Here is a 113,238-nt window from a genome sequence, read left to right on the forward strand (position 1 = left end):
GGGATGATGCAGATGGACTTGACCTATGGGTCCGCTTGCGTCCTGACCTAGACGTGGAAGTGCCAGGGTCGTCCTGTTCCTGAGTCAAGCTCTCCATTTGCTGGGTAACGGTCATAGCAGAGGCATGACCCTGCAGAGCCTGAAGCAATGTTAGGTTATCTATAGACCGCATCATAGATTGCGACATATGAGTGACCCATTCCAGCGTGGCATTAGACACCGAGGCATTGGCAGGGGCTTCTTGGGGCTCTGACACAGTAGTCTGGATGCAGTCCTGGCAGTGCGGGTACGTGCTGCCACTGGGGAGAGCGGTCCTGCAGGCTGTGCAGAATGCATAATAGCATTCCTGCCTGGTTCTCTTGGACCTTGAGCCCAGCATAGTGCACAGAGTGCAGAAGGGCTGGCTATGCAGAGGACCCTACAGGGGTGGCTATGCAGAGGAACCTATAGGGGTGCCTTATAGGGAATATGGATTCATAGCCGAGTAAAAAACCCAGCTATGATCTTACCCCACCAGTTTGCCCCCTAGGTCCAGCGCCGAAGATCCACAGTCCTGTGCCCCCCAGAGACTGGCTGACCTGGTCCTGCTGACCGGGAGATGCAGGGTTAATCCTTGTCCTGCAGCAAAAATGGCCGCCGAGGTGGAGAAGGGGGCGGAGAGCTGAAAAAGGGCGGCAGAGCTGTGTAAAAAACACGCCCTGTCTCGATCCGCCCCCTCTGACACTGTAGTGTCATATTTGTCATCCGAGGGGCGGGCCATGGGGCGGAGAGGAGGTGGCGGCTTCAGCTAGGCCGAAGCCGCTGCCTAAATTAGATGCCTGATGCCCAGAAAAGCTCCAGGCCGGCACGAAAGCCTGGGGTGGGGCGAATCTGAACCGGACCCCCCCGGATATAAAGGCAGGATAGCGGTGGGGCTATAATCGGAAGGGGGGCCCGGCGAGGGATCCCCCTGAGGCACTATAGAGCTGGTGATGTAGCAGAGAAAGGGGCGCAGGGAGCCCTCTCTCTATTGTATCAAAAAACTTGGCACTCAACAATGCTTGTAGAAAATAAAGTCATTTATTTTGCATCAGGACAAACAGATCAGCTGTAGCTCGTATCTTGCTCAACGTTTTCGGTCCTTTGTGGACCTTCCTCAGAGCAAGTTTATCTGGAGCGTAGGATCTGGACATATAACCAGATGCGTGAGTATGCTGACACTATATGTAGAGGCAAATTTCAGAGGCACTAATGGAGACCGTGACTGAGCAGATTAAGCTGCTTGGACATACGATGTGCCCACACTGTGCACGTTCTGTTGCCTGGAGCGCTGGTGGCTTGCTGAGACGCTGAGTCACGTGACTCCCTCAGCGTCTCAGCACGCCACCAGCGCTCCAGGCAACTTAATACAGTTGATTTAAGGGGCTGGAAACCCTACTTGAGCACCTCTACTCACAAATCTATAGAGTGCCGTGTATCTTGTTCTTGTTACGTCTTCCTCTCTCTATCGTGCCATGCTTGCCTGCACTCCCCCCAGCCCCGACAGGAGCCCGCAGCTAGGCTGGGGTCCCTGGATGCAGCCGCATTATGCTGGCCTATACTGCTGGAAGCTGCAGAATGCTGCCTGTACAGGCCCTACCTGAGGCGTCTCAACCTAATGCCCCCAGATTGGGATTAGGGAGGGTGCTGCTGTCACCATCAGGGGGCTTTATCCTCGCCCTCAACCCAGAAACCAAAAGGAATTGGGGAAGGAGGGAGGTCTCAACTTCAAACCAGCACCCGAGGGACTGGGGAAGGAGCGACATGGGGAATAGCCATCTCGACTTCAACCGGGCACCCCGTAATAGGGGGCCGAAGAAGGAGCCATGCCGGGAGTCTCACAGGAGACCCACTTTTCTTGATCTGTAATCCCGTCGGAAAAAACGGAGTTAAAAAAAATTTCAGGTGTGCCTCCTATGCAACACTAAGCAAAAACTGGAGAAGGCTGATGCCGTCCAGCGGTGTATACTGCAGAGGAGCCACGGTTAATCTTTTTCAGATTATGCATAGTGTCGCCTCCTGGTGGACAGCAGCATAACACCCATTGTCCTGTGTCCTCCAATGAGGCGACAGAGTAAAATAATAAAATTAAAAAAATGTATTTATTTCCATTTTCCCATTAGGGTTAGGGTTGGGGCTACAGTTAGGGTTTGGGTTGGGGCTAAAGTTAGGGTTTGTATTATATATACGATTGGGATAAGGGTTAGGCGTGTGTCAGGGTTAGGGGTGTGGTTAGGGTTGGGATTAGGGTTAGGGGTGTGTTGTAGTTAGGCATATGGTTGGGAATAGGGTTAGGGGCATGTTCAGGTTAGTGGTGTGGTTAGGGTTGGGATTAGGGGTGTGTTTGGTTTATGGTTTCAGTTAGAACTGGGGGGTTTCCACTGTTTAGGCACATCAGGGGCTCTCCAAACGCGACATGGCGTCCGATCTCAATTCAAGTCAATTCTGCGTTGAAAAAGTAAAACAGTGCTCCTTCTCTTCCGAGCTCTCCTGTGTGTCAAAATAGGGGTTTACCCCATCATATGGGGTATCAGTGTACTTCAGAGAAATTGGACCCCAAAAGTTGTTGACCAATTTGTCCTGTCACCCTTGGGAAAATAAAAATTTTTGGGGCTAAAAAATCATTTTTGCGGGAAAAAATGATTTTTTTATTTTCACGGCTCTGCGTTATAAACTGTAGTGAAATACTTGGGGGTTCAAAGTTCTCACAACACATCTAGATACGTTCCTTGGGGGGGTCTAGTTTCCAATATGGGGTCACTTGGGGTTTCTACTGTTTAGGTACATCAGGGGCTCTCCAAACGCAATGTGACGCCTGCAGACCATTCCATCTAAGTCTGCATTCCAAACGGCGCTCCTTCCCTTCCAAGCTCTGCCATGCGCCCAAACAGTAGTTTTCTCCCACATATGGGGTATCACCGTACTCAGTACAAACCGGACAACAACTTTTGGGGTCCAATTTCTCCTGTTACCCTTGGGAAAATACAAAACCGGGGGCTTTTATTTTCACAGCTCTGCGTTATAAACTGTAGTGAAACACTTGGGGGTTTAAAGTGCTCACCACACATCTAGATAAGTTCCTTAGGGGGGTCTACTTTCCAAAATGGTGTCACTTGTGGGGGGTTTCAATGTTTAGGCACATCAGGGGCTCTCCAAATGCGACATGGCGTCCTATCTCAATTACAGTCTATTTTGCATTGAATAGTCAAATGGAGCTCCTTCCCTTCTGAGCTCTGCCATGCGCTCAAACAGTGGTTTACCCCCACATATGGGGTATCAGCATACTCAGAACAAATTGTACAACAACTTTTGGGGTCCAATTTCTCCTGTGGTAAAATAAAATAAATTGGAGCTAAAGTAAATTTTTGTGAAAAAAACTTGTTATTTTTTTTTTTTTTAAACATTCCAAAAATTCCTGTGAAACACCTGAAGGGTTAATAAAATTCTTAAATGTGGTTTTGAGCACCTTGAGGGGTGCAGTTTTTTAGAATGGTATCACACTTGGGTATTTTCTATCATATAGACCCCTCAAAGTGACTTCAAATGTGATGTAGTCCCTAAAAAAATGGTGGTGTAAAAATTAGAAATTGCTGGTCAACTTTTAATCCTTATAACTCCCTAACAAAAAAAATTTGGGCTCCAAAATTGTGCTCATGTAAAGTTGACATGTGGGAAATGTTACTTATTAAGTATTTTGTGTGACATAACTCTGTGATTTAAGGGCATAAAAATTCAAAGTTGGAAAATCGCAAAATTTTCAAAACTTTAACCATATTTCCATTTTTTTCACAAATAAACGCAGGTAATATCAAATAAATTTTACCACCAACATTAAGTATAATATGTCACGAGAAAACAATGTCAGAATCATCACGATCCGTTGAAGTGTTCCAGAGTTATAACCTCATAAAGGGACAGTGGTCAGAATTGTAAAAATTGGCCCGGTCATTAACGGGCAAACCACCCTTGGGGGTAAAGGGGTTAACTACTGTATAATAAAAAGTTGAGAAATGTTCTAATTGTTTTAATGTTTCTTTCCTTGCTTGCTGCCAGTGAATGAGAACATTCTTGTCCTATTTACTTTATCTCTTATCACCTGTACATACCTGGCCCTGCTGAGCAGGGGTACTCAATTGTGGATCTATAACGAAGGGAATCTGTCCCACGCTTTTGCTATGTAATCTGATGTAGGGACAGAGACCCTGATTCCAGCAATGTGTCACATACTGCTGTTATTTTGATGCAATCACAATTTTATCTTGTGCAGATCTACCAGTTCTCTGCCTGCTGACCTCACACCACCTATTGCCAGCTTTCTGTGTATACTATGCATTGATAGAAAGTTGATGGTGGCGGGTTACACAGAGCAGTTGACTAGGAAGTACGACACTTTTAGACTTCTTTCACACTTCCGTCGGTCATCCTGTGTCAGAGTGCAGTGAACTGACGTAACGACGGACGTTGCAAAATTAGAGGAAAACGTGTGCAACGCATCCAGTGTTATGACGGATGCGTCGCATGAGTCCCGGGCTGAGGAGAGGGGGAGAGAAAGGGGGAGGGATGGGAGAGAGAAAGAGAGAGATTGGAAAATGCTTCCAGGCATGCTCAGATGTAAAAACTGCATCCGTCACTGGATTCCTGAGTTTCACAGTGTGCGCAGGATCCAGTGTCTATAGGCTCCCATTCTGTGCAACGATGTATGCCGCAGGAGGCGTCGGGGAACGTTTTCCTACTGCAGACAAAAAACGTTCCAAATGACGGTCCGTCAAATTCCCCAGGATCCAGTGCACGACGGACAAACGTGTGGGCATCCGTCGCTAATACAAGTCTATGAGAAAATGCAGGATCCTGTTTTCTCAAAAAACAACGTATCTCGACGGGGCTACAAAGAAGGAAGTGTGAAAGCGGCCTTAGTCCTGCAGTGATAGCATCCAGCTGATAGCCTGATTCCAGCAATGTGTCACTTATTGGGCTGCAGGTGTTAATAAAATCAGTTTATCTGCCCCTACATCATGCTGCTTTCAGATTACACAGACCAGCTGACAGATTATCTATAAAAGGGTTGGGCAGCATCTTTCATATCTGCATTGGGCCTTGACAAACAATGCTGCACGCTGGACTGGAAAGTCACCAAGGCACCCGTCAGGTATTAAGCATGAGACCTATTCTGCCTAAGGAGGGAATGTGAGGGGGGGGGGGCACAGTGCTATTAGTAATTAGAGAAATAAATACAATTTATTCACCTTCGGGACTATTCTCTGGTGGAAAGTAAGTAACTCCAAGCAACAAAAGTTAGATAAGACACAAGAAATAGGATTCTGCTCTTTATTTACATCCGGTTAGTCTCCATTTCTTGGCACCACTAATAACTTAACAGGAAGCAAGAGATGGTGGTCTACATTGAGCAACATGCTGACTGCACACTACTATGGAGCAAGAGCTGGTCATCAACTGTGTCATGACCTCCGGGATAAAACAGGGCTACTGCAGACAGGGAGAATAAAAACTTGTCGAAAGGACTCGGGGAGGAGACCATTCTGCCAATACAGAGGACAAGCAGTATCGGTACATAACTGACTCACAGGAACATAATCCTTGGCTGCTGTCTTAAGAGGAGTATATTGTGAGATGAAGACGTTCCCACAACTTAACAAGCACAAGAGTCTTACACATCATATACTCCCACCATTATATTACACCATATATCAATCCATGACTAATGAGGGATGACCGCATACTGCAGGAACAAGACGTTATGACGTTAAAATACAAACATTTTCTGCAATAAAAATCATTGTCCGTCTGCAGTGTTACATGATGAGAATCAGACCTTTGATATACACTTGAAATAAATAATGGCAGAGAATCGTATGCGAGCTCGGACCTGCTGTAAGACAAGGGGACAGTAGAAAAGTGGGTTAGGCACAGGAATTACATGACAATGTGCAGCAGAGCATGCAACAACATAAACTGCCATCTCTGCCCAGTCTTTACTGGTGGAGTAATAAATATCTTCCCACGGCTAGAACAGTCTCATTGGCTGTAGTGTCCTAGGGCCCATCTTTGTAGAACATCTGCTTTGCTCCAAGGTTAGACTATCCGTATGTACAGGACACCAAGAGCGTCGGCAAACTCCGGTAGAGTTCACTATAGGAAGCCCTCCTTGCGGAACTGCTCGTGCAAGATGTCCCGGTATTCATCAAAACCTCCCTCGATTCGAGTCACGCCGCCATTCTCACAGACCCATAGCTCGTGACAAACAAGGCGGATGAATCGCTCATCGTGGGAAACCAGGATTACTCCTCCCTAGAGAAAGGATATAACAAATGGAACTTGAATACTAGGCTAAACACGCAAAGCAAAGAATCAGAAAGGAAAATGTACTTCTAAGGCCTGGGCTACACTGCGACCTTCTGCAGCACTACTGATAGATTTTAGCTACTTTGCTAGAGCTGCAGTCCAAAGCAATACATTAAGTTGTATGCAATCGGATTGACTGTAGCTGCCACTTAATAGTTAAAATCAATCAGTAATGCTAGAAAAAGTCACAGTGTAGCCCAGGCCTAGGGGAAAGCTTTATACTTCCTTATTTTAATGGCATCCTAGTTTTGGCAACTGCATGGTAAGGCTCAACAGATCTCTTCAGGCAGAACAGAACTAGGATTAGGAACAACATTAAATAAATAAATTTATATATAATTATATACACATAATTGTCTGGTATTTGCTGTGGCATATGAATGTACACCAGTGGCACCAGGAATACCCCTCTGCAGCAAATGTTCTACTTTCTGAAACACCAGAACATATGGACTGTCAGAATGAACATTAATGTAGAGCCCCATCATCCAGGTGTCTAGTATCACCAATACGGTGTGTCATACTTGTGTCTATGACAAAAGATCATATTTTAAACACATGTATAAGTAAGTCTTATCATATGCAGAAAGTAGGAGGAAAGGGTAAAAGAACCAACCCGGAATTTATTCAGTGCTCTTCCCAAAGCTTCAATCGTCTCCATATCAAGGTGATTGGTCGGCTCATCCAGAATGTAAAAGTTTGGACTGACGAAAAAAAAAAAGGAAGGAAATGTAATAACCATTTTCCCCTCTATAGAAATATAGAATGTCCACTATAAAAAGAAGCAGAAGTCACGGTAACTTACTAAAGCATTGTCATTTGTGCAAACGCCACACGACTCTTTTGGCCTCCGGACAAACTAGCTACAGGCCGTACTGCAAGTTCACCAGATATCCCGTAACTGCCAAGCTGATGGCGATATTCCTCCTCTACTTTACCTGGAAAAGATGGAAACAATGCAGCAGAATAAGGAACAGAATCTGTTCATATACTGACTCTAGGACATCAGGGTGGTACCTGCAATTCAGAATTGGGTGCCACATAAATGCTAATACGCAAATTGCCTCTTCAGAGATGTTGCTACAAATTCTTTGCTATAGAACTTGCAAGTGCTGCGCGGATCACTGGAGCGTTTTAATCCGCCAGCTTCGCTTTCCCTGTGTGCGCCCCCGATGGGTCAGAGGCACAGTGGTCTCTGCTTGCAGCATGGGAAGTGCACAGTTCAGTTAAGAGGCGCAACCATGCCACTGGACCGGACGAAGAGGCAAATTAGTTTTTTTTTCTCTTTTTCCAGGCTAATGTTCTTGGATTTTCAGCAGCAAAAACGCAGCAAATAATGATACCTGCGTTTTTGCTGCGTTTTTTTCAACACCCATTCAAGTCAATGGGTGAAAAAACGCAGCAAAAACGCTGAAAGAAGTGACATGCTCTATGTCAAAAAAACGCAGCAAAGCACAAAATACTGATCAAACAAAAAACCAATGTGTGTGCATGAGATTTCTGAAATCTCATAGGCTTTGCTGGTACTGTAAAAAGCAGCTGAAAATTAGCATAAAAAAACGCAGCAAAAAAGTCCTGTGTGAACATACCCTAATAGTATGAAGTGCCAATTAAATTATTTGTCCCTTCCCATTACATTTATTTTTCTATATGGGATAAATAGTTATAATTGGGGTGAGGCTACAAACTACAGATAGCTTTATTTCTTCATTTTACATATTGTGGCACCCATACCATAAATGTATTTTATTGCAGATTTTTCCTGTTACATGAACTGTATGCACAGATCAAGAAGGCAGAGACCATAATAAACCTTCTCTGCCTTCTCCTCCTGGCTCTGTGAAGACATTCTAAAACGTCCTTGCAGAGTCATATGCAGACTGCCATGACATTTTATTTAGAAACTGTAAAGGGAACCTGTCACATTGTACATGCAGTCTAATCTGTGGACAGCATAGTATACAGAATAAGAAGCTGAACAGAATGAAATATAAGATTGTTGGAAAAGATTCCCTAGTGTTTGTATGCATTCTAGTCCAGTGGGTGGTCCTATTCAATGACTGCCTTTCAAGTATGACTGAGAATGCAAAAATAGTTGGCATTCACATAAGGACCACCCACTGGACTCATTCATACAAACACTAGGGATTTTAATGAATACAATCCAATTTCTGCTGTTGAGCACATAAACTGATAAGCTCCTCCTGTTCCATAGCATTCTTCCTTTTAAAATGCTATGAGAATTTTAGGTATGTGCTAACATTTTTCCTATTTACTGGAGAAGGACATATACGGATCAGTTGAATTTTGAAGCATCTTAGAAGTGAATGTCCGGTTTACCTGGGAACCGTTTTGCAAGTAGCTCCACTGAGTTGACGTTCAGATCCAGCTGATCCACATGATGCTGACTGAAGTAACCGATCTTAAGATTCCTGGTGGTTTGGAAAAATGAAAAGACATTTACTGTAGTATAGCAGCATGTTTAGAGTCCAGATTGTATGAAAGACAAATCTTTATGAACATTGGACTGACAATATCAAAATGGTGATGAAGAGAAGCGATCAAGAGAGCCTTTATTTCCTAACAAAATTAAAAAGAAACATGATACTGACTGTCTAGCCACAACTAATAACCTTCCAATGCTCCTTACTACACAGTTTTTTGCAATCTCATACAAAACAACGATCATACTCCACTACAGCTTGGCCGATTGCCACTAACCTGTGTGCGTGTCGAATCCCCTGCACCGGAGACAATTCTCCCAGTAACAACTTCAACATTGTGGATTTTCCTGCTCCATTCTCTCCTACCTATAAAATGAAGCATGTTGCGACTGAAAATCAGCACTACTTAGCAGACCTGTAAATTCAACGCATGTTGTTCTTGTCCTCCCTGGTCAGCAGCTGCCCTCCTTACTGGCTCCTACACCTATAGCTGGGTCCACATGCCAGTTAGGTTACAGCAGTCATTAAAGGGAACCTGTCAGCAGATTTTGCCGCTATTAGATAGGGCCACCACCTTTTTGGGCTTATATACAGCATTCTATAATACGCAGATAAGCCTCTGGTCTGAACTGCAAGTTTTATTATATTCACCCGGGGTGGGGAGTGCGTTCCGGTCCGATGGGTGTTGCAGGTCCGTGTCCGGCGCCTCCCATCTACTTGCAACGCTGCCCTCCTACTTCTTCATCGCTCCCCAGCATCGCGCTCCTGCGAAGGCGTACTTCTCTGCCCTGTTGAGGGCAGAGTAAAGTACTGCAGTGCGCAGGCGCCGGGCCTCTCTGACCTTTCCCTTACAGAATGCTATACATAAGCCCCAAAAGGCGGTGGCCGCATCTTATAGCGGCAAAATCTGCTGACAGGTTCTCTTTAAGCAACAGTTTTATCAGCGACCACTGTTCTCTCATTTCTCTTTTGTTCCACCAGTTGTACAGGTTTACAGTTTTCCTTAATAGGCATCCCCACACAATGTTTTATATTAATTAATATTGAAATAATTACTATACAATTTACATATTTAATTTCCCAGATGAAAATTGCATGGCTTATACGCCCCCTTACTCAGGCATGTCATTCTCCACAAGCAGAAATATGTTACCCCTTACGCCCCAGCCAGAGGTCTCTCATACAGCCACATAAGGTCTCATGCTTTGCACTGATGAGGGGGAAACAGTGTCTGCAAATTGAGATTCTGATTTGGCTCGTATCCTAAGTCATATAGCAAGGGTTCATATTGACTTTTAGGATTCCTACTTCCAATAGTTGGCGCTAGCGTTCAAGACCTCTTCTTCTTTTAAGAGGCAATTTGCATATGAATTACTATACATCTTTAGGAAAATGCAATCAGTCTTACTCCTGACATTCTTAGATAACAGAAATGTGGATTTTTAGAATGAATAAGATATTTCTTTAAAATCATTTTAACAGAACCATCTCCTTTTATATATATGAAGATAAATAGGATGGCAATGGAATAGATTCACACATCATGGTGAACAAAATTTCAGGAAACAGATTTATTTTCGTCTAATAAGATAATACAGTGATATAGATATAGATATATATATATATATACACACATACACACACAATTTTATATACATGGTAGATCGGCTCTTACCACGCAGATTCGAGAGTCCAGATCTGCAGAGACAGACAGATTCTTGAAGACTGGCTGACTTGAAGAATACCAAAAATCAACCTCATCCAACTGCAAAATTGGCGGAGAAAACTTTTCAAAGCCATCAGGAAACCTGTCAGAAAAGAGTAATTATTTTATTCATCAGCCCCCAAAACCTGGCTGACTAATTTGAGAAGAAAGTAATTTGACAGATGCCCACCTTAATATCACTTCAGAATCCTTGTCTACTGGCTTCAGTTCTGGCCTACAAGAAGTAACAAAGCACTCAAATTGGTAACTGTGGCTTCCCATCGGATCACCACCCACCCTCCACAAGGGGAAAACTTACAGTTTTTCCAGAAGTTTAATCTTACTCTGCACTTGAGAAGCCCGGTTGGCATTATATCGAAATCGATCAATAAACACCTAGGAAAGTAAAATGTGCAAATGTACAAATGCACACTAAACGCATGGAACGATTACACACATCCTATAAATTTCTACTCATTGATTTCCCCAGAAAGGATTCATATGATCACCTGTATATGTTCCCGATACTGCTGCTGTGCTTCATACTCTCTCTGTTGATTCTTTAGCCGCTCTTCCTTCGTCTTCAAAAAGCTCTCAAAGTTGCCACGGTAAGCCTCCAAGCGTTGACTATGCAGGTGCAAAATATCAGTCGCAACTGTATTCAGAAAATTACGGTCATGGGAGACAACTAGAATTGTGGAAGGCCAGGTCTGCAAGAAAAACGTCATATTACGGTACATCCATTCTGTTCTCCACATCTAAAAACGAACGGAAAGCACATGATTATTATTAACCTGCAAATAGTTTTCCAGCCACAGGATGGCTCGCACATCTAACATGTTGGTAGGTTCTGGAGAAAAGTAACACAAAAAAGTTAAAAGATTATAAAATAAATACATAAAATTAAACAATTAAAATGAAATGAAATTAGCAGAATATTTACCATCAAGCAGAAGCAGGTCAGGCCTAGATACAGAGAAAAAGATCATTTACACAAAGGCATTGCTAATAACTGTTCCATTTAAATTTTCATTTCACACATAATAGGGATTTAATGGCTGATGATCACTAGATCCTTATAAGCAGTGACCTGTATACAAATCTCATGGCATCCCCTTTCTCACCAACTAGCCACTGCAATGTCATAGTTTTCTCTACAATGGTCTAAGTACAAGAAAGAAACTGGAATTTGCAATTGGATCCCGATAATAAAACATGGTGAGTGTTTGTAGTGACCGAGAAGATCAGAAATGTGAAAGGGTTAATTTATAACACAAGTACAGAAAAGGGACTAACCCTTTTGTAATCGCTTCATAATAAATATGTAATACCGCACCTGGCAAACAGAGCCCGGGCCAATGCCAATCTCATACGCCATCCACCAGAAAACTCTCTGACAGAGAAAAACATGGGTACAAGTTTCAATGAGGACTATAAAATCACTTAAAAAGAAATATGACATTCAATTATCACTATGAGATATACAATGAATAAAAGCAAAGATTATATATATCTATATATATCTATATATATATATCTATATATATATATATATATATAGATATATATATATATATTCTGTTTTATATATGTATAAAATGAGCTACTGTATGCTAGATGAGCCCATTAACTCTGCTTTCCCCCTCACACAACCCCCCAAAAAAAAAAAAAAAAAAAAAAAAAAATGACCACCGGGGAAGAATGAAAAAAAAAAAAAAAAAACTTTCTTGCTAATGAAAACAAATTATTCCAGAACAAATATTAGGCATTAGAGGGTTAGTGCCACTCACTTGGTCATCTGCTGTTGCATATTGTGCTTAAATCCCAATCCAGCAAGGATCACAGAAGCTCTGATGAAGGGAAAAAATATTAAATATCAAGAAAAAAAAAATTTGAGGGGAAAATAAGATGTAGCAACTAGGACGATGTACTTAGCAGGTGCTTTGTCTGCCTCTATTTCTTCCAGTTTTCCGTAGATCTCGGATAGGCGAACGCTCTCTGAACCGTCTCCTCTGTGGACAACAAGAAACAAATAATAATATACAGGCATTAAATTTACATTATACATATCTACACATTTCACTACAGATGGCCTTGATTATTGCCTTCTTCCCAAAGTCATACATTGGTTTAATCTTTGTGTATCCAAACTGTTGTAGGAAATGAATTTGCAACTTACAGCAAAATTTTGACACATAGGAAGCAAGAAAAAAATTTTTTTTTTGACAAATTTAAAAAATAATGATAAATAGGCTGGTGTGGCTTCAGAAAAAAAAGAATAGGATAGAGAAATGTTAAGGGGATTTCTAATGTGGTCCCTGTAGTTCTTCCAACTGCTCACTAAGGAAACAAGAAACCTCATTGTATACAGTATATACTCGAGTATAAGCCGAGGCATCTAATTTTGTCACGAAAAACTGAGTAAGCTTATTGACTCGAGTATAAGCCGGGTATGCATTGTCCCCTCATCCCTTGTCCTGGTATGCGTGGCTCCGCCGTCCCTGTCATTGTATGCATGGCTCCCCATCCCTGTCATTGTATGTATGGTTCCCCTATCACTGCCTGTCTTGTATGCATGGCTCCCCCATTCCCTTCATTGTATGCATGGCTCCCCCGTCCCCTTTATTGTATGCATGGCTCCCCCGTCCCTGTCATTATATGCATGGCTCCCCATCCCTGTCATTGTATGCATGGCTCCCCCATCGCTGTCATTGTATGCATGGCTCCCCCGTCCCCTTCATTGTATGCATGGCTCCCCCGTCCCCTTCATTGTATGCATGGCTCCCCCGTCCCTGTCATATACATGGCTCCCCATCCCTGTCCTTGTATGCATGGCTCCCCCATCGCTGTCATTGTATGCATGGCTCCCCCATCCCCTTCATTGTATGCATGGCTCCCCCGTCCCTGTCATTATATGCATGGCTCCCCATCCCTGTCCTTGTATGCATGGCTCCCCCATCGCTGTCATTGTATGCATGGCTCCCCCGTCCCCGTCATTGTATGCATGGCTCCCCCGTCCCCGTCATTGTATGCATGGCTCCCCCGTCCCCATCATTGTATGCATGGCTCCCCCGTCCCCGTCATTGTATGCATGGCTCCCCCGTCCCCGTCATTGTATGCATGGCTCCCCCATCCCGTCACTGTATGCATGGCTCCCCCGTTCCTGTCCTTGTATGCATGGCTCCCCCGTCCCTTTCATTGTATGCATGGCTCCCCCGACCCCGTCACTGTATGCATGGCTCCCCCGTTCCTGTCCTTGTATGCATGGCTCCCCCGTCCCCTTCATTGTATGCATGGCTCCTCCGTCCCAGTCATTGTATGCATGGCTCCCCTATCCCTGCTTGTCATTGTATGCATGGCTTCCCCCGTCCTGTCCTCGTATGCATGGCTCCCCCGTCCCCTTCCTTATATGCATGGCGTCCCCATCATTGTATGCATGGATCCCCATCCCTGTCCTTGTAATCATGGCTCCCCCATCGCTGTCATTGTATGCATGGCTCCCCCGTCCCCGTCATTGTATGCATGGCTCCCTCGTCCACATCATTGTATGCATGGCTCCCCCGTCATTGTATGCATGGCTCCCCCGTCCCTGTCATTGTATGCATGGCTCCACCGTCCCTGTCATTGTATGCATGGCTCCCCATCCCTGTCATTGTATGCATGGCTCCCCTATCCCTGCCTGTCCTTGTACGTATAGCTCCCCCATCCTTATATGCATGGCTCCCCCGTCCCTGTCCTTGTATGCATGGCTCCCCCGTTCCTATCCTTGTATGCACGGCTCCCCCGTCCTTGTATGCATGGCTCCCCTGTCCATGTCATTGTATGAGTGGCTCCCCATCCGTGTCAATGTATGCATGGCTCCCCGGTCACTGTCCTTGTATGCATGGCTCCCCGGTCCCTGTCACTGTATGCATGGCTCCCCCGTCCCTGTCATTGTAAGCATGGCTCCCCTATCCCTGCCTGTCCTTGTACGTATAGCTCCCCCATCCTTATATGCATGGCTCCCCCGTCCCTGTCCTTGTATGCATGGCTCCCCCGTTCCTATCCTTGTATGCACGGCTCCCCCGTCCTTGTATGCATGGCTCCCCTGTCCATGTCATTGTATGAGTGGCTCCCCATCCGTGTCAATGTATGCATGGCTCCCCGGTCACTGTCCTTGTATGCATGGCTCCCCGGTCCCTGTCACTGTATGCATGGCTCCCCCGTCCCTGTCATTGTAAGCATGGCTCCCCCGTCCCTGTCATTGTAAGCATGGCTCCCCCGTCCCTGTCATTGTATGCATGGCTCCCCCGTTGCATGCTTCCTATTACAAAAAACAAAAACAAAACACATCCTACTCACCCTCCAGCGCGCCCTCGCAGCATCTCATTCTGGCTTCCAGCAGCTTTTCCTGTGCCGAGTGATCACATGGTACCGCTCATTAAGGTAATGAATATTCACCCACACCTATGGGAGTGGAGATGCGTGCATATTCATTACCTTAATGAGTAGTACCACGTCATGGCTCGACATAGGAAGAGCTGGTGGCAATGGAACCATCGAGATGCAGGGAGCGCAGGAGGGCGAGTAGGATGCCTTCTGGAAGCCGGCAGGTGCAGCTGTCTATGTGCACGCTATAAGAGAAATGAATATTCAATTCTCTTTAGCAGAGGCACAGGCTTTAGCCACAGACAACGGCTCCTGCCTCTGTCACCCGCTGCTTCACTGCTCCCCCTCTCCCGCTGGCTTTCTGGGACAATTGACTTGTGTATAAGCCGATGGGGGACATTTTTAGCACAAAAAAAATGTGATGAAAAACTCGGCTTATACACAAGTATATGTACTTTGTTTTCTTTCCACGTGGGAAATTATTTATATAATGGCAAGACAAGGGGCAGACATTTATAAAGACAAAAACACCAAAATCTTTTGGAATGACCCGAGCGCTTTTCTCTGATCTGTTATTAGTGTTCTTCATGTCTAGCTATATTGCTGTGATGCATGTTACAATGTATTAGAATTGGCTCTAGCCCTATTCCTATAGATCCACGGCACTATTAGCACGTGACTAGTATGTCTCTGTTGTATGATTTTTGCATCAGACGATGAACGTGTATAAAAAGAAGGGACAATGTCCAAAAGGGAATAAATAGTGTGTAAAAAGGCCGTCACTTTACTATACTTCATGCCAGACTACTACTCATTAGAATTGTCCAGTATTTTAAAAAGCCGCTGTTCGGGTGAGCGCCACTTTAGTCCTGTTCTTTGACAATATACTGGTCAGTATACGTAGCAGAAGTTTTAGGAATCAAAGTTATAACGATCCTTTAAAACTGCCCTCGTTAACGTTGATGTTCACTTACTTTCCAGCACTGATTCGGGCATTCAGTTCTTTCTCCTCTTTCAGAAGATTCTCCCGTAATGTGTCACACTCTAGGACGCTTTGTAAGGCCTGGGTATCATCACCTGCCACCTCTTGCTCCACATGTAGGATGCTGATGTGTGAGGGAACTCGAAGACTGCGACTTGCAAGCATCTTCAGCAACGTTGTCTTACCCAAACCATTTCTGCCTACTAAACCAAAGCGCCGACCTGCTGCCAAATGCAACTCAGCGCCTGTTAGTAAGACCCTGAGATAAGGAAAGGAGAGAATGAATGAGCATACAATATACAAGCTTATAGGATCCAATCAATGTCCAATGTACTACGCATTATAGGAGCAGAATACAAATAAAGTGAACTATGAATCCATTTGCAATTCTTTAATGCTCATATGCAGTCATTTAACACTTTCACCGCCAGGAGGTTTCTCCCCATTTTGCTGCTGTGATATTCAGGGCAATTTTTGCACTTTTGATATATACAAATAAAGTCGAAATTAGTAAATATAGGGATTTTTGTGTACTCACCGTAAAATCCTTTTCTCCAAGCCACACATTGGCGGACGCAGGACCATGGGTGTTATTCTGCTGTCACTAGGAGGCTGACACTAAGTTGAGACAAAAAGAGTTAGCTCCTCCCCTGCAGTATACACCCTCATGTTGGCTTCCAGAGACCCAGTTCAGTGCAAAAGCAGTAGGAGATTAATAACAATATATTACATAACATTAAAGTATAACATGTCAGAGAAAGTCAAGGACCAAAAAGGTAACGAGCCATAAGGCTAACAGGGTGGGTGCTGTGTCCCCCAATGAGTGGCTCGGAGAAAAGGATTTTACGGTGAGTACACAAAAATCCCTATTTCTCCTTCGCTACATTGGGGGACACAGGACCATGGGACGTCCCAAAGCAGTCCCTGGGAGGGGAACAATTCAACCAAATAACTGTGTACCATCTGACTATAAATGTACAACGGCCGCCTGCAGAATACGTCTGCCAAGGGCTGCATCCGCGGAAGACTGAGTGTGGACATTGTAGTGCTTTGTGAAAGTATGCAGGCTAGACCATGTTGCGGCCTTGCAAACTTGCTCCGCCGTTGCCTGGTGCCGAATGGCCCAGGAAGCACCCATCGACCAAGTAGAGTGTGCCCTAATCCCCGCCAGGATAGATCTGCCCCTGACCCGATAAGATTCTTGGATAGCTGATCGATCCATCTGGCTATCGTGGCTTTAGAAGCGGCGGAACCCTTTCTGTGACCCTCCGGGAGCACATAGAGGTAGTCCGATTTGCGGAAGGGAGCAGTCCTAGAAATGCACCTCCTGAGGGCCCGTACCACGTCCAAGGTGTTAAGGGCCTTTTCGACCCTATAACTCGGCTGTGGGCAGAAGGAGGGAAGAATGATATATTCATTAAGGTGGAAGGATGAAACCACCTTAGGGAGGAAAAGCCGGAGATGGGCGTAGGACTTCTTTGTCCTGATGGAAGGAAAGGAAAGGTGCCCGGCAGGATAGTGCGGCCAACTCTGAGACGCGCCTGATAGATGTTACTGCCACAAGGAAGGCAACCTTCCAGGAGAGGATGGTCAGCGAGACATCCTGCAGAGGTTCAAACGGAGATTCCTAAAGGACACTCAGGACCAAATTGAGATCCCAGGTCTCTAACGGCATTCTGTAGGGGGGTACGTCGTGGGAGACCTCTTGAATAAAGGTCCTGACTTGCAAGTTAGCAGCAATCTTGCGCTGAAACAACACCAATAACGCTGAGATCTGACCCTTGAGGAAACTGAGCGCCAGGCCAGAATCCAAGCCGGACTGGAAAAATTCCAGAATGGAGAAAACAAGAGGAGGGCGACCGCGGAGCTTGCACCATGAGAAGAAAACTTTCCAGGTGCGGTGATAGATGCGAGCGGAAGACGTCTTGCGAGCGCGGATCATGGTGGCGATGACCTGCTGGGGCTGGGAAACCTGCTTGAGTTAGGATCCAGGTTTCAACAGCCACGCCGTTAAACGTAGGGCCCCTGAGCTCTGGTGGAAGGTCGGTCCTTGGCGAAGCAGATCTGGGCGGTCTGGTAACAACCAGGGGACGTCGGATACGAGATAAACGAGCTCCGCATACCATGCGCGACGTGGCCAATCCGGGGCGATAAGAATCACCATAACCCCCTCCATCTTGATTTTTCGGATCACTTTCGGCAACAAAAGGAAGTGGAGGGAATACGTACGGGAATTGAAACCGGGGCCATGGGGATATCAGTGCATCCACCCCGACAGCCGATCCCGAGAACGTGCTATGAAGTTGGGGACCTTGGCGTTCAGTCTGGACGCCATCAGGTCCACGTCCGGAGTTCCCCAGCGAAGGCAGATTTGTTGAAAAACCTCTGGATGGAGTTCCCACTCCCCTGAGGCGAGACCCTGACGGCTGAGAAAGTCCGCCGCCCAGTTCTCGACGCCTGGAATGTGCACTGCAGAAATGGTGGAGTGGTTGGTCTCGGCCCTACCAAGAATTTGGGAGACTTCCTGCATCGCCGCTCTGCTGAGGGTATCCCCTTGATGGTTTATGTACGCCACCGCTGTGACGTTGTCCGATTGAATTCGGATTGGGTGACCCGCGAGCAGGAAATGAAAACGTCTGAGGGCAAATTTGATAGCTCGGATCTCCAAGATGTTTATGGGAAGTTTCGACTCCCAAATCGTCCAACGCCCCTGGGCAGTGTGGTGGTGAAACACCGCTCCCCAACCGAGGAGACTGGCGTCGGTAGTCACCACCAGCCAATGGATCGGGAGAAAAGATCTCCCCTGGTTGAGATGATTCCAAAGTCCACCATTTGAGCACTTGTCTGATCTGTGGGGGCAGAGGACATGGCCGGTCGAGAGTTAAGGGCCTGTTGGAGGGGACATAGATGCAGTTGAGCAGAGGGGTACCGTTTTCATTGCGGCCACCATCTTCCCCAGGATCTTCATGGCAAACCGAATGGACTGCAGACAGGGGCGAGAGCGTCCGGGCTCCCTGCTAAAGCGCTTGGGCCTTGGACCGAGGAAGTAAAACCAGCCCCTTGGACGAGTCCAGGATCATGCCTAGGAAAGAGATCCGTCGAGCTGGAACAGGGGAGGACTTGTCCAAGCTGATTACCCAGCCCAGGCGCGAAAGGGAATCCAACGTAATGCAGACGCTTGCTTCGCAGGCATGATAAGACGGACCTTTGATTAGGAGGTCGTCTAAGTATGGCAACACGACCACTCCCCGGGAGTGTAGAATGGCTATGACAAACGCCATGACCTTTGGGAATACCCTGGGCGCAGTGGCAAGACCGAAGAGAAAGGCCGTGAATTGAAAATGGTCCTCTAGGATGGTGAAATGGAGGAACCTTTGATGTGACGGAAAGATTGGGATATGAAGAGAAGCATCTTTGATGTCTATTGATGCTAGGAACTCGCCTCTCTCCATCGAGGAGATGACCGACCGGAGGGATTCCATCCTGAAGTGCCGTACTTTTACGTACTTGTTTAGGAGCTTCAGGTCCAAAATGGGGCGCACCGTCACATCCTTTTTTGGCACGACGAAGAGGTTTGAGTAAAAACCTCTGAATCTCTCGTGTTCCGGAACCGGAACGATGACCCCGTTTTGGCGGAGGGATTCGATGGCGCAGTGAAGAGCGCGAGACTGAGCTCCTGAACCTGGGAGACGAGAGGGAAAAAAAACGTGCTGGAGGTGAGGCGGAGAATTCTATTTTGTAACCAGGAGACACCAGGTCTCTGACCCATTCGTCGTGGATGACGGAAAGCCAGACGTGTCGAAAAAGAAGCAGGCGTCCGCCTACCTCTCTGGTGTCAACTGGGATGCCCCCCAAGTCACTGTGAAGGAAATCTGGAAGGCCTGGAACCTCTGGTTCTGGGTTGTCTAAGTTTCCTTCGCCAGGACTGCTTCGGTCTATAAGAAGGCAGAGAGTCTCTGTCTGTGCGTGTAGATCGATCAGATCTGGACGATGCTGTGGAGTTGGACCAGAAAGGGCTACTGCGAAAGGGGCGAACACGAAAATGTTGTTGGCGCTGAAATGCAGCTTTAGGCCTGTGTTGAGGAAGGAACTTGCTTTTCCCTCCTGTAGCATCGGAAATAAGCTGGTCCAATTTTTCTCCAAAAAGACGTCCGCTCTGAAAGGGAAGGGAAATCAGAGACTTTTTTTGAGGAGGAATCCGCACGCTACTCTCTAAGCCAAATAGCTCTCCTGATGGTGATGGCGTTTGAAGCTGCGGTTGCCGCACAGTCCGCTGGGTCTAATGACGTGTACATCACATAATCTGCAGCCATAGCAATTTGTTTGGCGAGGTCCGCCGCCTCAGATGGAAGAGCCTGGCCCTGAATGGATTTTGCAAGGGCATCTGCCCAGAAAACCATTGCTTTGGCGACCCATGCCGCAGCGAAGGAGGGAGATAGGGAGGAACCTGAGGCTTCATACACTGAGCGCGCCAGAGAATCTAACTGGCGTTCTGTGGGATTTTTGATTGAAGCCCCGTCAGGTACTGATAAAAGTATTTTGGTAGCCAAATGCGATACCGGAGGATCTACCAGCGGTGGTTCCGTCCAATCTTTGACCAGATCTGCGGAAAAGGGATACTTTGATTCCAGGGCCTTTTTACCCGTAAAGCGTTTATCCGGTCGCTCCCTGTGCCGCCGAACTATCTCTAGGAAGTCTGGTTGGGAGGCGAACACCTTATGGGATCGCTTGGTTCTCGTAAAGGAAACTGCATGATCTGGAGCTGAATTAGGGTCATCATTAACCTTTAGCGCATGATTGACAGCCTCAATGAGGGAGTCAACAGTTGATCGGAACTCCGGAGAATCCGGGTCCAGGGACGCCTCAGACTCATACTCAGAGTCGTGATCGCTTCGAGCCCCTGGAGAGGGTGAGCGAGAAGTGGAGCTACCAGAGGCTGAATGGTGTGGTGAATGCTCAGGAGAGGTAGTGCGGATCCGCTTTTTGGATGGTCGTACCTCTTTCGGGTGAGAATGGCCCCTGCTGGCCGATGATTCTCCTGTTATAGAGGGGTCTCAACCCAGGAAAACGAACGCCCCGCTCCCCAGAGGGATCATGAAGGGATTCAATCGCTTTGGCTAGCAAAGCCATGGATTGTGACAGTGACGCGGCCCACTCAGGGGGGCTAGATACACTGGGGTCGGTAGCGGCGGAGGGCTCCTGGGCACATTGGGCATCACAGGCAGGGCAGAGTGGGGAGCTTTGAGGCCGAGGGAGAGGAGCCTGGCAAGTGGTACACGCAGTAAAAAAGGTGGTATGTACCTTAGTGGTCTTTTTCACCCTTGACTGCGACATGTTTTACCCCAATATGAGAAAAAAAGAGGCTGCTAGTGGAAGCTGAGGGGTAATGCTGCAGGGGAGCACTTAGTGCCGTCTCCTTACCCAGGTCCTGTGCCCCGCAAGTCGGATAAGTGGCGTGTAAAAGAACCTCCAGAGCTGCTGGCGTGTGGAAGAAGCTGGCCGGCGCTGCTGTGCAGAGGGAAGATGGCTGCCGAGAGTTTGTGGGGTAGTCTCGCAGGGAGCGAGAAGCGCCAGGATCGGAGGCGGAGCCGCAAAAATGACGCGAGCGTGGGCGGGGCTTACCGGGATGCGGCCTGTACTAGGCCGAAGCCGGGGACTAAATTTTTGGCTTCAGCCGGCGTGCACCAGCGGACCACTGGAAAGGCGCCGCGGAGCCCTTACCGCCATGGAGCCCTCCCAAAACGCCGGAAAACACGACCCCTTATCTGCACTTACTCCTATGGAGGGGGGAAGGCCTGAAAATCTCGGATCTCCTGTACCAGCCTGATGTAGGATTCAAGGTAGATAGGACGGTGCAGGGTTAGGGGAGCCTCCATCCACCGTCCCCTTAAAAGGGGGGTGGAGAGGAATCGTCCGCCTCCTTCCATCATCCGCTTTTTCAGTGGTGATGCAGTGGGAGGCTGCACGGACGCCACGGTGGGATAGTGCCTCTGAACAGCCGAGGGTGAGACCTGGTGGGCAGGGCAGATGTCCGGCAATAAGGCCTGGCTGCAGAAGAGGATACTGGAGGTGACACTCCAGTGCTTGTCTGTAAAACAGGGGGGAGATCGGTGCCCTTGAAGGGGCCCGTCGCCCCAAAAGTCAGCTCAGGCAGTGGCATCCCACGTCGCAGGAGAGGATACGGAGAGGTAAAACTCCCGTGCTCGCCTGTTGTTGGTTCGGGGAGATCAGAACATGAAAGAATCCGTCGCTCCTTCGTCCAGAAATATCGTAGTTACTTACCGATAACGGTATTTCTCTGATCCCATGACGGCACTAACGAGAGAGGGATCCGCCCTCAGGGACAGGAAACCCACAGGTTAAAAAGGCGGGACCTCTCCTCCACCTCAGTTGGTTTACAGAGCCTTGCAGGGATTTTCTGCTGTAACTTAATTGGTTATTTTTACACAACAAAATATAACTGTATAACTTATATAAGCTCCTATATATATATATATATATATATATATATATATATATATATATATATATATATATATACACACATACATATATATATATATATATATATATATATATATATATATACACACACACATTTTTTTTATTTTTTTTTTTTTTATGCACACCTCGTGACTTAATTTATAAGTAGTGTGGACACCCATACGTGAAGGGAGGGAATATACAGGTGCCGTCATGGGATCAGAGAAATACCGTTATCGGTAAGTAACTACGATATTCTCTTACCCCATGACGGCACTAACAAGAGAATTTCAAAGAATGAAAATTTTAGGGTGGGACCACTGCCTCAAGAACTCTCCTACCAAAAGTTAAGTCTGAGGGAGAAGATAGATTAAGCTGATAGTGCTTGAAGAATGTAGAGGGGGAAGACCAAGTGGCTGCTCTACATATTTGATCTATTGATGCTCCACCACGTTCAGCCCAAGAGGTTGCCACCGACCTGGTTGAATGAGCCTTAATTGTGTCCGGAGCTTGTTCTCCGGAAGAGGTATATGACATCTTGATGGCATCTCTTACCCACCTCGCCAACGTGGCTTTCGATGCCTTGTGACCCTTATTTGGTCCCTGAAAGCAGACAAACAGAGCCCTCCCTTTTCTACACTCCCTTGTGGCTGATAGATAGTGTGTTAGACATCTCTTTACATCTAGTGTGTGTAGAGCCTCCTCTTTTTTGTTTTTTGGATTGGGGCAAAAAGATGGTAACGCTATCTCTTGAGATCTGTGGAATTTTGACGCCACTTTGGGAAGGTAAGAAGGGTCAGTTTTGAGGATTACTCTGTCATCTAATATTTGTGTTAGAGGTGGGTAGGCTGATAAGGCCTGCAGATCACTAATCCTGCGAGCTGAGGTTAGGGCCACCAATAAACAGGTTTTCCAAGATATTATTTTTAGTGAAGCCTGAGATAAAGGTTCGAACAGCGCCTTAGTTAGTGCTGAAAGGACTAAGTTCAGGTCCCAGGGAGGAGCGGTGAGATGTATAACTGGTCTGGACCTAGTAGATGCTCTAATAAATCTTTTTACCCAGTGATTCCCCGCCAAATCCTGATTATAAAGGGCACCCAATGCTGCAATCTGAACTTTCAGGGTGTTTGTTGCCAGGCCTTTCTCTAATCCTTTTTGTAGAAATTCTAGAATTTCCTGGATTGGCATCTGATCTGATAGAGTAACTGCTGATGTGGATAGGAACTTTTTCCAGACCTTGCCGTATGCTTTGGTAGTTACAGGTTTTCTACTAGCCAGCAGGGTAGAAATTAGATTTGAAGAAAACCCCCTTTTTGTTAACAGTTCCCTTTCAAAAGCCAGGCCGTCATATGTAAACTTTTTATTTGTGGGTGATTCACTGGCCCTTGATGCAGAAGGTCTGGGATATCTGGGAGTACCCATGGATCCGCTATGGACATTAGGCGTAGCCATGGGAACCATACTCTTTTCGGCCAGAACGGGGCTATCAATATCACTTTGGCTCTGTCCTCCCTGATTTTCTTCAAGACTAAGGGAATTAGAGCTATCGGAGGAAACACATAAGCTAGATGGAATTTCCATGGAATTAACAACGCGTCTATAGCCACTGGACTCCCCCGAGGATCTATCGAGCAGAAGGCCTCCGTTTTCCGATTTTGATTGTTTGCAAATAGATCTATATCCGGGGCCCCACAAAGATCCACTATGCGTTTGAATATTCTTGTATTTAACTCCCATTCCCCCTGTTTTAATTGGGTTCTGCTTAGAAAATCTGCAGTTTGATTTTCTGACCCTTTTATGTGAAGGGCTGTCAGGGAGGACAAGTTGGCTTCTGCTTGTGACATGATGAAATTTGTCACTTTCATTAGGGATTGAGACCTCGTCCCTCCCTGATGGTTTAAATATGCTACTACCACCCTGTTGTCCGTCAGTACTCTCACGTGGTGGGAACGGAGGGATGTTAAAAAATGATTGATGGCGTACTGAACTGCTAAAAGCTCCTTCATGTTTGAAGTAAGGTCTTTTTCTTCTACTGACCAAGGTGGGCCCCCCACCCCCAAGGACTTGCGTCTGTGGTCAGGATTATCGAGACCGGCCATACCCATGGAACCCCCCTCCTGAGATTGGACGGGTCTGTCCACCAAGCTAAGGAAGTTTTTGTCCGAGAGGATATTTTTAATTGCTTTTCTAAATTTCCTCCTGCGTGGGATACCGCCTCTAGTATTTCCCACTGGAGATCTCTCGAGTGGCTCTGAGCCCACTGTACCGCTGGGATACAGGATGTCATTGACCCCAGTATGGACATGGCTCTCCTTAGAGAGATCAGAGGAGAGATACTCAACTGATTCACTAGATGTATCATGTTGGATACTTTTTCTTCCGGCAGACGACACTCTTGCTTTGTTGAGTCTATTACTATCCCCAAGTACAACTGTACTTGAGATGGGATAAGCCTGGATTTTTCCAGGTTCAAAAACCATCCTAGATTCGATAGGGCTACCATCACTCTGTTTAGCTGCTGGCTGCAATGTAGAGAGGAACTGCCCATCACTAGGAGGTCGTCCAGATAAGGCACAATCAATATGTTTTGTTCCCTTATATGGGCCATTACTTCCGCCATTAATTTTGTGAATACTCTCGGGGCAATGGCTAGACCAAACGGAAGAGCCCTGTATTGGTAATGTTTCAGTTCCCCTTGTATCATTACTGCAACCCTGAGATATTTCCGGAAATCCGGATGGATTGGCACATGATAGTATGCGTCCTTTAAGTCTATAACAGTCATGAAACAAGACGGGATAAGGGATCTGACACATGATTTTATTGTCTCCATTTTGAATTTTTCTATCACCAGGTATCTGTTTAGTTGTTTCAAATTTATAATTACTCTGAAAGTTCCGTCCGGCTTTGTTCGAAGAAAGAGCGGAGAATAAAAACCCCTCGTCTCTTCCTGTTGCGGAACTTCCTGTAAGACTTTCTTCTCCAGAAGACTGAGAACTTCTCTCTGGATACTCAGCTGCTCGATCTCTGACTTTCTTCGTGGTGTGACCACAAACTGATTGTGTGGCATTGTGTGAAAGATTAGTCTTAGGCCCGTCTTTATGATGTTTAGAGTCCAGGCACTTCCAGAAATTTTTTCCCAGGTTGGAAGAAAGTGGGTCAGTCTCCCTCCTACCTGGGGCACACCCTCATTGTGGCTGTTTTTTATTATCCGGCTTGTTGAACATGAAACCTCCTCTTTTGAATTTTCTGTCTTCCCACCCCTCCTTTTGGTTTTTTGGGGGGCGTCTTTGTGTGAACCTCCTTCCTCGAAAGGGCCGCCTATAAGATTGATTTAGGAATCCCGGAAAGGCTTTCTTTTTATCAACCGCTTTTTCGAGGACATCGTCTAGGGTGGGACCGAACAAATATTCACCTTCACACGGAATGGAACACAACTTCGCTTTAGTTTGCAGGTCCCCCGGCCAGCACTTTAGCCATAGTGCTCTCCTAGCCGCATTTGAGAAGGAAGCCGATCTTGCCGTCAGTCTAACTAAGTCTATTGAGGCATCTGCTAAATACGCAGCGGCACCTCTCATCGCTGACACCGAGTCCAGTATAGACTCTCTCGGGGTTTTATTTTTTAATTGAGTCTCTAAATGATCCAGCCAGACCATTAGTGCTCTAGCTGTACACGTAGCAGCTATACCGGGTTTTAGCCCCCCGCTGGCGGCCTCCCAGGACCCTTTTAGGAAGACATCGGCCTTTTTATCCATAGGATCCTTGAGGGTCCCCATATCTTCAAAAGGCAGAGCGAACTTTTTAGAGGCTTTCGCGATGGCGACGTCTAATTTTGGCGCTTTTCCCCATGAGGCGCAGGCTGGGTCATCAAATGGGTATTTCCTTTTGGGTGTTAACAGTACTTTTTTGTCTGGTCTTTTCCACTCCTTTTTTATAAGGGCTTGAATTTTTTCATTTAATGGGAACACTCTGTACTTCTTTTGTTCCAGGCCACTAAACATAAGATCTTGTACAGATTTTTTGGAACGAGTGTCTGCCAGACCCATTGTCGCCCTAACCATTTTTACCAACGCATCCGTTTCATCTATTGGGAAACAGTTGCGACCGCTTTCTGAAGATGCGGAGGAGGATGATGAAGCTGTAGAGCTATCAGAATCCTCACTCGAGCTATCTCCCTCGCTGGAGCTGTAATCTGGAGATTTTTCTTTATGTTTTCTTTTACGGTTTTTTACGCTTTTTAATGCGTCCGCTACTTGGGTTTTAATTAAATCTTTTAATTCAGATGTGAAACTTGGTGTCTCCTCATCAGTGGTGTTCTTAATACATGGCGCACAGAGTTTTTTAACCCATGATTCCGGCAAATCTGCTGAACAAAGCAGGCATACTCTATGTTTACTTTTCCCCTGGCATTTCTTTCCCTAGGAAACAATAAACCCCTATTAGAATTTCCACTTTCACGGAGGTCACTTACCCTCCTAATGTGAGGAAGATACCGGTTGTGGCTTTGAGGATGCCTCCTCCAGTTGAACCACCGTCTCCCTCCTGGATCCACCAGAGCCTCTGCTACGCTGGGATCCTGAGCTGCTGCGCTGCGTGGGTTTTCTTGAAGAATGGCGCTCCTTCGGGTTCTTTGTCACAGGGGCCTGTGAAATTTCTTCCACCGACTGCTCTATTCCACTCATGGTGGTAATCTCTGAGCAGCGGTATGCCCCTTTCCTTCCGGATATATACCGATGGAGCGGCGCCAGGCAACTTCCGGTTTACCCAGAGGTGCCCTGCGCCGCCCCAGAAGTGACCCCCGCGCCTGCGCAGTAAGTCGCCGGACCTCACGCGCGCGCTCACTACTTGCCGGCTCACAGGAGGGACGGAGCTTCTGCAGCCGCTGCTGCACCCTGCGTCCTGCCGCTTGTCGGTGACCGGCGTCACCACCCCCTGTGCGCCTCATGGACCGGCGGAGGAAACCTCCAGGTAGCCGCCGCTACCTATTACCGACCACCTCCATTGAAAAGAGAAGAGGCAGACTCGGTCCTCTTCACTGCCTCCCCTCCGCGCATATCCACGAGGCCCGCCGACCCCGGAATGCGCCTTCAGGGAGGAATCCACCCGTGACCGTGGCAGGGCCCCCCGCTGCCTGAACTCGGCCCGATGGTCCCTGGACTCCTGGATGGTAAGCTGTGGGTCCCCGTCAGGGACAGGAAACCGAACTGAGGTGGAGGAGAGGTCCCGCCTTTTTAACCTGTGGGTTTCCTGTCCCTGAGGGCGGATCCCTCTCTCGTTAGTGCCGTCATGGGGTAAGAGAAAGAAGGTTTAAATCCAGTGTGCCTCCTACGGACACTAAGCTTGAACTGGGTCTCTGGAAGCCAGCATGAGGGTGTATACTGCAGAGGAGGAGCTAACTCTTTTTGTCTCAACTTAGTGTCAGTGACAGCAGCATAACACCCATGGTCCTGTGTCCCCCAATGTGGCGAAGGAGAAAATATATATATGTGTGTGTGTGTGTGTGTGTGTGTGTGTGTGTGTGTGTGTGTGTGTGTGTGTATATATATATACATACATACATACATACACATATATTATATATATATATATATATATATATATATATATATATATATATATATATATATATATCCAGAATCCGTTCCTTCCTCAGCCCACAATCTATCAAAACTCTTGTGCATGCCCTCATCATCTCCCGCCTCGACTACTGCAACACCCTCCTCTGTGGCCTCCCCGCTAACTCTCTTGCACCACTCCAGTCTGTCCTCAACTCTGCTGCCCGGCTAATCCACCTCTCCCTTCGCTACTCCCCTGCTTCTCCCCTCTGCAAATCCCTCCACTGGCTCCCAATTCCCCAACGAATCCAGTTCAAACTACTAACACTGATCTACAAAGCCATCCACAACCTGTCCCCTCCCTATATCTCTGAACTAATCTCCCAATATCTTCCCTCACGTAATCTCCGATCCTCCCAAGACCTCCTACTCTCCTCCACACTTATTCGTTCCTCACACAACCGCCTCCAAGATTTCTCCCGGATGTCCCCCATCCTCTGGAATTCCATGCCTCAACACGTCCGACTTTCCAACACCCTCGGCTCCTTCAGACGGTACCTGAAAACCCATCTCTTCAAGAAAGCCTACAGCCTGCAATAACCATCCTCCCACCTCGCCATCGCCAGAGCAGCCGCCTCACCATCGCCAGAGCCTCGCCCCTACCTTCTGTCTCTTCCCCACTATCCCATAGAATGTAAGTCCGCAAGGACAGGGTCCTCTCCCCTCTGTACAAGTCTGTCACTGTAAATTTGTTTACTGTAAATGATATCCATAACTCTATATGTAACCCATTTCTCATGTACAGCACCATGGAATTAATGGCGCTATATAAATAAATAAAATAATATTATATATATATTATTATGTGTGTATTTCTGAAAGTAGATACCTGGCATATTGGCAAAATGCCCCTCGGCACTTCATACACACAGGCACCTTCAAGAAAGTTTGCATAAAACATTTTTTCAAAATAAGTGCAAAAAAATTTATCTTTGAGGATAAAAGGTGTGACCCAAAATGAAGGTTGGATACACCACACTTCCTTCAAATAGACATTTATCATGTGCAGAATCCATGCATACCAGTTAGGCCTCTGTCTACGTTTTATAGACCGTATATCTTTCTAAAATCATCAGAAATGGAGAGACCAAAAATCCAGTTTTATGCTAGAAGATGGTGGGAGATGGAAGAGCACAGGCAGAACAGCAACTCACTAGCTCATGATTACAGAAGACCGTTGGACAGATGCTGCGCAGGTGATCGGCACAAAGAGCTGCCTGCAGATCATGGTAATAGAAGTCTTCCCAGCAGATGCAGAGCAGGAACGCTGTGTTATTGCTGACTCCTAGCACAAACAGTTACCATTGTATTACAGCAGCCCAGAGATTCTGCTCTGCATCTATATCTTACTTTACCTTGATGCAATGCAACATCTATAATATAACGCTGGGAGCGTCACTCTGTCCAAAGCCTTTATAGACTGCGCAAGCGCCGGCGCAGTCTGGGCCTCACAGAGTGACGCTCCCAGGAGATCGCGGTATGCGTTAACACTGAACGCACACCGCGATCTCCAACAGAGAAGCAGGGACCGCCAGGAGGGTAAGTATGAGCTACATTCACCTGCCCCCGTTCCACCACTGCGCGCCGCCATCTTCCCGGTCCTCGGCCTGTGACCTTCAGTTCAGAGGGCGCGATGACGCGCTTAATGCGCGCCGGCGCCGCCCTATGACTGACCAGTCACAGCCAGAGGACCGGGAAGATGGCGGCGCGCAGCGGTGGAACGGGGCCAGGTGAATATAGTAAGTGCTGGGGGGCCTGAGCTGGCGGCGATACCGGCACCTGACCCCCACAGCGCGCAGGTGTCCCCGCCTGCTCAGGCCCCCCAGCACTCGGCGCCCAGCGACCATAGGTGAGTATGTTTTTTTTTTATATACAGTGGGGCAAAAAAGTATTTAGTCAGTCAGCAATAGTGCAAGTTCCACCACTTAAAAAGATGAGAGGCGTCTGTAATTTACATCATAGGTAGACCTCAACTATGGGAGACAAACTGAGAAAAAAAAATCCAGAAAATCACATTGTCTGTTTTTTTATTTGCATATTATGGTGGAAAATAAGTATTTGGTCAGAAACAAAATTTCATCTCAATACTTTGTAATATATCCTTTGTTGGCAATGACAGAGGTCAAATGTTTTCTGTAAGTCTTCACAAGGTTGCCACACACTGTTGTTGGTATGTTGGCCCATTCCTCCATGCAGATCTCCTCTAGAGCAGTGATGTTTTTGGCTTTTCGCTTGGCAACACGGACTTTCAACTCCCTCCAAAGGTTTTCTATAGGGTTGAGATCTGGAGACTGGCTAGGCCACTCCAGGACCTTGAAATGCTTCTTACGAAGCCACTCCTTCGTTGCCCTGGCGGTGTGCTTTGGATCATTGTCATGTTGAAAGACCCAGCCACGTTTCATCTTCAATGCCCTTGCTGATGGAAGGAGGTTTGCACTCAAAATCTCACGATACATGGCCCCATTCATTCTTTCATGTACCCGGATCAGTCGTCCTGGCCCCTTTGCAGAGAAACAGCCCCAAAGCATGATGTTTCCACCACCATGCTTTACAGTAGGTATGGTGTTTGATGGATGCAACTCAGTATTCTTTTTCCTCCAAACACGACAAGTTGTGTTTCTACCAAACAGTTCCAGTTTGGTTTCATCAGACCATAGGACATTCTCCCAAAACTCCTCTGGATCATCCAAATGCTCTCTAGCAAACTTCAGACGGGCCCAGACATGTACTGGCTTAAGCAGTGGGAAACGTCTGGTACTGCAGGATCTGAGTCCATGGTGGCGTAGTGTGTTACTTATGGTAGGCCTTGTTACATTGGTCCCAGCTCTCTGCAGTTCATTCACTAGGTCGCCCCGCGTGGTTCTGGGATTTTTGCTCACCGTTCTTGTGATCATTCTGACCCCAAGTGGTGTAATTTTGCGTGGAGCCCCAGATCGAGGGAGATTATCAGTGGTCTTGTATGTCTTCCATTTTCTAATTATTGCTCCCACTGTTGATTTCTTCACTCCAAGCTGGTTGGCTATTGCAGATTCAGTCTTCCCAGCCTGGTGCAGGGCTACAATTTTGTTTCTAGTGTCCTTTGACAGCTCTTTGGTCTTCACCATAGTGGAGTTTGGAGTCAGACTGTTTGAGGGTGTGCACAGGTGTCTTTTTATACTGATAACAAGTTTAAACAGGTGCCATTACTACAGGTAATGAGTGGAGGAAAGAGGAGACTCTTAAAGAAGAAGTTACAGGTCTGTGAGAGCCAGAAATCTTGATTGTTTGTTTCTGACCAAATACTTATTTTCCACCATAATATGCAAATAAAATGATAAAAAAAACAGACAATGTGATTTTCTGGATTTTTTTTTCTCAGTTTGTCTCCCATAGTTGAAGTCTACCTATGATGTAAATTACAGACGCCTCTCATCTTTTTAAGTGGTGGAACTTGCACTATTGCTGACTGACTAAATACTTTTTTGCCCCACTGTATATATATATTGCAGCAGCATACGGGGCATATACAATGGAGCATCTTATGGGGCCATAAACCATAATGGAGCAGTGTACGGGGGCATATGCCATGGAGCATCTTATGGGGGCCATAAACCTTTATGGAACAGCGTACGGGGCATACACTATGGAGCATCTTATGGGGGCCATAAACCTTTATAGAGCAGTGTACGGGGGCATATACTATGGAGCATCTTATGGGGGCCATCAACCTTTATGGAGCAGTGTACGGGGCATATACTATGGAGCATCTTATGGGGGCCATAAACCTTTATGGAGCAGCGTATGGGGCATATGGATGGGAGCAGCAAATTAAAGAACGGTGGCGCAGGATGGAAGCAGCACATGACAGAACGGGGGTGCAGGATGGGAGCAGCACATGACAGAACGGGGGCGCAGGATGGGAGCAGCACATGACAGAATAGGGCAGCACATGACAGAACGGGGGCGCAGGATGGGAGCAGCACATGTCAGAATGGGGGCGCAGGATGGGAGCAGCACATGACAGGATGGGGACTCTGGATGGGAGCAGCACATGACAAGATGGGGGCGCAGGATGGAGCAGCACATACCAGGATGGAGACCATATACCAATATAAATGCTCGCCACCCGGGCGTAGAACGGGTTCAATAGCTAGTGAGAAAATGATATCAGCAGAGCAGGGGAGCTTGGGAATTTCCCTGGGGGAGATTTCTGCTGAAGTTGGCTCATTTGAGGGATACCCTCCAGCCATCAGAAGTTTTTCTCCATTTTGTTACAAAAGTTTTTTTTACGTCAAATCATTAATGTTGTTACACCTACTTTTAAAGGGAAACTGTCACATCGTTTTGCCGCTATAAGATGCGGCCACTGCCTTTCGGGACTTATCTACAGCATTCTATAATGCATTAGATAAGCCACCGGTCCGACCTGCAAGAGAAGAAAAACAAGTTTTATTATACTCACCCCGGGGGGGGCGGTCCGATCCAATGGGTATCGCAGGTCCGAGTTCGGCGCCTCCCATCTTCATGCGATGTCGTCATCCTGCTTGCTTCGTGCTGCACTCCTGCGCAGGCATACTGATTTGCCCTGCTGAGGGCAGAGGAAAGTACCGCAGTGCACAGGCGCTGGGCCTCTCTGACCTTTCCCGGCGCCTGCGCACTGCAGTACACCTGTGCAGGAGCGCAGCACGAAGCAAGCAGGTTGACGACATCGCATGAAGATGGGAGGCGCCGACCTGAGACAACCATCGGACTGGACAGCCCCCCGGGTGAGTATAACAAAACTTGTTTTTCTTCTCTTTCAGGTTGGACCAGGGGATTATCTACAGCATTACAGAATGCTGTAGATAAGCCCCGAAAAGCACTGGCCGCATCTTATAGCAGCAAAACATTTCTAGTGAAAGATTTTCTATGAGCAAATCCAAACTCAAAAGTAAGTGCTGGGCCTCTTTAACCTTTCCCAACGCCTGCGCGCTGCAGTACTTTGCTCTGCCCTCAACAGGGCAGATAAAGTACGCCTGCGCAGGAGCCGCGACAGGAAGCAAAGAAGAGGACGTCATCGTATGAAGATGGGAGGCGCCGTACCCGGACCGCGACGCCCATTGGACCGGGAAGCACCAGGACCGCCCCTTGGCGAGTATAATATAACCTGTTTTTCTTATCTTTCAGGCTACATCGGGGGCTTATCTACAGCATTACAGAATTCTGTAGATAAGCCCCTGATGGCGGAGGCCTTAGCTTATAGGCGAAAAATGGAGTGACAGATTCCCTTTAAAAAATAAATCAGAGACCAATCCATGAAACTCAGAACAAGTCTTATTCACATCATTTTTGATTATCAGATTCTGCCAATAAAGTCTATGGGAATCTGTTAAAAACAGAGGAAACATTGAAGACATCTATTTTAATCTTTTTACTATTCTTTCGCTGGTCTATAGTTAAACTGTAACAGTTGTTTTAATTTGTATTTCATAAACCAATAGTCCTCATGAAATAAAGTAACATTGTAAATATATCTTCAATATTTTATCTTAACAATCATTTTCAAAAGTCTAACTTCACAGGTAAAATCTTTATTAAATGAAGACAGATTACCATACTACTGAGATAGGTGGTGACAGTCGGTGCTGATAAGATTCTATGTAGAGAGGAGAGATCGGGAGGAGCTGAAGGAAGAGCTCCTCCCTTTTACATGCAATCTTATAAAAGTCAACAGCCATCTCCTATTTCAATAATGTAACAATCTGTCTCCAAGAATGGAGAATTTTGAGAATAAATTATCAGTCCTGTTGGGAGAAAGAAGCATATTTATCTGAGAAGATAAATTGTAAAGTTTCTTAATTTCACGTGTACTATTAATTTCAGAAATAAAAATTAAAAGTTGAAAAAAGGGAAGAAATACTGATGACAAGAGAAAAAAATGGTACAATTTACCTAGATATATATGACCCCTGATATAAACGATTCATGTTTCACTAATGTAGCTGCGATTCAGGCGGAGATAAGGCGATTAGGAGCAAAGATGTATCTCATGCAATCTCAGCTACTGAGTGGCCATTCCCTAAGGAAGTTTGAGATATGTCCTTTTATTTAAAGGGTTAAAGGCTATCTTGTTAAGCAGATTGAGCCGAGATCGCTGTTCGGATGCCGCATGCTGCCCAGACTGGCAGTTGTCAGGTTCAAGACTGAAAGGAATCAAGCAGCTTGCAGTGTATTGTAAAACAAACAAGTGATAGGAAAAAAAAGTCAGAAGTAAACCAACTGCAGAAATATTTTATATTGCATAAATATAATGCAAAAAAAATGACACGAATAGATATGCTTAGAATTAAGAATTCAACTTTCTCGAGCTTCTTTTCACATTTTGAGAAGTTTGGTACCCAGTCCCTAACTCTGTGTAAAGGTGATTATCTCCAATAAGTAGGATGAGAGCTATGGAAACCTTGGAGTTGCATACTATCCCAAGGCAATCAGAAACACGAGAATTTTTGCAGACTTGCCTCTCTCCAAATGACACGTCAAAGTTGTCAATCCTGATGTCATAGGACTTGTTCTTGCCACTGGATTCTATTCTATTCTCCTTCTTGCTGGCAGCTTGACTAGCGGAAGCTTCTTCCATTACACTGCATGTATTAAGATAAAAAAAACAACACGTATCGCTTGTATCAAGGATGCAATCCCACTTCAGAAAACTGGTTATAGCCACAGCAATGGAAAAAAACACACACAAAAAAAAAAAAACACAAAAACAGTATCACTTTAGCTTTGTCTGGTCCAGCACTTCCTCTACGTTCCTGCCCCGATCTCTGACTGCAACACTGACTTCTGACAAAGTCGATTACAGAGCTCAGCTACTCTGCCAGTGTAAATGTCATGAGCTATTGAGCTCAATCATTGGCCTGCAGCAGCATTGAAAACAAACTACAAAGACCGATGCAGCAGCGGAGAGCTGGTGCTGGATCTGGGAAGATAAGAAATAATTTGTATTTTTTGTTTTTTTTCATACTACCGAAACTTATAGCAGAAAGTTTTCTTTAAGAAGATAAACCCTTTAAGTTGCATTTATAAATTCAGCTTTTTAATAGTTACAAAAATCCTGCTGTACACGGATATAACACTCACAGGAGCCAATCACATCTTTACACTTACACATTGCCACCGGTTTTCTGCGTCTCCCGCTCGGACCGCTTCTCCTGTTTTGCTTTTAACTTGGCTTCTGCTTTTTCCAACTTCCTTACATCAACAGTCTGGGGACAAAATAACTTGTTAGGAAAAAAAGGACACACTCATGTATTTATAAATCATACGCAGGCTCTAAAGCAAAATTCCAACTTTCCAACAATGATTTACTGTGCTCCAATGGCAAATCACTACTGGGAAAGCTGGAGACCCCATCAGGAGTAACAGGAGTGCATCTGATGCGAAACCGAGTTCAAAGCGAAAACCTTCACATGTGGCTCTAAAAGACGCTTTCATATGGGACACAGATGATACACATTGCTGCCAATGTGAAGTCTGGCGTAGAACGCCTACAAATACAGAGGACTCCATTTTTTTTTTTAAGCACCAAAGTTTTTACTGGTTTTAGAAATGAACATAAAGATGTGCATCTAACTGCAAACCTCAATAAATGGTAAAGTACAAAAAACATAACATGGAATTTCTTAATACTAATTTATTCCTTAGGGACTTGTTTCAATTGCATGTCTTATGTAGACAACCCCTTCTCTAAAGACAACCATATGGGTATAAGTCTTAGTTTCTCAAGGGGACGTTATGCTAGGTCATACTTTTTTCTTGCAATGTAATATATGGATGGGTAAAAATTTTGTCGGAATGGGAGCTATTCTTACTTATATATGGACGGGGGCTTTCTTCATTCACTTCCGCATTAGGACAGGCGTATGATACCTACTGGTCGCGCAAGTAAGGCGACAGATAGACTTAGAAAAATAAATAAATCAAGATAGCTGTGTAACAACTTAAAATAGACCGCCTAGACTAGAAAAAGGAATCAAAAGATGTGGCTTACAGAGGACTTTATCAATCATGGGCTTTGGTCATTAGTGATTGATTGATGCGGATATGATCACTAGAACTCCTGCCAATTAGCACAATGACTGAGCCGCAGAGCTGCTAGGAGGGTTATTGCCATCCACAATAACTATGGTATGTGCACAACAGATATACCGTAAATGGCCAACAGTTGCAGACCTCACAGTGCTGTCACAGGAGTTGGCTGCACATGCACAAAAGCTGCACAGGAAGTGCACAATTTTCAGATAAAGAAAGCCAATTCCTTAAGCATCAGAGTTTTCAATGTAGATGTTGGTCCAAGTGGGTAGGAACTGCATCTACCACACAATTATGCAATCATGTCTTAGATGGTCCTGGAGAGCCTCTGTGACATAGATAACATGATGCTGATTCGGTCTTATAACTACACACTACGCACCCTTAACAGACATTTTGAGAGACAAAAAAATATATATCTTACTGAAGATTGGTCCTTTTTCATTAACAAGACACTCAAGACCTGAGGGTCAACTTCTGAAAGGAAGGGAGAAAAAAAAAGAAGTGTTAATGTGAATCCATATGTGATAATACAGGTGTTTCTCACAAAATTAGAATATCATCAAAAAGTTATTTTATTTCAGTTCTTCAATATAAAAAGTGAAACTCATTATACGGAGTCATTACAGAGTGATGTATTTCAAGTGTTTATTTCTGTTAATGCTGATGATTATGGCTTACAGCCAGTTGAAAACCCAAAAGTCATTATCTCAGTAAATTAGAATGCTTTATAATACCAGTTTGAAAAATGATTTTAAAATCTGAAATGTTGGCCTACTGAAATGTATGTTCAGTAAATGCACTCAATACTTGATGCAAAAGGATCCCCGACCAATTACTGAATCAATTCGGCGTGGCAAGGAGGCAATTAGCCTGTGGCACTGCTGAGGTGTTATGGAAGCCCAAGTTGCTTTGATAGAAGCCTCCAGCTTGTCTGCATTGTTGGATCTGGTGTCTCCTCTTGACAATACCCAATAGATTCTCTATGGGGTAAAGGTCAGGCTAATCAAGCACAGTGATACTGTTGTTTGTAAACCAGATATTGGTACTTTTGGCAGTGTGGACAGGTGCCAAGTGTTGCTAGAGAATGAAGTTTCCATCTCCAAAAAGCTTATCGGCAGAGGAATGCATGAAGTGCTCGAAAATTTCCTGGTAGACGGTTGCGCTGACTTTGGTCTTGATAAAACACAGTGGACCTACACCATCAGATGACATGGCTCCCCAAACCATCACCGACTGTAGAAACTTCACAATAGACCTCAAGCAGCTTGGATTGTGTACCTCTACTCTCTTCCTCCAGACTCTGGGACCTTGATTTCCAAATGAAACGAAAATTTACTTTCATCTGAAAACAGCACCTTGGACGACTGAGCAACAGTACATTTCTTTTTCTCCTTGGCCCAGGTAAGACGTTTCTGACATTGTCTATTGGTCATGAGTGGCTTGACACAAGGAATGTGACACTTGTAGCCCATGTCCTGGATACGTCTGTGTGTTGGCTCATGAAGCAATAACTCCAGCAGCAGTCCACTCCTAGTAAATCTTCCCCAAAATTTTGAATGGCCTTTTCATAATCCTTTCAAGACTGCGGTTATCCTGGTTGCTTGAGCACCTTTTTCTACCACACCTTATCCTTCCACTCAACTTTCCATTAATATGCTTGGATACAGCACTCTGAACAGCCAGAAATGACCTTTTGTGAGTTACCCTCCTTGTGGAGTGTGTCAATGACTGCCTTCTGGACAGCTGTCAAGTCAGCAGTCTTCCCCATGATTGTGGAGCCTACTGAAACAGACTAAGGGACCTTTTAAAACGCTTAGAAAGCCTTTGCAGGTGGTTTTTGTTAATCATTCTAATTTACTGAGATAACCACTTTTAGGTTTTAATTGGAAGCCATAATCATCAACATTAGCAGAAATAAACACTTGAAACAGATCACTCTGTTTGTAATGACTCTACACCGTGTTCCAAATTATTATCCAAATGATATTTTTCTTGGATTTTTCTAAATGGTCGGTGCAAATGACAGTCAGTCTAATAAAAGTCATCACCCGTTAGAGTATGCATCGAATTTTATTGAAGAAACCTCCCAATGATAACAGTATAATCTCCATAATGAATAGAAACTCAAAATGCACTGTTCCAAATTATTAGGCACAGTAGAATTTCTAAACATTTTATATGTTTTAAAGAACTGAAAATGTTCATTTGTGGAATTTACAGCATTAGGAGGTCACATTCACTGAACAAAAATAGGGATTTTTGTGTACTCACCGTAAAATCCTTTTCTCCGAGCCATTCATTGGGGGACACAGACCATGGGTGTATGCTGCTGCCACCAGGAGGCTGACACTAAGTAATACAAAGAAAGTTAGCTCCTCCCCTGCAGTATACACCCTCCTGCTGGCCCCCAGCTAACCAGTTCGGTGCAAAAGCAGTAGGAGATCAATAACGAACATATAAGCATATAGCATGTCACCTTATATATGAGAGTATAAAAAAATATCAAAAGATAAAAACAAAGCATAAGCTAATTACAGGGTGGGAGCTGCATCCCCCAATGAATGGCTCGGAGAAAAGGATTTTACGGTGAGTACACAAAAATCCCTATTTCTCCTTCGCCTCATTGGGGGACACAGACCATGGGACGTCCCAAAGCAGTCCCTGGGTGGGGACAACATCAGATCAGGCCGAGTAACCGCTACTTACAAGTGCGCCACCGCGGCCTGCAAAGTCTGTCTGCCCAGACTCACATCTGTGGAAGTATGTGAATGAAAGTGCTTCAAGAATGTATGCGGACTGGAGGAGTTCGCAAGCTTGCGGTCGTGCTTGCCGACGTCTGGAGCCTAGAGACCTCAGGCCGGGAAATAGGCTGACATCTGGTTCGGAAGGACTCCTGGATGGAGAAAATAATCCACCAGGCTAACCTGGCCGAAGAAACGGCTAGACCCTTCCTGCGACCGTCAGGAAGCCTACTTACCATCGAGAAAGCCAAGTAAAGCGTCCAACCCCTGGAAGGACGCCATTCTCGATACGTACCCACTCGAAGCACTCACTTCTTCCAGATTATGGAGGATCCCTTCCGTTTTGTGGACTGGAGCCGAAAGAGATGAGAGAACGATGCCCCTGCAACAGTGGGAATACAAAACCACCTTGGCAACGAGGGAAGGGGATGTCCTGAGGGCAACCCTGCCTTGATGGTAATAAGGAAAAAAGACAAAGAGCAGAACGTCGAGTTCTGAAGACTCATCCGGAGGACAAGAACGCAGAGGAAGAAGGGAAGAAACCTTCCCTGATAGTAAAGTCTGTCCGGATCAAAAAAGGAGTCCACTGTAAGATGCCCAGGATCATTAGGGTCCCACGGATCTAACGGTACGTGGTAGGGAAGAACTACAGGTTAAGGCTCCCTGCGAGAAAGTCCATATTTCCAGTTTTGTCGCAATAAGACGGAAAACTAGAAGAACAGCAAGCGAGAAAAAGCCTGACATGGTCAGTGCGGTTCTCCCCTGGAGCCCTTCCTGCTTCCGAAAAGATCTCAGACGTAGAAGAAGAGGAGTCATAGAAATTGGTACCATGGGAGAACAGAGCATGCACTGCGATGGTCTTGGATGTCAAGGCCAAACCATGAACCGGAGAACATTGGCGTTCAGCTTGGACGCCATCTGACCTACATCTGGAGTAGTCCAGTGAAGGCAGATCCGATGGAAGACTTCCGAGTGAAGTTCCCACTCACTTGAGGAGAAATCCTGACGGCTGAAAATGTCTGCCGCCCAGTGCTCTACTCCAGGGATATGTACTGTTGAGATCACCGAAAGAAAGATCTCAGCTCATCAGAGAGAGAGAGGTACCTTGGCCATGGCGCTTGACTGTGGGTACTTGCTAGATGGTTAACGAGTGGCACAGCCGTGGCGTTATCCAACTGAAGACCCGCCTAAAGGCAGTGGGCCTGCTGTAGGATTAGACGTACCGTTCAGAACTCCAGAGAAATGATCGGGAGAAGAAGACTGGCCTTGGTATTCCCTAATAACCATTGGACCAGGAGAAGGCTCTGGGAGAGGAAGGAGCTCAGAGACTACTCTTTGAAAGCCTGATAGGTTTGCAGAAAACGAGCGCAGCGAAGGAAACTGCTTCCATTGTCATCCTTTTCCTCAGAACCCTCCTAGCGAATTGAATGAACCGAGGGAATGAGTGATCAAGTGCACAAGCACTCTGTTGAAGAGCCACGACCTTGACTCGAGAGAGAATAACCATCCTGCTTGGGCAGAATCATCCTCAAAGAGGATCTGCTGGACTGGGAATAAGGAAAAAAACTTGTCTAAGTTTAGCTGCTAGCCCAAGTGAGAGGGTATAGCAAGAGACAGACGACTCAGCGTAGTCCTAGAAGAGCGGCTATAAAGTCGACCCAATAGGACAGGACGACCAATCTTCTAGGGTGCAAGAAGCACATGACAACCGTCATGACCCTTGTGACCACTCTGGTGTGGTAGCCAGGCCAGAGGGCAAGGTCGTGACTTGAAAATGCTGTTCGCAAATAGAAAGGTGAAGAGATTATTGTAGAGAGGGGAAATAGGTATGTGAGGGTAAGAATCCCGAATGACGACGGGTGCTAGGAAGGTCCACCTCTTTCTGTTGAAGTAATGGCTGAGCGGAGGAACTCCATCCGAAAAAGGGAGGACCTTGGCAAAGGTTGTTAGAAGTTTGAGGACCAGGAATGGCGACACCTTTCATTCCCTCCTTTTTGGAACCAAGATCCCTTAGATCTAGACTGTCCTGGACAATGTTTCCACTGCTGGTTGGGTCTGTAGAGGAGCTACGATCCCATGCTGGACTCCCGCTCAGAAGATTTGATTGTCCAGCTATACTGTTGAAAACAAAGTAGTTAAGGTCTCTGACCAGGAGACTATTGGTCAAGCAACCCATGTGGCGGCTAAGGAAGGGTAGAGCGCTGAACCCGAAGCCGAACGACGGAACGAACTGATTTGCTATCCGCCCGTCTGTGGTATCTTAATTGATGATACCTCGGAAAGGAATACTGGTAGGTATACCATAAGAAATTCTACCCGGATAGTCTGCCAAGTGGCAGAATGCGGGACTGTAACCAGCCGGTCTCTTGCCATCGTCGTGCAGAGTAGAAAATTAGGAACCCTCAATCCGCCATCCTCTTGACAGGGACCTGAAGAGGAATCGTCCGCTTTCTTACATCATCCGCTAAATAGTGGGGGAGGGGGGGGGGTTGCTTGGACGCCAAAAAAGAGAGCCTCCGTACATCCTCAGAGTTGAGGTCCTTGAGTGGACAGGACAGGTTGCCTGGCGTTAGGCCTGGATGCAGAAGAGGATACATGGAGGAGGCACTCCGTGCTCGTCTGTCGAAGGTGTGAAAGAAATCGGTGCACTTTAAAGGACCCGTCGCCCATAAAAATCCGACCAGGTATGGCATCCTACTTAGAGGCTACTGTCCAGTGCGTAGCTCGTCGACTTGTTGATGGTATAAATAGAGAGTCCCTCTTCCTCAGAAGCTCTGGCAATCCAAGGCAATATCCAATCCATAATTAGCATCGTCCTCAACAAATCCTGGGGGAGAGTCAGGAAAAGAAAAACTTCCATTTTCTAGAACCTGTGCGATTTTCTAGAATACTTGCGGCCCCTGCTAGCCGATGGCTCCCCTTGTAGTTCCGGAGATCAGTTAGAGTGACCGCCTTAGGATTGATGATGTGCCCTTAAGACCAGACAATACTGGTCATGCACCTTTGAGACAAGGTGTGCCTCTAAGACCAGGAAATACTGGTCTTGTGCCTTTAAGAAGAGGACATACTGTTCATGTGCCTTTACGAGCAGGGCATGCTGGTCAAGTGCCTTTAAGAACCAAGGGCTACCGGTTCTGTGCCTTTAAGAAACAGGACATACTTGTCATGTACCCTTAAGTCCAGGGCGTACTGGTCATGAGCCCTTAAAAACCAGGGCCTACTGGTCATTTGCGTTAAGACCAGGGCATGCTGGTCATGTGCCCTTAAGACCAGGGGGTACTGGTCAAGTGCCTTTAAGTCCGGAGCATAATGGTCACGTGCCTTTAAGTCCAGGGCATACTGGTCACGTGCCTCTAAGACCAGAGCATGCTGGTCGTGTTCCTTTAAGACCAGGGCATACTGGTGATGTGCCTTTAAAAACCAGGGCATACTGGTAATGTGCCTTTAAAAAACCAGGGCCTACAGGACATGTGCGTTTAAGACCAGGGCATACTGGTCATGGGCCCTTAAAACCCAGGGCGTACTGGTCAAGTGCCATAAGACCAGGGAATACTGGTCACGTGCCTTTTAAGACCAGGGTATACAGGTCACGTGCCTTTAAGACCGGGGCATACTGGTCACGTGCCTTTAAGACCAGGGCACTTAACTTAACTTTCCTTGCTGGGGTTCAAACTCCCGTGGTCTCTGTTTGCAAGCCTGCACATCTTACCACTGTACTATACACTCTGTTGTAGACCAGGGCACACTTGTCATGCGCCTTTAAGACCAGGAATGCTGGTCATGCGCCTTTAAGACCAGGAATGCTGGTCAATACCGGGGCATTTTTAAAAAGATTATGCCAGAGGTGGAGCCCCTTGAGGGGAACTACGTACTCTGGGAAGTGCCGGGATCGGCGGCCGCGTAGGCACCTGAGCTCATCTGATTAAGTACTAGGGAAAGGTGATAATGCGCCCCTTAGGAACCCTTAAGACCAGGGAAGTGAGATTATCAAAAAACCATGGAAAGCTGGGGATGTACCTATAAGCCCAGCAACTACTGGGCATGAGTCCATAAGACCAGGGAATGAGGTCATGAACCCTAAAGACTCGTGCCCTTAAGACAGGAGCCTGCAGGGCAACCAGAGATTGCAGGTCCTAAGTTTCATTCCCTCCTATTTAAACCAGGGAACGCTAGTCCCTATATGCTGCCGGGGTGCGAGCGGGGGAGAGGTTGATTCTGAGTCCCCCGTCTGAATAGCGCTGACTTCGGCGCTGAAAACCGCCGGCAGCAGCCCCTTCCAGATGCACTAGGGGCCGGAAATGGCAGGGAGGAAGAAGATGGCCGCCGAGATCTCGTCTAGAACGAGAAGCGCCAGAAAAGGGGGGGCGGAGCCGCTACAATGATGCAAGCGGTGGGCGGGGTTTCCCGGGATGCGGCCTAAAACAGGGCCGAAGCCGGGGGCTAAATTTATGGGTTCGGCCGGCGCGCACCCGTGGACAGAGAGAAATGTGCCGCAAAGCTCTGAGGGATGGATTCAGCCGGCGCGCCCCCGTGAACAGAAGAGAAAAGTGCCGCAAAGCTCTGAGGGGGCCCTGTCGCTGTGGGGCCCTCCTACTTTCATTCCCTCTGACCGCCGGAAAAAACAACCCCTCACGGAGCACTTACCCCGATATGAAGGATGGTGCAGGTAAATCTGTGCCCGTGGGTAGATAAGACGGTGCAGGGTAGGGGAGCCTCCATCCACCATCCCTGCAGAAGGGGGGTGGAGAGGAACCGTCTGCCTCCTTCCATCATCCGCTTTTTCAGTGGTGATGCAGTGGGGGCTGCTCGGACGCCACACTGGAAGGTGCCTCTGTACAGCCGAGGGTAAAACCTGGTGGACAGGGCTGCATGTCCGGCAATAGGCCTGGCTGCAGAAGAGGATACTGAAGGTGAAACTCCAGTGCTCGTCTGATAAGGGAAGGGGGAGATCGGTGCCCAAGAAGGGGCCCGTCGCCCCTAAAATCAGCTCAGGCAGTGGCTTCCCACGTCGCAGGAGAGGATACGGAGAGGTAAAACTCCCGTGCTCGCCTGTTGTTGGTTCGAGGAGATCGGAACATGAAAGAATCCGTCGCCCCATTCGACCGTAGTAAAAAGTAAAAAACTAAAAAAAAGAGTTCTTTGGGTCTGAATAGCAGACCCGTCCGTGTGCCTCCTACGGACACTAAGCAAGAACTGGTTAGCTGGGGGCCAGCAGGAGGGTGTATACTGCAGGGGAGGAGCTAACTTTCTTTGTATTACTTAGTGTCAGCCTCCTGGTGGCAGCAGCATACACCCATGGTCTGTGTCCCCCAATGAGGCGAAGGAGAAAAAGCTATTTAACTCCAAAACATCCTAACAGGCCAAATTACATGTTAATATAGGAACCTTTTTTGATATCACCTTCACAATTCTTGCATCCATTGAACTTGTGAGTTTTTGGAGAGTTTCTGCTTGTATTTCTTTGCATGAAGTCAGAGTAGCCTTCCAGAGCTGCTGTTTTGATGTGAACTGCCTCCACCCTCATAGATCTTTTGCTTGATGATACTCCAAAGGTTCTCCATAGGGTTGAGGTCAGGGGAAGATGGTGGCCACACCATGAGTTTATCTCCTTTTATGCCCATAGTAGCCAATGACTCAGAGGTATTCTTTGCAGCATGAGATGGTGCATTGTCATGGATGAAGATGATTTTGCTCCTGAAGGCACGTTTCTGCTTTTTAGACCATGGAAGAAAGTTGTCAGTCAGAAACGGTATGTACTTTGCAGAGGTCATTTTCACGCCTTCAGGAGCCTTAAAGGGCCCTAAAAGCTGTTTCCCCATGATTCTGGCCCAAAACATGACTCCTCCACCTCCTTACTGACGTCGCAGCCTTGTAGCGACATGGTGGTCATCCACCAACCATCCACTACTTCATCCATCTGGACCATCAAGGGTTGCTCGACACTTATCAGTAAACAAGACTGTTTGAAAATTAGTCTTCATGTATGTCTGGGCCCACTGCTACCGTTTCTGCTTGTGAACACTGTTTAGGGGTGGCCGAATAGTAGGTTTATGCACCACAGCAAGCCTTTGAATGATCCTACACCTTGAGGTTCGAGTTACTCCAGAGGCACCAGCAGCTTTAAATAACTGTTTGCTGCTTTGCAATGGTATTTTGGCAGCTCCTCTCTTAATCCAATGAATTTGTCTGGCAGAAACCTTCCTCATTATGCCTTTATCTGCATGAACTCTGTCTGTGCTCTGTTTTAGTCACAAATCTCTTCACAGTATGATGATCACTCAAGTTTTTGTGAAATATCTAATGTTTTCATACCTTGTCCAAGGCATTGCACTATTTAACGCTTTTCAGCAGCAGAGAGATCCTTTTCATTTCCCATATTGCTTGAAACCTGTGGCCTGCTTAATAATATGGAACACCATTTTAAGTACCGTAGTTTTCCTTTAATTAGAATCACCTGGAAAACTAATTATCACGTGTTTAAGATTGATTTCAGTGATCCATTGAGCCCTGAGACACAATACCATCCATGAGATTATTTGAAAAACAAAAATCTTTATGACACTCATATCCAATTTTCATAATAATTTGGAACACGGTGTATATAATATGAGTTTCACTTTATGTATTGAAAAACGGAAATAAATTCACTTTTTGATGATATTCCAGTTTTGTGAGAAACACCTGTAAAATATGTAGAGACTTACCAGTGAAAGCTATTTCTTTATTGGAGTTTACCATCAATCCAAGGAAGAGACATTACATTGCCATATGACAGTCTTGTAAATACAAATATTTAATTAGCTAATTAAAAATCAATTTTAGAATATTCTGGATTATAGGACAGTCTAAGAACAATAAGTAAAAGAACAGAACCTTCTGAAACAAAACTCAGAATAAAAGTGTATTAAATGGCTCTCTCTGATCAGAGGTCCACTTCCCGTGTTGTGGTAGGTGACTGCTTTGAGCAGGTGCTGGGTAGAACAGGCAGGCAATTGGCAACTACCTGTCTTAAATTTTTTACTATGAGCCAAAAAACTAATATAATCCTTGATAACCCCCTTTAAGCCTGGTCCACATTTCTACTATCTTCTATATTTTTCTTGATCAGAAAGTGCAATAAATAGATGGAGAAAAAATAGTGCAATGATAGCGTCTTATCTGGTTGATAACTCTCAGAAATTGTATCAATGCATGCTGACCTGATCCAGAGTTGAAAGGCTGCTGCAGATCCACGGACGATTTGACCAGAAGAGCAAATAAAACATGGAAAGTTTGTGGTCCATATCCGCGCTGCCAGCTTGTCAAGAAACGCTGGATGCCAGAAGCATTATAAAATACGTTTCTTTTATTTTTCTACGCGTTTCACAGTGTAACCGACTTCTTCAGGAAATAAAACAAATATATAAATAGTTCTTCTGAAGAAGTGGGTTACACTTTGAAAACGCGTAGAAAAATAAAATAAATCGTTATTTTATAATACTTCTGGTGTCCGTTTCTTCACAAGCTGGCAGCGCGGATATGGACCACAAACGTTCCATGTTTTATTTGCTCTTGATCAGAAGGATCAGATCTGCATATTGAAAAATATAAACATCTCCTTAGAGCTCATGAATGCGTCCATGGAACTCTGTCAAATACACGGACTGTACGTAGAAATATATGAAGCGTGCTCCAGTCAGGAGACCCGTAGCCAGTCCATGTATTGTGATCCAAGAGCCAAGGACGTCTTCAGAAGCCCTTAGAAGATATAAGGTTTTACTAATGCGGAGACCCAATTCTTTTGATCAAAAAAGTTGTATGCAAAAAAAACATCTACTCTCAGTAACATGCTATGGGACACCAAGAAATTGGAGCCAGGCATAAGGACATACGTATATGACATGCAAGTAAAAATATGTGACTGAGGGTAAACACAGCTCTCGTGTTCTTACCATAATCTGTAATTTGGGAAAGCTGGATAGGAGCATCCAAAAGAACCTGTGCTTGTGACGGGACCTGATGATTCCTAGAGTACACGGGAGCAATGCAATACTGTTATAAGAAAAGGAAACCCATGCAGGACTTCACTTCAGTCCTCTATCTAGGGCATATTCACCCAAATGTACACAGGACTGCACTGCACTATACACTGGCTCATTAAAGGGAAATTGTCACCCCCAAAATCGAAGATAAGCTAAGCCCACCAGCAACAGGGGCTCATCTACAGCATTCTGTAATGCTGTAGATCAGAGGTGTCAAACTGCATTCCTCGAGGGCTGCAAACAGGTCATGTTTTCAGGATTTCCTTAGTATTGCACAGGTGATAATTTAATCACCTGCACAGAATGATTCTATCACCTGTGCAACACAAGGAAATCCTGAAAACATGACCTGTTTGCAGCCCTCGAGGAATGCAGTGTGACACCTCTGCTGTAGATAAGCCCCCGATGTATCCTAAAAGATGAGAAAAAGAGGTTAGATTATACTCACCTGGGGGGGCGGTCCGGTCCGGGGCCTCCCATCTTCTTACGATGACTGCCTCTTCTTGTATTCACGCTGCGGCTCTGGCGTACTTTGTCTGCCCTGTTGACAGGGCATCAACAGGGCAGACAAAGTACGCCTGCACCAGAGCCGCAGCGTGAAGACAAGAAAAGGACGTCATCATAAGAAGATGGGAGGCCCCGGACCGGACGCCCATCGGACCGGACCGCCCCCCCAGGTGAGTATAATCTAACCTCTTTTTCTCATCTTTCAGGATACATTGGGGGCTTATCTGCAGCATTCCAGAATCCTGTAGATAAGCCCCTGATGCCGGTGGGCTTAGCTCATCTTCGATTTTGGGGGTGACAGGTTCCCTTTAAAGTCAACCGGCCGATTCCCACGTGTGATTTTCTCTACAGACTTGTAGTCCGTTCATAGAAAGTCACAACATGCAATACTTTAGTGCGGGTTTCAGAGGAGTCTTTTCCAGGGGCTATGAAAATCAACAGCTCTAAGCACAAAACGGATACAAATTTGTCTATTTTTCATTTCAGAGTTTTGTGTTGCCTTTGCATGTATGGAAAACCACAGGTATTCATATGCTAAAGAAGCTATACACTACTTGGACAACCCCTTCTCATATCCCACGCTTGGTCCCAATAAAATAATAAAGCTTATACTCACCTCCCGTGCCGGCGTCGTTCCCACGGTGTTGGCACTCGCTCTCTCCGGGAGTCCCGTGCTGCTGTTGTGACACATGACCCCCGCCTCCCCAATCAGCGCTGGCATCACTGTTTCCGTCTTCATACGAATTGAACATGAAAAAAAATTCAGATCATCTGCAGCCCGGACTTCCTCATCATGCTCAATTTGTGCGAAGGCGGGGATAGTGATGCCAGCGCCGGGGTCACGCGTCACAAGTACCGCATGGGAGCCCCGGCGAAAGCGAATGCCAACACCGAAGGAAGGCACCAACATGGGAGGCGAGTATAGACTTTTATATATCAGAATCAAACATTTATGTTCAATTTGTTTGTATTAATCAGTTTTGAAAATACTAAAAAAAATAACATACGACCAAATATATTATGATCAGATAAGTCACGCAGGACTTAAAATTTGTAATGATAACAATATTCATGCGGAAATATAAACAGGTCACTCAACATTGCAACTGCAAGAAAAACTACCTAAATTTTAATATCAGCAAATGAAAAACTATTCTGAAAATTCCAACATAGAGGTCAGAAAGAGAAAGAGGGAAAGAGAAGAGAAAAAAATAAAATAAACAAAAATTTGTTAGTGAGGGTGAGAGGATTAGAAGGGAGAAGAGGGATGAAAGAAGGGGGGGGGGGGAATGACAGGGAGAAGGGGTATGGAAAAAGGGAATGAGGGGAAGATGAAATAAATGAGGCGACAATCTTGAGGTAAGCACACAGCACCAGCCCAGATACACTTCATGAGAGAATGACCCATCTATTGGAATAGTTTATAAAAATCCACTGAGTCCTGAAAACAGGATCCAGTCACTCCACAATTTCGTCACAGGGTCCAGAGCTTTCGGCTGTGAGTGATTCCATCCTATAAATATTAACAATCTCGGCAAACCATTCCGACATTAGGGTAGTGTGGGTTGCTTGCCAATGTCTTGCAATCACTGACCGTGCTGCAGTTAAATAAAATCAGAGACTATCTTTCTTTTGAAAACCAACTGAAGAGGGAAAATTAAAAAGAAGAGCAATCTTAGGGCTGAACTTCATCTCCTACCAGTAACCAAAAGTAACTGGAAAAAAAGCCTTTTCCCAAAATGGCCCATTTCTACTGCAATCCCGCCATATGTGTATCATATTACCTCTATCTCTTCCACATCGGGGGTCAAACATTTAGACCAAGAAGAGTTTGTCCACTACTAGGGCTTTAATATAAGCATTTGGAAGACCCCACAATAGCAGGCATCTTGTTTTCTTGCGATAAAGTTCAGTCCTGTCTTGTGTAAATGACCACAATAACCAGAAGACGGATAGGACTTTTTGACATCTCATTTACACAGCATTGTCAGAGTAAGCAATGGGTCACACGATTGTATTGCAGCTATATTTTCATGTCTGTATTACAGCCACCATCTAGGCCTCATCACGGATCTCAGCCGAATTTACAGCATCATAGTGTGAGATAGCGCTCACTGCATGTGTTGGGGGACATTCTCGCTTAGCAAGGGATAAACGCAGACAGGCACGGTTTTCCTCACAAGTTCAACTTGGTTTATTTACTCCATAAACCCCAGTGGCACAAAACACAAAGTAACAGCCTTCGTAGTATGGCAAAGCAAAGTAACAGTGTTCATAGCATGGCTCTGGCCATCAGGACTGTGCCCATACACTCTTGGTAGAGTCCAATATTCAGGCTCACTCTGGAGCCAAACACACACAGTCTGGATTACACGATTGTCAGCGTTGCAGGTTTTCACTGGCTGGCATCACACGGGTCCTGTCCTCCGGAGAAGCAGCCTACGGGGATCACCAGCTTGTCTGGCAGGCACACAGTCAGTTCCAGACCCACCGGAGGACGTTAGCTTCCGCCACACAGTAGCCGTCACTGGCTCTGCAGATCCCTGGCCTCACCTCGTGCTGTTCAGGGATCGGTCAACACACAGGACCTCCCAACACAGAGGTCACTCAGGATCACGGCCTCACCCGATGCTCTTCAGGGATCCGGTCCACACTCTGGACCTCCCAACACCCAGACCTTTCCTCTCACAGGACCTTCCAGCTAAGACCATTCAGGTCCATATACAGGAACCATTTGACCCACACCCTGGTCACATTACATACTTGTAACCACTCCCATAGGTGTGTGGTGTGTGTGGCTAGTTCGACCCACCCAGCTCTCAGAACTAGCTCTGCCAGCCTTCCTCTAAAACAACACAATTATGTGTGGGACTACAGGTCCCAGAACATTTACTTCAGGCTTGCAGCGCAGAGTATCTTCCTCTGCGACACACATACCGGCCAAGCACAATAATGTCGGATTTTGTCTTATCACCATATGCCTGCGACTGCCATGCATTCCTATGGCCTCAATACGCCTCTGTGCGTATTCTGGGGAGACCATGCAGCACCCCCTACCTGTAACAGGGGTCACTGCATCACAATACGCAAAAATAATATTGCATATATATGTCACTGAGACCCATGTTTACGCCTACAATTCCAGCCATAGTACAAGAAAATATAGTGGAAGAATTAGCTGTTCATTGTGCTTTTTTCCAATCAGTATTTGGGCAGTATTTTACCTCAGGGTCATTCCACATCAAGTGGACCAGTTTTAAAAATCGTCCCCACTCGACCTTCTCCGATTTTGCAGAAAATTTATAAGGATGTACATGTATGTTTGAAAAGAGGTTCTGTAAATTTTTAGGGCCAGATCTCAAATACATTGGGCACTGTTAGCCTTTCACTGGAGGTTCCACCAAGCCTGCGGCTTCAGCTAAGAGGATGTTGCAAACTTTGGCACATAGCCATTAGAGTTCTATACTGGCTATGATGCTGAAATTTGGCATGCTAGCTCAACTTTTGCTGCTAAACATGATAAAATTATTACCGGCTATGACAAAACAATATTTCGGCCGCAATTTTCTGTCAAAGTAGCTTGAAAAACGCGTCGCATAAAATTTATGCCAAACTTTGCCCATATATAACTCAAGACCAAAAACCAATAGTAACTGGTGCTTTGCCCTGTACACCAAACATATACATGACTTTGCATTGCTGCAATATCACGGTCAAAGCATATGTATTTGTGGAAATATTCACACCCACATATGATGAAAAACTAAAACCAATTTTACCTATTTTTAGGTCAAATTTCTCAAAAAGGGTACCCCTAAAGTATATTAATTCTGATATCATTAGAAAGAGCACATTTTTCTCTACAAGGATCATTGTTTTGTTTTTTGGAGTCTCTCAGTTTAAGAAATGAAAAATGCCACTGAACATGGTGTTATTTATTAATACGCAATGAATGGTAACTGCACTATTCAAACCCTTGCATTGGTCCATGGTGGTTATACCACAACAAATTCCCTAAGAATTGGTGTTATAATCCTATTAAGAATTGTAATAATGCTGTCTTTCGAGAATTGGCAGCCCCATCGCCTAGGAGCCATGGCCGATAGCCGTGCAAGGCGAGCCTCGGGCGGTCTTTTTATCGCAGGTTCCGAAGCCTGAGGGTGGGTGTCTTTCAGGGCCGGCTCCAGGTTTTTGAGGGCCCCGGGCGAAAGAGTCTCAGTGGGCCCCCCCCCTTTAACACATACCCGATTTATGATGCACAGATATGGCAGAGAAATGTATAGTACAATGCCAGATTTCACTTCTTACATGAGTGACAGCTATTGTAAATTCTGCAGTGTATATATACAGGACAGGAGGAGTGGTACTGTGCAGTGTATATATACAGGAGGAAAGGTGCTGTGCAGTGTATATATACAGGAGAGGTGCTGTGCAATGTATACATACAGGAGGAAAGGTGCTGTGCAGTGTATATATATAGGGGGAAAGGTGCTGTGCAGTGTATATATACAGGAGAGGTGCTCTGCAGTGTCGTGAGCAGGGCGTTGTTGTATCAGAAAATCTTTTCTGTTTTGAGTTTTTCTATGAAACAAAGACTTTTCTACATAAACAACGTTGTTTGGTTTTGCGGCCCTAACAGATCTGTGCTACAAAGTAACATTGCTCGGGCATTAATGAGGGACCTGATGCTGAATCCTTTCCACAAACCCTAATGACCCAATTAGTGCCCCGTCATTAGAAGCTCATTAAACGCCTCCCTGTCCCGAGCAATCATGTACAGTATGGGGGGATCCTGCAGCCCACCCGTGACTGCTCCATACCATACACTGCCCTCTGTCGCTCTCACTATTATCCTGTGCATTTCTCCTTCATCGTTACCCCATGTTACACTTGTCACCCCCCACTACAGAGTAGCAGGGCAGCCAATGTCACCCCCTCCCGGACCCTAATGGCAGCAGGAAATGTCTGCTCCTCTATTGGGTTGGAACCTGATTTAATCAAGGAATAATGTGGATTTGTTGCCGGTGGCTGCAGGGGAAGGGTTAAGTGATGCCATGTCCTTGGTGGGAGCAGTGGCAGCTGCTGGGACCTGGACAGACACAACCAATGTTGCTGTGACTGCACAGTGTGACCTGGAGGAGAGAAGCTGAGACTCCGGAGCAGGAATCACCCACATGCCAGCACTGGGCAGAGTCCCTCCAGTCACCAGCATGGGGCCACGGGGCCCCAACCTACAGCCCACATGGCAGCAGCTCCCCTTCCTCCTGGCATCTGGTTAACCCCATTTATGCGGGTCAGATTGTTATATTTAAGGTTTAGCAATAACCTTCATAAAGATGGGAAGGGGTTAAGCTTCTTCCTACCCCACTGGTGCAGGTTTGGTGCAGCATGCATGTATTCTGGGGTTCTGGGAGAGCTGGGTGGCTGCAGGCTGCACCCCACCAGCTGCTCCTCCAGACATCACCCACATTTTTAGGCAGCAGAGACAGACAGCAGCAGACTGAGCCACAGGACCAACTGCAATTATTGCTGGATACCTTTGCACTCTGGTAGGACTAGCTCCTCCGGAATCTTCCTGATAAGTTCAGCTCAGCAGCACTGTCTGCAGGCAGCCAGGGGCCAGAGCAGAGAACTGCTCTCTCCGCCCACAAACAGTCACCTGGCTGCCTTCTCTTAACCCCTATGTGTGCCTGCCTGGCTGCACTGACTGAGTGAGAAGATGCTTGTGTCAGAGCTGGCACATAGGGGTTAAGAGAACGCAGCCAGCAGTGACTTTGTGGGCGGAGAGAGCATGTTATCTCCTGCTCTGCTCTCCCAGCTGCTAGTGGGCCCCCCTTTCTTCCCAAGGCCCCGGCATTTGCCCGCTGTGCCGGGTGCTGACGCCGGCCCTGGTGTCTTTGCCTAGGATCCCAAGCCTAATATTGGGTATCTTTTGTTGGTTACCAAGCCATAATGTTCAGTCTAAGTGGTCTGGAATTGTTGCTGAATTTCCAACATAATCGGTTCAGAGAAGCTGTATTGTCGGCCCATTGCTGTTGCAGCTGGTGCTGGAATTATTGCAATGATTGACTGCTCGGGAATCCAGCATGTATCATTTCTCACAGGCCAGTGAAAGAAGCTAGCTGGTCCATGAGGATGCATAAAATTTATTAATGCATCATGCTCGTTGACTGAAATTTCAGAAATATTTCCAATCCACCAGTTCCTATCGTAAATGCAGGCAATGTATTGCCCTGGCTGGAGGTTTGCAATTGGCACAAAAGGCATTTCTGATCTGACAGATCTATCTACATGGGCAATGAAAGATGATGGGTCATTTGACACCCTTGAAATGCGAATCTTTTTGTCATCAATTGGCACAAACTGGTGATTTTCTCTTGTTCCAGCAATTGTATGTCCATCTTTGAACCTTTCCTCTTGAACTACCCGTATTTCGTCAATTTTTTCTTTTGTAACAAAAAAAAAAAACAACTTGATTCCATGCAGTTGCTTGTTGCAAAAGTTGAATAAATCCACCGGGGTCAGTATTTGGTTTTCAGTTGGGCGTTGAAGACTGGCACGAGCTGCCAACCTCTTTGCTGTCCCTCCAATCCCATCACAGGGCGACTTTCCATGACTGGTACCAAAAAAATTCCATTCAGCGCTGATATTGAAATCAGCATTGTGGTGGCACAAGTTGAGAAAATTTTTGAAATTTTTGTACTGGGCTGCAGATCCATCGCTGAAGTAGTGGATAAGACGAATCCCATAGATGAGAGTCTTGAGATACTCCACAATTACTGTTAAGAAAGTGTGGACTGCAACTGTGTCATGTCGTGAGCAATTACTGATTATGCACAAGCTGATGTTCTGCGCAGCTTCACCATTTAACTCCTTGAAGTAAATTACAAATGGATGTACTGTAGCTTGACTATTTTCCCAGTGGAAACCTTGAATGGCATCTTGAACAATTAATGTGTAATTTTCAGCAAAGTCCATAAGGATCACAAGCTCGCCAGGTCTCAGATTTTCTTTCAACGATTTCAGATAGCAACTTTGATGCTTGGCGATGTAGTGATGGCTACAAAGTTTAGAAATTTTCAAAACCAATTCTTCAATTAAATCTTCTATAGTCAGTTGTTTGGTATCAAGCGTGTCTCGATCAGTGTGAATCCATTGTTTGAACTCAACAATATCTTCAGGGTCACTGTTGACAAACACATTGACTAGAAATTCTTTTAAAACTTCAGGACCCGGGCATTTATCACAATGGCCAAGCATACTGTCCTTGGATTTAATTCCACAGACCATATTGCATATGAGCTCTTTGTAGTCATCACTTATTGGGCATGCTGCAAGCATCAGTTTGACATTTTGGTGAATGGTACACACACACAAACGGAATGTGTTCCAGCAGATCCACTTTGGTGGCCGAAGCTCACAAAACTTGGAAAATCCAATTTCAGGGCCATTCCGATCCCGATAGGCAACAAACATTTCCCTCATATTGCTCAGTAATAGTCGCTTTTGCATCTGCTTTTTTTCTCATGCTATTCGTATTCACACTGATACATAGTCTTTTTTTATCAGGGCACATTCGACTGAATTCATCATCCTCAAAAAATGCCTGCACCTTTTTCTTCACTTCCTCAGAAACTTTCTTACCACACTTGATTTTAGGTAAGGCTAAGGTCCCATGTTCACATTTAAGCTTTCGAGCTTGTTTGACCATTCGTTCAGAGACACCGAATTCGTCTGATATAGCCTTAATGGACCAACTTTTAGGTGCCAATGTCAAGATTTGGACCTTTTCTGCCCGACTGGACACCTGCAGCTTTTACTTCAAATCTGCCAAAAGGTGATTGTAATCCAGACACATTTTGCACTGTGCTGTTTTTGTTTGCTCCATGTCTTTTGGCTCAAGCCCTCCAATTGAAGCAATCTTGCTAGAAAATGCATTTTGTACCTGGCTTATCTTTCTTCTTGCATATCCAATTGAATACCGCTGGCTTACCCGTAGATATTTCAGAGGAGAGATGCCAATGGATGTTAAGCTTGAATTTAGACTTTCAGGAGAACATTCCATTCCATCTGGATCTGATTCAGCGGAAACTGGATCAGCTGATTTTTTTTCTGTTAGCAAATTCTTTTCAACATGATGCTCACATCTTCTGGCCAGGCTTCACATCATTCCTTGTAAATTCGTTCAACTGGTCAGCTGCTAACAAATTGATAGCTCGCAAATTCCAGCACCAGCTACAACAGCAATGGGCCGACAATACAGCTTCTCTGAACCGATTATGTTGCAAATTCAGCAACAATTCCAGACCACTTAGACTGAACATTATGGCTTGGGAACCAACAAAAGATACCCAATATTAGGCTTGGGATCCTAGGCAAAGACACCCACCCTCAGGCTTCGGAACCTGCGATAAAGAGACCGCCCAAGACTCGCCTTGCACAGCTATCGGCCATGGTTCCTAGGCGATGGGGCTGCCAATTCTCGAAAGACAGCATTATTACAATTCTTAATAGGATTATAACACCAATTCTAAGGGAATTGGTTGTGGTATAACCACCATGGACCAACGCAAGGGTTTGAATAGTGCAGTTACCATTCATTGCGTATTAATAAATAACACCATGTTCAGTGGCATTTTTCATTTCTTAAACTGAGAGACTCCAAAAAACAAAACAATGATCCTTGTAGAGAAAAATGTGCTCTTTCTAATGATATCAGAATTAATATACTTTAGGGGTACCCTTTTTGAGAAATTTGACCTAAAAATAGGTAAAATTGGTTTTAGTTTTTCATCATATGTGGGTGTGAATATTTCCACAAATACATATGCTTTGACCGTGATATTGCAGCAATGCAAAGTCATGTAGATGATTGGTGTACAGGGCAAAGCACCAGTTACTATTGGTTTTTGGTCTTGAGTTATATATGGGCAAAGTTTGGCATATATTTTATGCGACGCGTTTTTCAAGCTACTTTGACACAAAATTGCGGCCGAAATATTGTTTTGTCATAGCTGGTAATAATTTTATCATGTTTAGCAGCAAAAGTTGAGCTAGCATGCCAAATTTCAGCATCATAGCCAGTATAGAACTCTAATGGCTATGTGCCAAAGTTTGCAAAATCCTCTTAGCTGAAGCCGCAGGCTTGGTGGAACCTCCAGTGAAAGGTCAACAGTGCCCAATGTATTTGAGATCTGGCCCTAAAAATTTACAGAACCTCTTTTCAAACACACATGTACATCCTTATAAATTTTAAGCAAAATCAGAGAAGGTCGAGTGGGGACCACTGGTCCACTTGACATGGAATGACCCCTCAGTATGTGTAACCTGAAATCAGAAGTGGGTGATAAATAGAGAAGTGGTGACATGTTTCTATTAGGCCATGTTCACACAGTGCGTTTTTTTCTGCGGAACCGCAGCGTTTTTGCCGCTGCGGTTCCGCAGCTGTTTTCCATGCAGGGTACAGTACAATGTACCCTATGGAAAACAGGAACCACTGTGCACATGATGCGGGAATCGGGAAAAAAAGCCGCGCTGAATAGCCGCGGTAAAAAAGAAGTACCATGTCACTTCTTTTTTCGGAGCCGCAGCGGTTCTGCACCCATAGACCTCCATTGTGAGGTCAAACCCGCAGTAAAACCCGCAGATCAAAAATATATCTGCGGGTTTTATTGCGGTTTGTGGTGCCGAACCGCTGCAGCAGGAAGTGCGGGGAAGCGGGCGGAAGTGTGTGGGCGGAGTGTGGCTGCCCCGATCCCACCCCCCCATGCTCCGATGCCCCCCCACCCCCGTGCTCCGATGCCCCCCCCCGTGCTCCGATGCCCCCCCCCCGTGCCCTAATCTCCCCCCCTTATACTTACCCGGCCTCCCGGTGTCCGTCCGGCCGTCTTCTCCCTGGGCGCCGCCATCTTGCAAAATGGCGGGCGCATACGCAGTGCGCCCACCGAATCTGCCGGCCGGCAGATTCGTTCCAAAGTGCATTTTGATCACTGAGATATAACCTATCTCAGTGATCAAAATAAAAAAAATAGTAAATGACACCCCCCCCTTTGTCACCCCCATAGGTAGGGACAATAAAAAAAATTAAGAATTTTTTTTTTTTCCACTAAGGTTAGAATAGGGTTAGGGGTAGGGTTATGGGTAGGGTTAGGGGTAGGGTATTTTCAGCCATTTTAACCCTAAAAAACTTCCTAGAAAACACACAGACTCTGCATAGAAAACTGCATTAAAAAACGCATCAAAAAACGCACCAAAAAAGCACCAAAAAAAGGACCTGCGTTTTCTGCAAAGAGCTACGGTTTCAGTCCTGAAAAAAAAAGGATGGAAATCAGGAACGTGTGAACATACCCTTATACTTTTTCTCTGATTGTTCCTCTCCTGGTTTTTGCTCACAAATACGGAGGTAAAATACTGACCAAATACTAAAAGTGTGAATATGACCCCAGAGAAAAAGAGTGTGATAGCTCACAGAGTACAGGGACAAAGTTGGACCTTGAGAATCTTCAAACACTATAGAATGTAAGTGTCACTTCAAAGACCCCACATCTATAAAGCAAAGGATGGTAGTTGCTGGATCTGCACTAACTAAATGGTTCCCCATCCCATGATCAATGAGGGTGAAGGGGAAATAAAATACTCTTGAGTTTAGTATGGAATACTTTGCAGCTTTATTATCCCCTTCACACTGGAGCCCATGTTCGTTTTATACTCCCCTTCTTCCCAGAGCCATAGCTCTTATTTTTCTGTTCACATAGACATACGAGGGCTCGTTTTTTGAGGGAAAAGTTGTACTTTGTATGGTACAATGAATAATGTAATTCAAGAGTACTCAAAAACAGGTAAAAAAATTCCAAGTCTGGTGATATTGTGAAAAAAAACCCTGCAATTTTATCTTTCTTTTTTGGAATTGTTTTCATGGTGTACATTTTGTGGTAAAAATTACCATGCAATATTATTCTCCTCATCAATCCGATTATGGCGATACCCAACATGTCCAGTTTTATTATTTTACTAGTGAAAATAAAATCTGAAATTTGCAAAAAAAAAAAAAAATGTATAATCTACTATATAATTGTCTAAGGGTCACTTCCGTCTGTCTGTCTTTCTGTCACAGTTATTCATTCGCTGATTGGTCTCGGCAGCTGCCTGTCATGGCTGCCGCGACCAATCAGCGACGGCCACAGTCCGATTAGTCCCTCCCCTTCTCCCCTGCAATCACTGCCCGGCGCCCGCTCCATAATCCCCTCCACTCACCGCTCACCCAGGGTTAATGGCAGCGGTAACGGCCCGTGGTGTAACGCACTCCGTTACCGCTGCTATTAACCCTGTGTGTCCCCAACTATTTACTATTGATGCTGCTTATGCAGCATCAATAGTAAAAATATGTCATGTTAACCCCTTTCTGACATTAGACGTACCATCCCGTCGAGGTGGGGTGGGCCCCTATGACCACCGACGGGATAGTACGTCATACGCGATCGGCCGCGCTCACGGTGGGAGTGCGGCCGGGTGTCAGCTGCCTATCACAGCTGACATCCGGCACTATGTGCCAGGAGCGGTCACGGACCGCTCCCGGCACATTAACCCCCGGCACACCGCAATCAAACGATCGCGATGTGCCGGCGGTACAGGGAAGCATCGCGCAGGGAGGGGGCTCCCTGCGGGCATCCCTGAGCCCCCCGCAGCAACGCGATGGGATCGTGTTGCTGCGAGGGTCTCCCTACCTCCCTCCCTGCAGCAGGCCCGGATCCAAGATGGCCACGGCATCCGGGTTCTGCAGGGAGGGAGGTGGCTTCACACAGCCTGCTCAGAGCAGGCACTGTGAAGCCTGCAGTGCTCTGAGACAGATCGGTGATCTCACAGAGTGCTGTGCAAACTGTCAGATCACCGATCTGTGATGTCCCCCCGGGACAAAGTAAAAAGAGGAAAAAAAAAAATTCCAAATGTGTAAAAAAAAAAAAAAAAAAATCCTAAATAATGAAGAAAAAAAAAAAATATTATTCCCATAAACACATTTCTTTATCTAAATAAAAAAAACAAAAAGTACACATATTTAGTATCGCCGCGTCCGTAACGGCCCAACCTATAAAACTGGCCCACTAGTTAACCCCTTCAGTAAACACCGTAAGAAAAAAAAAAAAAAGAAACGAGGCAAAAAACAACGCTTTATTATCATATCGCCAAACAAAAAGTGGAATAACACGCGATCAAAAAGACAGATATAAATAACCATGGTACCGCTGAAAACGTCATCTTGTCCCGCAAAAAACGAGCCACCATACAGCATCATCAGCAAAAAAATAAAAAAGTTATAGTCCTGAGAATACAGCGATGCAAAAATAATTATTTTTTCTATTCTGACCCGAAGAATAAAACTGCTTTATCAATTTTACCAAACGCGGAACGGTATAAACGCCACCCCCAAAAGAAATTCATGAATAGCTGGTTTTTGGTCATTCTGCCTCACAAAAATCGGAATAAAAAGCGATCAAAAAATGTCACGTGCCCGAAAATGTTACCAATAAAAACATCAACTCGTCCCGCAAAAATCAAGACCTCACATGACTCTGTGGACCAAAATACGGAAAAATTATAGCTCTCAAAATGTGGTAACGCAAAAAATATTTTTTGCAATAAAAAGCGTCTTTTAGTGTGTGACGGCTGCCAATCATAAAAATCCGCTATAAAAGTAAATCAAACCCCCCTTCATCACCCCCTTAGTTAGGGAAAAATTAAAAAAATTTATTGATTTCCATTTTCCCATTAGGGCTAGGGCTAGGGTTAGGGCTGGGGCTGGGGTTAAGGCTTAGGGCTGGGGCTAAAGTTACGGTTAGGGTTTAGATTACATTTACAGTTGGGATTAGGGTTAGGGGTGTGTCAGGGTTAGAGGTGTGGTTAGGGTTACTGTTGGGATTAGGGTTAGGGGTGTGTTTGCATTAGGGTTTCAGTTATAATTGGGGGGTTTCCACTGTTTAGGCACATCAGGGGCTCTCCAAACGTGACATGGCGTCCGATCTCAATTCCAGCCAATTCTGCGTTGAAAAAGTAAAACAGTGCTCCTTCCCTTCCGAGCTCTCCCGTGTGCCCAAACAGGGGTTTACCCCAACATATGGGGTATCAGCGTACTCAGGACAAATTGGACAACAACTTGTGGGGTCCAATTTCTCCTGTTACCCTTGGGAAAATACAAAACTGGGGGCTAAAAAATAATTTTTGTGGGAGAAAAAAAAAGATTTTTTATTTTCACGGCTCTGCGTTATAAACTGTAGTGAAACACTTGGGGGGTTCAAAGTTCTCACAACACATCTAGATAAGTTCCTTGGGGGGTCTAGTTTCCAATATGGGGTCACTTGTGGGGGGTTTCTACTGTTTAGGTACATTAGGGGCTCTGCAAACGCAATGTGACACCTGCAGACCATTCCATCTAAGTCTGCATTCCAAATGGCGCTCCTTCCCTTCTGAGCCCTCCCATGCGCCCAAACAGTGATTCCTCCCACATATGGGGTATCAGCGTACTCAGGACAAATTGGACAACAACTTTTGGGGTCCAATTTCTCCTGTTGCCCTCGGGAAAATACAAAACTGGCGGCTAAAAAAATAATTTTTGTGGGAAAAAATGTTTGTTTTATTTTTACGGCTCTGCATTATAAACTTCTGTGAAGCCCTTGGTGGGTCAAAGCGCTCAAAACACATCTAGATAAGTTCCTTAGGGGGTCTACTTTCCAAAATGGTGTCACTTGTGGGGGGTTTCAATGTTTAGGCACATCAGTGGCTCTCCAAACGCAACATGGCGCCCCATCTCAATTCCTGTCAATTTGGCATTGAAAAGTCAAACGGCGCTCCTTCCCTTCCGAGCTCTGCCATGCGCCCAAACAGTGGTTTACCCCCACATATGGGGTATCAGCGTACTCAGGACAAATTGTACAACAACTTTTGGGGTCCAATTTCTTCTCTTACCCTTGGGAAAATAAAAAATTGGGGGCGAAAAGATAATTTTTGTGAAAAAATATGATTTTTATTTTACGGTTCTGCATTATAAACTTCTGTGAAGCCCTTGGTGGGTCAAAGTGCTCACCACACCTCTAGATAAGTTCCTTAGGGGGTCTACTTTCCAAAATGGTGTCACTTGTGGGGGGTTTCAAGGTTTAGGCACATCAGGGGCTCTCCAAACGCAATATGGTGTCCCATCTCGATTCCAGTCAATTTTGCACTGAAAAGTCAAATGGCGCTCCTTCCCTTCCGAGCTGCAGTTTTTAGAATGGTGTCACACTTGGGTATTTTCTATCATATAGACCCTTTAAAATGACTTCAAATGAGATGTGGTCCCTAAAAAAAAAATGGTGTTGTAAAAATGAGAAATTGCTGGTCAACTTTTAACCCTTATAACTCCCTAACAAAAAAAATTGGGTTCCAAAATTGTGCTGATGTAAAGTAGACATGTGGGAAATGTTACTTATTAAATATTTTGTGTGACATATCTCTGTGATTTAATTGCATAAAAATTCTAAGTTGGAAAATTGCGAAATTTTCATAATTTTCGACAAATTTCCGTTTTTTTTCACAAATAAACGCAGGTATTTTCAAAGAATTTTTACCACTATCACGAAGTACAATATGTCACGAGAAAACAATGTCAGAATCACTGGGATCCGTTGAAGCGTTCCAGAGTTATAACCTTATAAAGGCTCAGAATTGTAAAAATTGGCCCGGTCATTAACGTGCAAACCACCCTTGGGGGTAAAGGGGTTAAAAATAATAATAATAAAAAAAACCTGCTATACTCACCATCCGTGGGACCGGAAGCTGCCGCTTGCAATGGAGCGATCCCGGGAGCGTGGCGAGGAGCGGGCAAGGCGGCGGAGGGTGAGTATAGCAGGTTTTTTTTTATTATTATTATTTTTAACATGACATATTTTTACTATTGATGCTGCATAGGCAGCATCAATAGTAAATAGTTGGGGACACACAGGGTTAATAGCAGCGGTAACGGAGTGCGTTACACCACGGGCCTTTACCGCTGCCATTAACCCTGTGCGAGCGGTGAGTGGAGGGGATTATGGAGCGGGCGCCGAGCAGTGAGTGCAGGGGAGTAGGGGAGGGACTAATCGGACTGTGGCCGTCGCTGATTGGTCGCAGCAGCCATGACAGGCAGCTGCCGAGACCAATCAGCGAATGAGTAACTGTGACAGAAGGACAGACAGACAGACGGAAGTGACCCTTAGACAATTATATAGTAGAGATATATATGTGTGTGTGTGTGTGTGTGTGTGTGTGTGTGTGTGTGTGTGTGTGTGTGTGTGTGTGTGTGTGTGTATGTATGTATGTGTATATATATATATATATATACATACAACATTTTTTATTAGTACCATTTTGGGACAGGTGTGACTATGATCGCTTATAGCATTTTTTGTGGAATTAAGGGACAAAAAAAAAATAAAAATGTAATTTTGGCGTTCTTAAATTTTAAGGGTTAATTGGTTTAATCTTTTGATAGATTGATCGTTTGATAGACCTTTCTGAACACGGCGATATCAAATATGTGTATTATTTTTTTAATATCTTTATGTTCACTGGGAGGAAATACTGTATAAACAGATTTTCAGCCCATTTTTTTAGGCTAAAAGTGCCCCTCTAGGCTTATACTCGACTCCTTGTCCCAGGGGGTCTCCGGGGGAGGAGGACCGGCGGCTGTCACATCATACTCACCTGCTCCCGGCACGGTCCCTGCTTCTCAAATTGTCTCTGATGTCAGCAGCTTGTTCTTGTGTTTAGCGGTCACGTGGTACCGCTCAATAAAGCAATGAATATGGACGCGACTCCACTCCCATAGGGGTGGAGCGCATATTCATTACGTTAATGAGCGGTACCACGTGACCGCTGAACACAAGAACAAGCTGCCGGCGCCAGAGACCATCGCATAGGAGAAGCAAGGACGCCAGGAGGGGCTGAGTATGACGGGGAAGGGCGAGCCATGCGATATTCACCTGTCCCACCGCCGGGCTCGGTCTTCCGCATCCTCTGGCTGTGACGTTCAAGTCAGAGGGCGCGATGACGTGGTTAGTGCGCGCCCTCTGCCTAAACAGTCACTGCAGAGAGCCAGAAGACACCGCAGCAGAACGGGGACAGGTGAATATCACAAGTGCTGGGGGCCTTAGCGACGAGTATGTCATTTTTTTTTTTTTTTTTTTAATCGCAGCAGCATATGGGACATAATATACTATAGAGCATCTTATAGGGCCATCAACCTTTGTGCAACATTATATGGGGCATAATCTATGGAGCATCTTATGGGGCCATCAACCTTTGTGCAGCATTATATGGGGCATAATCTATGGAGCATCTTATGGGGCCAATCATTAACTTTATTGAGCATTATATGGAGCATATTTTGTATGAAGCATCTTATGGGGCCCATCATGAACTGTATGGAGCATTATATGGGGCTCCGGATTCAATATGGATATTCAAAAACACTTAACCCCTTAACCCCAAGGGTGGTATGCACGTTAATGACCGGGCCAATTTTTACAATTCTGACCACTGTCCCTTTATGAGGTTATAACTCTGGAATGCTTCAACGCATCCTGATGAGTCTGACATTGTTTTCTCGTGACATATTGTACTTCATGATAGTGGTAAAATGTCTTTGATATTACCTGCGTTTATTTGTGAAAAAAAACGGAAATTTGGCGAAAATGTCTCAATTTTCCAACTTTGAATTTTTATGCAATTAAATCAGAGATATGTCACACAAAATACTTAATAAGTAACATTTCCCACATGTCTACATCAGCACAATTTTGGAACCAAAATTTTTTTTTGTTAGGGAGTTATAAGGGTTAAAAGTTGACCAGCAATTTCTCATTTTTACAACACCATTTTTGTTTTAGGGACTACATCAAAATTGAAGTCACTTTAAGAGGTCTATATGATAGAAAATACACAAGTGTGACACCATTCTAAAAATTGCACATCTCAAGGTGCTCAAAACCACATTCAAGAAATTTATTAACCCTTCAGGTGTTTCACAGGAATTTTTCGAATGTTTAACCCCTTTAACCCCAAGGGTGGTTTGCACGTTAATGACCGGGCCAATTTTTACAATTCTGACCACTGTCCCTTTGTGAAGTTATAACTCTGGAACGCTTCAACGGATCCCAGTGATTCTGACATTGTTTTCTCGTGACATATTGTACTTCATGACAATGGTAAAAATTCTTTGATAGTACCTGCGTTTATTTGTGAAAAAAACGGAAATTTGGCGAAAATTATGAAAATTTCGCAATTTTCCAACTTTGAATTTTTATGCAATTAAATCACAGAGATATGTCACACAAAATACTTAATAAGTAACATTTCCCACATGTTTACTTTACATCAGCACAATTTTGGAACCAAAATTTTTTTTTGTTAGGGAGTTATAAGGGTTAAAAGTTGACCAGCAATTTCTCATTTCTACAACACCATTTTATTTTAGGGACCACATCACATTTGAAGTCATTTTGAGGGGTCTATATGATAGAAAATACCCAAGTGTGACACCATTCTAAAAACTACACCCCTCAAGGTGCTCAAAACCATATTCAAGAAGTTTATTAACCCTTCTGGTGCTTCACAGGAATTTTTTGAATGTTTAAATAAAAATGAACATTTAACTTTTTTTCACAAAAAATTTAATTCAGCTCCAATTTGTTTAATTTTACCAAGGGTAACAGGAGAAAATAGACCCCAAACATTGTTGTACAATTTGTCCTGAGCACGACAATACCCCACATGTGGGGGTAAACCACTGTTTGGGCGCATGGCAGAGCTCGGAAGCGAAGGAGCGCCATTTGACTTTTCAATGCAAAATTGACTGGAATTGAGATGGGACGCCATGTTTCGTTTGGAGAGCCCCTGATATGCCTAAACATTGAAACCCCCCACAAGTGACACCATTTTGGAAAGTAGACCCCTTAAGGAACTTATCTAGATGTGTGGTGAGCACTTTGACCCACCAAGTGCTTCACAGAAGTTTATAATGTAGAACCGTAAAAATAAAAAATCATATTTTTTCACAAAAATTAACTTTCCGCCCCCAATTTTTTATTTTCCCAAGGGTAAGAGAAGAAATTGGACCCCAAAAGTTGTTGTACAATTTGTCCTGAGTACGCTGATACCCCATATGTGGAGGTAAACCACTGTTTGGGCGCATGGGAGAGCTCGGAAGGGAAGGAGCGCCGTTTGACTTTTCAATGCAAAATTGACAGGAATTGAGATGGGACGCCATGTTGCGTTTGGAGAACCACTGATGTGCCTAAACATTGAAACCCCCCACAAGTGACACCATTTTGGAAAGTAGACCCCCTAAGGAACTTATCTAGATGTGTGGTGAGCACTTTGACCCACCAAGTGCGTCACAGAAGTTTATAATGCAGAGCCGTAAAAATAAAACAAAACATTTTTCCCACAAAAATTATTTTTTTAGTCCCCAGTTTTGTATTTTCCCGAGGGTAACAGGAGAAAGTGGACCCCAAAATTTGTTGCCCAATTTGTCCTGAGTGCGATGATACACCATATGTGGGGGGAACCACTGTTTGGGCGCATGGGAGGGTTCGGAAGGGAAGGAGTGCCATTTGAATGCAGACTTAGATGGAATGGTCTGCAGGTGTCACATTGCGTTTGCAGAGCTCCTAATGTACCTAAACAGTAGAAACCCCCCACAAGTGACACCATTTTGGAAAGTAGACCCCCTAAGGAACTTATCTACATGTGTGGTGAGCACTTTGACCCACCAAGGGCTTCACAGAAGTTTATAATGGAGAGCCGTAAAAATAAAACAAAAATTTTTTCCCACAAAAATTATTTTTTAGCCCCCAGTTTTGTATTTTCCCAAGGGCAACAGGAGAAAATGGACCACAAAAGTTGTTGTCCAATTTGTCCTGAGTACGCTGATACCCCATATGTTGGGGAGAACCACCGTTTGGGCGCATGGGAGGGCTCGGAAGGGAAGGAGTGCCATTTGGAATGCAGACTTAGATGGAATGGTCTGCAGGCGTCACATTGCATTTGCAGAGCCCCTAATGTACCAAAAGAGTAGAAATCCCCCACAAGTGACCCCATATTGGAAACTAGACCCCCATGGAACTTATCTAGATGTGTTGTGAGAACTTTGAACCCCCAAGTGTTTCACTACAGTTTATAACGCAGAGCCGTGAAAATAAAAAATCCTTTTTTTTCCCACAAAAATTATTTTTTAGCCCCCAGTTTTGTATTTTCCCAAGGGTAACAGGAGAAATTGGACCCCAAAAGTTGTTGTCCTATTTGTCCTGAGTACGCTGATACCCCATATGTTGGGGTAAACCCCTGTATGGGCACACTGGAGAGCTGGGAAGGGAAGGAGCACTGTTTTAGTTTTTCAACGCAGAATTGGCTGGAATTTGAGATTGGACGCCATGTCGCATTTGGAGAGCCCCTGATGTGCCTAAACTGTGGGAACCTCCCAATTCTAACTGAAACCCTAACCCAAACACACCCCTAACCCTAATCTCAACCATAACCCTAATCCCAACCGTAAATGTAATCCAAACCCTAACTTTAGCCCCAACCCTAACTTTAGCCCCAACCCTAACTTTAGCCCCAACCCTAACCCTAATGGGAAAAAGGAAATACATTTTTTAAAATTGTATAAATTTTTTCCCAAACTAAGGGGGTGATGAAGGGGGGGTTGATTTACTTTTATAGCGGGTTTTTTTAGCAGATTTTTATGATTGGCAGCAGTCACACACTAAAATACGCTTTTTATTGCAAAAAATAGTTTTTGCGTCTCAACATTTTGAGAGCTATAATTTTTCCATATTTTGGTCCACAGAGTCATGTGAGACCTGTTCTTTGCGGGACGAGTTGACGTTTTTATTGGTACCATTTTCAGGCATATGACATTTTTTGATCGCTTTTTATTCCTATTCTTGTGGAGTAGTATGAACAAAAACAAGCTATTCATGAATTTCTTTTGGGGGGCGCTTATACCGTTCCACGTTTGATAATATTGGTAAAGCAGTTTTATTCTTCGGGTCAGAACGATTACAGCGATACGTCATTTATAATCTTTTTTCATGCTTTGGCGCTTTTATACGATTTTATATAAAAAAAATAACTATTTTTGCATCGCTTTATTCTGAGGACTAACTTTTTTATTTTTTCGTTGATGACGCTGTATGGCAGCTCGTTTTTTTGCGGGACAAGATGACGTTTTCAGCGGTACCATGGTTATTTATATCCGTCGTTTTGATCGCGTGTTATTCCACTTTTTGTTCAGTGGTATGATAAACCATTGTTTTTTGCTATTTTTTACGGTGTTAACTGAAGGGGTTAACTAGTGGGACAGTTTTATAGGTCGGGTCGTTACGGACACGGCGATACTAAATATGTGTACTTTTGTTTTTTTATTTAAAGAAATAGGGATTTTTGTGTACTCACCGTAAAATCCTTTTCTCCGAGCCATTCATTGGGGGACACAGACCATGGGGTGTATGCTGCTGCCACCAAGAGGCTGACACTAAGTAATACAAAGAAAGTTAGCTCCTCCCCTGCAGTATACACCCTCCTGCTGGCCCCCAGCTAACCAGTTTGGTGCAAAAGCAGTAGAAGATCAATTAGAACATATAAGCGTATAGCATGTCACAATATATAGGAGAGTATAACATATCAAATGATAAAAACAAGTACAAACTACTAATAGGGAGGGAGCTGTGTCTCCCAATGAATGGCTCGGAGAAAAGGATTTTACGGTGAGTACACAAAAATCCCTATTTCTCCTTCGCCTCATTGGGGGACACAGACCATGGGACGTCCCAAAGCAGTCCCTGGGTGGGGACAACATCAGATCAGGCCGTGTAACCGCTACTGACAAGTGCGCCACTGCAGCCTGCAAAGTACACCTGCCCAGACTCACATCTGTGGAAGTGTGTGAATTATAGTGCTGCAAGAATGCCTGCGGACTGGAGGAATTCGTAAGCTTGCGGTCGTGCTTCCGACGTCTGGAGCCTAGAGCCCTAGACAGGGAGATAGGCTGACATCTAGCACGGAAGGACTCCTGGATGGTGAAAAGAATCCACCAGGCTAACATGGCCGATGAAACGGTTAAACACTTCCTGTGACCGTCAGGAAGCCTACTTACCATCGAGAAGCCCAAGTAAAGTGTCCAACCTTCGGAAGGACGCCGTCCTCGATACGTACCCGCTCGGAGCACTTACTTCTTCCAGAATATGGAAAACCCCTTCCGTCTTGTGGACTGAAGCCGAAGGAGATGAGGAGACGATGCTCCTGCAACAGTGGGAATACAAAACCACCTTGGCAACGAGGGAAGGGGATGGCTTGAGGGCAACCATGCTTTGATGGTAATAAGAAAAAGAGACTGAAAGAATAACAGAGCGGCGAGCGCTGAAGACTCATCCGGATGACCAGAACGCAGAGAAAAAAGGGGAGTGACCTTCCCTGATAGTAAAGTCTTTCTGGATCGAAAAAGGAGTCTACTGTAAGATCCCCAGGACCATTAAGGTCCCACAGATCTGACGGTACGCGGTAGGGAAGAACTACAGGTGAAGGCTCCCTGCGAGAAAGACCATATTTCCAGTTTTGTCGAACTAAGACGGAAAAATACTAGCACCGCAAGAGAGAAAACCTGACATGGTCAGTGCGGGTCTCCCGGGATCACTGGGGCCCCTTCTGCTTCCAAAAGGACCTTAGACGTAGTGGAAGAGGGGTTATGGAAATTGGTACCATGGAAGAACAGAGCATGCACTGCGACTCGAGGCCAACCCATGAACTGGAGTACATTGGCGTTCAGCTTGGACGCCATCCGACCTACTACTGGAGTACTCCAGTGAAGGCAGATCTGAAGGAAGACTTCTGAGTGAAGTTCCCACTCACTTGAGGAGAAACCCTGACGGCTGAATATGTCCGCCGCCCAGAGTTCTACTCCAGGGATATGTACTGTTGAGATCACCGAATGATAGATCTCGGCCCATCAGAGAGTGCGAGGTACCCCGGCCATGGTGCTTGACTGTGGGTACCTGCTAGATGATTGACGTATGGTACAGCGGTGGCATTATCCAATTGAAGACGGATCCATCTAAAGGCAGTGGACCTGCTGTAGGATTAGCCGTACCGTTCGGATGTCCAGAGAAATGATCGGGAGAGGAGACTGGCATCGGTATTCCCTAATAACCATTGGACCAGGAGAAGGCTCTGGAAGAGGATGGAGCTTAGAGACTAACTTTGAAAGCCTGATTCACTTGCTGCAAACGAGAGGAGCGAAAGATACTTCTTCCATTGTCGACTTTTTCCTCAGAACCCTCCTAGCGAATTGAATGAACCGAGGGAATGAGTGATCAAGTGCACAAGCTCCCTGTTGAAGGGCCACGACCTTGACTCGAGAGAGAATCAACATCCTTCTTGTGCAGGATCATCCTCGAAGAGGATCTGCTGGGCTGGGAATGAGGAAAAAACTTGTCTGAGTTTAGCTGCTAGCCCAAGTGAGAGGGTATTGCAAGTGATATAGACGACTCAGCGTGGTCCCTGAAGAGCGGCTAGAAAGTCGACCAAGTAGGGCAGGACGACTATGCTTCTAGGATGCAAGAAGCACATGACCACCGCTATGACCCTTGCGACCACTCTGGTGCGGTAGCCAGGCCGAAGGGCAAGATCGTGACTTGAAAATGCTGTTCGCGAATGGAAAGGCGAAGAGATTATTGTAGAGGGGAAAAAATAGGCATGTGAGGGTAAGAATCCCAAATATTGATGGCTGAGCGGAGGAACTCCATCTGAAAAAGGAGGACCCTGTGAAAGGTTGTTAGAAGTTTGAGGACCAGGAATGATCTTACTTTTCGTTGCCTCCTTTTTGAAACCAAGATTCCTTAGATCTAGACTGTCCTGGACAACGCTTCCACTGCTGGATGGGTCTGAAGAAAAGACACGATCCCTTGTTAGTCTCCCGCTCAGAAGATTTGATTTGAGTCGAAGTAGTTAAGGTCTCTGACCAGGAGACTATTGGTCAAGCAACCCAAGTGGTGGAGAGCGCTGAACCCGAAACCACAAGACGGAACGCACCAGATTTGCTATCCGACCGTCTGTGGTATTTTAATTGATGATACATCGGGCGGAGATACTGGTAGGTATACCACCAGAAATACTACCCGATTAGTCTGCCAAGTGGCAAAAAGCGGGGCTGCAACCAGCAGGTCTCTTGCCATCGTCGTGCAGAGTAGAAAATTAGGAACCCTCGATCCATCATCCTCTTAACAGGGACGTGGAGAGGGAGCGTCCGCTTTCTTGCATCATCCGCTAAATAGTGGTGATACAAAGGGGGGTGCTCGGACGCCAAAAATATGTGCCTCTGTACATCCCCAGAGTTGAGGTCCCCGGGTGGGCAGGGCAGGTTGTCTGGCGTTAGGCCTGGATGCAGAAGCGGATACATGGAGGCGACACTGCATGTGTTTGTGTGTTGAAGATGTGGGGGGGGGGGAAATCGGTTCCTTTTAACCCCTTTACCCCCAAGGGTGGTTTGCACGTTAATGACCGGGCCAATTTTTACAACTCTGACCACTGTCCCTTTATGAGGTTATAACTCTGGAACGCTTCAACGGATTCCAGTGATTCTGACATTGTTTTCTCGTGACATATTGTACTTCATGACAATGGTAAAAATTCTTTGATAGTACTTGCGTTTATTTGTGAAAAAAACGGAAATTTGGCGAAAATTATGAAAATTTCGCAATTTTCCAACTTTGAATTTTTATGCAATTAAATCACAGATATATGTCCCACAAAATACTTAATAAGTAACATTTCCCACATGTTTACTTTACATCAGCACAATTTTGGAACCAAAATTTTTTTTTGTTAGGGAGTTATAAGGGTTAAAAGTTGACCAGCAATTTCTCATTTTTACAACACCATTTTTTTTTAGGGACCACATCTCATTTGAAGTCATTTTGAGGGGTCTATATGATAGAAAATACCCAAGTGTGACACCATTTTAAAAACTGCACCCCTCATGGTGCTCAAAACCATATTCAAGAAGTTTATTAACCCTTCTGGTGCTTCACAGGAATTTTTGGAATGTTTAAATAAAAATGAACATTTAACTTTTTTTCACAAAAAATTTAATTCAGCCCCAATTTGTTTTATTTTACCAAGGGTAACAGGAGAAAATGGACCGCAATAGTTGTTGTACAATTTGTCCTGAGTACGCTGATACCCCATATGTGGGGGTAAACCACTGTTTGGGCGCATGGGAGAGCTCGGAAGGGAAGGAGCGCCGTTTGACTTTTCAATGCAAAATTGACAGGAATTGAGATGGGACGCCATGTTGCGTTTTGAGAGCCACTGATGTGCCTAAACATTGAAACCCCCCACAAGTGACACCATTTTGGAAAGTAGACCCCCTAAGGAACTTATCTAGATGTGTGGTGAGCGCTTTGACCCACCAAGGGCTTCACAGAAGTTTATAACGCAGAGCCGTGAAAATAAAAAATCTTTTTTTTTTCCCACAAAAATTATTTTTTAGCCCCTAGTTTGTTTTTTCCCGAGGGTAACAGGAGAAATTGGACCCCAAAATTTGTTGTCCAATTTGTCGTGAGTGCGCTGATACCCCATAAGTGGGGGGGAACCACTGTTTGGGCGCATGGGAGGGCTCGGAAGGGAAAGAGCTCCATTTGGAATGCAGACTTAGATGGAATAGTCTGCAGGTGTCACATTGCGTTTGCAGAGCCCCTAATGTACCTAAACAGTAGAAACCCCCCACAAGTGACACCATTTTGGAAAGTAGACCCCCTAAGGAACTTATCTAGATGTGTGGTGAGCGCTTTGACCCACCAAGGGCTTCACAGAAGTTTATAACGCAGAGCCGTGAAAATAAAAAATCTTTTTTTTTTCCCACAAAAATTATTTTTTAGCCCCTAGTTTGTTTTTTCCCAAGGGTAACAGGAGAAATTGGACCCCAAAAGTTGTTGTCCTATTTGTCCTGAGTACGCTGATACCCAATATGTTGGGGCAAACCCCTGATTGGGCACACGGGAAAGCTCGGAAGGGAAGGAGCACTGTTTTACTTTTTCAACGCAGAATTGGCTGGAATTGAGATCGGACGCCATGTCGTGTTTGGAGAGCCCCTGATGTGCCTAAACAGTGGAAACCCTCCAATTATAACTGAAGCCCTAATCCAAACACACCCCTAACCCTAATTCCAACGGTAACCCTAACCACACCCCTAACCCTGACACACCCCTAATCCCAACCCTATTCCCAACTGTAAATGTAATCTAAACCCTAACCCTAACTTTAGCCCCAACCCTAACTGTAGCCCCAACCCTAACTGTAGCCCCAACCCTAACCCTAACCCTAGCCCTAACCCTAGCCCTAACGGGAAAATGGATATAAATACATTTTTTTTATTTTTCCCTAACTAAGGGGGTGATGAAGGGGGGTTTGATTTACTTTTATAGCGGGTTTTTTAGCGGATTTTTATGATTGGCAGCCGTCACACACTGAAAGACGCTTTTTATTGCAAAAAATATTTTTTGCGTTACCACATTTTGAGAGCTATAATTTTTCCATATTTTGGTCCACAGAGTCATGTGAGGTCTTGTTTTTTGCGAGACGAGTTGACGATTTTATTGGTAACATTTTCAGGCACGTGACATTTTTTGATCGCTTTTTATTCCGATTTTTGTGAGGAGGAATGACCAAAAAACAGCTATTCATGAATTTCTTTTGGGGGAGGCGTTTATACCTTTCCGCGTTTGGTAAAATTGATAAAGCAGTTTTATTCTTCGGGTCAGTACAATTACAGCGACACCTCATTTATATCTTTTTTTATGTTTTGGCGCTTTTATACGATAAAAACTATTTTACAGAAAAAATAATTATTTTTGCATCGTTTTATTCTCAGGACTATAACTTTTTTATGTTTTTGCTGATGATGCTGTATGGCGGCTCGTTTTTTGCGGGACAAGATGACGCTTTCAGCGGTACCATGGTAATTTATATCCATCTTTTTGATCGCGTGTTATTCCACTTTTTGTTCGGCGGTATGATAATAAAGCGTTGTTTTTTGCCTCTTTTTTTTTTTTTTTTTTCTTACGGTGTTTACTGAAGGGGTTAACTAGTGGGCCAGTTTTATAGGTCGGGCCGTTACGGACGCGGCGATACTAAATATGTGTACTTTTATTGTTTTGTTTTTTTTATTTAGATAAAGAAATGTATTTATGGGAATAATATTATTTTTTTTTTCATTATTTTGGAATATTTTATTTTATTTTTTTTTTTTACACATTTGAAAATTTTTTTTTTTACTTTTTTACTTTGTCCCAGGGGGGGACATCACAGATCGGTGATCTGACAGTTTGCACAGCACTCTGTCAGATCACCGATCTGATAGGAGTGCAGGCTGCTTCACAGTGCCTGCTCTGAGCAGGCTCTGTGAAGCCACCTCCCTCCCTGCAGGACCCGGATCTGCGGCCATCTTGGATCCGGGCCTGGAGCAGGGAGGGAGGAAGGTAAGACTCTCGCAGCAACGCGATCACATCGCGTTGCTGCGGGGGGCTCAGGGAAGCCCGCAGGGAGCCCCCTCCCTGCGCGGTGCTTCCCTGCACCGCCGGCACATCGCGATCATCTTTGATCGCGGTGTGCCGGGGGTTAATGTGCCGGGGGCGGTCTTTGACCACTCCTGGCACATAGTGCCGGATGTCAGCTGCGATAGGCAGCTGACACCCGGCCGCGATCGGCGGCGCTCCCCCCGTGAGCGCTGCCGATCGCATATGACGTACTATTGCGTCCTTGGGAAGTAAAGCCCACCCCACATGGACGCAATAGTACGTCTAATGGCAGAAAGGGGTTAAAGGACCCGTCGCCCATAAAAAACAGACCAGGTATGGCAACCTACTTAGAGGCTTCTGTCCAGTGAATCACTCGTCAATTTGTTGACGGTATAAATAGGAGAGTCTCTCTTTTGCTGAAGCTCTGGCAATCCAAGGCAATATGCGATCCATATTCAGCGTTGTACTCAACAAATCATAGGGGAGAGATCAGGAAGAGAAAACTTCCGTTTTCTAGACGCCTGTACGAATTCCTAGAACACTTGCGGCCCCTGCTAGCCGACGGCTCCCATGTAGGAGAGAGACCATGTATATCGGTCCTGCGAGCACTCCGAGCCACAGAGGGGTCACAGAGGGATTCCATCTCTTGTCAGAGAAACCATGGGTTGTGGTTAGGGGATGAGCGGCGGAAGGCTCCAGAGCCCAGTTAGGGTGACCAGCCTCGGATTGATGATGTTCTCTTGAGACCAGTAAATACTGGTCATGCGCCTTTAAGACTAGGGAATACTGGTCGTGTGCCTTTAAGAACCAGGACATACTTGTCATGTACCTTTAAATCGAGGACATACTGGTCATGAGCCTTGAAGACCGGGGCATACTGGTCATCTGCCTTTAAGGGTACGTTCACATTTGCGGTTTGCGCCGCAGCGTCGCCGCCGCAACAAAACGCATGCGTCGTGCGGCCCTATCTTTAACATTGGCGCCGCATGGGGCCGCATGTGCATGCGTTGTGTTGCGTTTTACGCCGCATGCGGCGTTAGGGCGCACCTGTCTGGGCGCGGCAAACGCAACATGTTGCATTTTTCTGGCGGCGCCGACCTTTTAAAAAACGCATGCGTCGTGTTTGCGTCGTGTTTGCGTCGTCGATGCGCCTTTTTCCCCATTGACTTGTATTGACAACGCAGACGACGCAAGTACTTGCGTCGTGGTGCGTTGTACGACGCATGCGTTTTCCAATAAAAAATGCAAAACATTGTCTAGACACAAAAAAAACAACCTATATATATAAAGAAACGAGGGGTTTGCCATTGTCTTTCACAAGTCATCACACCAGACAAGACTAGACTGGAGAATCTGCTTTCCAAACTTGTAAGTATATATTTCTCTTTGCACATTTTGTATTCTGTGTTTTATTTCTTGATTTGTCTATATTTTTGTAATGTTTGGTCTGTGCTATTACGGTTATGGGTTGTTATTGAAAAATTGTTTGTCTGGTTCTGATGTTCTTCTGGGTTAATAGGATTGCATTTCTTTTCTTTTTTTTTTTTTTTTCTTTTTTTTTTTTTTTTACGTTAGTTTGGGTTTGGTTATGTGTTTTGTTCTTGCGTCATGTGGTTGTTCAATGTATTGATTTTTGCTCATTTTGTCTTGTAAAATTTCTGGTGCATGTTTTTCTGGTTTCTATTGTTGGTGGTAACTGTGTGGCATTTTCTTGGCTCATGTCTTGCTGTGTTTTGGATTATGCTGTTGGCTTTATTTTTTCTTTCCTTGAGTGTATTTTCTTGCTGGTGGGGGGGCAACATTTATGATGTCTTTGTATTGTATAGTTCCGTGCTGCTGCTATGCCATTATAGTTTCAATTGTACTTTCCCTTTATTTTAAAAAATATCGCTGATGTTTTTACGTCGTTTTCCGTATGGCATATATCTTCCTTCATTGACTGATTGCATTGCGAAGTGTGTAGTATAATTTTTATTTGTTTATATTATTTTTGGTGGTGGCCTTTTTTAAAAATTCCATGTGTTTTATTTTCTATTTGGCTATGGTTTATGTTTGGGTTGCTGTATATTTTTACAGCGGTTGTCCCGTAATGTTTATTGCTTGTTATCTAGAATGGTTTTTATTGCCTTTTGTCTTTCTGTGGTTAGATGTCACAAGATGTTGTTTTTTAGGATCATGTCTTGTTGCAATTGTAAAGTATTGCGTTCATTATTTTGCTCTTTCATTGTATTTTTGTGCCTGTAATGTTTTTTCAGAAAGTTTTGATATGTCCATTTTTGGACATAGGTGTCTATTTTTGCTTTTTGGTTTGGGTCTATTCTTGTATAGTTTCTTCTATTGATTGTCTTCTCTTGCAATGTATGGCGTTGTGGTGTCGCTTTCTTATTTTTGCTTTGTCCGATCAGTCAAAAGTCAATTGTGGTTGTTGTAAAAAATTTTGGGCATATTTTATTGTATGTGCCATATTTAGGTTTAGTTTTGATTTTTTTTTTTCATTTTTTCATGCCAGAACAAACGTGCTACAATGGCCACTGTGTCAGAATCGAGCCAATCGGCGCAGGGGAGTGTGGTGAGTAATTATGTCAATTTCATTACTATTCGCAGTCATTTGTAGTTTTTAAAATAATTTCTTTATACAATTTTTACAGGCTTCTTCAAGTGAGGGTGAAGGAAGTCAGCGGGAGCAGAGAGGTCAGGGCCAAGGTGTGGCGTCAGCACGGCGAGTGAGTATTTTTATTAAACAATTTTTTTTTTTTTATTAGCATCCTGCTTTCACTAGGGATGTTTAGTAAGCTTACATTCAAACTTTTCAGGGTAGCAAGTATTGGGGGAAGGTAACAAAGGTGAAACAACCAAAACATTCAAAAATACAGGTGTAGAAACCATCAATATACATATATCAAATGACAAAGGATAGGGCCAAGGTACATATCATGACAGGTGCTGGTGTTTGTTAATATTTGCATATTTGTAACCTTTTCTGTTTGTAATTTTTCTAGGTTTCACAACGGGACCATGGAGTCATTGATGTGGAGCTCCTCATATCAAGCATCCAGGAGCGTGGCCCGTTGTGGGACAGCCGTGACTCCCGGCACATGGACCAGGTGGTGTTGAGGCGTTTGTGGGTAGAGGTGGCAAAGTCGCTGTGGGAGGGCTTTGACATAGCTCCTGCAAAGGACAAAGCCAACTTTGGTGAGTATTGCTGATACGCCGTGCAGATACGTTGCTATGACCCACCATCTTTCCAGGATAAACACAACCGTGTGTGATGCAATAAACGCCTAAAGTTTTGCATCGCACACGGTTGTTTTATCCATTTCAAATGCTACATATGTAACCTTTTTTTTCCTTTGCATTCACAGTTGAAAGGTTGAGGATCAGATGGCGATCCATCAAGGACCGTTTCAATAAGGGGCTACGGGCAGAGGAGGAGCGCTCGAAGAGTGGTGCTGCTGCGGCCAAGTCTGTGCCCTATAAATATTCCAAATGTTTACAGTTCTTAAGACCAGTCCTTGGCCGCCGTCAGTAAGTATTTTGTCCACAAAACATATTGCACAGCCCCATTACAGTGCCCAGCCACATAGCCTACTGCACAAACACATAGTACATTGCCCAGCCACGTACATTGTGCATCCACATAGTATATTGGTAGGTAACAATATCGCAGCCACATACCACACGTTCTAGCCACGTATCCACATAGTATATTTCACAGGCACATACTGTATTGCCCATCCATGTAGTCAGCGTAACATATTGGCCATCCACGTAAATGTATCCCTATTAAAATGCTATATAGGCCATTAGTTAATTTTTTGGGTTAAGCGTGAGTCCTTGTAGTCCATGACAGGTTAAATTCTGAGTCAGGGTAGTTCTGATTGCAGGAATAATGATGAAGTCTCGATCACATGATCCTAACATCATGGTCGTTCCTGCAATCAGATCAGTGAAATCACTGGTTTTTTTTTTATTTAATTTTTTATCTTGACATTAAATTTTCAACTATTTTTGTGGCATAGGCAGCTTCCAGAAAGAGTTTTCGATTACAAAATTTTTATACCCACAGTGGTATACGGTCAAAATGCTTTGACAGCGGGAATGTTCATGATTGTTATCGTCGGCCCTAACGGTCAGCTGGCGATAACAATCAGAAATTAATTATTGGCCACACAGACTGTGAGACCGAGGATTTGTATTATTGTGTAATGTAATGCTATTTTTATTCCAGGAGTTGGCGTATGGGAGAGGTTATTCATTGAAGACTAATTTTTTCATTATCTTTTCACAGGACACACAGCAGCACCCTCGAGAGAGCTCGCCCCGCAGAAGCGGTCCTTCATGAATCGCCATCTGATCCATCACAGCCCTCCCACAGCGACAGCAGGCTTGCACCACCATCTGGTGAACCGGCAGCCGGTACATCAGGTGTTCCCCTGGCCGAGGCCTCTGGCGCACCTTCGTTTGGGTATTCCCGACAGCGCCAGCGGGCCTCGGACAGGCCAACCATGCCCGAATTTTTGCATTTGAGCACGGTTTTCCAGAACTGTTTCAAGGCGTTGAGCGATAACATGGACACTCGTCTGTCCAATATCGACCGGCGCCTTGAAACAATTGAAACCGAGCTCTCAAATCCGGCAAAACATTTTTTTAGTACCATTGCTAAGGGCATGGTGGAACACCTTACGCCGGAACTACAGATTTCAGTGATGCAGGCCTGCAACACTACCTACGTGAGGGCTCTCCAGCAGGCTGGGGTCATGCAGTCAGCGACAATGGCAGTAGTGCCGTCGCTGGCAAGCATGACTCCCACTACTGCTGGAGAGCCACTCCAGCCACCCCACCGTGGTCCACGTGCCGAGCGACGCCACCACAGGCACCATAACATAGTGCCGCCGACTCCTGCTCCTGCCATGCCTTCATCCTCCCGTAGGCGTCATCATGCTGGGGGAGCTGCAACAGGACACAAAAAAAAAAAAAAAAAAAAGAGGAAACACAGACGGGCCCACACAGAGGCTCTGGCTGCTGTTCCAGTGCAGACACCATCTGTCCGTAGGGGCTCGAGTCGCAGTAGGAGCAGCCAGGGCCAAACAAGGCTTGTGTTGCCTCCTCCCTCCCCTACAGAGGTGGCGGTTTCCTCCCCAGTATACCCTGGGGAGGGTTTGGATCTACCATCCAGTCTACTTGACTATGTATCCTCCTCTTCGCCATCATCGTCATCTTCACCATCATCCTCCCCTTCCTCTCCCCATTCCAAAGAAGACACCTACCATTCCCCACTGGTGGCACAGGTGGAAACCCCCTAAGTTTAATAACCCATTTTTTTTCCTGTTTTCCCCCCAATAAAAAATTTTTGTTTTAAAAAACACTATTTGTTATTATTTTTGCTATTATTTTCAAGAATTTATCTCGGCAAATCACGCCATGTGCTGTCTACACATATTTTGTGCTTCAAACACCTCATATATGCAATGTCAGACACTATTTTTACAATTTTTAGTTTGCCTTTTTTTGGGTGTCTCTCATTGCTGTATGAGGTGTTCACAAACACTAAAGTGTATGAGGTGTTCACACTTAATGCAGCAGCGAAACAGACAATGATGCAGATCACTGCAGCGTCCGCTGATTGGTCCCTGGAGAGCTGTCACAGACATCTCTCCAGCGAACAACGATGCAGAGGCCCACGTGTAACCAGGGTAAACATCATGTTGATAAGCGCAGGGCCACGCTTCAGATATTTACCCTGGTTTCAATTGGAAAACATCGCTGTTATCGTTGCTTATCAGGTAAAACACAAAGATACAGGTCGATCAGACAAACAAGTATATGTAATGTTATGGTATAAAAATGCTATTTGAATCGGTATAGAATTTAAAAACTTTTTTATTTAATATTTTAAAAACAACAGATTCAAGTTTTTTATAGGAACATTAAATTTGTGAAATATACAAAACCAACCTAAACGGAACTTTTATTGCACATTTAACAGAAAATTACTTTTTTTTAATATATTTTTAACTGTCACAGTAGAGGTATTATCGGTGTAGTTACAATCAGAAGACAGCTACACCATTTGATCTTGCCATGACACACGGCCAACATCGGACACAAAATAGGCCGCAAAACGATCACGCATCTGCGCAATTTCCACACTTGTCCTCAGAGGATGATCATGGTAATCGGGCAAGGGGTTGGCTATGGGTTCATCCAGTTCAACATTTACTCTCTCTTTGGCCATAATGAAATTGTGGAGAACCACACAAGCCTTCACCACCTCATCCACTGTTTCAATTTTAAGATTAATGGCCGATCCCAATATCCGCCATTTGGAAACAAGGATGCCAAAGGCACACTCCACAGTCCTTCTGGCCCTGGACAGTCTGTAATTGAAAACCATTTTTGTATGGTCCAAGCCCCGACTGGAGTAGGGTTTCAATAGGTTGGCAGACATTTGGAATGCCTCATCCCCTACCACAACAAATGGCATCGCAGGGCCTTCGGTGTGGGGAAGAGGTCGTGGCTGTGGGAAATTAAAATTGTTTCCATATAATTTTTGGCCCATATCCGACTCTTTAAATGTGCGCGAGTCATTTGCACGCCCAAATGCACCAATGTCCACTGCGAGAAAACGGCAGTCCGCACCGGCAATTGCCATGAGAACAGTTGAAAAGTATTTTTTATAATTGTAGAAAAGAGATCCACTTTTCGCAGGCTTGGTAATCCGAATGTGCTTTCCATCGACTGCGCCAATACAGTTTGGAAAATTACACACTTGGTTGAATTTCTGTGCGTTGGCCTCCCAGATTTCGCTAGTAGGGACAGGTAAATATTCCTCCCGGAGATTATCCCACAAAGCGCGGCATGTCTCTGCAATAATTCCTGAAAGTGTGGAGACTCCAATCCGGAATTGAAAATGAAGTGACCTCAACGTTTCTCCGGTAGCCAGGAAACTGCAAAGAAGATAAAGAAATTTAGAATAAAGCACATTATAATTTATAAAAGTACATTGACCATTACAATTGAAAAAAATTAATAAAATAAAATAAAAAGTAAATACATATCACGTCATTCAAACAGCAACGTACCGTAGAGTCACCAGCAGCCGTTCCTCTGCGGAAATAGCTCTCCGGAGCTGCGTATCCTGCCTGCTAATGGATCCTTCCACCCGACGCAGAAGATAGCGGAAGCTGTCCTGTGACATCCTGGTATATTCGAAATATTTTTCCCGGTTGTCATTCAGTTCGCCAAACAAGCAATGGTATGCTCCACGACTCTCCCGGACTTCAACTATAGGGTGGATCCAAAAGCGGCGACGACTCCATCTCCGTTTTTCCCTTTCATTAAAACAGGCAACAGCATAGGCATGAGCCAAGGCAAATTCCATCTCCATATCCATGTAGATACTGTTCATGGTTCGCTCCATCATGAATACCAGCAAAATGTGAGGAATTCATCTCTGCCAGGGTATATACACATTTGTTAACACCAACCCTCTTCTAGCCATTGGTGGTTCTTTATCTATTGTGTAGACACTTTTTATTGTGGGTGGGGGATGATGAATGACTCACTGCACTAAAAACGCATGCGTCTAAAAACGCTGCGTTTTTTGGTAAAAACGCAACTGCGTTTCAAAAACCCGCAGCGTTTTGCGACGCATGCGTTGAACGCATGTGGCGCAAAACGCTGCGTTGTACATGCGTTTTGGTGCGTTTTTGTTTGCGTTGTGCGTTGCGGCGACGACGCTGCGGCGCACAACGCAAATGTGAACTTAGACTTAGACCAGGGCATACTGGTCATGTGCTTTTACGACCAGGGCATACTGGTCATGTGCCCTTAAGAGCAGGGGATATTGGTCACGTGCCTTTAAGACCAGGGCATACTAGTCATGATCCTTTAAAACCAGGGCATACTGGTCATGTGCCTTTAAGACCAGGGTGTGGAGATCAGACTGAACTAAAGGAATCCATCTTGTCTTCTTCCTGAGAAATCTCGCTTACAACAAGATACATTTCTGCTGACTTGACATTTCCTTTTATGGAAGTAATCATGTGTGCATTCCTTCTTTCAATAGCAGCCTTTCATTCACCTTCCAGATGATGTAACTTTCTACTGATAAAGACTGGTATAGATTGTTTATGTAAGAGATAGTGAAATATGAGCGCTTGTGCGCATGTCTGTAAAAGAATAATTCTTTTCTATATAAAGGAAGGGCAAAGCCCAGAGAGAGAGATGTGTGCTCCTGGGCTTCCCCTGTATATGATCACACAATACCTTGTTTGCGTGTCATTTACTCAGGATCCCTACCTCTAGTAAGCCAGGGACTGAGAAGGACTTAACATTTCTTTGGCGCACCGAACAGGGACCCGAGATGAGAGTATTTGCTCGAGATTCACCTGCAGATACGGACAATGGAGATCTGGGATAATGGACGGCAAATGAACTGAAAAACCTGGCCAGGTAAGAGACATTATTAGTTCTCTTTTATCTGCCTTGTATTATCCGAAAGATCTCTATGAGCCGTGTCACGCTGGGTTAGTCTAGTAGTGAGTAGATACCTATAAAACTCGGGTTACTATATTGTATAGATTTATGAGTCCTGTCCCTGGCAGTGTGTGAACAGTGTGAAGGTTGTGGTATGTTGTGAAAGAAGAGCAAAAGTGCGTAGAAAAATAAGCCGAAATAGTTGGGGTATAAGCCTTATACACGGAAGTCAGCCTAACTGGGTCATGTGGTTGTGTCCTTTCGGGGAGACCTCCGCCCATGCTTGACTCTCATTTAAGTGCTTAACCTCCTTCATTTCTGGATAAGGTTTGATAGAATGAGCCCAGGACGCGGGTCCATGAGCCTGGGACAAGTATGCTAACTGACACAGAAAGTTTTGTGATCTGTATGGTGTTGCTGGGTCTGTTTGCGTGCATAATAGCACTTAAGTACATTCTGCACATTAGAAAGAATGGAGCAGATCAGCCCTTCAATATTTTAGCTCCCTAGGAGAGAAGGCAACGAGACATCACCTAGGATAAGTGATTGTCCAAACGTCACCTGGGGTAGAAATAGCTAATATTGAAAAAAAAAAAAAAAAAAAATGGGAAATAAACAGACAAAAACCGTCTTAGGACAAGTGGAAGCAGCAGATATCATACAGGAAAGATGTGGGAAGACAGTCAGAAGTCAGATTAGAAGGGTAAGAGAAAAATTGGGAATTTCAGAAGCACTTATGTTCAGTACAGAATGGGAAAAACTGAGTAAAGAACGAGGTGGAATTATCAAAGACAATGGGTGGGAAGAAATCATACACTGTATGATAGAGGTCTCAAAAACAGCTAAAGAGGAGAATTGGAAGTATGATCCAGACACTTCCAAATGGATTATGGGGAAGGGAAAAAGTTGTGACATAATCCCACCACCTTACCTAGATCCAAAAGCCCAATCATTTGTACCATCTGGAGGAGCAGAAGGAGGAAAACAATTTCCAGCCTTGTATCCCAATCTTGGTGGGGTAGGAGGATGGGTATGTTCACACTGTGGACAACAAAATCCAGATTGGAGAAATGATTGCCTAGTCTGTGGTACACCTAGACATGGCGCTGTACTTGCCCCTGTTAGGGTAGTACCAAGACCCTTTAGGGAACCTGGTGCTGACGGGGTAATGGGAACTAGATATCACCAGACCCGACAGTATTTTCCTTGGTCCCCTGCTGAAGGTATGTCCCTCCTGCATAATGCGCCTGATCCCACTCAATATCCCATCCGATTTGCACAATACATACAACAAATCATGCAGACTCATGCTGGGGTCTGGGCGGACGGGGAAGAATTATGTAGAATGAAAATGTCCCCCGGACTTTTTCAGGAATTATTGACACACCTACAGCCCAATAGACCAGTGGCAGAAGGGGGTGCCTTACAGACAGAAGCATCAGGTACCCAGTTCACAGAGGCATTAATAATTTTCATGAGAGAAAAACAGAGGGAAAGGGGATCTACGGGTGTGATTATGCAGAAATTTGGGCAAAGTATTGAAGAATATAGTCAAGAATTAGAAAATAGCTTTAGGGATGAAGGATTGGATTTGACTGATGCTTCAGTAAGGAGACTTTTTACAAAACAATTAATAGAGGGGCTAGATCCGAAAATCAGAGAAAAATTTAAATCCTCTACTCCAGATTGGAGAACAATTGAACAACCAAATATTGTGAAACAACGATGTTTAGGAATAGTCATGGATATGAGAGAGAATCGTAAGCCTGTTAGAATAGCACAAGCTAATACAGGAGGAAGAGTGAGACACAACTTTCCTTGCCACTACTGTAAAAAGCCAGGTCATTTCCAAAGAGAGTGCAGGAAGAAGTTGGCAGATATAAAGTCAGGCAAATTTGTTCCCAGAAATAACCCTCCCCAAACGGACAACCAGCAGAAATCTACCATCATAGATGGTCCCATACCAGATTCAGATTGACTCGATGTGTTACAAACTTCCCTACCAGCTAGAAGACCTATGATACAGGTGAATGTGGGGGGGAGAGAGATTCCATTTTTGATAGATACAGGTGCAACTTCCTCAATTTTGAATCAAGATTTTCTTCCGAATCCGGAAGATATTTCAGAACAAACAACTTTTGCTGAGGGTTATGATGGGGTAATTCGAACACTGCCATATACTGTGCCCCTAGAGGTCTCATTAGGACCTAAATGTTTTGCATCCAGATTTTTGTATGCCAGAGGTGCCCCAACATGTTTGTTAGGAACTGATGTCCTAAAGAAATTAGAAGCTAACATCAATTTTGGGGAAGATGGCACAGTTATACTGACTATCCCTGATGATGCAGAAACATTAGAACAATATGTTAGAATTCAGGCTTTTGAGGATTATGCTGAAGAAAAAGAGTACACCACAGATCTAGACCTCTCAATGGTCCCAGAAACACTGTGGGCACAGGGTGACACCGATGTGGGACTATTGCATATCTCTCCTGTAAAACTATCTGTGCAACCAGGAACTGTTCTCCCACAGCTCAGACAATACCCTGTGAGTGCCCAGCAGGAACTAGCGATTACAAAACAGATAGAGGGATATAAAGAGAAAGGAGTTTTGGTAGAGATACAATCACCTGCTAACACTCCTCTGTATCCAGTCAAAAAGAGAACTCTTGATAAGAGTTCTATGCCCAAATATCGTATAGTACATGATTTAAGAGAAATAAACAAAGTTCTAGATCCAATCACCCCAGTTGTACCCAATCCTCATACGTTACTATCACAGATACCAGCCAGTTCTCAAGTATTTACTGTAATAGATCTTTCAAATGCATTTTTCTCGGTTCCTTTACACCAAGATAGTTGGCATTTGTTTGCATTTACATTTAAGGGCAAACAGTTGGCGTGGACACGCCTTCCACAGGGAATGATACACTCCCCTACTCTTTATTCAAATGCCCTACAAACAGTCCTTCAGAGGTTTGAACCCGAACCACAGGTAGTAATTTTGCAGTATGTGGATGACCTACTACTTTGCTGCCCAGATCTAGAAACTGCAGAAAGGTCCACTGTGAGTTTACTATGTTTTTTAGAAAAAGAAGGGTGTAAAGTGAATAGACAAAAGCTACAAGTTTGTCAGACCAAAGTGGTCTTTCTAGGTCATTGCATTTCTCAAGGTAAAAAGCATCTTACACCACAAAGAACTGAAGCAATAAGACAGATGAATGAGCCTAGAAATCATAAACAGCTACGAGCATTTTTAGGAATAGTGTCTCATTGTAGACAATGGATTATACATGCCAGTCAACTAATGCAACCACTGTATGACTGTGTAAAAAGTGAACCTTATTTGTTGACAAAAGAAGGTCAGATTTCGTTCCAACAATTAAAAGATGCCCTTGTTTCAGCTCCAGCGTTAGGGCTACCAGACTACACCAAACCGTTTCAGCTTATGGCTGCAGAAGTTGATTCCCATGCTACAGGAGTTCTTACCCAGAAGCATGCAGGGAAACAAAGACCAATTGCATATCTTTCAGCAAGGTTAGATCCCGTAGCTAGAGCAGCGCCAACCTGTGTACGTGTAGTTGTTGCTGTCTCACTATTGTTGGACAAAGCATCAGAAATTGTCCTAGAGTATCCACTCACAGTTCAAACTACACATGATGTTTATGGGATATTAAACCAGGTCCAACCAAAACACATTTCCATGGCCAGACATTTGCGGCTACAATGTTCTTTGTTGCTCCCCTCTACTATCACATTTGCTGGGCTTCAGACTCTCAATATAGCTACACTGCTACCTCTCGAGTCTGAAGGGGGGAATAAGGACACTGATCCACACGCAAATTTTTTCCCTACAGACACACATGATTGTACAGAGCTCATTTTACAAGAAACGGTAGGCTTACCCAATGTATCCGAAACACCACTTCAAAATCCAGATTTAGAGCTGTTTATAGATGGTAGTAGGTTTGCAGATGACACAGGTAACTTCCATACAGGGTATGCAGTTGTGTCAGAATCTGAAACTCTCAAAGCAGAACCACTTCCACCGAAACAGTCTGCACAAGAAGCAGAACTAACAGCATTGATTGAAGCTCTTAAAATAGCTGAGAACCAGACAGCTAATATATACACTGATTCTAGGTATGCACATGGTATTGTGTTTGATTTTGGAGTAATCTGGAGAGCTAGAGGTTACATGACAGCGTCAGGACAACCTGTAAAACATGCTTCTCTGATCAAACAGATCTTAGAGGCTGCACAAGAAACAAAAGAAGTAGCAGTAATCAAGGTAGCTGCACATGTGAGACTCGACACTAGGGAATCTAGGGGAAATGATAGGGCTGATAAAGCAGCCAAAGCAGCAGCTGTCAAACCCTTACAACAGGTTCATACTGTAAACCCCACAGAAAATACTGAAGATAGACTGAGACAAGCACAGGAAGATGCAGGAGAAGAGGAGAGGGACAGGTGGAAAAAGGAAGGGGCAGAAGAACAAGCGGGAATTTGGAAGAAAGATGGACTAATATGTCTACCTAGAGCCTGGTATCCGATTGTAGTTGGTGGACTGCACCACCCTACTCATGTGTCTGCAAATGCAATGACACTACTGGCAAAGCAAGTCTGGTTGGCTCCAGGTTTTGGCAACTATGCAAGAGACTATTGTGCTGCATGCGCTATATGCCTGGCACATAATCCCGGACAGACAACAAAGACCCCTATGAAGCACCACGTCCGACCTCTCTACCCGTTTCAGCGATTACAAATAGACTTTATCCAGCTGCCAAAAAGTAATGGGTATGAGTATGTGTTGGTATGTGTGGACATGTTCTCGGGGTGGCCAGAGGCCTATCCAGTTCGGAAGGCTTCAGCTAAAAACACTGCTGTAAAACTAGTTGCCGAACTGATACCCCGTTACGGTCTCCCTGAAGTGATCGAGTCAGATAGGGGTACTCATTTCACTGGAGAAATATTTCAAAATGTACTGAAAATGTTGGGTGTTGAAAGTCAGTTACACACTCCGTACCATCCTCAAAGTTCTGGTAAGGTGGAACGCATGAATGGAACTTTAAAATTAAAAATACAGAAAGCCATGGCTGAAACAGGAAAGCCTTGGACAGAATGCCTTCCACTGGCCCTTTACTCAATACGCAATACCCCAAGGGGTAAGACTAAACTGTCTCCATATGAAATTTTGTTTGGCAGGACTGCCAATTTAGGATGTTATTTTCCACAGCAACTTGTGTTAAATATTGAGTCATTGACTTCTTATGTGCAAAATCTTCAGAAACAATTAACTAAGGTGCATGCACAAGTTTTTGCTTCCCTTCCAGATCCTGACAACACAGAAGGAAGTCACAAGTTGGAACCAGGTGATCAAGTCTATGTAAAAAGACACACCAGAAAGGCTCTAGAACCAAGGTTTGACGGACCCTTCCAAGTCCTGTTGACAACACCTACATCAGTCAAGCTTGAAGGAAAGGCATCATGGATACATGCAAGCCATTGCAAGAAAAGCAGTATAAACTCATGATATTGATGTTAATAATGATAACCTCAACGGAGGCGTGGGATAGACTGAATTCTCTAGCCCCTTTGAACAATAGATTCGTACAACACCATAGAAAATTAGTGCATGACTTGTTAAACAATACACAAACCCTGACAGATTGTTGGATCTGTACTCATTCGCCGGTATCAGCCACAAGTATACCTTTTCTAGCAGTTCCCGTATTAGCAGAAGAAATATTCGCTTGGCCTAATTGTTCAGACAACCTGGCCAACAACCAAATTGGTAATGCTAGGCTGTGGAATACTACAATCGCCATACCAATTGTGGGATGGGTAGAATTTCCTTGGTGGCAGGGTAATCTCTCAGGGAGTAACACACATCTACAATATTTAGCATTTAGGGGAGGAAAATGGGTACCTAGAAATAAGACTGGATTAACTAATTTAGGACAGGTCCCCACAGAAAATCTACAGCTTAGTTTCAGTACAACCGTCCCCCCCTCTGATGCTTTCAAACCTGTAGTATTGGAAAGATACATACATAATAGAAAATGGAAACATTCTAAATTGTTCCCCCAAGGTGATGCAAACAGTTGTACAAGTAAGCTGGGGAACCTGGTTTGTAATAAATCCGATGAGTATATCAAAGGAATGCCTGTATGTGGGAATCCCGCAGCCGGGTACTGTAGCCCCTTGGGACAAAAACCCTCTTGGTGTATGCTTCAGAATGTATCTAGATTTGTGGACTTGGCTCACAGATTGGTATTGCAGCACTCAGCTCTATGGGATCTGCCTGAAGGTACATTTTGGATATGCGGAGAAGGAGCATATAAATGGCTTCCCGTAGGTATAAAGGGTACTTGTACATTAGGACGCCTAACCCCGGCTACATTCATAATTTCAAATAAACAAGTGAATATGCAAGCCGTGCCCAAGCACACACTGTATAAAAGAGCTGCAGATAACTCACCACGTCCCTCGGGGAGGCCACATATAGTACAAATGGGAATTCCTAACAAAATTGCTAGTACCATTTTTATTTATCCTATGTTAACACAGATGTGGGATAAATTAGTTAGAGCCACGGATTATCTAGATGATCAGATCTGGGATATATTGGATATACTAAACACTAGTATAGCTGTACAGAATCAGCTTATAATAGTCACTAACCAACATACCCTGGTATTGGATTACCTAACTGCCTCACAAGGGGGTATGTGTCAAATCATCGGACCCACCTGCTGTCATTATATAGACCCGAATAGTACTATGAGTATGACATTTAAATTAAAGGACGTACAACGACTCAGAGATCAGTATGACAAAGACAATGACCAGAATAAGGATAGCTGGTGGTCAGATACCTTTTCTTTTCTTAACCCAGCCAACTGGTTCAGAGGAATCGGTGGGTGGGTTGCTGGGATTATGCAGAGCATAATACATATAGTTATGATTATTGTAGTCATATACGTACTATTCCAGATTGTGCTCAAGAGTATCTCAGTATGCACAGATAAACTTTGTGTAATAGATGCAAGAGTATAAAGTTTTTTTTCCTTCTTCTCTTATGTTATCCTTTGCTAATACTGATTATTGCGCTTATTTTGCTATCCCTTTGTAATATCTGTACTTATTGCAAAACAAAGAAAAGGTTGCGAGAGTTAAACGGAAGAATTAATACTAGATTTGATTCTCTTATTGAATACAAGCATGTACATGTGTAATACCAAATAAAGGCTTTGTCTTTGGCCCTGTGGTAATAAAATAAAATAAATAAAAGAAAATGTCAAAGGGGGGAATTGTGGAGATCAGACTGAACTAAAGGAATCCATCTTGTCTTCTTCCTGAGAAATCTCGCTTACAACAAGATACATTTCTGCTGACTTGACATTTCCTTTTATGGAAGTAATCATGTGTGCATTCCTTCTTTCAATAGCAGCCTTTCATTCACCTTCCAGATGATGTAACTTTCTACTGATAAAGACTGGTATAGATTGTTTATGTAAGAGATAGTGAAATATGAGCGCTTGTGCGCATGTCTGTAAAAGAATAATTCTTTTCTATATAAAGGAAGGGCAAAGCCCAGAGAGAGAGATGTGTGCTCCTGGGCTTCCCCTGTATATGATCACACAATACCTTGTTTGCGTGTCATTTACTCAGGATCCCTACCTCTAGTAAGCCAGGGACTGAGAAGGACTTAACAAGGGCATACTGGTCATGTGCTTTTACGACCAGGGCATACTGGTCATGTGCCCTTAAGACCAGGGAATATTGGTCACATGCCTTTAAGACCAGGGCATACTGGTCATGAGCCTTTAAAACCAGGGCATACTGGTCATGTGCCTTTAAGACCAGGGCATACTGGTCATGTGCCCTTAAAACCAGGGCATACTGGTCATGTGCCTTTAAGACCAGTGCCTACTGGTCACGTGCCTTTAAGACCAGGGAATACTGGTCATGTGCCTTTAAGACCGGGGCATTTTTCAAAGATTATGCCAGAGGTGAAGCCCCTTCAGGGGAACCAGGTACTCTGGGAAGAGCCGGGATCGGCGGCGGCGGAGGGCTCCTGAGCTCATTTGAACTAAGTACTCTGTGGAAGGTGACCGGCTCCTGGCTGGTCATGACTTAAAGAGCAAAGAATGCTGGTAATGTGCCCCTTTTTAAAAACTAGGGAACCTTGAAGACCAGGGGATGCTGGTCATGAGCTAAAGCCAGGGAAAGCTGGACATGTACCTATAAGGGGCATGTGTTTTTAAGGCCAGGGAATGTGGCTGCTGGACAACCAGAGATAGCAGGTGTTAAGTATTAAAAAGAGGGAACGCTAGTCCCATTATGCTGCCGGGGTGCGCGCGGGGGAGGGGTGCGGAGGGAGGATTCTCCTTACCGACATACTGAGTCCCCCGTCTGGAATAGCGCTGAGTACCGCCGGAGCGATGCAGCAGCCACTTCGGGATGAGCTCGTGTCCGGAAATGGCAGGAGGATGAAGATGGTCGCCGAGAATAGAGCTCTCGTCCTGAATGAGAGGCGCCTGAATAGGGGGGCGGAGCCTGAAGATGTCCGGGTTGCGGCTTACACCAAACCCGAAGCCGGGGGCTAAATTTTTGAAGCCAGCCGGCGCCGAACGAGGGAATAAACCGCCAGATGCGCAGAGCCCTCCAACCGCTCGAGTCCCAGCACTTACCCCAGTATGCAGCTTTGTTCAGCAGGTCAGATGTAGAGAAAAGATCCTGTGCTGTTGCTGCTGTTTGGACGGTGCAGGGGTAAGAAAAGTCCTCAATCCATCGTTCCTTTAGCAGGGAGGTGGAGAGGAACCGTCCGCCTCCGTGTACCACCCGCTCTTAATAGTGGTGGTGCAGTGGGGGCTGCTCGGACGCCACGCTGAAAGGTGCCTCTGTACAGCAGAGGGTAAAACCTGGTGGACAGGGCTGAATGTCCGGCAATAGGCCTGGCTGCAGAAGAGGATACTGAAGGTGAAACTCCAGTGCTCGTCTGATAAGGGAGGGGGGAGATCGGTGCCCTAGAAGGGGCCCGTCGCCCCTAGAATCAGCTCAGGCAGTGGCTTCCCACATCACAGGAGAGGATACGGAGAGGTAAAACTTCCGTGCTCGCCTGTTGTTGGTTCGGGGGAGATCGGAACATGAAAGAATCCGTCGCCCCATTCGTCCGTGTAAAAGGTTAAAGTAAAAAGAGTTCTTTGGGTCTGAATAGCAGACCCGTGTGCCTCCTACGGACACTAAGCAAGAACTGGTTAGCTGGGGGCCAGCAGGAGGGTGTATACTGCAGGGGAGGAGCTAACTTTCTTTGTATTACTTAGTGTCAGCCTCCTGGTGGCAGCAGCATACACCCCATGGTCTGTGTCCCCCAATGAGGCGAAGGAGAAATGTATTTATTGGAATAATATATATATTTTTTTATTTATTTAGGATTTTTTTTTTTACACATGTAAATATATATTTTTTTACATTGCCCCAGGGGGGACATCACTATATATTATCAGATCGCTGATCTGACACTTTGCAATGCTCTGACAGGCAGTGCAGGGAGGCTTCCCGGCGTCTGAGGAGGAGGTATGAGACCCTCAGAGAAACGCGATCACATCGCGCTGCTCCGAGGGTCTCAGGGAAGCAGGCAGGGAGCCCCCTCCCTGCGCGATGCTTCCCTGTGCCGCCGGAACGCTGCGATCATCTTTGATCGCAGTGTGCCGGGGGTTAATGTGCCAGGAGCCGCACCTGGCACATAGTGCCGGATGTCCACTGCGATAGTCAGCTGACAACCGGCCGCGATCGGCCACGTTCCCCCAGTGAGCGCGGACGATCCACTATGACGTACTATCCCGTCACTGGGAATTAAGTCCCAGGTCACCTTGACGGGATAGTACGTCATATGGGATAAAGGGGTTAATCTACTGATGTCTTAATCAATTTTACTTTTATTTGTATCTATTTTTATTTTTGAAGTTTACCAGCAGCTGCTGCATTTCCCACCCATACTCAGTCAATAAGTTTTCCCAGTTTTTTTGTGGCAAAATTAGGGGTCTCTGCTTATAAAAAAAGAAAGGAATGTCCAGCTTCACCGAGTCCGTAAGGCTGGGTTCCCATTGCGTTATGGGACCGCGTTTAACGGACAGCGTTGCACGGCGAAATTAACGCCGTGCAACGCGTCCGTTAACACGCCCATTGAAGGCAATGGGAACGCGCTTCACTAGCGCGTGCCATGTTCGGCACGCGCTAGCGACGCGCCGGTGATTTCTGGCGCGCCGCGGACGCTGCTTGCAGCGTCCGAGGCGCGCCCGCGGTCCGTTCCCCGCTCTCGCAGATCGGGGATCTGCGAGAGCGGGGACGTTACCGCGACCCCGACCGCAGCCCCATAGAAAACATTGCGTTAGTACAATCCGTTTAGCGCTAGCGCAATGTGACCCTAGCCTAAAAAAGATGGGTAAGAATCTCAACGCGTTTCTGGAGACTAAGCTCCCTTGATCATGATGATTTAGGGAGCTTAGTCTCCAGAAACGCGTTGAGATTCTTACCCATATGGTTGTGCTGAAGTCTGTATCCTCCATGTTTAAAGTTTGTAAATAAAGAAAACTCTTTTTTACGGACTCGGTGAAGCTGGACATTCCTTTCTTTTTTTTGGACTTTGTACGCCTGGACACAGCGGGTCCGTGCTCCTGAGGTTTGGTTCTTGCATCGCGGGTGAGCTGGTTTATATTCCGTCTCTGCTTATACTCGGGTCAGATTATACTCGAGTATATACGGTAATTGATTTCAAATGGAGTTTATTATTTTCAGATTTTTTACTTTTCAATAATTTTGTTAGCCCTGTTAGGGGGCTTGAAGATATAATAATCCAATTGCTTGTGCTATATGCAGCGATGCATTAGCATTTGCGGACAAGGGCATTGCGGAGTGCTGTGCAGCTCCTCCATTAAGCCCTGCCCACTGCGGTGCTTCTTCCTTTAGCTCCACCTACGTCGGCATCCGTCCTGCGCACCCAATTTTTAACATTGGGTATGCAGGCCATTCCGCATGCGTCGTTTTGACGCTGCACCGACCGCAACAGATTGCAACATGTTGCGTTCGACGCAGCGTCAGAACGAAGCATGTGGAAGCATCCGCATACATCCACATGACCTGCGTACCCAATGTTAAAGATAGAGTATGCAGGATGGATGGTGACGTAGGTGGAGCTGAAAGAAGAGGCGGTAGTGGGTGGGGCTTAACGGAGGAACTATGCAGCCCTCCGCAAAGCCCTTATCCGCATATGTGAAACTAGCCTTACTGCATCAATGTGGCGTGGCATGGAGGCGATTAGCCTTTGGCACTGCTGAGGTGTTATGGAAGCCCAGGCTGCTTTGATAGCAGCCTTCAGCTCGTCTGCATTGTTGGATCTGGTGTCTCTCATCTTCCTCTTGATAATACCCCATAGATTCTCTATGGGGATAAGGTCAGGAGAGTTAGCTGAGCAATTAAGCACAGTGATACTATTGTTTTCAAACCAGGTATTGGTACTTTTGGCAGTGTGGACAGGTGCCAAGTCCTGCTGGAGAATGAAATTTCCATCTCCAAAACGCTGGTCTTCAGAGGAAAGCATGAAGTGCTCTAAAATTTCCTGGTAAACGGCTTAGCTAACTTTGGTCTTGCTAACACACAGTAAACCTACACCAGCAGATGACATGGCTCCCCAAACCATCACTGATTGTGGAAACTTCACACTAGGCCTCAAGCAGCTTGGATTATGTGCCTCTCCACTCTTCCTCCAGACTCTGGGACCTTGAATTCCAAATAAAATGCAAAATTTACTTTCATCTGAAAACACCACCTTGGACCACTGAGCAACAGTCCAGTTCTTTTTCTCCTTGGCCCAGGTAAGACGCTTCTGGCATTCTCTATTGGTCATGAGTGGCTTGACACAAGGAATGCGACACTTGTAGCCAATGTCCTGGATACGTCTGTGTGATGGCTCTTGAAGGAATGACCCAGCAGCAGTCCACTCCTTGTGAATCTCCCTCAAATTTTTGAATGGCCTTTTCTTAACAATCCTTTCAAGGCTGAGGTTATCTTGGTTGCTTGTGCACCTTTTTCTACCACACTTTTTTCCTTCCACTTAACTTTCCATTAATATGCTTGGATACAGCACTCTGAACAGCCAGCTTCTTCAGCAAAGACCTTTTGTGGCTTACCCTCTTGTGATGTGTGTCAATGACTGCCTTGTGGACACTTGTCAAGTCAGCAGTCTTCCCCATGATTGTGGAAAATACTGAAACAGACTAAGGGATGATTTTTAAATGCTTAGGAAGCCATTGCAGGTGTTTTTTGTTAATTATTCTAATTTACTGAGATAATGACTTGGGTTTTCATTGGCTGTAAGCCATAATCATCAACATTAACAGAAATAAACACTTTAAATACATCACTCTGTTTGTAATGACTATATACAGTGCCTCGCGAAAGTATTCGGCTCCATGGAACTTTTCCACCTTTACCCACATATCATGCTTCAAACAAAGATACCAAATGTAAATTTTTGGTGAAGAATCAACAACAAGTGGAACACAATTGTGAAGTTGAACAAAATTTATTAGTTATTTTAAATTTTAGTGGAAATTAAAAAACTGAAAAGTGGGGCGTGCAATATTATTCGGCCCCTTTATCTTAATACTTTGTTGCGCCAACTTTTGCTGCGATTACAGCTGCAAGTCGCTTGGGGTATGTCTATCAGTTTTGTACATCGAGAGACTGAAATTCTTGCCCATTCTTCCTTGGCAAACAGCTCGAGCTCAGTGAAGTTTGATGGAGATCGTTTGTGAACAGCAGTTTTCAGCTCTTTCCACAGATTCTCGATTAGATTGAGATCTGGACTTTGACTTGGCCATTCTAACACCTGGATACGTTTATTTGTGAAGCATTCCATTGTAGATTTTGCTTTGTTTTGAATTATTGTCTTGTTGGAAGACAAATCTCCATCCCAGTCTCAGGTCTTTTGCAGACTCCAACAGGTTTTCTTCAAGAATGGTCCTATATTTGGCTCCATCCATCTTCCCATCAATTTTAACCATCTTCCCTGTCCCTGATGAAGAAAAGCAGGCCCAAACCATGATGCTGCCACCACCATATTTGACAGTAGGGATGGTGTGTTCAGGGTGATGAGCTGTGTTGCCTTTACGCCAAACATATCGTTTGGCATTGTTGCCAAAAAGTTCGATTTTGGTTTCATCTGACCAGAGCACCTTTTTCCACATGTTTGGTGTGTCTCCCAGGTGGCTTGGTGCAAACTTTAAACAACACTTTTTATGGATATCTTTGAGAAATGGCTTTCTTCTTGCCATTCTTCCAAAAAGGCCAGATTTGTGCAGTGTACGACTGATTGTTGTCCTATGGACAGACTGTCCCACCTCAGCTGTAGATCTCTGCAGTTCATCCAGAGTGATCATGGGCCTCTTGGCTGCATCTCTGATCAGTCTTCTCCTTGTTTGAGATTAAAGTTTAGAGGGACGGCCGGGTCTTGGTAGATTTGCAGTGGTATGATACTCCTTCCATTTCAATATGATCGCTTGCACAGTGCTCCTTGCGATGTTTAAAGTTTTCGAAATCATTTTGTATCTAAATCCGGCTTTAAACTTCTCCACAACAGTATCACGGACCTGCCTGTTGTATTCTTTGGTCTTCATGATGCTCTCTGTGCTTCAAACAGAACCCTGAAACTATCACAGAGCAGGTGCATTTATACGGAGACTTGATTACACACAGGTGGATTATATTTATCATCATTAGGCATTTAGGACAATATTGGATCATTCAGAGATCCACAATGAACTTCTGGAGTGAGTTTGCTGCACTGAAAGTAAAGGGGCCGAATAATATTGCACACCCACTTTTCAGTTTTTGAATTTCCAAAAAAATTTAAAATAAGCAATAAATTTCGTTCAACTTCACAATTGTGTTTCACTTGTTGTTGATTCTTCACCAAAAATTTATATTTGGTATCTTTATGTTTGAAGCATGATATGTGGGAAAAGGTTGAAAAGTTCCAAGGGGCCGAATACTTTTGCAAGGCACTGTAATATGTGATTTTCACTTTTTTTGTATTGCAAAACTGAAAGAAATTAACTTTGATGATATTCTAATTTTGTGAGAAGCACCTGTAGGTCTGGGAAGTTGAATAAACTTGGTTATTTTTCCACCTTCTCCCCGCCAACCTAAATGCGTCAATGTCTTGTCACTGAACTTTATGTAATATCAGGGATTTCGAAACTCAATACACAGAGGGAAAAAATTAAAAACTTGGACAAAATTGTGGGCCAATCTTGATATTTATTGAAAATAAAGTCTACAATTGAGGAAGTTTTTCCTAATAATCAAATATAACTGCAAACCTTTTCATAAGGAAACAAACTTAAAAGGAATTGTCTCATGAACAGCGTACATTTTAATGAATAGATCTTAGAATAAAATATCACAATATCACAATCACAAATGGCGACGTGGGCCAAATATAATCACCCCGTGGGCAGGGTTTGACGTGTGTGTAATATGTTCAAATACAGACTCAATGTGTTGAGTCCATTTCTTATAGATGATAATAGTCTTGATTAATAGGGGAAGTATATATTTTAATTGCTTTAACCTATATGCTTTGGGATTGTTATTTTTTTTTCTTATTGTAATGTTTTATGAAAGAACAATAAGAATTCAGTTCTATTAAAAAAAAGAAATCCCTGAAATGCCCTGGGCAATGTGCTATTAAAGGAAACAAGAGGCCTCATATGTCAGCTCTAGTGATGAGAGAACGTGCTCAGATAAGGTATTATCCGAGCATGCTTGGGTGCTAACGGCGTGCTCAAATACCGTATATACTCGAGTATAAGCCGAGATTTTCAGCCCACTTTTTTGGGCTGAAAGTCTCCCTCTCGGCTTATACTTGAGTCATACGCAGGGGTCGGCAGGGGAGGGGGAGCGGGGGCTGTGTAATTATACTTACCTACTTCCGGCGCGGTCCCTGCACGTCCCTGCTTCATCCAGCGCTGCAGTTTCTTCCTGTACTGAGCGGTCACAAAGTACCGCTCATTACAGTAATGAATATGCGGCTCCACCTCCCATAGAGGTGGAGCCGCATATTCATTACTGTAATGAGCGGTAACGGTGACCGTTCACTACAGGAAGAAAATGCCACGCCGGGGAACAGACCTGCAGCGACGGCACCAGGAGCAGGCAAGTATGATGAGGGGCAGTGCGCGATACTCACCTGCTCCTTGTGCCACCGGCGGCGCCGCTGTGTCTTCCGCGACCTCTGCAGTGACGCTCAGGTCAGAGGGGGCGGTGACGCGATTAGTACGCGCCGCCCTCTTCCTGAACGTCGGTGCAGAGGATGGGAAGACACAGCGGCGGTCAGTGGTGGAACGGGAAAGGTAAGTATGTAATTTTTTTTTTTTTTTTTTATCGCAGCAACAGCTTTTGGGCCAAATATCTGTATGGAGCATGTTATGAGGCCATGTGCAGCATTATATGGGGTAAATGTCTGTATGGGGCATCTTATCCACCCATGTGCAGCATTATATGGGGGCAAATGTCTGCATGGGGCATCTTATGTGGCCATGCGCAGCATTATATGGGAGCAAATGTCTGTATGGGGCATTTTATCCGGCCATGTGCAGCATTATATGGGGGCAAATGTCTGTATGGGGCATTTTATCCGGCCATGTGCAGCATTATATGGGGGCAAATGTCTGTATGGGGCATCTTATGTGGCCATGTGCAGCATTATATGGGGCAAATATCTGTATGGAGCATCTTATGTGGCCATGTGCAGCATTATATGGGGCAGTTATCTGTATTGAGCATCTTGTGGGGCCATAATCCACATTTGTGGAGCATTATATGGGGCAAATGTCTGTATGGAGCATCTTATGGGGTCATAATCAACATTTGTGCAGCATTATATTGGGCAAATGTGTCTATGGAGCATCTTATGGGGCAATTATTAACCTTTATGCAGGATTATATGGGGCATATTTTAATATGGAGCATCTTATGGAGCCCATCAAACTGTATGGAGCATTAAATGGGGCTCCTGATTCAATATGGATATTCAAAAACACTTAACCTACTGATGTCTCAATTAATTTTACTTTTATTGGTATCTATTTTTATGTTTGAAATTTACCGGTAGCTGCTGCATTTTCCACCCTAGGCTTATACTCGAGTCATTAAGTTTTCCCATTTTTTTGTGGCAAAATTAGGGGGGGTCGGCTTATACTCGAGTATATACGGTAATATGTTCGAGCCCCTGCTGCTGCATATATTGTGACTGTTCGACAGCCACAACACATGCAGGGATTGCCTGTTTGTTAGAAAGTCCCTGCATGTGTTGCGGCTGTTGAACAGTCACGAGACATGCAGGTGAGGGTACTTGCAAACATATTATTTGAGCATATGGAAGACCCTCGGTTAGCGCCGTAGCACGCTCAGATAACACCTTATCCGAGTACGTTCGTTCATCACTACTCAGCTCCTAAACGGCTCAGATTCGTTCCACCTCTCCGTTGGGGCACAGAGCACATACCTGCATTAATGCCTGTACAAGGATCACTGGTGTGAGACGTGCTGGCAGGACATACTCACATACGCATCGATCTGTACATCCTCTGACAGATGTCGCGGATGTCGTCGTCACCTTTGGTATCTCCAGACACGTCCTGCAGAAGCTCCCCCACTGCCTCAAACAAGTCATTCTCTGATTCAAAGTCAGATTGCCCGCTGTCCAGGACATCTAGAGGGATGAAGAAACGCTGCATATTAGAACACAACTGTCAATGGCAGCATTCACTGAAATCAATCCTCACGTGAAGTAGGAGGAGATGCTAATGTTTTGGCTCGGCGGCGGCTTTTCCTCAACCTCAAACCAACAGGAGGAATTCCGTGAAGTGTACACTGGAGGTGATCCAATGCACAGACGTGGGCTGCACTACTTGTGACACACTGCACATATTACACCGTGGATATTAAGACGTTAGGCCGCATTCAGACATCTGGTTTTTATGAGCGTGTTCTATGAGTGGTTTTAATAGATAGATTATCATGGGTACGTGTTCTACGATACTGTTCAGATGTCTGGATTTTTTGTCGACCGAGAGTCTGTAAAAAAAGAAAAGGCCACGTGTCGATTTTTGTTCTGAGTCACGGATCAAAATCAATCATAAATGTCTGAGTCAATGAATGAACGGATGGCATCCATTTGCTGTATGTTTTTTAACAAAGTGTAGGAGAAAGTTGGCGATTATTATTTTATTTTTAAGCATACAATTAAAATCACTTTTGGTAAAAATGTCTAAATTTACAAATGCTGAAAGAAATAGGCTTTTTTTTATTCCCAAATGTGAAAAAAACATGTCTGCATGGGGCCTCAAGGTAACAGAGAAAGAGCCTGGTTACAAAGCGTCTGACATACTTGGAGATGTGCTCTTCGGGGTATATTAGATGGAGGTCAGAAGATTGTCCTTTTGGCCTCCTGGTCAGTCTACGCTCACATCTTCCTCTTTAAGTCTCTGTCGTACTATTTTGTATGGTAAAAATGACAGGTACTCCGCGAGTTTTTAAAACCTATGCATGGATGTAATCTCATATATATTCCATAGCTTTGGACAGATCTGTTCTATCTGCTTATTTCTATATTGTTGTAATAGGTGACCAAACTAGACAAGTGACCGAAAAAGTCAATCACAATAGTATGGAGTAATTTATCTGCATTTGTTTTACTCAAAGAAAAAAAAAAAAAGGACCCTGACAGAAGTCTAGTGGGCCCCATTACAGACAACTGGGTTAGTAGGTTGTACATTATATGATCCCCTTCATGGCAGTACATGGCCCATATGCAAACTGCGAGGCCTAGACTGTCCGCAGGTGTGGCAATAAGGTTGTAAGTCTGGGAATCAAGCCCGGCGGTCATCCTGGTCCGTATACAGACCGTGAAGTATGTCCATCTAAACCTGACCTAAGGCTGATTTTAGAGCAAAATCTTACATGCCTTTTACATTTGTAGTCCTTAGTCCAGGATAGATAGTTTTGATATTGTAGGTTCCCATCTACAATGAGGTCAGTCTTGTCGTGGCTGGTTGGCACATAAACTGGCGTGCCAAGAACCAAGATTCAGAAGTATATTCTTTATAGCAGTGATGCAGATGTGAAATCACATACAGTGTTCACAAGGCGCACTCGGTACACTACTGCACTTGTCTTATCAGATCATGGACCAGACCCCCTGACTGGTATCTGGTAATCATATACATCGCAAGCCTTCCATGATGTACCCACTTGTGGCAGATGATGAGCAGTGATACCAATAGGTTATAGAGGCGTCTGTTTAATATGTCAGAAAATATACAGAAAAAGAAAAATGTAATGTATAGACCTGAGCCCAAACATCATGGCTCGCAGCTGTATGGAGTCCCCAAAGGAGACAATGTTCAGAGGCTGGCAATGAGCAGATTGACACCATGAGATCCCTCATGAGCCGGTCACACGTACATCAGCAAAAGCATACCCCAGAAGAAGACATCATACGTACATCCCTGCACCACAAGGTCAAGCACCAGCATCGATAGCGGACCCCTAATGTACTGCTTACTGTACAGCAGGAATCTGACATCTGCAGAGTACAGGCTGCTGGAAGCAGTGATCTATGGTCTGCAGATGGATGGCAGTGACAGGAGGACATAGGAGGAACGGGTGTCCTAATGTATCTGACAGCTAGTGGCCGCCTTCCCCTCCTGTAGTGGCCGCCTTCCCCTCCTGTAGTGGCCGCCTTCCCCTCCTGTAGTGGCCGCCTTTCCCCCTGCAATGGCCGCCTTCCCCCCTGCAGTAGCCGCCTTCCCCTCAGTAGTGGCCGCCTTCCCCTCAGTAGTGGCCGCCTTCCCCCCTGTAGTGGCCGCCTTCCCCTCAGTAGTGGCCGCCTTCCCCCCAGTAGTGGCCGCCTTCCCCTCAGTAGTGGCCGCCTTCCCCTCAGTAGTGGCCGCCTTCCCCTCAGTAGTGGCCGCCTTCCCCACTGTAGTGGCCGCCTTCCCCACTGTAGTGGCCGCCTTCCCCTCAGTAGTGGCCGCCTTCCCCTCAGTAGTGGCCGCCTTCCCCACTGTAGTGGCCGCCTTCCCCTCAGTAGTGGCCGCCTTCCCCACTGTAGTGGCCGCCTTCCGCCCTGTAGTGGCCGCCTTCCCCTCAGTAGTGGCCGCCTTCCCCCCAGTAGTGGCCGCCTTCCCCTCAGTAGTGGCCGCCTTCCCCTCAGTAGTGGCCGCCTTCCCCTCAGTAGTGGCCGCCTTCCCCCCTGTAGTGGCCGCCTTCCCCTCAGTAGTGGCCGCCTTCCCCTCAGTAGTGGCCGCCTTCCCCCCTGCAGTAGCCGCCTTCCCCTCAGTAGTGGCCGCCTTCCCCTCAGTAGTGGCCGCCTTCCCCTCAGTAGTGGCCGCCTTCCCCCCTGTAGTGGCCGCCTTCCCCCCAGTAGTGGCCGCCTTCCCCTCAGTAGTGGCCGCCTTCCCCACTGTAGTGGCCGCCTTCCGCCCTGTAGTGGCCGCCTTCCCCTCAGTAGTGGCCGCCTTCCCCCCTGTAGTGGCCGCCTTCCCCTCAGTAGTGGCCGCCTTCCCCCCTGTAGTGGCCGCCTTCCCCTCAGTAGTGGCCGCCTTCCCCTCAGTAGTGGCCGCCTTCCCCCCTGTAGTGGCCGCTTTCCCCTCAGTAGTGGCCGCTTTCCATCAGTACTTGTGATCAGTAGTACAGGAGCCTTTGGCATGATGCCATCTTATCACAGTGCCTCATACAGAGGAGTCCAAATCAGTGCCCAGCAGACACATGTGTGTCCCCGTCATTTCCAGCCGGGCGCCTCCTCTCCCGAGGTCTCCGGCACTGCCCGCCCCACTTACCGGTCACATATTGCAAGAGCTCGGCATCCAGCTGTGGAAACTCGCTCCTCAGTATCTCCACGAAGGTCGCCATGTTGGCCGGCAAGCACAGCGCAGGCGTAAAAAGAGAGATCATGCGCACCGGAAGAGCAGAGGATGATGGGAAGTGTAGTACACGGTGACGTGTGGATCTGACAGGGATAGAGCGGCAGTCGTGGCCAGTTCCGCTGCCGCAGTCACAGCTGTCACTGGCCCGTGTGGACCCTGCTCTGCCTCATGGCGATTCCCACTCATGTCAGTGTGCCGTGCATTTGTCACGAGTTCTCTGTGATGTGGAGAGGGTTATGCAGGAATGATAGGGAATCGTCACCAGGAGTTCATTATATTGTGAGACCTGGAGACAGGGAGGGATGATCTCTGTACAGCGCTGTGGACTATGGTGGAGTCCGACAACCAACATCAATAAACAACAGGTTATATTTTTTTTTTAACCCCTTAGTGACAGAGCCAATTTGGTACTTAATTACCAGGCCAATTTTTGCAATTCTGACCACTGTCACTTTATGAGGTTATAACTCTGGAACGCTTCAACGGATCCCGCTGATTCTGAGATTGTTTTTTCGTGACATATTGTACTTCATGTTAGTGGTAACATTTCTTCGATATTACTTGCGATTATTTATGAAAAAAACGGAAATATGGCGAAAATTTTTAAAATTTTGCAATTTTCAAACTTTGTATTTTTATGCCCTTAAATCAGAGAGATATGTCACGAAAAAATAGTTAATAAATAACATTTCCCACACGTCTACTTTACATCAGCACAATTTTGGAAACAAAATTTTTTTTTGTTAGGGAGTTATAAGGGTTAAAAGTTGACCAGCAATTTCATTTTTACAACACCATTTTTTTTTAGGGACCACATCACATTTGAAGTCATTTTGAGGAGTCTATATGATAGAAAATAATGAAGTGTGACACCATTCTAAAAACTACACCCCTCAAGGTTCTCAAAACCACATTCAAGAAGTTTATTAACCCTTTACGTGCTTCACAGGAACTGAAACAATGTGGAAGGAAAAAATGAACATTTAACTTTTTTTGCAAACATCTTAATTCAGAACCATTTTTTTTATTTTCACAAGTGTAAAAACAGAAATGTAACCATAAATTTTGTTATGCAATTTCTCCTGAATACGCCAATACCCCATATGTGGGGGTAAACCACTGTTAGGGCGCACCGCAGAACTTAGAAGTGAAGGAGCGCCGTTTGACTTTTTCAATGCAGAATTGGCTGGAACTGAGATCGGACGCCATGTCACGTTTAGAGAGCCCCTGATGTGCCTAAACAGTGGAAACTCCCCACAAGTGACACCATTTTGGAAACTAGACACCTTAAGGAACTTATCTAGATGTGTGGTGAGCACTTTGAACCCCCAAGTGCTTCACAGAAGTTTATAACGTAGAGCCGTGAAAATAAAAAATCGCTTTTGTTTACACAAAAATTATCTTTTCGCCCACAAATTCTTATTTTCACAAGGGTAACAGGAGAAATTAGACCACAAAAGTTGTTGTGCGATTTCTCCTGAATACGTCGATACCCCATATGTGAGGGTAAACCACTGTTAGGGCGCACCGCAGAACTTAGAAGTGAAGGAGCGCCGTTTGACTTTTTCAATGCAGAATTGGCTGGAATTGAGATCGGACACCATGTCACGTTTAGAGAGCCCCTGATGTGCCTAAACAGTGGAAACTCCCCACAAGTGACACCATTTTGGAAACTAGACACCTTAAGGAACTTATCTAGATGTGTGGTGAGCACTTTGAACCCCCAAGTGCTTCACAGAAGTTTATAACGTAGAGCCGTGAAAATAAAAAATCGCTTTTGTTTACACAAAAATTATCTTTTCGCCCACAAATTCTTATTTTCACAAGGGTAACAGGAGAAATTAGACCACAAAAGTTGTTGTGCGATTTCTCCTGAATACGTCGATACCCCATATGTGAGGGTAAACCACTGTTTGGGCGCACCGCAGAGCTTGGAAGTGAAGGAGCGCCGTTTTACTTTTTCAATGTTGAATTGGCTGGAATTGAGATTGGACACCATGTCGCGTTTGGAGAGCCCCTGATGTGCCTAAACAGTGGAAACCCCCCACAAGTGACCCCATTTTGGAAACTAGACCCCTTAAGGAACATATCTAGATGTGTGGTGAGCACTTTGAACCCCCATGTGCTTCACAGAAGTTTATAACGTAGAGCCGTGAAAAAAAAAATTGCATTTTTTCTACAAAAATGATCTTTTTGCCCACAAATTTTTATTTTCACAAGGGTAACAGGAGAAATTAGACCACAAAAGTTGTTGTGCAATTTCTCCTGAGTACGCCGATACCCAATATGTGGGGGTAAACAACTGTTAGGGCGCACCGCAGAGCTTGGAAGAGAAGGAGTGCCGTTTTACTTTTTCAATGTAGAATTGGCTGGAATTGAGATCGAACGCCATGTCGCGTTTGGAGAGCCCCTGATGTGCCTAAACAGTAGAAATCCCCCACAAGTGACCCCATTTTAGAAACTAGACCCCCCATGGAACTTATCTAGATGTGTGGTGAGAACCTTGAATGCCCAAGTGCTTCACAGAAGTTTATAATGCAGAGCCGTGAAAATAAAAAATATTTTTTTTTTCCACAAAAAAGATTTTTTAGCCCCCAAGTTTTCATTTTCACAAGGGTAACAAGAGAAATTGGACCCCAAAAGTTGTTGTCCAATTTGTCCTGAGTATGCTGGTACCCCATATGTGGGGGTAAACCACTGTTTGGGCGCACGGCAGAGCTCGGAAGGAAGGAGCGCCGTTTTGGAATGCAGACTTTGATAGAATGGTCTGCGGGTATTATGTTGCGTTTGCAGAGCCCCTGACGTACCTAACCAGTAGAAACCCTCCACAAGTGACCCCATTTTGGAAACTAGACCCCCCAAGGAACTTATCTAGATGTGTGGTGAGAACTTTGAATGCCCAAGTGCTTCACAGAAGTTTAGAATGCAGAGTCGTGAAAATAAATATTTTTTTTCCACAAAAAAGATATTGTAGCCCCCAAGTTTTTATTTTCACAAGGGTAATAGGAGAAATTGGACTGCAATAGTTGTTGTCCAATTTATCCCGAGTACGCTGATGCGCCATATGTGGGGGTAAACCACTGTTTGGGCGCACGGCAGAGCTCGGAAGGGAAGGAGCGCCTTTTTGGAATGCAGACTTTGATAGAATGGTCTGTGGGCATTATGTTGCGATTGCAGAGCCCCTGATGTACCTAAACTGTAGTAACCCCCCACAAGTGACCCCATTTTGGAAACTAGACCCCCCAAGGAACTTATCTAGATGTGTGGTGAGAACTTTGAATGCCCAAGTGCTTCACAGAAGTTTAGAATGCAGAGTCGTGAAAATAAAAAATATTTTTTTTTTCACAAAAAGATTTTGTAGCCCCCAAGTTTTTATTTTCACAAGGGTAACAAGAGAAATTGGACCCCAGAAGTTGTTGTCCAATTTATCCCGAGTACGCTGATGCCCCATATGTGGGGGTAACCCACTGTTTGGGCGCACGGCAGAGCTCAGAAGGGAGGGAGCACCATTTGACTTTTTGAGCGCAAAATTGGCTGTCGTGTTTGGAGACCCCCTGATGTACCTAAACAGTGGAAACCCCCCAATTCTAGCTCCAACCCTAACCCCAACACACCCCTAACCCTAATCCCAACCTGATCCATAATCCTAATCACTAACCCTAACCATAATCACAACCCTTACCCCAAAACAACCCTAATGTCAACCCTAACCATAACCCTAATCAAAACCCTAAATCCAACACACCCCTAATCCTAATCTCAACCCTAATCCCAAACCTAACCCTAATCCCAAGCGTAACCCTAATGCCAACCCTAACCCTAATACCAACCCTAATCCAAACCCTAACCCTAATCCCAGCTCTAACCCTAACTTTAGCCCCAACCCTAGGGCTACTTTCACACTTGCGTCGTTTGGCATTCCGTCGCAATCCGTCGTTTTGGACAAGAAACGGATCCTGCAAATGTGCCCGCAGGATGCGTTTTTTGCCCATAGACTTGTATTGCCGACGGATCGTGACGGATGGCCACACGTCGCGTCCGTCGTGCACTGGATCAGTTGTGTTTTGGCGGAGCGTCGGCACAAAAAAACGTTCAATGAAACGTTTTTTTGTACGTCGCATCCGCCATTTCTGACCGCGCATGCGTGGCCGTAACTCCGCCCCTTCCTCCCCAGGACATAGATTGGGCAGCGGATGCGTTGAAAAACTACAGCTGCTGCCCACGTTGTGCACAATTTTCACAACGTGCGTCGGTATGTCGGGCCGACGCATTGCGACGGCCCCGTACCGACGTAAGTGTGAAAGAAGCCTAACCCTAAATTTAGCCCCAACCCTAACCCTAAATTTAGCCCCAACCCTAGCCCTAACCCTATCCCTAGCCCTACCCCTAACCCTACCCCTAACCCTACCCCTAACCCTAATTTTAGCCCCAACTGCTGTTCTCCTGCCGGCCGGCAGATGGAGACAGATGGCGGGCGCACTGGGCATGCGTCCGCCATGTTCTTCTGCCGGCGGCCAGGAGGAGCAGCAAGAGGATCCAGGGACCTAGGTGAGTATGCTAGGGTCCCCGAATCCCCCTATTTCTCTGTCCTCTGATGTGCGATCACATCAGAGGACAGAGAATTACACTTTACTTTTTTTTTTTTTGCGGTCGCCGGTAAACAGTTAATTACCGGCGATCGCAAAACAGGGGTCGGTAATACCGACCCCGATCATGCTCTTTGGGGTCTCGGCTACCCCCGGCAGCCGAGACCCCAAAGATTCTCCCGGTGCCGGCCGGCGGGCGCACTGCGCATGCGCCCGCCATTTTGAAGATGGCGGCGCCCACCGGGAGACACGAGGAGCATCGGGGGAGCTAGGTGAGTATTGGGGGGCCACCTGGGACCCCTTTTCTCTGTCCTCCGATGTGCGATCACATCGGAGGACAGAGAAATTAAAAAGAGATCGCGTTTTTTTTTTTTTTTTGCGATCGCCGGTAAACGGTTAATTACTTGCGATCGCAAATGCGGGGTGGGTTAAAACCCCCCCGAATCATGTTCTCTGGGGTCTCGGCTACCCTCGGCAGCCGAGACCCTGGAGAAAATCGGCCTCTGGGGGGCGCTATGGACTTTTTCGACAGCGCCGTTAATTAACGGCGCTGTGGTTTAAGTACCCTTAGCGGCCGCCGTTAAAAGGCGTATCGGCGGTCGCTAAGAGGTTAAAGCTCTGAAGTTACTTCCTGCATTTGGCTTTTTATAGCAGACTCATAGACAACGAAAGCAGCAGCAGCCAAATAACGTGCACCTCCCGTACAGTCAGGACAGGGGTTCAGAGCTCTGCGGTCACCCCAGTGATCACACAATGCTGAACTAGGTGTCGGCGATTTTTTTTTTACAAAAAAATCACGATAGAACACAATACAGCGAGGAGGAGCCCTGATTTGACTACACGTAAAAACAGCTGCAAAACTGGCATAAAAATAGGCATCAAAGGGCATTATTGAAAGGGTTAAATGACTTTGGGCCACTGATCTTACAAGGCAGACATACAGGTGCTTATCACAAAATTAGAATATCATCAAAAACTTAAAGGGAACCTGTCACCCCCCAGGCGTTTGTAACTAATAGAGCCATCTTGTGCAGCGCTAAGGCTACTTTCACACTAGCGTTTTTCTCCGGGCGTCGAAAAGCGTTGTTGCGACACCGACAGATGCGTCGCAAAGACAGGAAAACGGATACAACGCTTCCATAATTTCGACGGATGCGTCGGCGATTCGCTAGACGGTTCCGTAGAAAAACTGGATCCGTTGTTTCCGTTTTTTTCATCCGTTTTTATGACGGATCCGTTTTCCACGCCTAAAAGTGGGAGTCTCCTTGTATGTGATTGGCTACTGTAAAATATGGAAAACTAAATACAGACAGTTTTTACAGCTCATCTTTGAAAGGGTTTAGAGAAAGTGGCAGAGATGGAAGGAGTGCTTGGGAGGATTGCGAACGTGGTTACCGATGTGATTTTTGAGACCAATCGCCTGGATATCATGGTTCGGGAGCAGGAGGCAGCAGAAAGTCGGAGGATGGTTCACCGTCGACGACGCAGACTATGGATTCATCCCATTAACACACTGCGGATGACCCGGGCGTCTATTCTGCCCTGTACATGGAGTTACGGCAGAACCCGGAGAAATTCTATAATTATCTTCGGAAGAGGCAGGACCACTTTGATGTGTTGCTGGAAAAAGTCGGGGATGTCATCCAAAGGCAGGACACACGCATGAGGTCTTCCATTACACCGGCGGAGCGGCTGATGGTGACACTGCGGTAAGTTAATTTTTTTTTTATCAAATTGCTCATATGTAATGCCATGCCAGCATTTTTTAACGAATAGAAAACAACATCAGCAGTGAACATTGTCCCCAAAATACAGCGCTGTACACATCGTTGCATGTTCTGGACCATGTAAATATTTCCCATGTATGGGCCCATGTATGCTCAGATGTAAAAATGTTGATGTTAATGTGCACTGCAACATCCTCACCCAAAAAAGTGGCATTTTTAAATTGGTTAAAAACAAATAAATAAATTTATTTAAATTGCTTTCAAATGTCATTTAGCTGTCTTTACAATCTTTTCTAACTTTTGTTTTGCTTTTTCACAGCTTCTTGGCTACAGGAGAATCTCTAACGTCACTCCATTACCAGTTTCGACTTGGAATATCGACCATTTCCGGAATTGTGAAAGTGACCTGCGATATGGGATGCCTTGCACACGGAGTACATTCCACAACCAACAAGGGACATCTGGCTGCAGAATGCAGAACAGTTTGAAAAAGTGTGTAATTTCCCTAATTGCTTGGGGGCAGTCGACGGAAAACACATCCGTATAGCAAAGCCGGCAGGAACAGGCTCTGAGTACTACAACTACAAGAAGTACTTTTCTATCGTACTCATGGCCATAGCGGATGCCAACTGCAAATTTCTGGCTGTGGACATTGGAGCCTATGGACGGTCCAATGACTCCCAAGTGTTCAAAACGTCACCGATGGGCCGTTGTTTGTATGGCGATACATACGACTTTCCACCAGCCAGACCACTCCCGGGAACAACAGGACCACCTATGCCGTATGTCTGTGTGGGTGATGACGTCTTTCAGTTGTCCCCACACCTCCTCAAACCGTACTCAAGCCGAAACTTGACCAGAATGAAAAAAGTGTTCAATTATCGCTTAACAAGAGCAAGAAGAGTGGTGGAGTGTGCATTCGGCATTCTCACTGCAAAGTGGCGCGTACTGCTCACCGCCATAACTCTGCACATACGAACTGTGGATGAGGTTGTGATGGCCTGCGTGGTCCTCCATAACTATGATCTTTCCAAGGAGCCCGTTTCCGTGGATGATGAGGATTTGGAGACCTGTGGGATTACCATAGCAGCTCTGTACGTTCTGCCGGTTCTGTTACCAGAATGAGCGACAACTTTGCTGAGTATTTTGTTTCACCTGTGGGTATGGTGCCAAGGCAAGATAACATTGTGTGAACTTTTATTTCAGTTCTTGGTGATAAATGTTTGTGTATTAAGTTTTTTGATTACCACCAACTTCATAATTAGTTAAATACACTTTGGTATATGTAGTGTAATAAACCCAATGTTTATACGTTCAAACGTGTGGTGTGTTTTTATTTACAATTATTAACATATCAAATGAATCCACCATAAGCAATTATTTTTTAAAACAAAAACATAATTTATTGAAACATTAAATTAATAACAAACATTTGAAAAGATGTAATATAGGTTGGTTGACTGACCAAATAGTGTCAACATTTGGTTTTTTTTGGCATTTTTTGTTTTTTAAATTTTTTAGGGCAAAATGTCAATTTCCTTCCCTTTTTTTTTTAATTAACACATTTTTTTTTTTTTTTTGCTTTTTTGTTCTTTTACACCAAAAAATAATACACAACATAACAGCAAATTAATTAAAAAACAACAACATAATTACAAATCAGTAAAATGTTGGGTGGAGATAGTAGCGGAGGGGCTGGAATGTTGGACCACGTCGATAGGTGGGGAACGCGTTTGTGGTGCAGAGTGGGGAGAAAAAGCAGTAGCCTGAGCTGGGGACAGTGTTGTAGGGGTAGGAAGAGTAAACGGGGAAGGAAAGCTTGACGAGGAAAACATTGGGGAAGACATTGTGATTTGAGGCCAGGATGGGAATTGGGACTGGGTTTGGTTTTGGGACGGGGGTTGGTATTGGGACTGGGTTTGATATTGGGACTGGGGTTGGTATTGAGATTGGGGTTGGTATTGGGAATGGGGTTGGTATTGGGAATGGGGTTGGTATTGGGACGGGGGTTGGTATTGGGACTGGGGTTGGTATTGAGATTGTGGTTGGTATTGGGACTGGGGTTGGGATTGGGACTGGGGTGGGAAATTTGTAGTGCCAGTGTGGGGAGGTGTGGGAGTGTGGCTCATGACCCGCAGTAGAGCAGCATGGCAGTCGTGCATTACCTGCATCTGCTGGTCAAGAGATAGCTTTTCTATGCTCCTGAGCATGGATTGGAAAAAAAGGTTGGCCGGTGATTGACTTACATCTGAATGCAGCCTATCCAAGCGACTGCTGGTTTCTGTGTGGGTTTTACTGATGCGTGCTTGCACCATGCTGAAACCAGCAGTCACTTGCTCTCCCAAAATCTTGAAAGAGTTTTGAAAGGATGCATTTAGATGCAAGAACTCAGGAGCATAGCTCTTTTCCGGACCCCTCTGTCGCTGCCGCCACGAACCTAACGGTGGTCTAGAGGTGGCAGGATCAGAGGGGTGTGGTAAAGGGAACGCTATGTCTTGACCAGCAGATTCCAGTAACGAGGGCTGCGATGCTGCTCCACCGCTGGTGGATGTGGATGGGGCAGAGGTACCGTAAGGGCCAGATGAGGGGTCAGAGGGATGTGGCCTACCGACGTGGCCCTTGGTGACAGACTCATGAGAGATCGCTACAGAGGGGTCCGAGGTAGTTGCAGGCGCCCGATGGCTGGAGAAGGTGCTGTGAAATAGACAACAAATAACAATTAATATTGATTTGAGGCAAAGCCCTGACTGAAACCAAACAAGGAAGGTACAATTGGTCATTCGATGGCCTGTTGAATACTTACACTCTTTGCAGCATACTCTCACGGAGGAAGGACAGGGCCGGCCCATGTTTATATGGAGTCCTTCGTCTGCGGGCTGAGCCACTCGGGGCCTGCATCTCCTCGTTGAACTCCCTCTTGTAGCGATCTCTGAGTGACCGCCACCGCTTCCTAACCCTTTCACCTGTAAAGACAATAATACAATCAAGTGTTAGTTATAACGCATTTCATTCTGTTCAAAACATAACTGTAAAGTTCATACTTACATTCTTGAGTCTGCTGGCTTGGATCAAGGTCCTCCCACCTTGGCAAAACATTCAGGCATACTTCCTCCCAAACTCGACGGGTCACATATGTGTCTGCATGGCGGCGGTCACCCATATGCCAGAGCGGCTGCCGTTCGCGGACCTCCTCAATAAGACGGTCCACATCGATGCTCATCGTGTCCTCTGTGTCTGAATCGGCAGCGCGCTGTTGATATTTATAAAAAAAAATAAAAAGAACATTACTACACTGAATCCAAAAAAGATTACAATAGAGGCCCCAAGAAAAACAAACACACCTGACGGCGACCGCGGCCACGAGAACGTCGGCTCTGGGAGCGGCTGGGAGGATCTTGCTGTGCAGCAGACTGGAAAACATTAAAAAGAATTACGTTAAAGTTATGCATATGTTGTATATCCATTTTACCAAACGCGGAACGGTATAAATGCCCCCCCAAAAGAAATTCATGAATAGCTTTGGTCATTCTGCCTCACAAAAATCGAAATAAAAAGCGATCAAAAAATGTCACATGCCCAAAAATGTTACCAATAAAAAAGTCAACTCGTCCCGCAAAAAAAAACAAGACCTCACATGACTCTGTGGACCAAAATATGGAAAAATTATAGCTCTCAAAATGTGGTAATGCAAAAAATATTGTTTGCAATAAAAAGCGTCTTTTAGTGTGTGACGGCTGCCAATCATAAAAATCCGCTAGAAAGCCTCCTATAAATAGTAAATCAAACCCCCCTTCATCAACCCCTTAGTTAGGGAAAAATTAAAAAAATGTATTTATTTCTATTTTCCCCTAGGGTAAGGACTAAGGTTAGGGTTAGGGCTAGGGTTGGGGCTAGGGTTAGGGTTGGGGCTAGGGTTAGGATTAGATTTATGGTTGGGATTAAGGTTAGGGGTGTCAGGGTTAGGTGTGTGGTTAGGGTTATGGTTGGGATTAGGGTTAGGGGTGTGGTTAGGGTTAGGGTTGGGATTATGGTTAAGTGTGTGTTGGGGTTAGGGGTGTCGTTGGGGTTAGGGGTGTGGTTGGGATTAGGGTTAGGGGTGTGTTTGGGTTAGGGTTTCAGTTAGAATTGGGGGCTTCCACTGTTTAGGCACATCATAAAGCCGTTTTGTTCTTCGGGTCAGTACGATTACATTTATTTTTTTTATGTTTTGGCGCTTTTATACGATAAAAACTATTTTATAGAAAAAATAATTATTTTTGCATCGCTTTATTCTGAGGACTATAACTTTTTTAATTTTTCGCTGATGATGCTGTATGGTGGCTTGTTTTTTGCGGGACAAGATGCCGTTTTCAGCGGTACCATGATTATTTATATCTGTCTTTTTGATTGCGTGTTATTCAACTTTTTGTACGGTGGTATGATCATAAAGCATTGTTTTTTGCCTCGTCTTTTTTTTTTTTTATGGTGTTCACTGAAGGGGTTAACTAGTGAAACAGTTTTATAGGTCGAGTCGTTACAGATGCGGCGATACTAAATATGTGTACTTTTATTGTGTTTTTTTATTTAGATAAAGAAATG

General features: G+C 45.1%; 2 protein-coding genes across 2 annotated transcripts; both read right to left on the bottom strand.

The window, feature by feature from the left end:
* Nucleotides 1-5,329: 5,329 nt before the first annotated feature.
* ABCF3 (ATP binding cassette subfamily F member 3) lies at nt 5,330-102,371 on the bottom strand. Its single transcript, XM_069726970.1, has 21 exons — nt 102,261-102,371; nt 98,983-99,130; nt 46,700-46,773; nt 36,449-36,501; nt 35,101-35,198; nt 34,452-34,574; nt 15,870-16,136; nt 12,459-12,539; nt 12,318-12,377; nt 11,864-11,920; nt 11,471-11,493; nt 11,322-11,377; nt 11,037-11,237; nt 10,847-10,923; nt 10,718-10,762; nt 10,498-10,630; nt 9,100-9,188; nt 8,719-8,810; nt 7,184-7,316; nt 6,995-7,082; nt 5,330-6,324 (listed from the first exon to the last, which is right to left on the bottom strand). The coding sequence occupies exons 1-21, from the start codon at nt 102,331-102,333 to the stop codon at nt 6,166-6,168; spliced, it is 2,130 nt and encodes a 709-aa protein (XP_069583071.1). The 5' UTR covers nt 102,334-102,371; the 3' UTR covers nt 5,330-6,165.
* LOC138638012 (uncharacterized) lies at nt 79,736-81,436 on the bottom strand. The gene is made up of 2 exons (XM_069726971.1): nt 80,955-81,436; nt 79,736-80,819 (listed from the first exon to the last, which is right to left on the bottom strand). Exons 1-2 carry the CDS (start codon nt 81,293-81,295, stop codon nt 79,934-79,936), a joined length of 1,227 nt encoding a protein of 408 aa, XP_069583072.1. The 5' UTR covers nt 81,296-81,436; the 3' UTR covers nt 79,736-79,933.
* Nucleotides 102,372-113,238: the final 10,867 nt, after the last annotated feature.

The sequence above is a fragment of the Ranitomeya imitator genome, chromosome 5 (genome assembly GCF_032444005.1).
Source record: "Ranitomeya imitator isolate aRanImi1 chromosome 5, aRanImi1.pri, whole genome shotgun sequence".
NCBI classification, from domain to species: domain Eukaryota; kingdom Metazoa; phylum Chordata; class Amphibia; order Anura; family Dendrobatidae; genus Ranitomeya; species Ranitomeya imitator.

What these genes read in the sequence shown, in the direction of transcription:
- LOC138638012 (XM_069726971.1), bottom strand. Translation starts at nt 81,295, where the DNA reads ATGATGGAGCGAACCATGAACAGTATCTACATGGATATGGAGATGGAA. An exon ending in CGGCTGCTGGTGACTCTACG is followed by an intron (nt 80,820 to 80,954) that starts GTACGTTGCTGT and finishes TCTTCTTTGCAG; the next exon opens with TTTCCTGGCTACCGGAGAAA.
- ABCF3 (XM_069726970.1), bottom strand. Translation starts at nt 102,333, where the DNA reads ATGGCGACCTTCGTGGAGATACTGAGGAGCGAGTTTCCACAGCTGGAT. An exon ending in AGTATCGGGAACATATACAG is followed by an intron (nt 10,924 to 11,036) that starts GTGATCATATGA and finishes TTACTTTCCTAG; the next exon opens with GTGTTTATTGATCGATTTCG. An exon ending in ATTAAACTTCTGGAAAAACT is followed by an intron (nt 10,763 to 10,846) that starts GTAAGTTTTCCC and finishes TACTTCTTGTAG; the next exon opens with GCCAGAACTGAAGCCAGTAG.